This window comes from Cornus florida, unplaced genomic scaffold (genome assembly GCF_030987335.1).
Source record: "Cornus florida cultivar Cherokee Brave unplaced genomic scaffold, ASM3098733v1 CherokeeBrave_3.0.0_Hap2_Chr11, whole genome shotgun sequence".
NCBI lineage: Eukaryota > Viridiplantae > Streptophyta > Magnoliopsida > Cornales > Cornaceae > Cornus > Cornus florida.
The window spans coordinates 78,960,218-79,104,396 of NW_026775581.1; the positions used below are offsets into that span (position 1 = coordinate 78,960,218).

At 35.6% G+C, this 144,179-nt stretch overlaps 9 protein-coding genes, 2 long non-coding RNA genes and 2 pseudogenes across 13 annotated transcripts; 6 read left to right on the forward strand and 7 right to left on the reverse strand.

Moving 5' to 3' along the window:
• The first annotated feature begins 20,031 nt into the window (after window positions 1-20,031).
• LOC132287508 (small nucleolar RNA R71) lies at window positions 20,032-20,129 on the forward strand (annotated as a pseudogene).
• A 6,994-nt stretch (window positions 20,130-27,123) lies between these two features.
• On the forward strand, window positions 27,124-46,344 carry LOC132282758 (adenine nucleotide transporter BT1, chloroplastic/mitochondrial-like). The gene is made up of 3 exons (XM_059784537.1): window positions 27,124-28,113; window positions 45,257-45,418; window positions 45,513-46,344. Exons 1-3 carry the CDS (start codon window positions 27,553-27,555, stop codon window positions 45,984-45,986), a joined length of 1,197 nt encoding a protein of 398 aa, XP_059640520.1. The 5' UTR covers window positions 27,124-27,552; the 3' UTR covers window positions 45,987-46,344.
• A 1,737-nt stretch (window positions 46,345-48,081) lies between these two features.
• LOC132284567 (uncharacterized protein At2g34160-like) lies at window positions 48,082-53,240 on the reverse strand. Its single transcript, XM_059786677.1, has 5 exons — window positions 53,010-53,240; window positions 52,252-52,300; window positions 50,221-50,283; window positions 50,047-50,111; window positions 48,082-48,515 (listed from the first exon to the last, which is right to left on the reverse strand). Exons 1-5 carry the CDS (start codon window positions 53,124-53,126, stop codon window positions 48,429-48,431), a joined length of 381 nt encoding a protein of 126 aa, XP_059642660.1. The 5' UTR covers window positions 53,127-53,240; the 3' UTR covers window positions 48,082-48,428.
• A 784-nt stretch (window positions 53,241-54,024) lies between these two features.
• On the reverse strand, window positions 54,025-63,239 carry LOC132286304 (cellulose synthase A catalytic subunit 1 [UDP-forming]). The gene is made up of 13 exons (XM_059788621.1): window positions 62,941-63,239; window positions 61,215-61,410; window positions 60,930-61,111; window positions 60,065-60,179; window positions 59,769-59,955; window positions 59,024-59,290; window positions 58,538-58,883; window positions 57,226-57,489; window positions 56,906-57,118; window positions 56,541-56,805; window positions 55,768-55,964; window positions 55,305-55,655; window positions 54,025-54,959 (listed from the first exon to the last, which is right to left on the reverse strand). The coding sequence occupies exons 1-13, from the start codon at window positions 63,019-63,021 to the stop codon at window positions 54,372-54,374; spliced, it is 3,252 nt and encodes a 1,083-aa protein (XP_059644604.1). The 5' UTR covers window positions 63,022-63,239; the 3' UTR covers window positions 54,025-54,371.
• An 8,824-nt stretch (window positions 63,240-72,063) lies between these two features.
• On the reverse strand, window positions 72,064-76,821 carry LOC132283060 (transcription factor HY5-like). Its single transcript, XM_059784941.1, has 5 exons — window positions 76,641-76,821; window positions 76,139-76,319; window positions 75,750-75,906; window positions 75,185-75,274; window positions 72,064-72,305 (listed from the first exon to the last, which is right to left on the reverse strand). Exons 1-4 carry the CDS (start codon window positions 76,735-76,737, stop codon window positions 75,230-75,232), a joined length of 480 nt encoding a protein of 159 aa, XP_059640924.1. The 5' UTR covers window positions 76,738-76,821; the 3' UTR covers window positions 72,064-72,305; window positions 75,185-75,229.
• Window positions 76,822-79,444: 2,623 nt separating this feature from the next.
• LOC132286488 (uncharacterized) lies at window positions 79,445-82,803 on the reverse strand. The gene is made up of 2 exons (XM_059788838.1): window positions 80,773-82,803; window positions 79,445-80,348 (listed from the first exon to the last, which is right to left on the reverse strand). Exon 1 carries the CDS (start codon window positions 82,396-82,398, stop codon window positions 81,151-81,153), a length of 1,248 nt encoding a protein of 415 aa, XP_059644821.1. The 5' UTR covers window positions 82,399-82,803; the 3' UTR covers window positions 79,445-80,348; window positions 80,773-81,150.
• Window positions 82,804-83,349: 546 nt separating this feature from the next.
• Window positions 83,350-90,206, forward strand: LOC132283006 (putative UPF0481 protein At3g02645). 3 transcript variants are annotated; one of them, XM_059784875.1, is made up of 3 exons: window positions 83,350-83,696; window positions 84,020-87,700; window positions 87,812-87,891. In XM_059784875.1, the coding sequence occupies exon 2, from the start codon at window positions 84,037-84,039 to the stop codon at window positions 85,387-85,389; it is 1,353 nt and encodes a 450-aa protein (XP_059640858.1). In that variant the 5' UTR covers window positions 83,350-83,696; window positions 84,020-84,036; the 3' UTR covers window positions 85,390-87,700; window positions 87,812-87,891. The 3 variants fall into 3 exon arrangements, with proteins under 3 accessions (XP_059640858.1, XP_059640857.1, XP_059640859.1); XM_059784876.1 differs by lacking the exon at window positions 83,350-83,696 and adding an exon at window positions 88,678-90,206 and having other exon boundaries at window positions 87,578-87,700; window positions 87,812-87,890; XM_059784874.1 differs by lacking the exon at window positions 83,350-83,696 and having other exon boundaries at window positions 83,729-87,700.
• Window positions 85,608-86,225, reverse strand: LOC132281362 (uncharacterized). Its single transcript, XM_059783074.1, has one exon. The coding sequence runs from the start codon at window positions 86,223-86,225 to the stop codon at window positions 85,608-85,610; it is 618 nt and encodes a 205-aa protein (XP_059639057.1).
• Window positions 90,207-91,513: 1,307 nt separating the features above from the next.
• LOC132281363 (NADPH:quinone oxidoreductase-like) lies at window positions 91,514-95,033 on the forward strand. The gene is made up of 3 exons (XM_059783075.1): window positions 91,514-91,607; window positions 91,758-91,957; window positions 94,887-95,033. The coding sequence occupies exons 1-3, from the start codon at window positions 91,514-91,516 to the stop codon at window positions 95,031-95,033; spliced, it is 441 nt and encodes a 146-aa protein (XP_059639058.1).
• A 638-nt stretch (window positions 95,034-95,671) lies between these two features.
• On the reverse strand, window positions 95,672-97,711 carry LOC132281364 (UPF0481 protein At3g47200-like; annotated as a pseudogene).
• A 14-nt stretch (window positions 97,712-97,725) lies between these two features.
• Window positions 97,726-100,094, forward strand: LOC132280751 (uncharacterized). Its single transcript, XM_059782481.1, has 2 exons — window positions 97,726-98,078; window positions 98,834-100,094. The coding sequence occupies exon 2, from the start codon at window positions 99,371-99,373 to the stop codon at window positions 100,004-100,006; it is 636 nt and encodes a 211-aa protein (XP_059638464.1). The 5' UTR covers window positions 97,726-98,078; window positions 98,834-99,370; the 3' UTR covers window positions 100,007-100,094.
• A 1,014-nt stretch (window positions 100,095-101,108) lies between these two features.
• On the reverse strand, window positions 101,109-113,089 carry LOC132280753 (uncharacterized). Its single transcript, XR_009471689.1, has 4 exons — window positions 112,903-113,089; window positions 108,661-108,763; window positions 101,889-107,705; window positions 101,109-101,686 (listed from the first exon to the last, which is right to left on the reverse strand). It is a non-coding gene; the product is annotated as an uncharacterized LOC132280753 (long non-coding RNA).
• On the forward strand, window positions 104,157-111,940 carry LOC132280752 (uncharacterized). The gene is made up of 3 exons (XR_009471688.1): window positions 104,157-104,219; window positions 105,478-105,543; window positions 109,690-111,940. It is a non-coding gene; the product is annotated as an uncharacterized LOC132280752 (long non-coding RNA).
• Window positions 113,090-144,179: the final 31,090 nt, after the last annotated feature.

Consider the following 144,179-nt stretch of genomic DNA (forward strand, 5'->3'; position numbering starts at 1 on the left):
TTGTATTTTGATTTTCGGTAGTTACATTAATTAATTGTATTTTAATTACGTTACTTACTTACAATCTTTTGAACGTCACGTATGTGGAGCCGTAGATTATAATTTAGGTGCCGTGGATGATAACTTCGGTTTTGTTCTATGGGCCGACTAGGATTTAGATTAGGGCTCTGTCTTAAATCCTACAGGGAGTAGGGTTTTATTAAGTCTATATATATATATATAATAGTATGTCACCTTAGGGTTTTAGCAAACACAGACCCTATTTACTTTCAGAGTTTTAGAGAGAAAACAGAGAGGAACAGAGAGAGGTTGTGAGAAACAAACAGAGCAACTTTGGTGAGGGTTTGGCTGTGGCTTGAAGGACGGACATAGGAGAGAGGAAGATAGAGCAATAAGAGATTGAACAGTGAATAACTTAGAAAGATGGCAGCAGAGTTTTGAATCCAAAACTATAAAGGCAAGTTCTTTTCTTCCTCCTTCCCTTTGGCTTGTATTCTGTGCACCTAGGTAGCCTCTAGGGTTTAATTAATTATGAACTGAGTTTTACAGTTATATTAGATGCTATATTGATGCTCTGAATGTGTTGAAATCTGTTCAAGTATAGTTCATGCATGTCTGATTTAAATTGTCTTCATAAAGCATGTTTTGTCTGTAGAACTTGTAATCTCTGTATTGGATTTCAACTGCTGTAAACACACCATGAGGATTGTACTGGACACAGTTAAGACTCTTAAGAACAGTTTAAAACCAGATAGAAAGGGTTGGAAGTGGCCAACGTTGAAGAAGAAGGTCGCAGAAAGCGTAAACGTAAGAAACGGTTCTCAGAGAGGGAGAGAGCCGGCTCCAGGAGGAGGGAGCCGGCTCCCCCCCATTGTAGAGCCGGCTCTAGGAGAGGTAGAGTCGGCTTTACCTACCTAGAGAAGGCTCCAAGAATTTTGAGCTTGCTCTTTTGTTTTCTGGAGCCTGCTCTACAAGTTTTAGAGCAGGCTCTCCTACGGGAGTTGTTTTCTGAAGTTTTCTGGGTAGTGTTTGGATGGTTTAATGTTTTCTAAACTGCTTTGTGAGTGTACTGGGGTTCCTAAGTGAAGTTTTAAGAGTTATTAAAATATCTTATTGCATGGTTTATGTCCTACGCAAAAGAATGGAACAGTATAAAAGTAAACAATTTAGCATACGGTTAATGGATGGGAGGAACTAAATTGTTTAATTTAATTTTAACAATTTGTTGGATTATAGCACGAATATAAATCTTGTTTGAAATGCATGATTTTTATATTTGAATTTGATCATCTCTTATCTGTGAAAACATATTTGCAATAGCTCTGTCATGTGTGTTTTTCTCGTCTCTGTTTCGGCATAAAACGTCTCACTGTTTTAAGTTTGTTTTAAAACTCACTGAAACAAACCAAGGTCTGAATTAATACTAGATGTAATTTAAGACCTTTAAGATCAATTTAGAGGAAGAACAGTAAGGTCGGATGTTGCCAAAGATGAAGCAAAAGACGTGTAGTAAGGAAAAGAGAAGGCTCTAGAATTAGAAAGAGAAGGCTCTAGAATTTGAAAGAGAAGGCTCAATGGAAAAGAGAAGGCTCTGGATTTAGAAAGAGAAGGCTCCATGTCAAAAGAGAGGGCTCTTTATTTTAAAAAAGAATGCTCTCTTTTCAATTTTGATATTCTGTGTTTTTTTGTTATGAGCTGTTGTTACTGTTGGATCATGGGAATTATTCTAATTATTCTAGGACTTTACAGAGTGATTAAGAATTAATGTAGGGTGTTAATAGGACCTTTAATTAGTTAAATTTTACCTCTGAATTAACGAAACAAATCGTATAAAATCTATGCATCTTGTATACGGTTAACAGAGGGAAGAAAACTTAAATTGCCTAAGCTTAATTTTGGCAATCCAGTGGGATCTAATATGTTTATAATACTTATTTTAAATGCACGATAGGGCCATCTATGTATTTGTTTTGATCTATTCATGTTTTGGGACGCTAATTGTCAAAATATTAAACCTTTTATGCAATTACTTGGATTACTGTTGGATTGAAATTGCTAGAATAATGAAACGTTTTATGCAATTATTTGGATAATGGTTTGGACTGTAAATTACTAAATTATGATTTATATATTGTAATTTACATGGATATGGAGGATTGTATGCACCGGTATGGGACGGTGGCATATTAGGGACGGTTTAGCTTCAAAATGCTAAGACCTAACCTATCGGATTAACGGAATAGAATGTAAACTATTGAATCCTAAATTTGTGTTTAAGTCAGATCAACTGACTAAGTTGAGTGACTTCCTGGATTGGTTGGTTGTAGTTAAGTCATATCAGCTGAATAAGTTGAGTGATTATCTAGACTGCATTTTGTATGTCTCCTCAATGAATAATTGAATGACATACTCTGGTTTTGGATGGACTTTAGATATATGACTATGATACCACAAGATGAGCTTGAGTCTCAGACTCGTTGGTTAGGGTGCGTATATGCAGTGGATGCGTAGCTGGATATAGTAGGTAGGTGTACCCTGTTAGGTCTAGGTACTCATGCCCACCTTTGGGTGTGTTTTCACATGATGCCTTCTATTCAGGTTGAGACCCCTATTGTAGTCCAGTGAATGTCCTTAGCGTGGATATATATATACTTATGGACTAAATAGATATTGTGAGGTATCTAGGGTGTATCTGCGTATCGAGTCTCTGTATGGATTGCAGCTAGATTAGAACTTGTTCGTGGGCCTGACCCACTATTATTTTTCAGGTAACGAACAGTTCCAGATTGTAGAGCTTGTTCGTGCTGAGTAGAGACGGTTACTCATTCTTCTGACGATATAGGAGTTTTCTTCATGGTTTAGCATTGGAGTTCTTCAGTTGTTATTTTCCAGTGTTGGAGTTATTAGGGGTTCCACCAGATGGATTCCCGAGTTGTATTAAAAATGGAAAAGTTGGATGTATCAGAATAATTCTTTATCTATAAAATTTTATTATAAGGTTTCAGTTTTTGGATTATCATTCGTGTTTCTTTTCAGCAATTTTATTTATTTTTGTTTATCTTAATTGTATTCTGTGTTCATTTATTACTAATTGGTTTAATATCCTCGGGTAATCGGGCGTGGGCCTGGCCAACCTGCATCCGGAAATCTGGGGGTATCACACGCTATAAAACGAGGGAATAGATTAAAACAAAGACACCAATACGCACGAAAATAGAGTCCCTAAACGAACGACTCAACAAGAAATGACAACACTTAACACATTCTATAATCCCGGAAAACCCAACCAATGATGAGCATGATCATGCTAATAATGAACATCAACTTTAAACACTTAGCACGTAATAACATAGACGAGTAAGTAAGTAGGCATACTTTTCAAATAATTTAAACACCTTGCACATATGCACATAAACATGCATCCCAACTCCCCATGCAATCCTAAGGCCCGTCGTCCAAATGGTATTCGAATCATTGCTTTGATACCAATTTTATAACGACCTGAACCCAGAGGTTCAAACCGATAACCGGGTCCTTACCTGAACCCGAGGTCATTCAAGTCATTCCACCAAATTTCTAGAGTTCATACATCACCCTTGAGTCCTAATTGTGTCTTATAGAGGCTTTAAGCAACAATTAAAAAATCGAGGTAAAATGTATCAAAAGAAAGAACAAAGATCACAAAGCAGCAGCGTTTCGGTCGGCCGAAACAACCTCTGTACCGGTCGACCAAAATGGTTTCGGCCGGCCAAAACAACCTTTGTACCGGTCGACCAAAATGGCTATTTTGGTCGGCCGGTTGTGATTCTATAAGAACTGGACTTACTGGAATGGTCGGCCAACCGAAGTGCCCATTTCGATCAGCCGAAATGGCCCTGCGAGCTATAAAATCTGCACTAAACAACTATATATATGGAAATGAAGAATGGTCTCAATAAGACCTTGAAACTGACCCAAATCCATTTCAAAACACTACAAAATGGTATACTACATTCCACACAGTCAAAATATTAAAAAAAAACTTACATGTCCTTTTTCATGGATTCAAAATCATTTACATGTATAACATCATAATTACATCAAGTTCCAATCTATGCAACAAAATACATCAACTAACATTCATGTGTCTCATTTCTAAATACAGCAAGTTGTAGTTCACTAGTCTTCATGTAATTTAGATACAAAATAACAAAATATCCCATGGTCCAAGTTAGGCATGTGGTGGAACATCATCTGCCACCTCTTTTCCCAATCCTGAAAAATGTTGAAATATTGGGGTGAGCATAAAGCTCAGTAGAAGTCACCTAAGGCATTAGTCTTGAACTCCTTTGAACCAAATAACATATAATAGAAGTGAAAGGATGTCCGGATCATGCAATGGGGATTCATACATCATAAATAACTTAACAAAATACAACTTCAACACTAGTCACAATTCCACCAATGGTATGCATGAAATGGTATGCAATGCACCCGTCCCAAATCTGGCCTATACCGACCCAAACCACACTTTTAGAAACCCGCTAACTGACTTTACCGAGGCTAGATTGATGACTAGCCCCGGTTCCAATTCTGGCAATGCCTAGAACCCGTTAAAGGCATACTATCAACTTTTAAACGCCCAAAACCAGGCTGCGCTCCCTTTAGGTCAAGCTAACCCCGGACTCGCAAAATCCGGCTCATTTTAAAGAAAACTCCATTTTTTCCTTCCTTAAAAGAAAACTTAACTTTCTAAAATCAACTTTCCATTTCAATTTTTCTTCCAAAAGATCCTTCCCATATGCAATGACATGTAATGAAATAACTTTCCTCATTATAACAGGAAGATATCATTATAGCACTTATAATAATCCATTAAAAACATAGTCTACTTGGAATTTCAATACAATAAGGCATCATCATCTCAAGTAAAACATGTACAAAGGCCATTTACAAGCAATCTCATCATATATATATATATATATATATATATATATATATATATATATATATATATACACATACTACTTCATACTTTAACAAGTAAGACATTTCCAACATTCTTGATTTCATATTAAAGTTTGCAATTATAGGCATACAACAATAATATCATGAATTTACTCAAATTAAGAGACAAAACTTGATGCATTAGAGAACCCCTACCTCCAATTGATGAAAACCCCCCAATTTGAACCCTAGATTTCAAAAATCCTAGGATGCACCAAAGCTGAAATTGTTTATATCAATTTGAAGATCTCACTGAGCTCTTCGATTTACCGCAAACGGCACTCGAAAATTCCAAATGGATGGAGAGTAATCAAATTTTGAAGTTTAGAAATAAAATATAAAAAAAATTTAAAATAAAAATGAAAGGAGGTGGTGTTGTCGTCGATGTACAACCAAATTTGCGCAAAATAATGTGGCCAAGTTTTAAATTTATAAATGCCACTACTACCTCTAACTAAAAATATAGTTAGGTTGAGTAGGGATCGTCCCAAGGGATTGTGGGTGCACTAGTAGTGGAAAAAATATATAGGTTAGTAGGTCGAGTGATCAAAAATGGATTGTTTGGTTGATTAGACTACAAACTAAACTAAACAAGTTCGATGTAAAATAAGCAATTTAAATGAAATTTAAAGAAAACAAGAAAGTGAGGTCTTGGGGTCTAGAGGTCACCACTAATCATCACCATTCTAGACATTCAATGTATAATTAATGAGGGAAAACATGTGTTGCAATTTGAGAGTGTGTGATTGATTGTTTCAACAAGCATAAATGACCAATTAAGCATATATTTTCTAAGCAACCTAGTAAATAGTACAATACATCAAACTAAGCCATTAATCCTTCATTTAAGTTCACAATCCAAACACATCACATGGTTAAAGAATAATACTACTTGCATTTACAGGCATAGAACATCAAACAATAAGCATGGATTGTCCTCCTATCTAACAACTAAGGTAATTACACTACAACTAAGCTAAGGGCATAAGAATTAAACTAAATAAACTAAGGAAGAGGCACAATCCATCAAGACATGAGTATGAACCATCAAATAAACCACAATAGTATTCTATTAAGCACTATGCATTGACAATCTCTAGATAAATAGCATCAACACACATAGACATGCATCAATAACACAAAAACTAGAGATTAACACACATACATAGACATATGGATATAATAAAATAATCAATTGGAAATATTAAACCACACAAATCATTGAATAAACAAGATTCATATATGAAATAAGTGTCAAAACAAGATTACAACATAAATCCCCTCAAAATACAAAGCATTAGATTCTAGAAGGCATGCTTAGGGCTAACTCTAGCCCCAATAAGATGTTTAGCCACTCATTGAAGTAGCCATCCAACCCTCAAGGGCTATCTTCATGGTATGAATGACCTCCTTCTTGATGGAAACCCTAGAAAAATGGAAAAACTCCCAAGAATGTATCTCTAGCCTCTCTTCCTCTCTTTTCTTCCTCTCTAAGAATGTTTCTAAGTATATCTCTTTGTATATGTGTAAAAAGTAGCTCAAATCTTTATATAGGTAGCTCAAGTGTCACACCCAATGGTCTGGACTCATGCACAAGGGTTCCTCGAATGATTGCACCATGAGATAACTTTTAATGAGCTGGAACTTATTTTTTTTCGGACTTGAGGAGGTTCGATCGATCGAATTTAGGTGAGATCCATCGAATACTGTAGAGATTGATCATCCTTGGCGACGTCTTTTTGAATAAAGACAAATCTCTGAGATATTTTGGGATATTTTCGAAAAGAGACAAAAGTGGTAGGTGGGGTGGTAGGTGAGAATAAGATCAAGCAATTTTGATCGATCAAAAGAATGTTAGATTGATCGAACATGCTGAGATCTTTTGGATAAGGCCAATTGCTTGGATCCATCTTGAAATGTCCAGATCGATGCTGCTCTGATCGATTGAAGGAATGTTGAGATCGATCGAACTTGCTAATTTCTACACTTTGCTTCATTTTGCTTCCACTTTGCTCATTTCTTCCATTCAGCTTGGGATTGCTTCTTTTAAGCTCTTATTTGGCTGAATTAACTTATTTTTGGGATAAGCACCTGAAAAGGGCAATAACATGAAATTAGTCTAAGACGGGAAAATAAGATAGATAAAAGCTCTAGAATACCTAGTTTAAGGGGTTTAATTGCGCACTTTTCAGTGCTTATCACACCCCCAAACTTAAATATTGCTAGTCCCTAGCAATGAACTATGAAGTAAAGGAATGAAATGAACAACTATACAACTATGAATCTAAAAAGCAATAAATGGATAGCGCCACTTTCGTAGGGAACACGATTGCATTTATCGTATGTAACAAGCCTTTTGAACCCCTAGGTTACCCCTAGTAAACGAGTGAAGTCTCGTGAGGGTTTCCAGAAATGATACCCATAAACATTAAACTCATTCTCACAAAAGAGACACAAATATTACAAATAAGCATTGGGAGAAAACTACCTTAAGTATGTAATTTTTCAACCATTTCCAAGCAATCTCCTATAAGCTCAACATCAAGCAAGCAAGTATGGTCCTCCACACATCAAGAAAATGATCATGCAAATCAAAACAACTCTAGAATCCTTTTTGAGTGGACCAGCATCAAATATGTTAATATCTTAGCCAACTAAAGAAATGATCACATCCTTACCCTCAAACTAGCACACAAATCTAGTACCGATCATCAAGACAAAGAGTGGACCTTTTATTAAAGCTTTATTGTTCTAGGTGCACTTATTCTTTTTACTCAATTTTTTTTTTTTTTCTTTCTTTTCTATCCCTAAGGATCAAAGATGGAAGCATGGTGTAATGTGTTGATCTATTAAGCTTTCTAGTGATTTATGAGGTCAAGCGTTAGGTCAATGACTCCCAAACCGGACGGCTTTAGGGCATTAGGTGTTCAAACACCCCTAAGGACTTATAGACTCAAATCAACTAGGCTACAAATCAAAACAACCTCCATCTAATCATTTTCCACTTCTTACCTTTTGGGAGAAGTCCTCACTTTTTTATTGCTTTTGCAACTTTCTTTCTTCTTCTTTTTTTCTTTTTTTTTTTCAAGAGCATTCAATTATTAACCTAGAGTTTGGGCCCTCCACCTTTCAACGCGAGAAATTCAATGCTTGATGAGGCTAGAATCTCGGCTACTCAATAAAATGGGTTTGTTATCCACCTTTTATCTAAATGAAAGCTTCCAATGCACTATTAGCCCAATTGAGATATAACCAATTCAATAATCAACAAAGCATGTACCCCATAAATGAATGCTAATGTGCACCTGTGCTAGTGTAAAATCCTAAAGTGAATCTCAAAACAATCACAAAATCAAGATGATGTGGACTACAAATGCAAGCAAGATATTAATCTTTCGAAAAATTTACTCTTAAGTGGCATCCACAAGGCATACAAGGAGTATTGGACTCTCAAGTCAAGCAATTTTTAAATTTTAAGCAATATAGTCCTCAAAAGATCAAACTCATAACTAGTTATGGACCAATCATAGAAAATCCCTCAAATACACAAGTCATACTTAAAATTTTGAATTAAAAGCAAACACTGTAATTAACACCATTACCCCCAAACTTAAATGACACAATGTCCTCAATGTACAAAGAGAACAAAGGAAAGAGTATACCAGTGCAACTATGGCAAAGAATGGCCAGGACACAAGTATCCAAAGTGGGTGGTATAACCCCCCCCCCCCCCCCCCCCCAAACTCGGGATTAACTGTAGTCCTGAAAAAATGGCACTTGGATAAAACTCATCAGATAACAAAAGGGATAATAATAGTGCACAGTGGACATGCAAGTATAAATGGGATAATAAATGAACTAAGGAGAGAGGAATAAGGGTGGTCCTGAAAAAAATTTGGGCAGCACTCTCTCTCATTGAAGTCACTAGGATGCACCTAATAAATGGAGTCAATCACAGACAGATATATCAATATAAAGATATGACATCCAAAAGATAACATGTATAGAAAGAAAAATAATGTACATTACAGTGTCCGGGCTAACAGACTGACCGCAAAAATATCATAACAGTATAAATAGAACAGTCAAATATCACAGATATATAAAAATAACGAGAGTAAAGAGATAGAGAGATCAGGCAAAGGAGGTCGGATAAGCAGGGCGTGATCCCCGGATATCTCTGGATATATCTCACAGCGCAGCCATGACATCTGAGCGAAGAGATGCCACATCAGTACTGAGGGAGGCCACATCAGACTGAAGAGAGACAACGGCGTCCTCCAAGGTTTGTATACGCTCTCCTAGGCTGGGTGTCAGAACTAGAGCGTCAGGTATGACTGCGTTAGGAGAATGATGGTCATCCTGACTAGGCTCCAGGACATGTAATGGAGACCCTGCCTAAGAGTGATGTGGTGACTCCTCTGCTGGCTCTCGCTCCAGATCAATATCCATATGCATGTCCGCAACCGCCGGTGGGTCTGCTGGATCATGCTTTGCTGGCACTGCTGTTGTTGCTGCTGCTGCTGCTGCCTCCATCTCTGCAAGCTCCGCCTCCTCAGCTACTAAAACAGCATCCTGCTCTACGCTCTTGATAAGAGCATTGTAGCTCTTGTTCCAATCCTTCGTAAGAAAGCTGCAGGCCCCTATCTCAGGATGCTCCTGTGGATGGAAAGGGTAACGCTGATCTCGCAGGATCTGAGTAATAAGATGAGTGAATGAAAGGTACTTAGCCCATTTGGGCTTTACCTTGCTGATGTAGTCTGTGTATTATGACACTCCAGTAGAGTGTCAGGATAGATACCCAGTGCCCGATGTAAAAAGCATAGAGGGTGGCTAGAAAATCATAATGCCTCTGGATCTTATGCCCCGCCATAAACACATTTCGATACAAGACCGAATCGAAAAACCATAGGTCGTCGGGCAGATAAGTCCGAGTGGCAAATATCTCGCCAGCTGGATAGTAGCCTGTCAGTGCAATAGCCATATCTGCGTCAAAAGGCCCTTGCAAAATAAGATAATGAAGCTCGGGAGGGCAGACATTCGGGCACCAAGAAGATCTGGCTAATGTATCAATTGTAATCCGGATGGGGTAGCCATCAATGGTGGTCTGCAGCTCTGATAGATTACCCTGGGCCGGCCAGAGGTTCTGGAAGAACATCCGAACTAGCCGCGGGAAAACAGGATAAGTAACTGGCACTAGAATGGCTGAAATGCCGCGCCACTCGATGTCGTCAAAAGCTACCTAAGTCAAGACTGACCAGGAGAAGAAATCAATATCAAAAACTGACTCATACGCCACTGAAAGGCGTAAGTATCTCGGGAGAGTCCGGTCTCTAATCTGGCATGGCTGTACCGGTGGTGGAGATGAAGAAGATGTATGCTCAGCCTCATCAGAATGAGACGAGGAAGAGGCAGAGGCGGAAGAGATAGAGCAGTCAGACTGAGCCGGAGTTGGCTCCTTATACCGTTCTAAATGCTCGGGCTGCTCAGGCTACTCAACATGCTCAACATACTCTGGAGATGGATCTAGAGCATGTGAAGGTCCTGCCTCCTCATCTAAACGGGGTCTCACTCTTTACTCATACTGTCGACGGGCAACTGTCTTAACCCGTACCAAAGCCTGCAAAAGAACGAAACACTTGTAAAGTCAGCAACAAATAATAAAGATTTGAAGTACACATATAGAAACATGTATGTTAAATAAGAGAGATAACTTAGAGTAATAATCATAAATCTACGCAAGTGATCATGCAGCCAAGTAAACATTGACTAAGTGAAGCATGCTCAATAGTGTGAGTATGGAATGCATCCAATGTGGAAAACACAGGCATTCGGCATCAAGAAACTAGCATCAACACTATGGATGGTATGTGAAGTATGCATATGCAAATCTGTGAAGTTCGATCGATTATAACTTGAGTGAGATCGATCTCTGTCAGATCGATCTAGACTAAGTTCGATCGATCTTTGTATGATCGATCATAGAAAACTTCGATCGATCGAACAGCTTCGGGAAATTTAAAAAGTCACAGATCTGTGACTTGGATGGCACAGGGGGTACCCAAGCAAGGTTGTGGGTCCCTCTACACCTCAACAACACAAAAATGGCCACTTATGTTGACACGTGACCCCCAAAATCGAATTAAAATCAAAATATATACACATATATATATACATATATATACATGCTTCAAAGATCAAAAATGGCAATAAATCTATCATGGAAGCTCAGATCTAGCATGGAAAGCACGAAAACATAAAGATTGAAACTCAAAAATGGAATTAAATTCAAACTTACCAAAAGTCAACGAGAGAAGTGGAAACGAAGGAGATGAGATGAGATCTAGAGGTGGAGATGAGATTTTAAAGCTCAGGAAACTCGCCGGAGGTTGGGAAGTTGGGTTGCAGCGGTGGGAGGTGACAAGGGTTGAGATCGATGGCCAAATCGATCAAATGACCCTAGGGTTTCTATTTTTAAAAACGATCTCCACCCTGTTCGATCGATCTGGAAAGATCCTCGATCGATCGAACATAGATCGATCTGTAAAGGACTCATATCGATCTAACGTTGCAAATATATATATATATATATATATATATTGGATTTTTGGAAAAATAAAATAAAAGTAAAAGTAAAGATTAAAAAAAAAAATCTTTTTGAGGTTTTCTTTAAAAAATAAAATAAAATAAAATAATAAAAAAATCAAAATCAAAATACAGTCAAAGTCAACAAAGGAACACAGATCAATCAATCCAAGATTGATCTGGAAGATGCTTCGATTAATCGAATAGGTAAAAATCTGCAGACAAGTCCGAACGATCAGACAGAGAGCTGTTTTATGATGGGTTCAAAAAAATTATAAGTGTTAGAACTGAAGATCGATCCAAGAAGAATTTGGATCAATCTTGGAATTTCAGATCTGTAATGACCCGATCATTTGCCTTCCTTTCCTTTTTCCTGAATTTTACGAATGAATTTTTTTCGTTTAATTTTCCTTTCTGAGCTTAGTTTCGTGTCGCTTAGTGTCATCTCGAGTGCTCGGAATTGATTTCTGAGACTCTTTCATTTGAATTGACAACTTCCTTTGAGGACCAAGTCATTTTCGCATTTTTCGTTTTTGGACACTATGCGTTATTTCGTCTTTTCCCTATTCTGTCATTTTCCCTATTTCGTTTTATCTCCGTTTGTCAGTTTTTGGCACAACCTCACTTTTGGTGCTCGGAATTGGTTTTTGACTTCACGTGCCTTCATCTTGAATGGTTTTCCCGAAATACGTATCTTTACTTTTGCAAGAAAGTACTCTGATTGCTCCCGGTGCCCACAGGGGCATGGATGCACAATTCTTTAGAATCTTTTTCATTTCTTGGGGTGTTTTTCGTAAATATCTTTTGAAGATATTTTATTTCAGGGGCATCTAAGAAAATATCTTTTGGAAGATATTTTCATTCTGGGGCAGTTTCACAGTTAACCCTTTTTGTAGGGGCCATTGTGCAATTAACGAAAGTTATTGCAAAATGTCTCGTCTAGGGCCTGGATTCTCGTACAGGATTCATTTTCACATTTCGTCGAGTCGTGGACTCTTAGAATTTCCTTCTGGTCATTTTTCTCCAGTTTCAGAGTTCTGGACCCAGTTGTCGCCGAACTTGTTAGGGGCATAACTTTCTGCTCGGAACTCAGTTTTTTACGCTGTTTCTTCCGTTGTTCATAGTTTCTCATTTTGAATCTTTTTTGTTCATAGAGTTTTTTGGTTTGAGCACGTCTGCTCAAAATCCACTTTTCTGGACTCGGCGGGGCCCTTTCGGGGCAGTTTTTGAGACTTACTATAAATAGGATGCCCTAAAGTGAAAAATCAAATTTTGGTCATCTTCCCCAACTCTCTTGGCCAGATCTCCTAGTAGCCATGGCTGCCACTTTCTCTCTCCTCCTTTGGTCCACTTTTCCTTGGTAGAAATCCTTCGGCCTTAGCATTTATTGCTTCCCTCGACGTGCTCTACCTTTTACCCTTATTAGAATCTATTTCTGACGATTTTTTAAGCTCGGGTTTGGAGTCAAGTTGAGATTTTCATGGGGCTTCTTGCAGATTCTTGTTCACGGTGTTGTCCCCGACAAAACCTCTCGGTATTGTCGAATTCGGAGCACTTTTATTTTGGTAGGCCTTTGGGATTTTCATCTCAAATTGAGGTAGGAGATGTTCTAGGTTAAATTCTTGTTATTTAGCATGTTTGTGATGCTTACACTACTTGTTTGAATGATTAAATATAAAATCTAGAGATTTTATTATTTATTTTTTCTTGTACGGGATCTTATTTTTCCGGTTGCTCATGACTTGGTTTAAAGATGTAGCATGATTTTATATTACTCCTTGATATGCTCATTGTCGTGTATTAAAATTGGAACATTTGAATAAGTATTAAAGATTTTATTTAATATTTATCTTAGGTGAAAGATTAATTCACATAGCCTTAACTAGCTTGAAATTAATATATGTTAGCATATTATATTAGGCCTTAGCATACTCTTCAATATAGTTGAATTTGAAAGTAATTGGAGGTGTTTTGAAAATTAGTAATTATTAATTAATTTGCCCCGAGTGCACTATTCACTCCATTTGAATTCCGACTTGATATTCTTGATCTACTTGTCATATAGCTTCACATATATTTGATTTAGAATATTCGGTGAGGTTTTGAAATCTTTCATTTAATTAATTTCCTTATTTAAGATTTAATCCTCATGGTGATATACAACTTGGAATTGAATTGTGTGGCATGCTAGAAAATTAAGCTTTAGTGTGGTTGTTCACATATATTAAATTAGGATTAATTGCATGAGAATTGCAACCTTTATTTTATATTTAACTTTAGTGAAAGTTTAATTCACATAGGTGTAACTTGCATGAAATAAGTTTGTAATATGATATTACATTAGTCCTTGACATGTTCTCTAAGATTTGTTAAATTGAAAGCATTTGGTTAAGTTTGAAAATCTAGAGATTTTAATTAAAAGAATTAATTAAAATCTATTTTGTGGTCCCATTAGCTTAATTAAGATTTTAACTTGATATTTGTATTGGTCATGACTTGTTTACTAGTATATATTAATTGTGGACCATTTGAAGTTACTTTAGAACCTTGGTAATTAAATTAGCATGATTTAATTAGAGTTCTACTTTGTTGTTCCAAGAACCTAATTGAGTTTTAAAATGGATATAGGTGATGACCATGCCATGTTCTTTAATATGTATTAATTTGAGGTTATTTGGAATTGAATTAGAATCTAGGGAATTTAATTATTTTTATTTAATTAAATTCTATCGAATTGAGCCATGAATTTAATTATGTTTGAAAGTCGTTTCTATATCAAAATCCTGGATATTGACTTGTTGTATATTCATTTGGTTATGTTTTGAGCATTGGATAACATAGTTGCTATGTTTATAGTCATGAGAATATGTTTTCCTTATTGAATATATTGTTGCCTTGTGTAATGATTTGCACATTTCGTATTTAACATCATTCATGCATAGCGTGTAACGAATCGCACACTGAAGATTCGACATTCATCACATCATATTAGTTGTGGACTTAGAGCATGTATTGTATAAGTTTTCAAATTTGGTTGTGCTTGGTAGATAGTTGATTATCTTGCATATTCCTGTTGATATATGCGTTGTTGCACAACTTGTTGATTTTGGAAACTTGGGGATGTCGTTGTTTGGCTATGGCTAGGACGTGGTTCTAGTACGGGGGATAGTCCCTCTATATAGTCTAGTGCGCACATAGGGAGGTTACCCATGGGCTAGTAACCCTAAAGTAACTATGTTGTCGGTCTGATCCGACGTGACGTTCGAGTATCCACTTTGTTTGACTTCGCATTTCATTTTCAAGTTGATAACTAGATGATGTTGTAACTTCTTGTTCCTTATTTGTCGTTTCATTTTAAGCTACATGATGTTAACTTTGCGAAACTGTGTTTTATGCGTTGTATTGGAAATCCCAATGTTGGTTAAATTACATCGATATTGAAAATTGTGTTTTGACGTTCTAACAGAGCTTAGGATTGATCCTATTGATTCATTTAGAACTTAGACGTTAGGTGGCATGAACCACCACTGTTATTTTATGCTTTAGATTCTAAGTTGATGGCTTTGAGAACTTATACCTTATTGCATTGTATAACATGCTCTTTTGTTGTTGAATTGCATGGATAATGTGATTTTTGTTAACTTGTATTCAAATATGCTTTTGTCATGTTATATGGATTACTCTAGACCTAGTTCAATTGTATTGAAAATGCAATTCATGTTAATCTATGCTCAAGCATTCTTCTTGTCGTGTTCTTAGATTATCCCAACCATGATTCGTTTCATACACGTATGTATATCATGATTTTTGTTGCTTAGTCTCTAAGGTAGCTTAGGATGCTCCCCGAGTCTCATTTGGACATAGACGCTAGGTGGCATGAGCCCCTTTAACATGTTTCACCTTAAGGTGATAAATTTGTAAAATGCTAGGTCGATGCATGCTCATCTCCTACGAGTAGCTTTATGTTACTCACCCCTACGATACTGGGGTATATTTCAAGTACGAAGACTTGGTTCGTGACGCCTAGCATTCCTTGGATGTCGTGTAGCTTTCAAGTTTATGTTAGCATGAAATGTCATTTTGTAGACTTATATGTCAAAATATGTGTATTTGATTCCATGTAAGTAATATGTACATAAGTGCACTCCTTTCAATGTATTTGACATGTATGTGATGAGGCCGGAGGCCAATGACATGTGTATTGTATTCTATACAACTTTTTTATTTCATGAAATATTATGAAAACCTTGAAAAATCGCAAGTCATTGCTTCACCATGGTTGCATCGGGTGTGGGAATTCCATTTTCATTCTTTCATAGGGTCTTATTAATCTTGGAAGAAGTGTGGCCAAGGGCCAAACGGTCATTTGACTCCATTTTACATTTTTGGATTCCATGTTTTCCATTCCAAGTCCATTTTTGCCTTTTTGCCCGTTGGGGGGTCGGATTTTGCATCGGCTATATTTTTAAGCCATGGACCATTGTAGCGCGTCTAAATAGGTAAGTTACGTTTGCGTGCATAGTCATTTCCGGGCAAAACCTCATCGTTTGTGTTTTGAGCCTCCTACGATTTCATTTTGCGTTTTTGTTGCATATTCTGATCTAGGGGCATTCTAGACTTTTTAATTCAGTTTTATTTCCTTCTTTCAACATAGTTGAATAGAAACCGTGATTTTAGAGGGGGGTTTTTTCGTATTTTCCCAGAAAATGTCGTCTTGGTGCCGAAAATCGATCGCAAAGTTCAGCTTTCTGTTTTTTTTTAGCAGCTTTTTGGACCTCCATGACCAGATTTCATGGAGGGGCATTTCGGGCATTCTACATTACGTTTTTTTTAATTCTCTCGAGAGTTACGTAGAAAACTCAATTTTGATGGGGTTTTTTCTTTGTGTTTTTCCAGAAAAATTCATCTACTAGCCCATTTTTACTCTCTGTTCTGGCTGTTTCTGGAAAAAAATGCTTGTAGCAGCTTTTTGGGTCCATCTTGACCTAGGCTGTTCAAGGGGCATTTTAGGAACTTTACATCATATTTTTTTTGGTTTCTTTTGCATAGTCGGGTAGAAAACGTGATTTTAAGGGGGGTTTCTTCTTCGTGTTTTTCCAGAAAAACTCGTTTAAGGGTCCGTTTTTAGCCTCGGTTCTGGAAAAAAATTTAATTGGTGCTTGCTATTAAAACACTATTCCTGCCCAGATTTCTTAACCGGAAAATAAGTCTAATTTTTTGAAACTTTGAGGCTTCATATCTTCTTCGTCCCGACTCTAAATCAAGTGATTTTTGAGTCTAAGTTTATTAGTTTTTGCTTGTCTATCCAACGGTATTCATGGTTGCATCCAATTCTATCTGAAAAGGCTATTTTACCCTTTGTAAAGTACCCTTGCCACACTGATTTTAAACTCAAATGTTGGTTTTTTTAAAACTTTGACGTTTCATATCTTCTTCATCCGGACTCCGAATAAAGTGATTCTTGAGTCTAGATTCATTAATTTTTCCTAGTCTATCTATCGGTATACTCAGTTGCATCCAATTTTGTATAAAAAGACCATTTTACCCCTTGTCAATTACCCTTACCGCACTGTTTTGAAACCCGAAAGTTGGTTTTTATGAAACTTTGGAGTTTCATATCTTCTTCATTCGGACTCTGAATCAAGTGATTCTTGAGTCTAGATTTGTTAATTTTTTGCTGTCTTTCCAGCGGTGAACTCGGTGGCACCCGAATCCATATTTTTTTAAAATGACTATTTTGCCCCTGGGGGTTTATTTGTCATATTTTTGACCTTTTGCTTCTCCATCAGTTCTCATTGAGTTCCAAGACCTCATGGAAGGTCACTTTGACTTCTTAGAGTCTTGTTTTCTGTGTTCGCTTTCGCTTATCGGATCCGTTATTGGGTCAACCTTCGATTCATCACAGGACACGCTCGCCTAAAAACTAGGGTCATCACAAGATCGATCACAGAACATTTCACACGATGGGACAGAGAGGTGAAATATGCAGATTTGATGCAGGAATGAAGTTCGATCGATCGAACCTCTTTTGAGATCAATCGAATAGGCACAAGATGCCTATTGTAGAACTGAAAATGCAGATATTTTCAACCAAAATTCCTAACAATGTGTATGAACCCAGAATATATCTAGACATCGCAAGAAATGAAAGATAAAATAGAAATGAGGAAGGAATAGGGTTGTAAACCCTACGAAGCATTGCTAGTCTTTAACGTCTATAGCAAGACGTTGGGCTCTTTTAACCCAGATCAAATATCTTGTTATGCATCCCCTCCTTAGCGGGGTGAAAAACACTTTGAACCCCATCCAATAAATGATTCTTTAAGGAACTTGTTGGATTTGGATCAAATGGAATTGACGGTCTTTCATCAAGGCAATTCTTGGACTACCATGCCCTTTCAATATAAGGTTTTGAAACAATTTCCTTTGAATTCAAGTTTGAAGATAGACTTTTGAAAATTCAACTTCTAAGCAAGGACTCAACTTTATCACATTCATTGTCAATGCATTTTTCAATAGCACATACTTCTTCATGCTTGTCTATGGAATTCGAGGTCGAATTAAAGATGTCCAACTTCACTTTCATATACCCAAATGAGATTTTCATTATCCCCGTCCTACAATTTATGTTGGTATTTGTTGTTGCCAAGAAAAAACGGCCAAGGATAACGAGAATTTGGCTATTAGGGTTCTGAACCGGTTCCGTGTCTATGACAATGAAATCAACGAGGAAGAAGAACTTATCCATCTTAATCAAAACATACTCTATGATACCCCGGGGCTTTTTGATGGATCGGTCGGCAAATTGCAAAACTACCGACGTCGGTTTCAAGTTTCCTAAGCCCAATTTGACATATACCAAGTAGGGAAGAAGGTTGACGCTTGTTCCTAAGTCTAGAAGAGCCCGATTAATGACATGGTCACTGATTATGCAAGAGGTAGTAAGTAAACCGAGATCCTTAAACTTTGGGAGAGTGTTGTGTTGCAAAATGGAGCTCACTTGCTCAGTCAAGACCACTTTCCTTGGTACTTGGCTTTTGTTCTTCCTCTTTTGGGTGCAAAGATCTTTTAAGAACTTGGCATAAGCTAGAATTTGCTTGATTGCATCCAAAAGTGGAAGATTAGTCTTCACTTGCCTAAACACATCAATGATTTCATTAGTCTTGGTCTTTTGTTTGTCAAGAGAAATAGATCCTTTCAAGACATCCGGAAATGGAGCTTTAGGCTCAAAAGCTCTTTCAAAATTTTTCTTTGAAGAATCTTCAACACTCTTTCAAAAATTTTCTTTGAAGAATCTTCAACACAAAAATTTTTCAAACTGTCACAAGAATTTTTCAAATCATCTTTCAAAACTTTGTTCAAATCATTTTCCATTACTTTTTCAACAAAGGGGTCATGCACATGCAATGAAAGAGGAATAAGATGTCAAACGGGACGGGTGTCAACTTTTGGTTGCACCGGTTCACTCTCTTCATTAGACATACTCATTTGGTTGTCCACAATTCTCCCACTTCTCAAGTTGTCACTGCATTGACATGTTCAATTGTGTGACCTTCCGATAAGGAATGAGTCTTCACAACACATTATTTCTTTGGTGGTGCATTTAACTGCATCTTCCCTTTCTCTCTAGCATTTAAGGTACTAGCTATTTGCCCGACTTGGGTTTCTAGCTTAGTAATGGATTGAGAATGGGAATGAAGCAATTAAGTATTCGCCTCTAGAGTGCCTAAAGCAGTCAACACTTTCTCCTCAAAAGCGGGACTCCTATAATTTCCTTGAGAATATGATGATTAGTTAGGAAAATGAGAATTAGAAAATTGATTGCCATGCGATTGAAATGATAATGATCTAAAACCCTAAGAACCTTGGCATTGCATTGGAGATGGAACATACTTCCCTTGAAAACCACCTTGGGGAGGGTTTAAGCCTTCCCATTGGCTTTTCCAAGAGAAGTTTGGATGGTTCTTCCAACTTGAATTGTAATGAGTGCCATAGGGATTATTCCCTTGGTTGACAAATGTAGCATTGACTTGCTCATTATTTTCACTTGGAACATGTCCATGGAGACAATTGGAAGTAGAATGTAAAACACTTGAACAAGTCATGCAAGATTCATTAAATGCACAATGATGAACATAATTAGGGGAGGAAGACATTTGATTCGCCGAAGTTTGGTTGATCAAGAATTGATCAAATCTTTGAGATAAGGATTTCATCTCGATGGCTATATCTTTGGAATTGTCAACTTTATATAAGCTGAAATTCTTCCTTCCACCCAAGTTTCTACCATTTTTAAACGATAAGGATCTATGCATTGAATTTTGACTCATACTTTCATACAATTGCCACACATCATTTTCATGTTTGTCAAGATAAGAGCCACTCATAGATGCATCAACCATACCCTTGTGATTATCCAGTAAACTTTTAAAGAAATATTGAACTAGTTGCCACTTAGGTATGTCATGATGTGGGCATTTCCTAAGCAAATCATTAAACCTTTCTCATGCCTCATGAAACATTTCCCCATCCCCTTGAGAAAATTCACGAATGGAAGTCCTCATGGCATTAATCTTAGAAACCGGGTAGTACTTCTTCAAGAACTCTTGTTGCATTTCTGCCCAAGAAGTTATCGAAAAAGGGCTAAGATTGTTGAACCACATACATTAATCCCATATTCCCATGCTTGAACAATATACAAAGAAAATTAAATTGCCTCCACGCGGGCTCACGATTTATGTAAGAATTGAAAAACTTGCCACCACGCGGGACGATGATTTAACTAGAGATTGAGTTAGAAAGATCTCATAAAGAGTCCTTAAACAACTTCAATTCATTTTCAATTTTCAAGCCTTGTTATGCTTTGCAATTTTTTAGATTTTAGCCCTTTTTGCTTTTGCTTAGCTTCACTTGGCTTCCTTACTTTTAATTCTCTTTTGCTCAATTCACCTAGCCAAATAAGAACAAACACAATAAATAACTAAAAATAAAGTAAAGAAAAGACACGATCAAAAAAGTACTAATTCCTAATTGTTTCCAAAACATGGCGTTGCCAATTCAAATCCCCAGCAACGGCGCCAAAAACTTGGTGTTGTCGTCGATGTACAACCAAATTTGTGCAAAATAGTGTGGCCAAGTTTTAAATTTATAAATGCCACTACTACCTCTAACTAAAAATATAGCTAGGGTGAGTAGGGATCGTCCCAAGGGATTGTGGGTGCACTAGCAATGGAAACAATATATAAGTTAGTAGGTCGAGTAATCAAAAGTGGATTGTTTGGTTGATTAGACTACAAACTAAACTAAACAAGTTCAATGTAAAATAAGCAATTTAAATGAAATTTAAAGAAAACAAGAGAGTAAGGTCTTCGGGTCTAGAGGTCACCACTAATCATCACCATTCTAGACATTCAATGTATAATTAATGAGGGAAAACATGTATTGCAATTTGAGAGTGTGTGATTGATTGTTTAAACAAGCATGGATGACCAATTAAGCATATATTGTCTAAGTAAAATAAATAACACAATACATCAAACTAAGCCATTAATCCTTCCTTTAATCTCACAATCCAAACACATCACATGTTTAAAGAATAATACTACTTGCATTTATAAGCATGGAACATCAAACAACAAGCATGGATTGTCCTCATATCTAACAACTAAGGTAACTACACTACAAGTAAGCTAAGGGCATGAGAATTAAACTAAGGGAGAGACACAATCCATCAAGACATGAGTATGAACCATTAAATAAACCACAATAGTATTCTATTAAGCACTATGCCTTAACAGTCTCTAGATCTATAGTATCAACACACATAGACATGCATTAATAACACAAAAACTAAAGATAAACACATGAACATCTATTCTAACATACATAGACATATGGATAGAATGAAATGATCAATTGGAAGTATTAAACCAACAAATCATTGAATAAATAAGATTCATATATGAAATAAGTGTCAAGACAAGATTACAACACAAATCTCCTCAAAATACAAAGCATTGGAATCTAAAAGGCATGCTTAGGGCTAACTCTAGCCCCAAGAAGATATTTAGCCACTCATTGAAGTAGCCATCCAACCCTAAAGGCCTATCTCCATAGTAAGAATGACCTCCTTCTTGATGGAAACCCTAGAAGAATGGAAGAACTCCCAATAATGTATCTCTAGCCTCTCCTCCTCTCTTTTCTTCCTCTCTAAGAATGTTTATAAGTATATCTCTTTGTATATGTGTAAAAAATAGCTCAAATCTTTATATAGGTAGCTTAAGTGTCATACCCAATGGTCTGGACTCATGCACAAGGGCTCCTCCAATGATTGCACCATTAGACAACTTTTAATGAGCTGGAACTTATTTTTTTTTCGGACTTGGGGAGGTTCGATCGATCGAACTGTGATTGATCGATCCTAGGTGAGATCCATCGAATGCTGTAGAAATCGATCATCCTTGGTGGCGCCTTTTTGAATAAAGACAAATCTATGAGATATTTTCGGAAAGAGACAAAAGTGGAAAGTGGGGTGGTAGGTGAGGATAAGATCAAGCAATTTCGATCGATCGAAGGAATGTTGGATCGATCGAATATGCTGAGATCTTTTGGATAAGGCCAATTGCTTGGATCCATCTTGAAATGTCCAGATCGATGCTGCTCTGATCGATCGAAGGAATGTTGAGATCGATCGAATTTGCTGATTTCCACACTTTGCTTCATTTTGCTTCCACTTTGCTCCTTTCTTCCATTCAACATGGGATTGCTTCTTTTAAGCTCTTATTTGGCTGAATTAATTTATTTTTGGGATAAGCACCTGAAAAGGGTAATAACATGAAATTAGTTTAAGACGGGAAAATAAGATAGATAAAGGTCCTAGAATACCTAAGCTTAAGAAGTTTAATTGCGCACTTTTCAGCGCTCATCAGGAGGAGAGTGAGAGAGATAGAGTGCCGAGAGAGAGAGGAATTGAGAGGCCAAAATGGCCTCTTGGCCATCCAAAATACATTAGTGGTGGGTCCACCACTAAAATCCCACCTTTGACTTTTCTTTTCTTTTCTTTTTCCACCACACACACACAAATACATATAAACTATACAATACCACATAAAATACTTTAAATAAAATCAATGAAATGCAAATGGAACCAATCGATACCCCCGTACGCGACGATTCCGGTGGCGGGTCCCACACGGGATCGTCCGGCTCGAAAAATGAAAAATATCGAAATGGCAACCGTTGCATTTTCAAGAGTTCTAAATTCAATGGAATGTCCCAACCAACTCTCGGACACACCCGGCACACCCCACGGTGTCCGATACGTAAAACGTGAAAAGACGAAAATGCCCTTGCAAAAAAAAAATCCAGAAAATGGAAAACGGTGAAATATGGAAACATTACAGTAGTATACCATGAACACTTAAACTTCTTCAAATCCGCATCCGATATTCAAGCTTGAAATTATGAATCGGAAAATTACAACTAGATCGGACTTGTTTTGACAACGAAATTAGCCAATATACAATATATATTTTTTTCACAATCTCCCCAAAATATATATTTCACATATGTATAGTCTTTAAAAATTCATGCATGACTCAGACGAAAATCAGTATTTCAAAACAGAGTTAACAATAACAGATTTTCTTTTTCCCTTTAAATTCATGCATGATTCAAACGAAAATAGTATTTTGCCTCTAATTTCAGTTTTCTTAGTTGTGTTCTGTCAAGCTCAATCCGTGGGAACCGAACCGAGCTAGTCTATTATTTCACGGATCGGTTTGGTTCGGATTGATAGTCCACACAGATCGATTTGGTTTCAAATTTAACCAATCCGTGAGGACCTGATTGGTTTGAATTTTAGCCAAAACCGAACCGATAAGTGATCAGCCTTAGTTTAGGAGTAGGTGAGTGATGAACAAGTAACCTATAAATACTAATATAGTAGGTGTACTCAGGGGCGGAGCCAGGAATTCGAGGGCATAATAGACATGAAAAAGAATCTAACCAAGCAAGACAATGTAAATGAATGTAAGAAAAAAGGATGTCATGAGATGACCATTAAGAAAGGTAAGGCTACGTCAATGAAAGAGCTAGGAAAAAAAAAAACGTGCATTCCTATCCGAGTCTAATGTTTGGCATTACACTGATGATGGCAATGGTGGAGATGTTCTTTAGGGTGTTCTCGTTAGGTGTTTTGAGAACAAATGAAGCTAACGAAATAGAAAGGAATCGAGGAGAGAACTATATACGCTATATCGATGGTGTTCTTATGCTTTAACAGAGAGACTTTCGTGCTCTACGACAAAGGGAAAATCTCCCCTTTTTTAGTTGATTGCACTAGCCTAGCATCTTTTTCTTTTCTTGAATAACAGTTGATCTTTGCCTTGGAATAAATGGAAGAAAACGGATTGATATTGGTGCGATTTGATATATTTTGAGAGATCAATCCTGAACCTACTTGGATCATTCCATTTTCCGGTATACAAAAGGGGAATTCACTAAGTCGATTCTTAGGAAAATTGCAAATCAAACCATTCATATTAGCTTGAGTATGTTATAGGGATGGCAGAGGCGTTGGGAGTACCTATTAAGCAGGTCAGCGGTAGGCTTTATCTCCTTTATCTTCATTATTTGTGCGTTCGTTTCTCATGTCATAACTTTGAAATGCTGCAACCAATTTTGAATGTAGGGAATAGAGGTTTAGATAGGAAAAAAATTTTAAGGGAAACAAATTATTAAAAAGAAGAAGAAAAAAAATAATAAAAATATGGGAGAACTATAAAGGGGAAAAAAAATCTAATTAAAGAAAGGGAATGCAAATTTATTTGGAGAGAATAAAAAAATTTGAAGAAAAAATAGAGTAAAAAAAAAAAATGAATGAAAGAATTAGAAATATTTTTTGGATAAATCTAATTTTAGGGGGGGGGGGGGGCATAATGTAAATTTATATACATCTATAGCTATAAATAATTTTTTTTAATGGGCCAGCATGGGTAGGGGGCAGCTTCCTCTAAGCACATGCTGGGTCCACCCGTGGGTGTAATCATATATGATAATTTATAGTATGCAAGAAACCTAGGTGGTAGGTAAAGAGGTAAACTTGTATTCTAACAACCCCCTTCAAATTCAAGGTGAGTATGAACCTAACTTGAGATTGAAGGAAAGATCATGAAAGTTGATGAAAATTTGGTGGAGATGGGTTTTCATCTATGATGAAAATGGAGGCACGATTAACAGCTGACGAGGTAAGTGACGCGGCACCACTGCTGGGAGAGCCTAACATGGCAACTGTCGTGGCAGGTGACACACTACTGCTGGCACCGTTATTGATGTGTCTTGGAGGCTGATTGGGCAGCCAAATAAGGCTTTTGTTGATTATGGACTTGAGACTAAAGGTTGAGATGCAGAAGCATAAGTTTGAAGGTTGATCGCCGCTGAGAATGGGGCTGATGGTGCTATCCCCGGCGGTAATTATAATAAACTGATAGATTATTTACCAAAGATCGAAAGTCTCTGATACTATGTTAGAAATAGAGAGAAAGAATGTATTGAAATGAGATGAAAATTACATAAAGGTACTAAATATAGGAGAAGGTTTGGGGATAAGTGAGTGATGAACAAGTAACCTATAAATACTAGTAAGGTAGGTGTAATCATATATGATAATTTGTAATATATAAGAAACTTAGGTGCTAAGAAAAAAGGTAAACTTTTAATCTAACAATTTGGACTATACTTAGTCACTTAGCATGCTGAGAATAAGTATCCCAACTAATAAATATAGTATCTGATCAAATGATGAATTCTTATTTTCTATTATTAAAGAAAATGAAAAGTCTTTATTATACAAGGTACTATATAATAGTAGGTTGTCCGGTATTAAAAAATTTTCCTTTTGTCTAATGTATTGTGTTTCTTGGGCATCAAAACAATACAATGTTGTTTTGAATATTTTGGATTTTTTTAAAGGCATGTTGTGGAGTGAAAAAACGAGAAAAAAAACACATAAAGGCATGTTTTTTTGGTACATTGAATAGTTTTTTTTTTTTTTTTTTTGGTAAAGTACAGCCACATCCCTTGAGTTTTGGCAAAAGGACACTCAGAGAAAACTTACCTGTTTTTTGGACAAAAAAACCCCCTGAAGGTTCAAAAATGGACAAAGACACCCCTTTACATAAAAAATTAACCAAATTACCCTTTGACCGTTTAGGAGACTTTTTGAACTTTACAATTTAATATATTGGACCAATCTACCCTCATGAATAATTTATGCATAAAAAAAAGTAAAAAAAAAAAACTTTATATTGTTCACTTTTTTTTTTTTTTTTTACTTCATAAATGTCCCAACTTCTTAAAAATGTAGACGTCTAAAATGATTTTTTGATTTAATACATATATTTCAAATAATTATATTTTGTTATTAATTCTTTTCTTTTTCTTTTTTATTTTTAAATTAAGATGTTTAATTCTTTCATCTAAAAAAATTAAACTAATCTTTTTTCCTTAAAAATAAAAAATATGGTATTAGTATAACTTTATGCATCTTAAATTATATATCAAATATTATACATTTCCCAATATAAAAGAAAATAGGTACTAGTATAACTTTATGCATGCCTTTGTTTTTTTTTTTTTTCCCCCTTTGTTTTATTATTATTATTATTATTTTCCTTTTTATATTGGGAAATGCATAATATTTGATATATAATTTAAGATGCATAAAATTATACTGGTACCATATTTTTTATTTTTAAGGAAAAGAGATTGGTTTAATTTTTTTAGATGAAAGAATTAAGCATCTTAATTTAAAAATAAAAAAGAAAAAGAAAAGAAGTAATAACAAAATATAATTTATTTGAAATATATGTATTGGATCAAAAAATCATTTTAGACGTCTACATCTTAAAGAAGTTGGGACATTTATAAAGTAAATAACAAATAAATAAATAAACAATATAAAGTTTTTTTTTTTTTTTGGTTACTTTTTTTTATGCAAAAATTGTTCATGAGGGTAAGTTTGTCTAATTTATTAAATTGTAAAGTTAAAAAAGTCCTAAACTATCAAAGGGTAATTTGGTAAATTTATCATGTAAAGGGGGTGTTTTTGTTCATTTTTGAACATTCATAGGTGTCTTTGTCCAAAAAATAGGTAACTTTCAATAGAGTATTCTTTTGTCAAACCTCAATAATGTGACTGTACTTTACCCCTTTTTTTTTTCTCTTTTTTTTTTTTTACTACGTTGAATAGTAATTGAACTGTCCTTGTACAAAATGGTTTTCCAATTGATGTTTTTAATGCAAGACATGAAGATGATAAACTTGATACTCACGTGGGTCACAGTGGACCTAAACATACGATCTGGTCCGATCATTATAATCACTTGCTGGTCAAAGCCCAACCATTATGGGCCTCAGCCTTTAATATTCGGTCCATCATAATCAATAAATTCGGTCTCAAATTTAGTTGAGCCCTAAAAGGCTAAACCTAACTATCTTCTTCAACCCACGGTCAAGCACTCACAAGTCCACACCAAATCACCAATATATATATATATATATACGTACACACACAGTAGCTCACCCACTGATTCGTTACCACCCTCTTTTCTCTTCTGGGGTGGAAAGGAGAACTGGACACACCCTCCTGTTTCTCGTTTTTCTTCCCCAAAAATCAATCTCTCTCACACACAGATTCCTCAATCATCTATCGAATATCTTATATACCAATATTCTCAGAACAGTTCATTCTCAGGCCTACTTTTTTTATTCTCTTCACGAGATTGGATCTTTTCATCAAATTCTCAAGTATCCAATTGCCAAAAATGGAGCTTTCGATTACCCATTTGGCCAAAATCGAATCTTTTGCTCCTTCAACAATCCCAAATTGCTTGAAACCATGAAAAGATGAATTTGGGTATGCTTTAAACCCTACCCTACAAGGAGCTTATTATTATTTTTTTCTTCACAAAGTTAGGATTAATGGGTAGAAGAGAAATGCCAGTTTCGGAGGGTAAAAGAGATGGGTTTTTCTCTGGTTCTGAGTTGGGGTTTCAATGGAGTCTCCAAGAGGGTTCTTTTCACCCTGGAGGGTTATTTGCTAGTGTTAATAAAGTGGGCAATATGGGCTTTGGCATTTCGCCAAATTCACCAAATTCCAGGGACAATAATCATGGGCTGAAGCTACCTTACACTGATTTATATGTAAAGTATGTGTCTTCACCTGAAGGTTTTCGGATTGTTGGTGTTCCGGAGGCAAATACGGAAGAAGAGACTTTGAAGAAGAAAAGGGGTGGCCTTAAATTTAAGGTTAAGGTTAAGAATCATTCATTGAGGAGGTTGATAAGTGGTGCAGTTGCTGGGGCAGTGTCGCGGACAGCAGTTGCCCCATTGGAGACTATTAGGACACATTTGATGGTTGGAAGTAGTGGGCATTCTACTACTGAAGTGTTCCATGACATTATGAAGACTGATGGATGGAAAGGCTTGTTTAGGGGAAATTTTGTTAATGTGATTCGGGTGGCGCCAAGCAAAGCTATAGAGGTAAAGGTTAAATCTTGCTTTTGTAGTATTCATTGCTTACTTATTTGGGTTTTGTTTATAGCCTATTTGAGATGTTGTGCTTGATTGATTGCTTTGTATAAGCATTGATTTGTTGGTTTATGAAACTGCATTCACTTCGAGTTTGTTTTATCTAAGCATTGTTTTGTTTGTAATTGGCTATTCTTGCTTTAAATCCAGAAATTATCAGTCTTTATTTTATTTTATTATTATTATTTTTAATGCATTGCAATAAGAGACTTGAGGGTCAAATGCTGCTTAACTTTTGGTCCATAACTTTTTCTTTGTTGTAGGTTCAGTTCCATTTTCTTTATGTGACTGGTCTTTATTTGCTGGTACAATTTTGTGTTTTGTTACTTTGGTTGATTGTGTTAGCTTCAGGCTATTGAAATGCATTGCTTGTCCATATATATGTTGGTAGATGATCGATTGCCTGTTGATAAATTTTTTGGCTTAGAATTCTTTGATGGTATTGTAATAGAATATATGGATGTTGATACAAAGGAGAATTAAAATCTCATTTTGTTTTTGAGACTCTTTGGCCACACTTATTATTTGCATGCCTCCTTCTTTACAGTGTGGTACATGAACTTTCAACTTCACCATTCCCTACTGATAGTTGCCCTCTAATAATGAAGATACGGCACCTGAAAAATTGTATTCCCATTATAGATTGTTTGGAAATGTAAAGGCATCGATAACTTAATGCATGCTATATGTTATTAATTCATTTCTACTTCTTTTCAAGCTTGCTTTTTTAGGTATATTTTATCTTAGTGTGAATGATTATAGCAAGGAAGAGAGATAGCGAAGTTGAATATTGCTTTCCGTACTGAAGGATAAGATGTAAACTCTTTATTTAAGGAGTCATTGCGTCTGTCTGAACTTTGAACCCATGATTTAATTTTATTTCTCTACATTTTCCAGCTCCAAAGACCTTTAAATGTGCTCAACACCAAGTAATCACATACTATGATTGCCTCTTTTAAAGAAGCTAAATGAGACCAAAAAACTATTTTTTCCCTTTATAGTATGAATCCACCCCAAGAATGAGATTTAAAAGGTGCAATAAACTCGTCCTATTAGAGCACAAGTTGAGCATGTTGTTTCTACGCTTCGCAAGAATTAGGCTATCTTCCTTTTCCTTCATTTTGAAATACTTTAAACATGCTTTTATTTGTGTGATGCAAAATGTAACAATGTCTTTTGAGTCATTTCAGAATGCAGGATGTAGCATCCTAGATGTTTTTCTTATATTCCTGTTGACAATGTAATTTTTTTTGAAATGGAATTGAAAGCTCATAAGAATCTAATATGTTGAGGAGCAAAGGAGGTGCACAAGGTCTTGGCACATCAGCAGAATATTATAAAATTAAAGTTAGAAGCATTGTGTTCTTTAAAAGAGTGTGTGTGTGTGTGCGCGCGCGCGCACGCGTGTGGTGGATGGGCGGGGAGACTGCCTTTGAAACTAGCTAATACAGTTGAATTTCTAACTTGACGATCTAGTAAGCCTATTTTAAATCATTTCTGGGATAACAGTGTGCCGTATAGCTATTTCATTTTGCATAGCAAAGTAAAATCAACTTCAATAATGTTTTCCGGGCAAAACAAATGTCTATTTCCATGTATTAGCAGTTTGAACGGTGTGAACTAATATTGTATATCTGAAATGCCCATGCATTTTTTATGTATCACTTTATTCCAAAAGCAACAATTTCATATCTAGATCACCTACATTATCGACTCCTGTTAGGTTGGAAAGTAAGACATTTGGACATAAATATCATTCATCTAGGCTAATTGATCTTTTCATTATTGCTAGTAAAGATAGTATGTGTTAAGAAAACATATAAGAGAGGAAAGAAGTTAGTCAACCTGAGGCTATGGAACTTAATTCAACCCAACTACGAGTTTTTCCAACTATTTTTAGTCTAGGATACATGAATCTTATTCTGTCACTCTGCTTTATCAATTTATCTGATGCAATGGAATATATTCAAGGTTGGGTTCTTCTTGCCCAAGTAGTACCCAAAATGAAAAATCCTCAGGTTAACGAATGGAATTTCTACAACTCCTGAACTCGTACAAATTCCTCAGGTTAAATGGTGGATTCATCCCAATCCTTAAACTCCTTTCTACTTACTCAAACATACCATATTTTTTTCTTGAGAAATTTGTCATGAGAGCATCAGTTGGTTATTCCAGGCCTATAACAACATTTATGGATTTGATTGCTATTTAGCTTAAATTTTCCCTGCTCTCATCATCTAAATAGATTTTTAATATTTATTAGTATTTCACTTCAAAAGGAAACAGATGGAACTAAGACTTGATTTACATTTTGGCCGGGGACCTTTTGAAAAGTATGACACTTGTGTGAATGAATTATTACTTACCCAACTTTGTGAAACAGACAAGCTCATAAAATTTCAGCATTCCCTACTAATACTCATCCTGCAATTACTGGTCTTTTAGGTTATTATTTCCCTGAGCTTTCTTGCTGTAAACCCTAATTTGAGGTAGGCATCCTAATTCTTCATCTCAAACCTCTGAGGTTGGCAGACCGCTGAAAGGAATTGTTCAAGGTTCTAATATGAAATTCTGTAAGTTCTACTGTTCTACTCCTTGTTTTCCAAATGTCTGGCTGTTAACGCACACCAGAATCAATTCCAAACTTTTGGCTACTAACCCACATCAAAAATTACTTACTATAAAATATGCAAAACTGACAGTTCTCTTGGAAAGTACATGAGTGCATTATATAAAAAATCTTCAACCATCTTGGTAAAAATTAGAGATCGAAATTAGATCATATCATACATTAAATATTTAGATGGGAAAAATAATGAATTATGAAAGAAGACTTTAGATTTTTTACTTCTAAGAGAATGAATCTCAGAATCGCAGAACGCTTTTGTTGGTGGACGGCAGATTTTGGATATTGTTCTTATTGCTGGGGAATGTGTTGACTCTAGATTAAGAAGTGGGGTTCCTGGTGTTTTGTGTAAGCTTGATATCGAGAAAGCTTATGATCATGTTAATTGGAAGTTTGTTTTGTATCTTCTTCGGAGGATGGGATTTGGTGATAGATGGATAAAATGGATTGACCCTTGTATCTGATCAGTTATGTTTTCTGTTCTTGTGAATGGCTCTCCTGCGGGTTTTTTTGCTAGCTCACGTGGTCTGCGACAAGGTGATCCATTATCTTCTTTTCTTTTTCTCATCGTTATGGAAGGTATGACTAGATTAATGAGAAAAGCGAAAGATTTGGGTTACATTAGGGGGTTCAGAGTTGGCAGAGATGTTGATCATCAGATCCAGATTTCCCATCTTTTATTTGCTGATGATACTTTGGTATTTTGTGATGCTGATATTTCTCAACTCAGATATCTGAGATGCACTCTTGCTTGCTTCCAAGCAGTTTCTGGGCTTAAGATTAATGTCGGAAAGAGTGTGCTTGTTCCAGTGGGGGATGTTCTAGATATTTCCTCCTTAGCTGCTGTTTTAGCCTGCGGAGTTGGTTCTTTTCCTCTTCCTTATTTAGGATTGCCTTTGGGAGTTTCTTCTACTCTGGTTGGGAATTGGGATTCATTGATTAATAGATATGAGAAAAGATTAGCAGGATGGAAAAAACAGTATCTATCTAAGAGTGGGAAAGTCACACTTATAAAGAGTACTCTTTCATCCCTTCCTACCTATTTTTTATCTTTGTTTCAAATTCCATGTTCTGTTGCTGATAGAATTGAAAAAATTCAGAGGGATTTTCTGTGGGGTGGAAGGGGAGAGGAGTTTAAGTATCATCTTGTTAATTGGGATCAAGTTTGCCAACCATTGAGATTCGGAGGGTTAGGCATTCGAAAAATTGTTCCTTTTAATCGTGCTCTCTTAGGAAAGTGGTTATGGCGATTTGGAAGGGAACGACATCGTCAATGGAGAAGAGTTGTCTCGTGTCGTTTTGGTGAGGGGAGTGGGGGTTGGTCATCTCTTCCAGTCACTATTACGGGAGGCGTTGGTTTGTGGAAATTTATTCGGAAGGGATGGGATGTCTTCTCTACTCTTATTAGATTCAAAGTTCGTAATGGCAGGCATGTTTGTTTTTGGGAGGATCTTTGGTGTGGCGACCAGTTGCTTTCACACTCATTTCCTAGGCTTTATAGCATTGCAACTAATAAGCATGTTTTCGTGATTGATTGTTATCATCTTGATAATAATGGAGTTACGTGGGATGTGCGGTTTAGGCAGTCTTTTCAGGATTGGGAAATGGAGGAAGTCTCTGCTTTTTTGGATATTTTGTATAGGCAGAAGGATATTGGCAGAGGGTGTGATGATATTTTGTGGGTTCCTTTGGCTCATGGTCGGTATGATGTCCGCTCTATGTTTATTCATTTATCCAATTTCATTGGTTCCGAGTTTCCTTGGAAGTCCGTGTGGTGCTTTAAAGCCCCTCTTCGAATCGCGTTCTTCGTTTGGACAGCTACATTGGGGAAGATTTTGACTTTGGACAATTTGAGAAAGAGAGGCAACATCATTGTTAATTGGTGTTGTTTATGCAAAGATGATAGTGAATCCGTGGATCACATTCTTTTGCATTGTCCTGTGGCGTTTGGTTGTTGGAGTTTTATTTTCAGCATATTCGGCATTTTTTGGGTAATGCCTAAGCACTCCTCTCAATTGATTAACGCTTGGAAAAGCTGTCCTGTTAAGAAACAAGCTCGTGCTTATTGGAACATTGTTCCTCATTGTGTCTGGTGGTGTTTGTGGCGTAAGAGAAATAACAGATCCTTTGAAGGAAAAGAATCGTCCTTAGCTAATTTAAAAATTCATATTCTTCGTTCTTTATTCTTTTATGTTAAAGGAAGTACATGCTCCTCGATTGATGATTTCTTTGATCTCTTGGATTCTATTGGTCCTTAGATCTTTTCTCTTGTATTAGGGATGCGTTCCCCTTTTGAACGTTTTTCTAATAAATTTTTACTTATCAAAAAAAAAAAAAAAAAAGAGAATGAATTTCATCTAATTCCCTCACTTTTTAAAATTTTAAGAAAACTCCTATCTAAATATTTTTCATGAGATACCTAAGCCCGTTCTCTCTCTCTCTCTCTCTCTCTCTCTCTCTCTTCTTTATATATAAAAAATCTTCAACCATCTTTGTAAAAATTAGAGAAAGAAATTAGATCATATCATACATTAAATATTTAGTTGGAAAAAATAATGAATTATGATCCTATGATTATTGTGAATTTCTCGTATCAAAGTAGTTGGCCTGTTCAAACCCACACGTGGTTTAAGACGGGGAAAGAAAACTTTAGGTTTTTTACTTCTAAGAGAATGAATTTCATCTATTTGCCTCGCTGTTTAAAATTTAAAGAAAACTCCTATCTAAATATTTTTCATAAGATACCTAAACCTGTTCTCTCTCTCTCTCTCTCTCTCCCTCTTTCTTTTCTTTTTCTTTTTTCTTTTCCCTGGAATTCTGATAAAACTTAACTTTCCTTGCATTAACACATGGTCACCTCTTAATCCCACTTTTCTCCCACTACTTCCTGGTTTAATGGTTAACGTCTCAAACTGCAGTTGTACTATGTCAACTCAACTTCATGAGGCCTTGTACCAAATCTGAGTTTGGAGATATCAGTCTTTTAATTTTGCATTCCACTTATTTTAATGAAATAGTTTAACTTAGACCATATACATATGTTTTCCTACTATTGCCAATATTTGTCCGCTTCTCTCCCTTTCAACATCTTTGGTGAAGACCAATTGATTTGTCCTTTCTGCAAATTGATCTCCATGATTCTCTCCTTTTATCTCCTATAGTGCAGCTAGAATACAAAATTCTCGCTGTGCATCTTTTACATGCAAAATTCCAGTGATGCTCGGTTTATATTGAGATTTTTTCCCCCTTTTTACCACTTTGCATTTTATCCCATGAAGCATAGCCAGTTTTATAGTAATTCTATTAAGTATCTTCACCAAGTAATATACCGAGCCTTGAACCTTGTCCCAATGGTTGAAGTACACAAATAAACTACAAACCCAATGGACTTGCAAGGATTGGTGTAATTCTATTTAGTATTTATAGGTGTAAGCCAATTGCCTACACTCCATAATCATCCCACTACTTTTTCATCATCATCATCATCATCATCATCATTGCCTTAGTCCCATATGAATGGGGTCGGCCACATGAATTCCCTCTCCAACCCTTTCTATTACATGCCATTTCACCTACTATATTTAACTCTTTTTTTTTTTCTTCATAATTCACTATATTTAACTTTTTAAAGTCATTTTTTATAACCTCATCCCATGTTATTTTTTCCCCCTCTCCGTCTCATACCTTCTATTACAACTAGAGTTCCTTGTTTCACCGGCGCATCTCTAGGTCTCCGATGTATGTGTCCAAACCATCTAAATCTACTCTCTCTAATTCTTTCACCAATGGGTGCTACATTTAATTGTCCTCTCACACTTTCATTAGTGACTCTATCTTTTCTAGTCACTCCACTCATCCATCTTCTAGCCGCTCCACTACTTTATGTATTTTCACTTCAAACCTGTCTGCAACAATCTCAATAATCTGTTTCTTGTTTTGGAAGCTAGACTGCTAAAGTAAAACATATAGTGACACTTCATGAACTTGAAAGCTGAATAATTGTTTAAAAAGAATCATACCTTTTCCTCTCGTATCAAATTCAAAGTTCGTGATGGTAGTTGCGTCCATTTTTGGGAAGATCTTTGGTGTGGGGATTAGCCATTATTTCGTACATTTCCCAGATTATACAGTATTGCAGCTGATAAACATGCCTATGTAGCTGACTGTTATCGGCTTGATAATAGTGGGATTATGTGGAATGTGCATTTTCGGCGTTCATTTTAGGATTGGGAGGTGGACGAGGTGAGTATTTTTCTGGACCAATTGTATCGACAAGAAGTAATTGGCAGGGGTTATGACAATTTGACATGGATTCCCTCTTCTCACAGTCGTTTTAAAGGAATGTCGTTGTTCTTATATATGTCTAATTTTGTCAGCTTTGACTTCCCATGGAAGACCATATGGCGCTCTTTGGCTCCTATTAGGGTGGCATTCTTTGTGTGGATCACTGTTTGGGGTAAGATACAGACGATTGATAATCTGAGGAAGAGGGGAAATTGTTTTGTCAATTGGTGTTGCCTATGCAAGCAAGATGGGGAGTCAGTTGATCATCTCCTAGTGCATTGCCCTGTGACGCGCGATTGTCAGAATCTTATTCTTGGATTGTTTGGCATGTGTTGGGTAATGCCGCGTTCTACTAAGGAATTGATTCTTGCCTGGAGAGGATGTCGTGTGAGTAGAGGTATTCGTGGTTATTGGAGAACTGTCCCACATTGCATCTGGTAGTGTATCTGGAAGGAGAGAAATAGTAGAATGTTTGAAGGGAAGGAGTCGTCTACGGCGACACTGAAACTTGTTATTATTCGTTCTCTCTTTAGTTATGTGAAGAGGAGTTCTTGTTCCTCTTCTAATGATTTAATTTCTTTTTTGGATTCTTTGGGGCCTTAGACCACGGTTGCTCTAATGTTTAAGGGACGCGTTCCCCTTTTGAACGCCTTTTTTTAATTCATTATTATTTATCAAAAAAAAAAAAAAAAAGGGAATCATTTTTACTTACCAAAAAAAAAAAGGAATCACATAGCTGACTCAAGTAGTTGAGACCTGGGCCTACAGCCTTACTTAATCCAGTTGAATTGCTCTACTTGATACAAATTTTTCTACGTCTCAACTCCAGATATCTTTTGGATTTGTTAATCCTTTTTTTTCTTTTCAATATTTCCTCATCTATTAGAACATGTAGCTTTATATGTATATATTTACACATTTGTATGTATGTATTTAGGTATGTACAAGTTTACATATTATAGTAAATGAATGGTGTTGGAAAGTAGAAGATTTATTCCCTCCATAGGTGGATTCGTAAGGAATGTATTTTATGTGTATCATTGACTTTCCTAGGATCATGAGATAATAAGTTAGAGAATCCCACTAATATAGACTTTCCTAGAATCATGGGATAATAAGTTAGAGAATCCCACTAATATAGAAATTCATTCTAATTCATGTTTTAGGAAGGTTAGTTTCCTATTTTATCTTCCTGTGATTAGCTTTGTACAGGCTGTAATTTGTGTATATAAGCCGTGTATTGGCTTTCTCAATTACAGTACAATTTTAATCTTTTCTCCTAAATTTGTCATGGTATCAGAGCACTAGGCTCTTTTCTGGGAATCACAGTCTCTTCAGCCTTAATTGCCAAAGAGAGATTATTTTTTCCTTATCTTTTTCAGGAAACGCCCTGGCCTTCATTGCCATTTTTTTTTCTCTGAGTTTATTCTTTTCTTAAACCCAATCCAATATGTCTGAGACCAAATCATCTTCTGAGGAAGTCATCTTGCATCAAGCATCCGGTGATTTGCAAAACATTCAAGTGGCATACAAACTGAATGGGAAGAATTTTTTGAAGTGGTCCCAATTTGTTCAAACCTATTTGAAGGGAAAAGGGAAGCTCAGCCATCTCCTAGGGACCGGTCCAAAGAAAGGAGATCCAAAGTTCGATGTGTGGGATGAAGCAGATTCCATGATCATGTCATGGTTGTGGAATTCAATGAATCCAGAAATCAGCGACACCTGCATGTTCTTGTCCACTGCCAAAGAGGTTTGGGATGCTGTTCGACAGACCTATTCAAAGGCTCGTGATGCAGCGCAAGTGTACGAGATTAAAATCAAAGACTGGTGCGATGAAACAAGGTGGAAAGTCAGTCACGGAGTATGCGAATTCACTGCAAAATCTGTGGCAGGAACTTGATCATTACCGGTGCATAAAGTCTAAATGTCCAGAAGATGCTGCAATCTTGAAGGGCTTTATCAAAAAAGATCGAGTCTACGATTTTCTAGCAGGACTCAATGCTGAGTTTGATCAAGTCAGGGTTCAAATTCTTGGCAAGGAGGAGGTACCATCTTTAAATGAGACCATCTCTCTGATCTGGGCAGAGGAGAGTCGCAGGGGGGTTATGCTTGAACCCCAAGCCCTAGAAGGATCAGCTATGGTGACGAAGACAGAACGGCCATCAATTCAAGAAAGTGGTAAGGCAGATTTGTCACGGTTTCAAGGAAAGGGCAGCAAGGATACTCTTTGGTGTACCTATTGCAAGAAACCAAGACACACTAGAGAGAAATGTTGGAAGTTGAATGGTAAACCACCAAGCAGAGAGTGGGAATACCGAGGAGGACAGCAGAGAAGCCAAGCCAACTTCATCACAAAACAGCCGAGCCACGAAAAGTCTTAAGTACAGAGCGGGTTCAATGATAAGGAGATCGAGAAGATAAGGGGGCTTCTGGGATCATTGGAGAAACCAAGTGGTGCATGTTCTCTCGCACTCTCAGTTAAGTTTTCTGTTTCTCACGGATTACATGTCTCAGATGAACCTATTAGGAATCTATGGGTTATTGACTCGGGAGCTACAGATCACATGACTCACTCTTCACTAAATTTTAGCACTTATAACCCCTGTCCAAGCAATCGAAAAATAGCTATTGCAGATAGTTCTCTCACTACCGTAGCAGGTCTAGGGGATATCCATATCAGTCCATCTCTCACACTAAAAAATGTCCTTCATGTCCCTAAATTGTCCACCAACCTGATATCCATACAAAAACTCACTCATGACATGAACTGTAATGTTTTGTTTTATCCTTCTTACTGTACATTTCAGGACCAGGATTCGGGGAGGAAGATTGGACTTGCTAAGGAGAAGAACGAGCTCTACTATCTTGAAGAAACAAGAAAATCTTATATTGTCAGGAATAAATTATCTCCGTCATTTCTTTCATCATCCAATAAAGACACTATTTGGCTTCATCATTTTAGACTAGGACACCCATCTTTTGGAATTTTGAAAACTATGTTTCCTTCCTTGTTTAAGGGGCTGAAAGTTGAAGATTTTCATTGCGATGTGTGCGAATTTGCAAAACACAATCGTGTACCCTTTCCGGTTAGTGATAAAAGAAGTTCAATTCCATTTTATTTAATTCACAGTGATATATGGAGGCCTTCCACAGTTAAAAATGTGTTTGGCTCACGATGGTTTGTTTCCTTTATCAATGATTGCACTAGAGTCTCCTTGATCTTTCTTCTTAAATCTAAATCGGATGTAAGTAGTGTGCTTCCAAATTTCCATAACATGATTCAAAACCAGTTTGGGGTTAAAATAAAGAGATTTAGATCGGATAACGCAAGTTATTATTTCAATCAAACCTTATCTCCATACTTTCAAAAAGAGGGAATTATCCATGAATCCTCTTGTGTTAACACTCCACAACAAAATGGAGTGGCAGAGAGGAAGAATGGTCATTTATTAGCTACAACCCGAGCCTTTCTCTTCCATCAAAATGTCCCAAAAACTTTCTGGGGGGAAGCTGTGCTTACAGCTGCATACATAATCAACAGATTACCTTCGAGGGTGCTGGGGTTTCAAACACCAATGGAGACACTTGCCCGTTTTTATCCAGATCTAAGAACAACAAACAACCTCATTCCAAGAATCTTTGGATGCACTACTTTTGTTCATGTCCATAGCCATAATAGAGGGAAGCTAGATCCAAGAGCCACCAAGTGTATTTTTGTGGGTTATTCGTCTACTCAAAAGGGTTACAAGTGTTACCATCCACCTACTAGGAAGTTCTTAGTCTCTATTGATGTCACTTTTGAAGAAAAAATACCGTATTTCACTCAGCCTTATCTTCAGGGAGAGTCTTTGGCATTCATTGAAGATAAGGACAGAGACTTTCCACCTGTTCCATTGGACTCCAACCCAGTTTTTGTGCCAATTCAACCTATACCTCCTGAACCATCATCACAGCCCATTTCTGTGTCAAATACTACTCCTATTCAAAGTCCAATGACAGGGAATAATGAACTTCGTGACTCTATGAGGTTTTCGCAGGTGTATTCAAGACAAAGAGACCGGGGTCCTAATCCTGTGCAAGTCCAAGATTCAACGCCTAATCCTGAGAATGAGGTAAATACAGCTCCAGAAACTCCACATGATCATGATATTCCCATTGCCATTAGGAAAGGCACAAGAGAATGCACTAAACACCCATTGTACCCTTTAGCGAAGTGTGTGTCATTTAAAAAATTCTCACAAGCACATAGGAGCTTCCTAGCCAGCCTAAACACTATTCATATTCCTGATACATTATCTGAGGCATTATCTGATGAGAAATGGAAAGATGCTATGAGAGAAGAGATGCAGGCACTAGAAAAGAATCAAACGTGGGAAATTGTCAACCTACCACCAGGAAAGAAGACTGTAGGATGCAAGTGGGTGTTTACAGTGAAGTACAGGTCAGATGGATCTTTGGAGAGATACAAAGCCAGGGTCGTGGCAAAGGGATACACGCAAACCTATGGTGTTGACTATTAAGAGACATTTGCTCCGGTGGCTAAAATGAGTACGGTAAGAGTCTTGTTATCACTAGCAGCCAACTTCAATTGGTACTTGGAACAATTTGATGTAAAAAATGCTTTTCTTCACGGTAATTTGGAGGAGGAAATATATATGGATATCCCTTCAGGCTTCAAGGGAAATCTGAGTAGCAACAGGGTTTGCAAACTGAAGAAAGCGTTGTATGGCTTGAAGCAATCACCAAGGGCCTGGTTTGGAAGATTTGCCAAAGTAATGCTTGCCACTGGATATAAACAGAGTCAAGGGGATCATACTCTCTTTATTAAACACTCAGATGCAGGGGGAGTCATGGCTCTTTTGGTATATGTCGATGACATAATTGTGATAGGAAATGATGAGGAGGAGAAGGAAGCCTTGAGAAAATGCCTAATCAAAGAATTTGAGATAAAAGAACTAAGAAGATTGAAGTACTTCCTAGGAATTGAAGTAGCCCATTCCAGAGAAGGCATTTTCATTTCACAACAGAAATATGTAACTGATCTTCTAAGGGAGACAGGGAAGCTAGCATGTAAACCAAGCTCCACACCGATCGATCCAAATCACAAACTCGGGGAAGCAAGTGAAGATCCAACCGTTGACAAGGAAAGGTACCAAAGATTAGTAGGGAAGCTTATATACCTTGCTCACACAAGGCCAGACATTGCATATACCGTGAGCGTGGTTAGCCAATTTATGCACAACCCAAGAGAAGTTCACCTACAGGCAGTCTACAGAGTACTACATTATCTAAAAACTAGTCCTGGCAAGGGAATTTTATTTAAAAGGAACACTGGATTAGTCTTAAAGGCATACACTGATGCAGATTATGCAGGCTCACTCATTGATAGACGTTCCACCACTGGTTATTGTACTTTCCTTGGAGGCAACCTTGTAACATGGAGAAGTAAGAAGCAGAATGTGGTAGCTAGATCGAGTGCGGAGGCAGAGTTTAGAGCAATGGCTCAAGGAGTATGCGAGTTATTATGGCTCAAGATAATTCTGGAAGATTTGAGAATCAAGTGGGAAGGACCAATGAGGTTATTTTGCGACAACAAGTCTACCATTAGCATTGCTCACAATCCTGTTCAACATGAAAGAACAAAGCACGTGGAAGTAGATAGACATTTCATAAAGGAGAAGTTGGATAGTGGCTTAATTTGTACTCCATACGTCTCAACCAATGGTCAACTTGCTGATGTGCTTACAAAAGGACTAGGAAGTGCAGCGTTTCAAGAATCTATTTCCAAGCTGGGAATGAAAGATGCATATTCCCCAGCTTGAGGGGGAGTATTGGAAAGTAGAAGATTTATTCCCTCCATAGGTGGATTCGTAAGGAATGTATTTTATGTGTATCATTGACTTTCCTAGAATCATGGGATAATAAGTTAGAGAATCCCACTAATATAGACTTTCCTAGAATTATGGGATAATAAGTTAGAGAATCCCACTAATATAGAAATTCATTCTAATTCATTTTTTAGGAAGGTTAGTTTCCTATTTTATCTTCCTGTGATTAGCTTTGTACAGGCTGTAATTTGTGTATGTAAGCCGTGTATTGGCTTTCTCAATTACAATACAATTTTAATCTTTTCTCCTAAATTTGTCAAATGGTTGTAATTATAGTGATCGTTATTGTGTCATACTGATACCCTATGTTGCTCAATGACAAGTCAAAATTACTGTTTTCATAAATTCATTTATGCTGTGTATCGTATGAAAGGTTAATCTGTTTGTCTGTTTCTCTCATTTTTAACATTGGAAAAAGATACTACAATGGTGCTCTCTACAAGTATATGTTTTTATACACTTTCATTAATTATTGACATGCATTGCTTTTGGTGCAAATACTAGAAAATGTTGACAAATGCTAGAAAATACGAAAAAATGTTTGTATACACTTTCATTTAGTGGCGCAAATTGTTGACATATGCACTGCTTTTGGTGCAAATATTAGAAAATGTCGAAGAGATTCTCTAGTACACGGGATGCTTCTAATGCCCTGATGGCCGTTTCAACTGTTATGAGGGCACAAGCTCATTGAGAGCTTCCTCGTAGTAGACTTTGAAATTATATTTCTTTTGAATTATATAAGTTCTGTTATGTTTCGATTTTTGTGGATTTTCTCTATTTATAAGATTACCATCATGTTTTTATACCTTATGGATGTTTATAACATTCTTTTACACACACACACACACTATACAGAGCTTATTGTTGCTTTGAAGCAGTTGCCTTTCAGCTCTATGATTTACCATGGATGCATTTTGAATATCCAGTAGATTTCTTTTATAGATTATGTTCACCATCAGTAATACTTTACTCTGTACTGATAACGTAACTGAAATTTCTAAACCCATTTACCATTCAGTAAAACACAATCCTCATCTAAATTAAACAAATAATTACCCTTTTTGTCGGTTTACAAGTTTATCCCCCTGAATTTGTTCTATCCACACTATAGTAGCCAGAAGACTGGCCTTGAGGTACTCCTTTTGAAGTCAGAATATTTTTTTTTTTGATAAGTAAGAATTTATTAAAAACGCTCAAAAGGGGAGCGGAACCCAAAGAAACAAAAGGGCCTTTGGCGCCTTAGACCTTCAGAGAGGCCAAAAAAACAATAATCTCCTCCGTAGATCTATAATCTCTCCCTGAAACCCAACAAAAAAGAGTAGAAATTACAGAGAACTTAAGCATAGAAACAGGCTTCTTTTTTCCATCAAAATATCTCCTATTTCTCTCTAGCCAAATACACCACCAAATACAAAGCGGTGTAGCCCTCCAAGCATCACGAATGGAAGGCCCCACAGAGACGCCTCTCCTAGCCTTAATCAACCCTCTAGAGGAACAAGGCATAGCCCAATGGACCCCAAATAAACCAAGCATCAAATCCCAACAATCTCTGGCCATGCTGCAATGTAAAAGAAGGTGATCAACTGACTCCTCATTGCACAAGCACATATAACAATGATTGACCACCACCTGATTCCTCCTCAAATTATCCTGGGTTAAAATCTTACCCATGACGGAGGTCCAAGCAAAAAAGGCAACCTTGCGGGGAGCCTTGGAACGCCAAATAGACTTCCAGGGGAAGGGGTCTCCGTGACTAAACGAAAGGCATCTGAAAAAAGACCTAACTTCAAAACGGCCTTGCAAGTTAGGAACCCAGAACCAACGATCCGACTCCCCAAAAGAGATCACATGGCTATACAGAAGCTCCAGAAAGCGAGAAACATCCTCGATCTCCCAATCCTGAAAATGCCTTCTGAAGTCAGAATATTGACGATATAAACTTTCACCATTATTATGGTAGTGTTTATATATATATGTGCATATAAGTTTTTTTTTTTTTTTGTGTGTTTGTGTTTGTGTGTGTGTGTGTGTGTTATTTTCATGATTTCCTTATGCATATATTATTTCATTTGAATATTTCCCCATATTACGTATACTTCCAAATTGCTTACCAATTAAAATTTTCCTCTGATACTGGGTCACTTTGCACCTCTATTTTATATAAAAATATATATAAATTTTGGGGTAATGGTTCATTCGTCAATAGTCCAACAGATGTTTGATCTTAAATGTTCTTTTCTCCTTTTAATATATGTTTTATGTTTTATATACTTGTCAAAAAATATATATATGTTTTATGGGATCTAAATTGATTATTTCTTTGGACTTCAGAGCACTAATAGTGCTTCATTTGTTTTGCTTCAAGATTCAGGCGTGGATCTTACTTGCTCATCTTTCACCTTTTCTTTTGAATTGTCAATATTCATCTCTCTTTTGAGAGAGAAAAGACTAATATTGAAAATTAAACTGTCAATGTGCATCTTAGAGAAAGAGAGAAAGAGATGAATATTGATAATAAAATAGATTAAGTCAGTCAGTCGGGTGCAACTCGACCAACGCATGCCTGACCCAAGTTAGGGATGGGCTTGGGCTCAATTAGCTCAATCCGATCCCAACTCGAGTTGGGAGGTTTGTAAGTCGAACCCAACCGAAGCTCAATTTGTAATATGTATTTTTTATTATATTATATTATTACATATTAATCTTAGCCTTTCGTTATCATCCAATGGCTAAGGCATTCCCGTATAGAACCTTATCTCTTCAGAAATTTCTAGAGTTTAGAGGAGATAAGGTAACTTTAGCCTAGCAGCTTACCATTCGCAGGAGAGAGAAACCCTAGCCTAGCCACTCACCATTGTCTGTGTCTGCTTGTCATCTTCATCTTCAGCCAGTCATCTGCTACTCGATAACAAGAGAAGCCCTAGCCAGCCTGTCATCTTCATCTCCATCTCCATCATCTTCATCTTTGTTAAAGAGAGAAATCCTAACCCTAGCTATTGTTAGAAACCCCACTCGTTCATTCATCGAGCTTCTTACAGATTTAAAAAACTCGTTCGTTTTCCGCCAGTAATTTCTTGTTCTTTCTTTTATTTTTTATTTTTTTTATATATATATATTTTTTGTGTATACATCAAATGGTGATTTCTAACATTTGATCTCATTTCTTAAGTTTTTTCTTTTTTGAATCATTTAATTGCTGTTGTTTATTGAGTCATTAGTTACTGATTTTTATTTTATTTTATAGTTTCTTTTGTTATAAAAATAATTTGACTAGTTTGGAGACCAACCCGACCATGTTCGGGCTTGGGCTAGGTCTCCCTAACCTAAGGTCAGTTTCAACCTGGGCTTGGGCAACAATGCTCATAGTGCGGATTGAGCTACGACTGACCGACCCTTCAACCCGTCTGAGTGGCACCCCTATTGTCACCTCTGTTTTAATTTAAAATCATCAAAGTTTTTTTTTTGAAAATTAAAGCGAATCAAAGTTGAATTTTGCTATAGAAGGTTGTTTATGAAATCTATAATTCCACAGCAGAGAGAGAGAGAGAGACTGCCATCTGAAGCAAAGGAAGGATAAACAATCGGCCGAATGATTAATCTAATATATTTATTTATTCCATGGCAAGTCCTCTTTTGAAACGTAACAAGTTTCATACTCCAGCCCCGGTTTTCAGGGATTACATTTCGATCCAAACCTGATAACCCAAATCTTTCTTTCTATATGAATTTAGTTAAACCTTTTTTCAGCAGACTGAGCACCAATCTCGATTAAAAAAAATTAGTTATAGAGAGAGCGAGAGTTCTATTATTTGCCCATTGCCGGTTGACTACTTTGCATTATAGATCTTTTGTGACTTCTTCATGTTGCATTTGCTATAGTGTTATTTACCTGGGGAACAAGATTATTTGTGCTCTTATTGTTTTTGGTTCCAATGATTAATCAAGCTCTTCCTTACCAAATATGTATGTATATATAAGCTAGCACCCTGCTGTCTGCTCACAGTATAAAATTTATATGCCTTGCATGAAGAAAGTATTTTTCTTTGTTTTACACAAATTGAGCTTTACCATTTTGAATGGAATGATAAGATTCTTTCATGGCTTGACGTTGGAATAAATTTTCATTGAAAGTAATCATTGTTTGATACATTAGTGTAGTCCAAATTAGAAATGAAAGAAAATTCTGAATTATACGATTGCATATCCAGCAACTATCCTTCTTTTAAAAATGTAATAATAATCCGATATTGCAAGTTATTAGATCTTTGCTGAAATCATTTTTATGGCTATGCAGCTTTTTGCTTATGATACAGTTAACAAGAACTTGTCGCCAAAGCCTGGGGAACAGCCCAAAATCCCCATCCCTGCTTCACTGATTGCAGGGGCATGTGCTGGGGTTAGCTCCACTCTGGTGACGTATCCGCTAGAATTACTGAAGACTCGGCTAACCATACAGGTAAATTCAATGCCCATTTGACTAATTCAGTATTTCTACTCAAGACTATGATTGTAGCAAATATATGTATTTGGCGGGTTGTGTTGAATTGCAGAGGGGTGTTTATGATGGCCTGTTTGATGCATTCATAAAAATATTGCAAGAGGGGGGACCTGGAGAACTTTACAGAGGTCTCACCCCTAGTCTTATTGGAGTAGTTCCATATGCGGCTACCAATTACTTTGCTTATGACACCTTACGGAAAGCATATCGGAAAGTTTTCATGCAAGAGAAAATCGGCAACATAGAAACCCTGTTGATTGGATCAGCAGCTGGTGCCATTTCAAGTAGTGCAACGTTCCCACTTGAGGTGGCTCGCAAGCACATGCAGGTAGGGGCCGTGAGTGGACGACAAGTGTACCAGAACGTGTTTCATGCGCTCTCAAGCATACTTGAACAGGAAGGGATTCAGGGCTTGTATAAAGGGCTTGGGCCCAGCTGCATGAAGTTGGTGCCTGCTGCCGGGATTTCATTTATGTGCTATGAAGCGTGCAAGAGGATATTGGTAGAGGAAGAGAATGATGCTTAGAAGAGTTCTTTCAGATGAATAAATGAAACTGAGTACTTGCTGTGCATCTTTGAGCAAGATGGTCGATAGGATACAACTATACTGGTTTGATTTATGTTGCACCCTTTTTCCACCTGAACTTTTTTTTAATTCCCAGATTCCATTCCTTCTTTTTAATCTTTTGTAGTCGAAGGATAACAGCTCGTGACTCAGTTCAAGGAGCCTGGTTTCCGAGGTTAGAACTGATATCTTTGAGAGCTATGTTACGTGACGTTGATTTTACTTATATGTGAGTCAGAATAATTTGAGACAAGCATGGAAAGATGTTGCGGCTTAATGTTGTTTTTAAGTAGGCTGCCCCAGGAGAATTTCACTTTCAGCTTTGTTGCTCCAGTGTCATCATTGTGCAAGAAGATTTCCTTTGAAGTATGTTACTTCCCTCTGGAAACGTATTCAGAGGGAAGCAACATTTATATATATTTTTTTTAAATCCAACTATTAGAAACTTGTCATTTCATCAACTATTTCCTACATGTCTTTTGAAACCAATTCAAACACCTCCAAAAGTAGTTTATAGAGCAAGAGCAACCATCTTCGGTCTGCTTGATCTCCCATCCAGCAACAATATCTGTTTCTCCTTTTTTTTTTTTTTTTATGGAGTCGATTCATTTACTACAATTTTGACGGTCACATCTTGTGGCTCTGTTGAGTAATTAACATAGGGACAACAATATAGGTGATTAAGTTTGTATGATTGTCTGAGTTCTTGTTTGTGTAGGATAATAATCTTGCATTAGGTATGTTTTATATATATATAAAATGCAGGCCACATATTCCAGTTCTTCAAACTTTTAACAAAACAACATATATGGGATGGGAAAAAGAAGATTTACATCTTTTAGTAGGAAGACGAAAATAAAAGGAAAAGTCCGTGCAATCCTTTTAGTGCTGCTCTTGCGCTATGCAGTCAAATTGGCGGGAGCAAATCTTTTCCCAATTCACGAAGTCAAATTACAAATCGTCGAATTCTTGAATTTATAATGGATTTCTCATTTATTGAATTAATGACAACTATGCTTTATATTTATTATGAAATGGCAATTATCAAGTTGTACCCAATATTGAATAAAATGGTTAGATATATGCAAAAATAAGAATAAAAATGGTTAGATATGTGCAAAATTAAGAATAAAAATGGTTAGAAATTGTTGAAGCTTATTATTTTAGAGTTCTTTCAAAGAAAACTTTCATGTATGAAAATTTAAACATTATCACTTTAAAATTTGAGAATGAATTTATAGATTTCTCAGGTCGCATTTTTTTTTTTTTTTAAATAAAAAATATGCTATAATTTTTTTACTTTAATTGCTTCTAATATTATGTATATAAAATTACAATTTTTTTTTTATTCTACAAAGTACATAACGACTTAGGATATGCCCAAATATTATTATAGCATACAAATGAACTAGTTCTGACCAAATTTTATACGTTTGCGTTCTGACCAAATTTTATATTGGCCCGTTTTGAGTCGATTAAATTATTGGCTTTTGCCAATGCTCATTTTGACAGCAGAAGAGGAGAAGCAATACCACTGCCAAATTAGATATTAGGCAATTGCTATTTCTTTTTGGGTAAACAATTGCTAAATTTTTAACCAAAAATAAAGAATCAACATTTTTCCTCTTCTCTGGCCTCATGACATTTACCATCAAAATTGGCCAGCCAATAAGAAGATTAGCACCACTTGGTGTTGCTTCACAACCCCATATTACAATCGTCCTTTTTTGGGCCTAATTAGAAGCCCCAGACTAACCCATCAGTCTCACTGGGTCCTTGGACTTGAAAATTTGGAGCAAGTACAATTGATCAAATCAGAAGCCTGGGATCAGATTTTGGTGGCAACTGAAAAGTTCGCTACCAAAAATTCAGCACCGATTTTGATTAGTGTCCTCTAATTCTCACACATAGTTCACTCATTTCTGAAATCAGAGAATATATGATGACGGAAAACTAATCGAATTGCACAAAAAATTGCAGAACCAGCTTGTTTAACATCCTCTCGTTGTTATATACCACTAACACATTATATTAATGTGGAGGACACTAGATCAAGTTAGGAAACCCTCATAGTAGCATCTTCGACTATATAATTATATGCCACATTATCTCAATATTTAATCATGTGATATGGAGCTGACATAAACAAAACAATAAAATTTGAGTAACAATGCCATTTTTCTCTTTACACACAAAAAATATCAAATCCTCAGATAACATCTACTTAATGCAAACCTAGAAATTACCCTTAATCATATCCTCTCCTTTTTTTCCTTTTTCTTTTTTCCTTTTTCATGTTTGGGGGAAAGGATGAGGTGATGTCCACTATAAAGAACTAAAGGAACTTGACAGATGAAAGTCCACTAACAAACCAAATTTCAAGAAACATATGTTTCAGCTCTGCTACTCTTCAACACCAAGTTCCCTTGCCTCTGCCTCAGCAGCCATCAACTCGTCAAAGTTCTCCGTCTTTCCCAGCAGTATTTCAATCTACAAAAGAAAAATAACAGCAACATCTCAATATATGCCCAGAAAAATCGAGCCTTACAAATACCATGCAAGATTGCCAGAAAAACAACCAAGCCCATGTTTTCAGCTGTAAAAGTTGACCGAAAGCTAATCCAAGTTCAGTGAGCCAACTTAGAGACAGACCAACCCAAGCCTAAAAGCTATGCTTTCAACCTAAACCCAACCCATGAGTTTAGGTTCAGCATTACACCAAAAGTGCCATTTTAAACATAAACTACAAGGAGATAATTATAAACTAGATATATGCAAATAATGCAAGCAAAGGATGCTTCCCATTAAATTCCACTTTAGAGGCCGTGTGTAAACCAAAAGAACCATTTCTACTATCACCAGTGAAAAATGACCAGGTGACAACCTTAAGAGAGTCGATATAATAAGGCAGCAGTAACTAAATCCTCTTACGTTCATAAAGGCAACTAAAACTAAAAATGTGACATGCTCTCCCAAAAGACTGGAACAAACATCAAGAAGGTTCAGGGAGAAAAAAAAAGGGATTATCCTGTTTTGGTCCTCCAAACGCAAGGATAGACTAGATACAAAATCCAACCTTGGCATTATTTGAAAAAACTGTGGTTATCTAGTATTGATCCCACTAACAGACGATGTAAAGGATGATTGGGGTCCAATGGGTTATGCCTCGGTCCTCGAGAGACATGACTGAGGCTTGGAGAGGAGGTACGATGGGTGCCCAAGCCTGTGACTTTTGGACAGTTGCGTACTTGTGTGTTTGGTGGTGTTTATGGAAAGAGCTTAACAAGAGATCCTTTGGTGGAGAGAAGACTACTATTGGAGCACTGAAGTTCTCTAATATTTGTTCTCGTTTTGTTGGGTTCCTGGGAGAGATTGTAATCCATGGGTGAGAGAGTTGATTTTTGGACCCTTTGAGAGTCTCGGGGCCCTATTTGGCCTTGTGAAACTTTTGCGGGATGCATTCCCCATTTGAACGCTTTCTAATACAATCTCACCTATCAAAAGAAAAAGGGTAAACTACGTATAGACACCTGACCTTTGACATCATTCATACAAAGTGGCTTTTTCATATTTGAGAAATTGAACTTCCATCGTTGCACAATGCCATGTACATACTGTTCCCAAACTTATTGGAAGTTCTTCCATAATCCATAAAATAATATAATCGAATGGCTTAACAAACTAAGCAAGCCTTAATCCACAACTTGTAATTGAAACTAAGTTGCTGAAAGAATCTTATCATGCCTACTTTCTTTTGAACACTGACCCAGTAAGTAAAGAGCACAATGCCTCCTAATCTTCATAAAACATAAGGTAGGCATTATGCAAGAATGTTTCCATTGTCTTATTATATATATTTTTTCAACAGCATGCTTGTTCCAGATTTATTGGAGGTATTAATTCTCAAATTCTATACTTTTCCAACTAAGGATGCCAAAGAATCTCGAAAGCGGAACAGGATATCTCTTAAACCATACACCAATTGGATTCAACTAAATCTAATATGCAATTCCCAAATTACCTTTGCTTTTGAGACAGGTCGCCTTTCTGGTTCATCCCTCATGTCAATGGTAAGTGTCCTAATCTCTGCATATGAAAATGTTATTACAAAATACTTTCAAAATGTCTACAAAGCCATAAAGAATGGAGGGAGCAGGGGAAGACGGAGAATTTGGGAAAGAAGTTGGAATCTCACTTTTTTCAACAGCAAATCCATTATTCTTCAGAATTTCGGCAACTGTGACTACTGTAGCAATGGCTGTAGACAAAATGTAACATGTTAATCCTTCAGAAAACCAAAGAGAAGCCTATATTCATAGGATTGTCACCAATACCAAATGTGAAAGTCTGCAATACCCAAGCAACAGTAATGCATTTAAAAAAAAAAGAGAGAGATGAAAATTATAAGCATAACATAACGTTCATTCAGGGCTTCCAAAGTATATATGTTATCTCCCTAGAGAACAATTTAACCATTACAGATTCTGCCAATAAATAAGTTCCATTGACTCAATTTCCAATCAATAGTTCAGAACGTAGCTGATGAAAGTTAAGCTGATGAGAGTTAAACCGATGGGAGTTCTTTATGTATGTATGTGTTCATTAAGAAAAAAGAGATCAAGGATAACAAAATTACAACTTTGACCATGCAACCTTCAACCTATCTGTGTCGATGCACAGAAACTACAAGGACAGCTGAAGGAAAAACATAATAAGCATATACTGCATAGACATCCAAAGACTTCCAAATCACTTGAGAACCTTCGACTTCCAAGACTCTTGATTGATTTATTTAGATACCTAAGAAAATTTTCCCTAAAGCTTATCCTGTGGTGATATACACTTGAACAAAGCTAAGGCAATGATGATGAGAACGAATCGATTAACCCAAAACTACAAGAAATGTGTCAGCACCACCCCCTTCATTCTTGAGTTCAACTGTTGACTAATTCCACTCAGGCAACCTTAATCCAAACTACTTGGGTTAGCTACATGTATCTGACTCCTCCAGTCAGTTCTCTGTAAGCTATACCTTAAATCCAGGGAAATAACCCAACTATAAATTCTTAACATCCCATGTTCAGAACATGTGACTACATGTTTTATTTTAGCATCTCCCTACCACAACCCTCCTTTATCCAGACATAGGATTGGATGCATGAAAATTACCACAGGAAGCAAAACACGGAGTGAAATTAAGTAGCTCACATATGAAATTAGCATAAGGTCATCAACATTAGGCAAGATGATTAAGAATGACTAATTGGGACCTATGTTACATGGACTCGGGTACGGGAGTCGAACACGGGTATCCATGCGTCAGACGTGTCAAATCTCCAAACAGAAGGACACACAGACGCGGCTAAATATTCATTTTATTAATTATTTTATTTTATTTTATAGAGTAAAGTAATGTTTTATCTAATATGATGTTCAATATAGACATTTAACTCATTTTAAAGTAATAATATAATGTAATTAAATGATAAGATATGTTTTTTAACTACATGTCCAATCAAAAGTGTCGGACACATATCCCATACCCATGTCCGAGGGATACGTGTCCGACGGGTACTTCATTACTTTAAAAGAGTCCATGTAACAAAGACTGGCACCAGTGGGCATAGATGTGACAAAACAACTTACAATCTGCTCTTCAATGTCATGTTGTTTAAAGTTTATACCTCATTTTTCCCCTTTGATAAGCATTTAAAGTTTATATTGTGTATTGTGTAAATGGAAAACAAACATCCTAACTGTTAACCTAGAGATAACATATATACATATATATGTGTGTGTGTGTATGAGATAGAGAGAGAGAGAGAGAGAGAGAGAGAGAGTATGAATACTTGCAATATAAAGTCGTATATGATGATATATTTTTGCAATTGCTATATTAAGAGTCAGGTTCTATATCTTATCATCTCCTTTGTCCAAACTCGAAACAATGAATGGAAACAACCTTGATCAATTTGAATGACATAATGCAATTATCTATCTCATCAATGCAATACAAGAGGACAGCAGAGGGAACATCTTCCTATCACTAAAGTCATAATACGCAACAAAAATAATTCAGTTCTTGATAAATGTTGTAGAAATATCAAACTGCTTTCAATTGGCAAGTGAGAAGAATTATTAACAATAAGAAGAAATATCAAAGGAATAAACTAATCAATACCAAAACTCATATATTGTTTTATAAAAAGGAGATTAAAATTAATACCCATTCCCAGTGCAGAGAGTTCCACCTCATTGTATTGTTGTAGATACCTCTGCAAAGATAATTAATCAAAGCACAAATTAATGATAAGACCGAAACGCAAGGCTGCATACATGTGTGTAGCTTTACGTTACTGTAATGATTTTATAATCAAGCCAAAGAACAGAACTAAACTAGGAGATTCTCTTAGTCATTATCAATGCAACTGACTTATTATCACAACCATTATCACATACCACCAGACCAAAATACCTTTCTGAAACACCTGGTTCCGCGTACAAAAGGGTATCTGAATTTTTAGACAATTGATCCTCTCATTCTTCTATTCCCTCAAATACAATTATAACTTTATTCGGGCTTATATCATTTTCAGTCAAAACAAAAAGAGCCTCAGCTACAAAATCACGGTAAAATAAAAGAAATCAATAGTCTTGAATGTCATCATTTTTACTGGCAAAAGGGAAATCATGTAATCAACTGATAGAACACAATTTTTAGGTTTCAGTTAGAACAGATAGTATGCATAAAAACCAATATATTATGATGTTTCGTTTGACAGCCAAGATAAAAAATCATCATGTCCGTCACTTTAAAAAAGGGCTGTTTCGTAACAATTATTCACAGAAAATTCTAGATAGATACCCCTATATATAGTTCTACATGTCTATACACATATATGTAGACAAACGCTCACATATTTATATAGATATAGGTATAGATATAGATATAGAGAGAAAGAGAGAAATAATGTGGGTATATACCTTGGCGAGGTTGACATAGAAGAAGAGGGGTTTTTTGGTGTTGGAGACCTGGATGCGATTCCTCTTGTGAGAATCTGTGATGTTCATGTTGGTCACTCCCGCAGTTATCGCCTCCATTCTGAATTATGGTATGTATGAACCAATCTGAAACCCTAATTTTCTCTCTCTACAATCTCTTTCTCTCTCTAGAAGTTCCGGACAAGGGGATATATTCGCTCAAAAGCCCTTGGCCAATCTGCTCCTCCCTTTTATAAATGGTTCTTCTGACGAGGCAGTGTGTTAATTTCTGGCAATAAAATCATTACAAAACGACGACGTGTTGCTACGGGACATTTTTTTTTTTTTTTTTTAATGGCACGGAAGAATTAACCGAGCTCAATTCAAGTTCGGGTCTAACCCAAAGTTCAATCCAACAACTCCAACTAGAATCCAATTTGATTTTATTTTTTAAAATTTAAGTTAGGCTCACATCCTTCAAATTAGACTCAAGTTTGTTAATTTGAGTATGTTTTTTTTAACAATAGTATCAAAATGTCACACTATTGTTATCGATAATTGAAAATCGATAATTAAAAATAAAAAAGAATAAATCTTGTACAGTATGTTCTGTCATTATAAAATTTGAAAAAAGTTATAAGCAAGTAATCTTACTTCTTTATGAAAAGATTGTTCCTCACGTTAACACCCTCGTTCTTTACTTCTAGAACATTTTGCCAGTGCATTAATCATCTACCGTACAAAACTTGCCCAATGCAAGTGCTTTGGATTCTACATTGTGGATTTGTGGTTTCAAGTTTCCGCTTCATTGCTTCCCTATGATCCACTGCTGTTAGTATAATAAATATTGATAAAACTTGACCATTTAATCATATATTTACATAGATTATAAAATTAAAAAAAGCATATTTTCTTGCAACCCTTTCCTTTTTTATTTCCCTTTCCTTTATATATATATATATATATAATATACACACACACATATATCATCAAATCAAAAGGGTCTCCATAGCTGGAATTAAAATAGAATAATACAGTCACAAATTTCTCTTTCAAAGGAACTAATCCCATAAATTGTTCGTTGTATGTTCTTGACAATAAATCAATTAAATACTACACAATGACAACAAAATCAAAACTAAAGTTTGAGAGACCTATTCTCGTAATGACCGACTCTTATCCACACAAGATTATCAAGGTGAAGATTACATAAAGAACAAACGGGCCCAAAATAAACAAGGGTCTCTCTGATGCCTTCATCCATCACTCAGACAAAGAACAATAGTACAACATAACTTAGGGCCTCCTACATGTGCTTTCAATGCCTTAAAAAACTTTTTATCTACACAATGGTGAGCTTGAAACCTAGCAATTGATGCCACATTGACCTCTTGAAGCAGTTTTTGTGGTGTCTGAAGTAAACGGATCAATCCGTACCCATAGAAGGGAGAAAATGGAAGCAAGGAGGATGGACCAGACAATGACAATGGTGGGAGTACGATTTTGCCGACCCAACAAACCTTTGAGGAAGGGATAAAGATGGACAATGACCCAAAAGGCAAAGAACAGCTTGCCGAATAGAGGACCCCATGACTGATACCCACTGTTTATGGCATATGAAACTCCGGCAACAATACCGACCATGTTTACAACAAGTACTGTGGTCGGAGGAATGAGCAGAGATGTCCATTTGAACACATAAAGCTCCGCAAAATCCCCGTCTTCATCAGATGCCTTTGAAGTGACAGTGAAGTTGGTATCAATCCCAGCAAGCACTTTCAAGAGACCTTGGAAGACAGCAAAGAGATGAGCCGATGTACCACCAATGACCCAAAACTGTTCATTTCTCCACCAGTCCTCAATACTCACACCACTCCACCTGAGCTCCAGTATTCCGGTTGCAAAAATAGACACGAAGAGCAGAATGAACCACATGCTAGCAAAATTGCTTATCTGCAGACAAGTATAACAGATTTGTAAGAGCTCGCCATAAAACATAATATTAAGGATAAACACGAGTAGAGAGAAGCCAATCTAATCCTCACAATGTTTCTGCATTTGAATGCATTCAGTTATTTTGGTTGGATTTTCAGAACATGGAGAACATGAGATAACCAGATCCAATATGGTCAATTATTTAACGGCCTTTTAGGCTAAACTTTTGGCTTCAAACGAGCCCTCATGAGGTAGTGTTTGCAAACATACAAAGAAATTCAAGTAATCGGCAAAGATTAGGTTGATGCTTGATAGATTTATTAGATGAATGCTCAGCAAAACAAAGCGGAATTCATCACATACCTCGGGAATGATGAATTTCTCTGTAAGAAGACAGATAGAGGGAAGTGTACAATAAGCAAGTAGTGGGATAGAGGTGAGAGGATAGACTATGGTATTAATGTATGCCAGTCTCTCCAAGAGCTTCAGTCTTCCATTGTACCCATACCATATTGGGCAATGTCTGCTCAGTAGAATCTCAATTGACCCCAAGGCCCACCGAAGAACCTGATTCAGACGATCAGAAAGATTGATGGGAGCAGACCCCTTAAATGCAGGGCGAGGAGGCATGCAATAGATTGAAATCCATCCTCGTGCATGCATCTTAAACCCAGTTAAAATATCTTCAGTCACAGAGCCATAGATCCATCCAATCTGATTTTAGACAAATAAGAAACTTTAACTAATTCATCTTTCAAAATGCAACAACATTCAATAAAAGAAGCCAAATCATGTCTTATATATGCCATATTGCTATAACAACTACCTCTTTGCCCCACTCAGTCTTGTCCTCGTATCCACAGCTAATAACATGAATAGCTTCTTTTAGAAGAGTCGCAGGATTGGTTGATTGTGGAATGCCACCCTGCTCCATAAAGGTGGCAGCAATAAAAACTGGAGACTGACCAAATCGCTTCTCTAAGCTCTTCTGGGACATAAGAAGTGATTTCTCATCATCATATCCTGTATCAATAAGGAATGCAGTTAACAAAAAGAATGATTCCAGTAATTCCCCACCAGTATCAGTTTCACCATTAATTTAATCAAAATTGAAAAGGAGTATGAAGTTTCACAACTTGAGTGAGGTCTTGTCAAGTTACTGGAAAATTTAGTGTAAAAAAATCATAATCAAATGAACTGACTTGACACCAAAATAATGCATCTAAACTTGGTAGTAGATCTCCAAAATAAAATAAGCTTTGCGATAACCAAACAAAATAAAATAAAATGAGATATTCCCAAATTACTGTTGGATAAAAACCTCAAAACAAAATGGTTCAAAGCCACTAATTATGAAAACATTGCTCTAAGTTCTCCCTGCCTTTCCCCTAAGTTCTCCCCTGCCTTTCCCCTATACCTCCTCTCCAAGTATGTGTGGGTTGCTGGATGCGCAGGTTGGTGGGTTTCTGTATGTACATGTCTGCAGGACTGTGTCTGCATTTGTAAACTCGGCCTACTCGATAATTGATACGATGAAACATAATATTAAAGCATAATTTTTCAAAAGAATAAGATAAAAAACTTATTATAAAGATCTACCTTCAACACCCTCTTCCATATCCTCCATATTGAAAATGGGAATGGTGGATTCAGTTCTTTTAGCCGCTCTCTTCTTATCAATATACTTCTTGTCACCACTCCTTCCTTTCTTCCTTGAGCCACAACAACTCTTAACAATAATGTTTGGCTCCAAATCTGCCTCAGTTAAAACTGGATCATACCCGTACAGAGCTTGCCTGTTGAAACAACATCCAGTTCCCACATAGACTGGACCCTGAATGCCATCCAATCCTTTCAAGTTGATCTGCAACATAGGGCCAGAATACAATAAATTAAACAGTGTAACAAAAGATAATGTTGATAAATAAAACTGAAATGGTCACAACGCATCATCTGCAACCTACATCAAAAAAGACAATATTGCGATTGGCGTATCGATCATGCATGTCAATGCCATCAAAACGCTGTGGGAACTGTACATAACAGGTTTTCCTTCCAAGAGCAGGATCCATCATGAAACACATGGCTTCTTTAAGAGCTTTGCTGTTATTGAAGTAGTGATCACAATCGACATTCAAAAGATATGCACCATTGGTCAGGACAGCTGAAACGCGAATCTGTAAAATATAAAAAAATATAATAAATAAAACTACGCTAAATACCAATGTTTAAAAGAAAATTAGCGTGTTAAATAAAACTATGGAATCACTATGGAATCACAAACCAATGCATTCATTGCCCCGGCTTTCTTGTGATGCTGGAAACCTGGACGCTTCTCACGAGAAACGTAAACCAGCCGAGGTAGCTCATTCCCATCTGTATCAAGGCCACCACTGTGCCCTAAGAAGACCTGGATCATTCCCGGATGATCCCTAGGATTATTTCCAGGCCAAGGAGTTCCATCTTGCATTGTCCAACCTTCTTCGGGCGTTTTTTGTGCTTTTGCAACAAGAGCATTAATTCGTACCTTGAATTCTTCATACTCTCTCTGTGAAACAAATTGTTTTATAAAATTATTACTAATAAAGAAGGGAGATATATAGTTTGCTGAAAATTTAAAACAGTCTTGACAATATTCTTCAAATGTTCTGCCATATATTCAACTCAATACTTCTGAAGCTGATCGCTCTGATACTTGCAAGTTATTGCAAATTCAGACACTCTGTACGAAAACAAATGCAGCATATCAAACCTTTGACCATTTGAATGTAAACATACACTTCTATTTTAGACCACATCCTGGAAAGTGGGGGAAGATGAAGAAGGGGGAAGGGTGGTTTACTGTACTAAGTTGTATATGTGCTTTTTTATTTTCTAATCCTATTTCCAATGATGAATTCACTAATCATGTTTATGATAAGGTTCCATATGCAAGCTTTTACTGATTATATTGTTTTAACTGGTGAAACTGAAGTGGGGATAATTTTAATTAAAAGGTCTGAAGATAAGCTCTAAAATCAGAGGATTTAAGATAAGTAGTATTAAATTTATGGAATGTAAATTTAGCAAAGTAGAAATACGTGGCGATATAGTAAGATCAAGGATCAAGAGATACCAAAAAGGGACATTTTAGTTACACACTTTATTATTCAAAATGAAGGAGAAACTGGAGATGATGTTCTTGTAGAATTAAAACAAGACCGGTTAAAAGGAGGAATGTTTCTGCCACATTATGTAATCAGCATATATCTCCAGAATTGAGAAATCAGCCACTGCCATACTTTTGTTTCTTGCTGCCAAATGAGAAACAGTTACAATCGGTTCCCCATCATTTCAACCATTTGTTCTTTTAAAAATTCACTGTAAGGGTTGACAAAGCACCATTTACTATCATGTTACTATACTTTTTTGTTTCTAGTTGCTAAATGAAAATGATTGGTTCCCCATCATCAACCATTTGTTCTATCAAAAAAATCATTGTGAGGGTTCACAGAGCATTGTGTGTTACTATAAAGTATGGGTAACAGCAGCTGAGAAACATAATCAGAAAGCCAATCCAACATTAAATTATGCAAATCTCATCATTCATCAATTACCTTCATTGCCCTGCGCTCTTTCACAAAAGAAGGCTGTATCTTGTCCTTCAAGTAATCAATCTTTTGAGCAAAATAAAATTCAGGGGCCCTAGGCTCGATGCTGTGCTTCTTGCAGAAGGGCACCCATTTTCTTGCAAACTCTGACGTCTCAGAGAGGGCTTCAAAGGTTAACATTGCTGACCCATCATCTGAAACATAACAAGAGACTTTGTCGACAGGGTAATCCACAGAGAGGATAGACAACACAGTGTTGGCAGTAACGAGAGGAGGCTCTTTCAGAGGATCCACTGTACTGACGAATACATCTACAGGCGCTAACTGTGAAGGTTCCCCTTCCCTATCATATCTGATAAAATAGATAACAATGATTAATGTGGAAACATAACCAACCCAAAAGAGATCCTTATGGTTAAAACCTAAAACCACTTAGCAACCAACTATCGTTTGTATTGGGGATGTTCCATAAATTAAACAAATCCAACTAACCTCATTGCAAGCCTGTCTAAGTAGGTCTCACGGTTGATGGGAAACCACTTTGGAAACTGATCCAGAAGCCATGACAACGCAAACCAGACCTCGCAGATAACTGATGTCAGCCACAAAGGATAAGCATCCTTTACTGGATGAGTACAACGATATTGCAAGAAGAAGCCCAAGATAATCAGCCGAAGTATGATTACAACACGGTAAGGGGTAAGGTGAGAAGAATGAATAGGCACCACACGGCTCATAGGTTGGCGAGCATCATCAGCCCTGTGACATAAAGAATCTATTAACATTATGGAGAGGGAGAGATGCATAGGCCATATGATTATTCGACTAAAAAACCATTTATTTTCTCTTCATAGAATTTGATGGTAAATTCACTTTTCTTTATTCAAGTCATTATGAAATGACATGTGAAGATGATGAAAGATGACATAAATCCATATACAGCGTCACAAACAGAAACCTAAAACTGACTGGGGTTTTACCGTAAATGAAAAAAATAAAAATAAAAAATCTACAATTTCCTTGCATTCTTAAAATAATCTAATTCATGCAAATAAATATAGTAGGATTATTTTAACTTTTCTTTGATAAAAATTATTCCCTATTCAATGGTAGGTAACTGAAACAGAATAATTTCATTCTCATGTATCAAACATTTGTTCAGTTACCTATAAAATTCTTACAATTAGTATAGCAATATCTGAAAGCAGAATCTATACTAAGAATGTAACGTGCTCACATTTGTAGTTCTTCTCCATTTGACCCCGTACCCTCAATGTCTCCCTTCCCTTCAGTGTATTTGTTGGTCATTTGTACTATATTTTTCTCTTGTTTGAGTTTCCAGCCTTCAACCCTTTCCTTCCAGTCAACATTTCCAAGCCCATAAGAATTCAAGTCCTTTGAGGGGTCTACAATTCTTACAGGAACTACAAGGACAAAAGAGTGACATGATTAAATGACTGTTAATGAGGCCAAACAAACAAAAGTACAGTTCTTTGGAGGATCTCCAATCAACAGATTAAGTTAGCATGATACCTGGCTGCCTTGGATCAATATATGGAAGTGAATGCTTGTCACCAGGGCCCAAAGGACCTGATGTAGTTCGTACTGATTGATTATCGGGTGTAAAAATTGGAATTTCACCAGATGCCTGAAATTTTTTAAGAAATTGATAAGGAAAAAGTTCTATAACCAAAAACATTGAGCATGAATGGTTGCATGGATCAATGTGTGGCATACTGGCAGGAAAATCAAACTGGAACATAAATCACGGATACAACACTCATGTTAGTACAAGCAACTCAATCCTTGAAAGAAACTGAAAAGAGATCAATTAAGCTCTCATCCAGAGAGGTGAGAAGTGTTTCCCTGTGGTATAACTCACAAATACTCTCGAGACAGTGCTAATTATGAAATTCATATGTTAATGCACTTACGAAATTATTATTATTAAATTTTTTTTTTTACAATTACCAATACTGGGTCATGTTCAATTCTGATTTTCAATAATAAAAGTGATTACAAGAATCAACCCACTAGCAAAGATATTGAGATCAGAATAAATAAAGTTTTTCTCTCTACTGATTCACTGCCCTCTTCAACTCAAAATTGAAGGACAAAAGTTTCAAGGGAGGTACAAGTTTTTCAGCATATTTGAGAGAGCTGAGAATATGTGTAAGAGAAGGAGGAAGAGCGAAGCCACTAAAGTAGAAAATCTAAGAAATATTTTTCCCTGGATACCAAATTAAACAAAATACTGAAAATTTTAAAATAGTGCAATTAATTTATATTTAAAATACTTAAGAGCCTAAGTCAAAAATCTAGAAATCATACTACACACGGTACAAAGATACATTACTCTAGAGATGTACCAAGATTGTTCTCATCAGTTATCACTTACTGGCTGCCCATTGGTGAGAAGGGGAATTGGTTGTTGAGATTCATGTCTAGACGACGAAGAGAGGTCAGCATCTTCTCCCTGCCACTGCCGTCTTGCCTTATTGTTTCCTTGGGTATAATTAAACTCATTCTCCAGGTCATCAACATCATCCTCTTCATCGTCACCGTCAACTCGAGGACTCCCTGATAGATGCAAAACTCATTACTCCATTACCCCCAAATGTTTGTATACCAAAAAAAAATTATGGAGATAAAATCTAAAACAGATAATGAGAAACACCCTAACCTTTGTGTCTTTTATATCTAGTCTTGCACTGGGGACAGGACTGATTTCCATCTCTCCGTTCATACTCATAGCAAGGCCGGCAAACCGGGAAGGCACACTCATTGCAAGCAACAAAGACATCACCAGTGGCTGCAAGTCCAACAGTATCCCCACAAATCTGGCATATCTGGCCATTCAAATTCTTCAAGGGCTTGGGCTGCATCGTCCACAAACAATGCATATAATAAATATAACAGAGACTTCATAGAGCTGAATGAATTAACACAAATCTGCAACAATGTTGTGCTTAAATGATCAGCAAATTCAATTATTCATGTACTCAATTCATTCAGATGTAACTGAATTGAAGGAATTTCAATTACATGCTAATTAGAAATAACAATTGCAGACAATTAAATCCACAAAAGCTTATTGGGAATAAACATGAGAACCTTACAGATCTATAATAAAAAGAATCCCCTCACCTCCACTTTGAGGGAGGAGAGATTATACGAGCTGCACTAATGGCCCAGTTGGTTATGCAGCCAGAAATTCTTGTCAGCTGCAAATATTAAATGTGACTCAAAAAGGAAGAAAGGGGACAAAGGCAGTGTCTCTAATCCCCTTGCCCCAGGGAATTTTTCTGGTAATTTCCCAGTGCATGTGGGACGGGTATTGCATGTACTCGGTGGTGGATTATTGGGTGCTCTAAGAGGCCAGACACCACCATCATCGAAAAAATAAAAAAAAAAGTACACCATCTCTAATCTTTCATCTAAGAACTATAACTGAAGAAACTTCCAACACACACAAAAGCAACTAAAGAACCCTCAAAAGCAGGCATACAATGATCTCAAACTACTCCACAAGAATGGTCAGAGGTCTCATATAGCACATGCACGCGCACACAGAGTTCCATCAAAGCTCAATCAAAAACCAAAGTTTTATAGCAAATCAACAAATAAAGTCCAGGGCAAAAATCTTAAATAGTCAATAAAAGTCGATCTGGCTAAAAATTCCACATATAGTCAGAAAACTCACTCAAGTGGACTATCAAGTTTATCTTTAATCCATAAACTAAGAGAATGAACAACCATTTTTGTAGCATCACAAACTTTACCAATTCCGACTATCAAAATCTTAGCTAGTAAATGCCAAAACACATTGAAAACAAACAGTACCGACATGATTATACCCCCCACAAACCCAAATTTGAACCCAGTTTTGAAATCCCCAAAATTAAACTGACCTTCTATTAAATCCATTTAAAAAAGAAAAGAAAAAAAGCACAAACTTTGAACTCAAATGTCTTCATCCAACACAAAGACAATAAAAGAAAAAAATATTAGAAAACGTTTATAATCTAAGTATATAATTATGGAGTAGTAATTAATTGCCCATTACCTGATTCCATGAAAAGAACCCAAATTTGGGCTAAGCATTCACCCCACATCAAACAGCTCTCAGATCAAATATTACATATCATGCAAAGAAAAAACAAAACTGTTCACACTAGTTTTGAACTTAAAATCATAACCAACCAGTTCATATCTTCTGATTCAATGAAAAAATATCCAAATTTGAGCTCAAAACTCATTTGAACACGACCAACATTCAGATCCAAATACACCCATAAAGCAAAAAATCAAAGAAAATATTTCCCAAAAAAAAATCTGCAACTGAAAAAAAAAACATATCCAAAGAAAAAATATGTATAATATAGGGGAAAGGGGAAAAAAAGACAAACCCCGCTGTCCGAGTCGTGGCGAATTCGAACCAACTCGTTCCTCTTGTGCGATCCAGCCACCAGTCCAGCATTTGCCTCCATGTTTTGAAAGAAAACAGAGCCAATACAGAGTCAAATATACAGCGATTACAGTGAGATCTTTATGTGGAGATCTTGAAAATCAGAGATGTTGATTTGAGCGAAAAGTGAAGATGGTCGGTCATTCTTTGATTCTTCTTCACTCAATCAATTGGCCATCTCTCTCTCATCACTCTCTATTTCTCTGTGTGTCACTTCCACTCTGGGATATGGCTGTGTCTTTTTATCAATTTTCTGGGAATTATTTTATTAATCTTTTTTCTTTCCTTCAAAAACGGAAAATTTCTTACCGTGTAATCCGGTAGCAAGGATCCAGCTTGGCTCGGCTGACCGAAAAGAGGACTTGGAGTTCTGGTCAGTAATTTTACACTTCTATTTTTTTTATTTTTCGGTATTTGGAAATTCCAATATTAGAAAATTATTTTTCATATTAATTTATCAAAAAAAAATTCGAAGTCATTTTTCACGGGTTAGTTTGGATTTACCATTCATATTCTTATTGAACCCCTATATCCCTTCAATAACTATTTTTTTTTTCAGTTCTCTCAATCTAAAAATTTAATAGAAAAACTAAATAGAGTCAGTAATTCTAAATAACAAAATTATCTATTTTAAAAGTTCATTTCTCAAATTATGTAAAATAAATACATATGTATCAATAAGTATTGTTCGGGTCTAAAATATCCTCCAATATCCTATTCTAAAATATTAAATTATTCCCTAAAATCAATTACTTTCTTAAAATAATTTAGTTACTTAAAACAAATAGGAAAACAAGATCTTTCCATTAATTATGAACAATATTGTTGCAACTTTCACATGCATACACACACACACACATATATATATATATGAGAACTTATACAAATAATAAAAAAAAAAAAAATTAATAAAGTAAAATATTAGGCAATCAAATATTAGTCCTCAAATAGAAAAATATAATTAAACTCTTTCATGTGAAGAATATATAAATCTTCTTTGTTTTGTGGTGCATTCCTTAAGATGATCATCATTTAGTTCAATTAATTCAATTATTTTTATAAAAAAAAATTGTTGTTGGTGTACCATTTACTGAAGTAACCATTTAGTTTTTTCATGATCTCTTTCCCATGTGTGTATTGTATGTCTGTATCTATCTATATATATATTTCTTTGCACAGGAAAATTTTCACATTTGCAAGTTTATATTGATATAAATTAAGAGATATGGTTAAACTTATGTGCCCATCAAATTATATATATAAAATTATATATATATATATATAATGAATTTTTACTAAATTATTTGTATATTTCTAAATTGAAATTTGCAGGTTTGAACCGATATAGATTAGGAAATACGGTTAAAATTAAGTGCACAATTTTTTTTCTTTATTTTTTAAAATATATACAGCACATGCAAAAATGCCCTTCAAGTAAGCCCTTCAAGTTTAAGGTCAACTCGAAAAACTTGTTTTTCTAAATTTATTGAACAAAAGAATTATTTGATTTAGGACGGATATTTTGGTATTTTGAAATAAGAGTTGAGAGGGTATTTTTGGACCTAAATAATAATTTTCAATACATGTATAATTATTTTGCTTAACTCAACCGAATTGAAAATCAACTTTTAAAATAAACTTATAACATTTGTTATTTATGATTCCTAATTCTACTTAAATATAGTTTTCCCGAATCTAATCTTTAGTCTTCCCTCTATATATGTATACATAGAGAAAGAGGGAAGAGAAAAGAGATGAGACAAATTTGAGTTCGTCGAGGAACAGATTTGAATCAAGAATATGTTCAGGTATAGAGAGAGACTGTAGAGAGAAAGTAACGAGTGGGGAGAGAGAAAGGGAAAGTAAGGAAGAGAGATGAATGGTTTAAGAGGTATCATTTTAGGCTGGTGAGGAACATTGAAGAAAGAGAGAGAGAGAATTGTGAATACTATATTCCTTGTTGGTGAAGAATATTGAAGAAATAGAGTTAATTGTATACAAAATTTGATCTAGTAAATATTTTGTGAACAGTTACCAAACTCCGAAAAATAAAAAATAAAAATAATATTTTAAAAATATTTTACAAAGAAAACATTTTCCGTCCAAACAACAATGGAGCCTTAGTGTAGTATGTAATTGAATATCTGGCTAGCAGCTAGCTATGGCTCAGCTTAACCAAAAATAAATAAATATATTTTTTTCTTTCTTAAAAAAAATATTTGAGTAAGTTATTTTCTATTATATCAACTATCAAGAGAAATAATGAGTGTTTTAGTCTTGTTAATACACATTCAATACTGTCTCAATATTTTATATTAAATATATAACCCAACCAATATATCACAATAATAGTTTAGTTAAACATAATATCACAATAAGTATTATACCCATTAATTATTAGTAATTCTGTTGTCTCTACTAGACTGGAAACCCTGATCTTAAATGTGGATGCAGACACAGTGTAATAAAATCGGATTGATAATATAGAATAAATCAAGCATACTCATTTTCAAGACAATCTGATCCATTTTATTGATGCGACATTTTTCACAATTTTAACTATTTATTTATATGTTCAATTATCATTCATTACACTTAGTATTCAGTTAAATTCATTTTAAATGGAATATTCACGAGTCTAGGGATGAAGCCAAAAATGTTTATTTGGGGGACCAAATCATACTTACGAATACATTGATAGCACTACATTGATAACTTAAGATTATGTAAACTTATATAAGTTTATCAAAGTAGACTCACAGTGTAACAGGTGAGAGCTTGTCCATTTATCCAAAAACTTATTTCATTTTAAAAGAGATATTCGAGAGTTTAGGGATGAAGCAAAAAAAGTTTATTTGGGGAACCAAATCATACTTACGAATACATTGATATACGTAAGATTATGTAAACTTACATAGGTTTATCAACGTAAACTCATAATGTAACGGATGGACGTTTGTGCATTTATTTAAAAACTTAAGTTATTGAGTAGTGCTGCATTCCCATTCATTTATATCCAATTATTTTCTCATCCGGATCCGATGTGTACATTCTTCCTAGGGGTGGTAATTCATGTTCATTGGTCGTATTCGTGTCGTGTCAATGTAAAGGTATTATACTAAATAGGTAAACCCAAATCCAATCCTTTTAATATATAATCGTGTCAAGAATTCTCAACAATAATCTAACCCGTTTATTAAACAGGTAAACTTATTAACCCGTTTAATGACCTATTTATCAAAACGAGACATTTAATGTTTAATAGAATACTAAATAATAGAAAATTTATCATAATTAATCCAAATATTCAAAATAAAAAGAAAAATCATAAGACATAGACAATGTTTATGTTAAAATGACTTAACTATCAATAATAATTGGGTTTAAACAGGTAACATATTATATAAGTCATATTCACAATTATAACATGTTGAGTTAAATGAGTCATAAACGGGTCACACGGGTTGAACCCCTCAACCCTAACTCGACGCGGTTAAGTAAACGGGTTAATCGTGTTGACCTTTTTATGACTCAAACCCGTTTATACCAAACCCAAACCCTTTTAACTCGTGTCGTGTTGTATCATAATTTGTCATCCCTAATTCTCCCCCCCTCAAACTCGCAACGCCCTCGTTACGGCTCGGGTTACTCTACGTACCCAGGGTGGCTTACCTGGACACCTTCCGAGTTGGACGCTTGGCGTAGTATCGAATCAATGATTGAGTTTGGTTCTGATACTAACTGTAACGGGTAGATGCTTGTCCATTTACCCAAAAACTTAACCTGTTGGATAATGTTACATACGCACTCAATCACTTTTTCATTCAAATTCAACGTGAGATAAATGACCCTTATTACACAGCTTCGTCCATCTAAATACAACTTTCAATTTGGGATATGTGACTCAACATACCAAACAATGATTTGGTTCCAATTTCAAAAATTACAAAATTTGTTTAGTTTAAGGTTTAGAGGCCAAAGAAATCAAACTAGTCGAAATTGAATTTTAATGTTTATATATATGCATATAATTTTGTTATTCCTTTGTATTTTATACATACTTTGTCCTTATAGCACAGTACCTACTTTATCATCAAACTCAACAGCTCATTTGACTAAACCGTGTCCAACGCTCATCTCCATCTTCTTTCACTGAACTGCCGTTTAAAGGTGGAACTGTGGGAACGATGACGTGTCGAGAACTGATTGGTTGTATCAGTCAAAGAATTTCACTTTCGGACTTCTGTTACTTGGAGCCACTAGCCGTTTGACGTTTATTGCTGTCGGTGAGTCAATATTCAGAAGAAGACAGGAGTGACGTCATGAATATACTTGCAACACACTCGACATATTCTTTGCTGTGAACAGCCTGTAATATAAAGCAACCGGTTATTGCCGGTTGTTCTTCTCCGACGACCCAGGTATTGTCGGTCGACTCCCCTGGAAATATTAAAAATAATTCTGACCAAATTTAAAAATAATTGTTTTAAATCTTTATTTTGAAAAAAAATTTTATTTATTTATTTCGGTGCAAATATTAACACCCTTTTATCTAGGTTATTATTAACCAAACATAAGACTATATTAAAAAGAAGGATTAATACAGTTCAGGAGAAAAACATTTAACAATTACCGGCCAAATGCTCCACTTTAAATTGCTACTTTCAACTTTAAGGGTGTGTTTGGATAAATATGAGAGAAAAGAAAAAAAAAATGATAGTATTAGTTAGGAGAGAAAAGAAAAATAAATAAATTATAGTAATAATTTATATTCGTATTTGGATATATAGGGGAGAAAAGAAAAGAAATGATAGTTATTCTTATTTGGATAAGATAGAGGAGGGAAAAGAAAATAAAGGATAGTGACCAAATTACTGTCCTATCCTTTCATAACCACTTTATATATTATTTATTTCCAAAATCTTATTATTTTTATTTTTTATAATTCAATTCCATGGGTAAAAACAAAAGTAAAAAAAAAAAAAAGTAACACAAGGCTAAGATGAACCATTCAACATGGTTGAAGGTACTAACAGTCTTTAACCTTTTTTTATGAGCATGTGAAAATTTTATTTTTGTTATATTTGTTATACCTATCTGACCCAATCACTTCCCATCCTAAAATTTTTAATAACTTTTAGCATTGTCATACATCCTTGCATTCCACTAAGCATGTTGGAACATAAATGAAATTACATTTCTATATATTGATTTGTAGAGGGCATTTTTGGTATTAATAATTTATAACTTACTATCCCTCCCTATCTCTCCATATCTTCTCAAATTAGGAGAGAAATAATATAAGGAATAGGGAGGGTAGGGATGGCAACGGGGCGGGTTTGGAGCGGGTTTCCCTAAATCCCGCCCCGCCCCTTTTAATTTTTGTCAAGTCCATGCCCGCCCCAAGACTCACGACGGGTTAGATTTTCATATCCAGCCCCGCCCCGTTAGGAAATACTGTGCCCCCGTGCCCGCCCTACTAACAAATTTTTTTCTCCCACTTTTTGGAACTTAAACTCCTGCTATTTAAATGTGCAAAGCTCAGAATGACACAACATAAATAAAATTATGTATTCCAACAAAAATAAAAAAAATAACATGCACATAACATAATTCAGAGAACATAATAAACAAAAATAAAAATTTAATACAACCAAATCACAAGAAGTTCGAAGCTCCAACTTCCACCATAACCAAAACAAAAGCAAATTTAATACCAAGTTTACATCCCAAATTAGAATTGTAAGAGATGGGTAATTGGGTAAGCTGTTAAAATAAATTATTAATATATATATATATATATATTAAATATAGTTATATGCGGGACGGGGCGGGGCCCCTAGGATATGTATATTGAACCCTTATTCGCCCCGTGACCCTCGGCAGGTATAAAATTTGTATCCATATCCGCCCCAACGGTATAACAAGTGTTCCTATATCCGTTATTAACGGGACGGGACAGGGCGGGGCCCCCGCAGGGCGGTAAAAATTGACATCCCTAAGGGAGGGATAGCTATCCCTCCCTATTTCTCCCTATTCTCTCTTCTTTTTTTTTCTACTTAACCCACCTAAATACACTCTCACACTATCTTTTCTTTTCTTTTCTTCTCTCCCTACCAAATACACCCTAAGAGCCTTTTTACCCACCAAATGAGATACAACATTGCATTTTCTAGAGGTCCAAGCGAGGGACAAATTTGGACAAACGGAGAAAGGAGGAAAGAAATGTCCTCAAGGACCACCAAAAGAGAATTCACTGTAGCAAATAAATAGCGTTACTTTTCTTAATACTAAAGAATTTTTTTGATTTATATATGTTTATTTATTATAAAACAACTCATTTCTATTTTATTTTCTTTTAGTTTAATTAGCGGAATCTTCAATAATTTGTTTTCTTTAATCCAAAACCCTAGTTGGTGGACAAATCATTTTAACTTTATGTGCTCTTTTTGTTTTTGAATGAATAGTTATGAAATCCCATTAGTTTGTTAGAAGAAGGTATGAAGAACTTTTTGGAAGTAATTTTAAAAACATGCTCCATTGAATACTTTTTAGTTTCCTGTTTCGAAAAAAAACAAAGTTGAAAAAATATATAGTCCAAGCAGATTTTTATGGCTTGTTGTCAGTTTTTTAAAAATTCAACTAAACGAAAATAATTGTTAGAGAACTTTTTTTATTTATTTATAATGTTTTAAAAATAATTTTTAAATTTTTAAGAACTATTTTCAAAAATCAAATATAATGATCCAAATAGATTTTCATGGCATGTTTTCAATTTTTTGAAATTTCAGTTAAATAAAAGTATTCTTTCATATAATTTTTTAAAAAAAATTAAAAAAAAAAAATTCCTAACCAAATTAACTCTGATTTTTTTCCCTTTTAATTTTTTCTCTTCAATTGCTCAAGTAAAATCAAAAGATCCACAGTATTTGTTACTATTGGTAAATATAGAAAGGAAATGTTGGTAAATATAAAAGGAAGTTATTGAAATGTTAAATTTTTAATTACCAAAAAAATATGTGTATATATATATATATATATATTTACCAACATATAAAAGGAAGTGTTGCATAAGGAAACCATTCATTTCAATTCCCTATTTTTTCTATTCTAGCTCACAACATGTCGGTCAAGTAGCTTAGGACCTCAGGTTAGGTATGTGTTTTGTGTGTGATTTGGAGATTTAAAATTTAAATACACAAAATTTAATGCTTGTTTAATGTGTTTTGCCAAACCACATGCTTTGCATTTGATATAAATATGCATAATATATATATATATATATTGCTGTGACTGCTGTCCCTAGCTGATTTCAAGCATTATTACTATAGAGTTGTTAAACTTGATAGATAAGGCATCACATCAAACAATCACCTATCAAAATTTATAACCATCCATCTATTACGTGGTATTATTATTCGACAGGGACCCAAATCATCCCTTAATTAAGAAGAGATCCTGTATTTTTTAAAATTGTTTTGATGCACGTGTAACATTTTATATTAAAATGCTACGATCACTCTATTATAACAGTAGTATCATTGTAATACTGTTAAATTGATAATTAAACACACGAAAATATTATTACAAATAAAAAAATAAACACCATTATATTGAAAAAATACATACAACATCACTTTATAGTAATTAACACACAGGATTTTGATTCTCTAAACAAACAATTTTTCACTATAAGACTCCTCTTCTTTTTTTTTTTTTTTTTAGTATAAATTTTTTTCATGGAGTAGGACATCCAAAAATTGATGAGTACTGCCATGTTTGTTAACACTTTGAGTTTTGATTTTCTATTGTGATTTTCATTTTATTTTTTTAGACGTTAACAAAATAGATAACTCTATTTTGACTTTTCACATTTTAAAATTTTACAAAACTAGTTGTCATTTTTTTCACAATTCTCACAACTTCAACTTCAAATGAAGGTTTTTTGGTTTTTAAATACTGTTATTTTATTATTTTTCAAAATGAGAATTAGAGAAAACGCTATTTTATTATTTTTCACAATTAGAAAAATATTATTTTATTAATTTTCAATTATATTCAAATAGAAAATTAAAGAGTCAATTTGTTTTAAAAAATTACCAAACATATTTTTTCTTTTCTCTTTGTAAAAATTCAATTACCAAATTTTAATTTTGACAGAAATGACAGCAAAGACTTTTAAAACTTGCCATTTTCCTAGAAATAAAAATAAAGCAAGAAAATGAAAAATACAACTTTACCAAATAAGGCCATAAGTTATTTTTTGTTAGATTTTAATATATATATATATATATATATATATATATATATATATATTTGTAAATATTTTAAAACAATCAAACATCAAAAAAAAAAAAATTTATCCAAACAAACTAACGGAGCCTAATACAACAATTGCCAATGTGTTTTCTATTTTACCACTATGCTCAATGAAATGATCTTTTCACTTAACTTCTTATCTCATACCATTAGTGATATAGCGAGGTTTGTAAATTTAGTTCATCAGATTGATTCTAATCAATGAGCTCAGTGATATGGTTATTTTAAAAGTTTAAGCTCCATTTAACACGATGTGTTTTAGGTCGTACGTTATATATATATTTTTTGTTAATATCAATACAACTATTTTGTTTTATTTTGAAAAATTCATAAATTTATTTTAATTTCTACGCACCATTATCAAAACACACAATATCATTTGATGATATAGATTTTGGCAAAAAAAAAATATATATTATAAACTATTCCCAACCAATATGATATAGACTCAAATTTAAATACTAATATTAAAAAAACAATATCACAACACTTTTCAAATAGACCCTTATTTAATTAATTTTGATATCATTTATCACAATTCCTAACCCGATGATAGTGTCCAGCTTTGCATACTTTACTACAAATGTTCCTAATATTTCTCAAAATGCATCTACTTAATTAACTATGTTCACATATAAATGCTAAAAACTTCAGTCACATAAACCCAAATCAAAGTTTTTTTTTGAGTGTCCATGAAAATTGCTCAATGTCATTCATTTGATAGGAGAACAACACACACCACAAATAAAATAAAATAATAGTAAATATATAAAAGGTAGTTCAAAGATGCACATTTTACAAAAGTATTTGATTAGCTTGGTTTCACGTATCAATCATCCTTCATGCGTGGGAAAAACTTATTTGGGCGAATTAAATCCATCTTAATTAAATCATGAATATCAAATTTTAGACTTTGTATTTAACCACTTCAAAGGTTACTCTCCATCTTTGTAGCGTGTTTAAAGCAAGCCTAACAGTCCGTATTGCCTGAAAAAAAAAAAAAAAAAGAAAAAGAAAAAAGAACAAAACAAAAAAGAAGAAAAAAAATATTAGAAGACAATTTTGCCCTACTTTGGTTGGACGGTAAAGTCTAGTATGGGAAAAGAAAGTATAATGACTTCAATGATATATATGATGACTAGATATATAGAGCCATTATATTCTCCTGCGATTCACGTGATGTGATCAACTTTTTTTTTTTTTTTTTTTCACATTCCCTTCATTTTTGTCTAAACTTTTGGCCTTCTAAATCTCTTAGAATTTCATTTTCCAAGTACAATTGGATGATGCAGGTGTCATTTTATATGGGGTTTTCATCTATTATTTTCATGAAATGAGATGTATAGGTTATAGACTAATGACCATATATAAGAGTAAGGTTATCAAACCTAGTCACAAAAATCATGAATTCTCTTTACTAATCACTACTATAGCGAGGAGTTTGTTTAAGGAGGTAGCACAATTAATAAATAATAATAAAAATAAGGATAAATTATACTCAGACGCCCTAATGTTAGTTTATTTTTCAGCTAGATTAGCATTTTAATTTTAAATTTCGATTACATTTGAATTAGTGGTTTAATATTTCACTTACATCCCAAATGTCAATTTTTTGTAGGGTCATAGTACTTTTGAAATGTTAAAAGACTATGCTACCTTTTGACCTCCTGTTGACTATTTTTGTGACCAAACTACCCCCAACATACACCTTTCCTCTTCTTCCTCCTCCTTAGACCATCATCATCCCCAATTCACTCATCAATCCCACACAATACTTTCGAGATATATATATATATATATATATATACACACACACACACACACACACATACAAAACAACCACACACTTATATACATACACACACGCACATACAAAATAACCAAACAGGGGTCGGCCGGGTCGATGAAGGGGTTTGGGTTATGGATTGGAGGTGGCGATGGTCGGGCGAGCCCGGAACGGCGGCAACACCAACTCAGCCGACGAGGTCAAAGAGGTGTAGGCGACGACACTCAACTTGCCAGCCTCCCAACCCTCTCTGATTCGCCTCCCAACAAATATTGATCTCAAGACCCAACTCACCCGATCTCTTCGATTCACCTCCCAGCCCTCTCCGACTTGCTCTCTCTTTCTTTTTATCTCAAAATCCCTCCACGACGACGCCGTTCTTCGGTCGTCGTCAAAGATGGAGTCCATACGAGTCAAGATTGGGACAATTGAGTCGAAGAACTCAGCGATGGTGTCGCACGGGATCGTTCCGATGCTTATGAATTCGAGCTTGTCACTGGTGGTTTGTGTGTGGGTGTGATGATAGTTGTGGTGGTGTGGGTGTGGGTGCGACCAGTTGTGGCGATGTCTTCTGTGACCTAGAGGCGGCGTGTTTGATGTGGCTACGTTGTGTGGTTGTGGTGGTGGCGGTGTGGCATCGTGCGGGTGTTGCGGTGTGTGGTTGTGGCGACGTCTTCTTTGACCCAGAGGCCACATGCTTAATGTGGCAGTGTTATGTGGGAAGTGTACGGCGTGGTTGCGTTGTGGCGGCGGTCTGTGGTGGTTGCGTTGTAGCAGTGGTTTGTGGTGGTTGTGGGATAAGGATTGTGGTGGTGGTTGAAAGGGTTGGTGAGAGAGACAGCAGAGATGAAATTCAAAATTGTAGAGGGGCGTTTATATCATTTAAGATTAAAGATACTTTATATTAAAATTTTGGGGGTAAAAGGGTTAATTTGCATGTGTTTGAGGCCAACAAGTAAATTGGGGTGTAAGTGAAAAGTTAAAACGAAAATCTTCATTTAACTGAAAAATGACCTAATCTCAGGGATGTCTGTGTAATTTACCCTAAAAACAATTAAACTAACATGACAAAAATCGATCCTTGCAAAATAATATGCTAATTAAGAAGTTATGGGCGGACCAGACCGGAGGATACGTGTCCAGAGCTTACATTGGTATTTAATTAATGTTGAATTGAAATAGTTTTTGAGATTCTTAATTAAATAATCATAAAGAGAGAACAAATAATTCATATCATGAGAGGGCTCTCGCCATAGTATCCCTCAATAGGTATAAATTTGATTACTAGAGACATAGAAGATGTATAAAATGGAAGGTCACCAACAAAGTTAGGGTGTGTTTGGAATCAATTTACTTCTTTTTTTCACATTAGATCCGAACACATTATAGTAGAGACACCTCATATGTACAGAGGGGTTAGGAGTAGGACCTAGATCCTCTCCTATCCCATCGCGTGCGTGCCAACTTGTACGCTAATTCATCTCAATGCAACATGAGTTATAAAACTCAACAATATAACACTTATGCAACAAATTTATATAACACTTGTGCAACACCCAAGCAACAAATTATATGGTGTTACAATACTTTGACACCATTAAATAGAGAATTTAACGCATTTTCGTAATGATTACATTGTCGATTCAAAGAAGTAGCTGCGTTAAGAATGTAACCACGGGTAACATTTGCAGGACCAAAAAGAAACTAGAGAGGATCCTGATTCTAGGGCTTAGGAGAATGAATGTCAATAGGCATATGGTTGTTGCCCTTGTAAGTAATCACCGTTCCCAAGTCCACTTAAAAGTGGATGCAAGTTCAACTTATTTATTAAATTTTATTTGTAAGAAAGTTATTACAGTATTTAACTACAGTCATATCTTGAAAAAATTGAAGTGTTTTAAAAAAATAGTATAAAAATCGTTAGTTAAAAAAAAGTAATGAAAATATTATTCCAACACCCATAATTCAGCTTCAACATATACATGTAGAGTTAGAAAAAGGGAAAATGAAAAAATAAAAAAAATTAATAAAAGAAGAAGTAGAAAAAAAGAAAAGAAAAGAAGAGGAAGCAGTCACTCACCCTTTTCCAATGCTTTATCTGGCAACAAAAAAAACTCATCCAAATCTACTTCTTCCCCTCCTGCATGCCAGCTGTTGTGTTCTTCAATATCTGCAAATTGTTCCAATAAGTCATAAAGAGAGTGGACAAAAATTAACCATAGTGAATGCTCAAATTAAATAGATTGAAGGTCCAAATTTGGTAATCCACAGCACTAGGATTTTCATGAACATGCATGGAAAGTCAAATACCCAAAATGTCCTTAAGAACAAATTAGAGAAATGTGGGACAGAATCATCAATTAGGCCACTGAATAATGTCCATATGCATGAACATTACAAGACATCTAGACTGATAGTATAATCTTCTCCTCTTCTTTTGCAACGAGTGAGTATTACAGTTATACTATTGACAATATTGTGGGTGTGTGAGGATTTGCTTGATTCAAATACGCAAAGTGCCCTTCAAAGAACATATATTCCGTCATGTCATGTCATGTCATGATGTTGATTTGTTTATGTATGTCATGTCATGATGTTGATTTGTTTATATATAGTATATAGATGTATGTTGAGATTTGAAATACTTGTCGAAGCATCTGGTTTTCATTTTGCAAAGTGGACAGCCTCTCCTCCAGCTCAGAGTTCTTCTTCTCCAACTCTTTAACCCTCAATTCCAACTCACCCAAGTATGCCTTCTTCCTCTCTCTTGCTTGTTGGGCAGACACTCTGTTCCTCAGCAGCCTGTTTCACATTTGGCCCTCCAAATGAACAAATTTACCATGATGTCACCGATCACTCAAAAATGACTAAAAACACCTCACCAATCACATTTCGATTTTGGTGAATGGGGTGGTGGGTAACACTACCCCACCAACACTCGCCACGTCAGAAAGTCATCCATTTTGCGTGGGCCCCGATGACAACGTGGCAAGATGTAATTTGATAAGAGCTAAAATATTCCGGTCCGGTTTACCTCTTCAGCCGCTTGTTTTCTAAGTCAGCCGGGCTTCTCCCTCTCTTCCTTGGACCCTCTGCTGAGCCCTGAACCCGGCCCGGACCGGCCACCGAACTGCCGCCTCGGCCTGATGCTGACACGCCGGCGGCCTCTCCGCCAATCTCCGGCACTCTCCTGATCTCGTCATCACTCTCCATACCTTCATAGAGAAAGTAAGTCCATTGGTAAAGAGACCTAAGGAAATATATATACTAGTGTCACACTCGAGATCTCTCTCGCAAAGCAATTTTCCCGAGAAAGTCCAGACACCAGAAGAGAAAATCTCGCATTTTCAAAAACCCAGATGGGAATTTCTCAAATTCATTGAGAAGCTACAAGCATGCATATATAAATACACCCACATGATCGAACTACAAGTCTCTGACTTACATACTAATAAAAGAAGAGCTATGCAAAATGGTATATTTAGCTAGATATTAAAAAATTTCTTAATTTAGCAGAATGAGCAAGAAAATCAGACCTTCTTTGAGTTCAGCATGGAGAGCAGAGCTGGAAGATCTTTCACTGCTTGAAGGTAAAGAGCTCGTTGCAATGGAGCTCGTGGGTTGTTCTTGCATTTCTGCACCACAGATCTACACAGACCGAGAGAGAGTGGAGAGAGAGAGAATTCAGAGAGTGGGATATATTCTCTGAGGGAGAGAGAAAAAGAGCGGGACATTAATGTTGCGGTGATTAAAAGATATGGAGGTCGATGAGATTGACACAGCCGTGCGATAAATTGCAATCCAACGGTGATAAAGTAATGAGCGTGGAAGCGTAGGAGCCATAAGGGGATGTGTTAATCAAAGGTTGGTGGATAAGAAGCGTGGACAAATGATGACCGTCTATTAGGAAATGATCCTACGGCCAGTACACTAATTAGATGATCCTTCATGGTGGCACTGTTGACCAGTTGACCCCAATATAATTTCACAATTTTCACACCAAATAGACCCACCACATTTGACGTTCTCATTCAAGCATCTGAATTGTCTACTAGTGTTTTGTACGCGCCCTCCAAACTCACTTCTCATTGCAGTTGTCTTGATAAATGCTGCGCTTGGTCCTACATTTCAAATGCACAAGGGCCTTCTAAAAAGAAGCAGAATAAAAGCATTTTCAATACAAAATATTATTTTTTTATAGTAAATTTATATTTTAAGAGAAGTTATAATGTTAAAATATTATATTTTTACAATTTGTTTTAATAATACATTTCATCTAAAATGTTATTTTTTGACACAATAATCATTATATATTTTGAGAGCTCGTTCGAGTGTTTTATTTTCATTTTAGTAACTTTTGACAATCTCAAAATGTGAATTTTTTGAGAGAATCCATTGAGGTGCCTATTTTCATCCACTTGCTATATTTGGAGTTTGAAAGACCATTTGAGAGCTGCTATATTTGAGAATACATTTGAGAATCTCAAAATATGAGAGATTTTTTGAAAAGCCATTGGAGTGCCTTATTTTCATCCACATGCTATATTTTGAGTTTGAAAGCCCATTTGAAAGACCATTGGAGATGTTCAAGGAAATTTGTAACTTCATTGGAGTTCCTTATTTTCATCCATATGTTAAATTTTGAATTTGAGAGGTCATTGGAAATGCTCAAGGAAGTTTGTAACTCCAAGAATAGTTTTATGAAAAAATTATACAAAAAAACTCTACTTACTTTAATTATTTAAAAATTATTTTCTGAAAACTTAGTTATAAAAAAGTTTGTTTTTGAAGAACTGTCTTTTATAGTTCTCTGAAAACAATTTTAAATTTTTGATGACTATTTTCAGAATTACAAACCAAACAGAAATCTTTTATAGTTCTCTGAAAACATGCATTTTTATGAATGAGTTTTCATAAAACTGAACCAAACTGAGTTATTTTTTGTACAATTTCCTGTTTTCAGAAAACTGTCTTCATAGTTACAAACCAAGCAGACCCTAAGCATTTAGATGTAGTATCTGCGCCTTTATAAGCTTAAGTGTCAAGCCGTAGGAAACACATATACGAATACCGTATAGGAAATTAATAACTCAAAATTACCCTAAACAGAATTTTCAGTGCATTGAAAAAACAGAAAATGCTTCATTTAGTTCACTGCTTAGTCTGACATAATTCTTTTTTTTTTTTTTTTTTTTTTCTTCATGTCTGGTAACTAAGCTGGGAACCCATCTATCCTAAAACCAACTGGTGTTAGGAAGGTCCATACTTATTCCCTTAAGCCTGACCATAGCCCAGGACCCACCGCGTGGGTACATATCACACAGATCTTAATACCAGACAGGAAGAAAAAAAAAAATTTATGTATATATATATATCACCTCTCTAACCATTTTCAAGCAGGTAGAAAATTAGGAGTTCCCTTCAGTCCCATTATTGTTCTTTGGATGTGAAGAATGGTTTCAGCCATTTAAGGGAAGTGAGCTTCACATTGACAGATTCATAGCTGATGCCTACATGTTTTGGTTCAACCTTGTCCTGCACCTGAACTTCACATTTTACAGGATATATAGCAGGACATGATAAATAAATAAAAAAATACATGCACGACACACACACATTATTGGTCAAGAAACTAATTAATCTTAGTATGCCCTGACCAATTAAATGCAATATGCCAATAAGGAACAAAAAAAGGTCAACTCAAAAAAGAAAATCCCTGATTTTAAAAAATTCTCATTTTTATACTATTTAAGTCAGACAACTAAAATTGGTATGGTTTGAGTATAAATCAGATTAATCCATCAAAAATAGAGATAAATAAATCAATATGAATTAGCCATTCTGATTTTGACACATCATAAATAAATCAACAGAGATGTAGCTATCATAATGTTAATGTTGCTGGTTAGATCTTCCTTATCTCCCATCAATTTCATTCAAGGGGATTAAATTTTGCCAAAAGAACTACAAAATTGCTGGCAGAGAGTGTTGTTTATTCTGGCAGTGGTCCAAAAGTCACCAATAAGTGTAGAATGGTCTCTTTCTACTGTACTAGGAATCTCTCTCTCTCTCTCTCACACACACACACACACACACACACACACAGAATTTCAGAAAAATTTTTAATGCCATATTCTGTTAAGACATGGGTTGGCTAAGATTGTCTTCTAGCTAGATGTTGACAAATGCAGTATTCCATCGAATGCTTCAAACCTTACATGAAATAACATTTGCTCATCATAAAGCAATAAGAAAATGAAATGCAGAGGCACTCATCAATTATATCTACGACAATCTTTCCACTTTCACTTCTATCTTTCATCTTTTTTGTACACAGAAATGATAATGCATTATCTGCCGTTGGTTTTGTTCATCAACAAGGCAGGTGGTCAAGAAAATTTGTGAAGGACTTAGCTCTGAGAGAATTTATGCATTTAAATTCTTTTTGCAATAGTACATAGTATATACTGTTAAAATGATATTCATATAATAAGCACCAATGCACCATACACAGACGCGCGCGCGTGCAGTATTTAAAATCATGTTAGTGTGTTGGTAAACCCTTAACTATAGATGTCAATTATGGAAAATAGTCCTTTGGAATAGTGATATATAGCACTATTTCTACTCAAACTATGCTTATCTAAGATGTGCTTTGAGTTATGCACGAATGTCTTTACTCTTTATTACCTTCTAGCATAACAAGAATGCAAATGTTTACAAATATCAATACAGTGAGTCAAGAAATTTGAAAGATAATGCTATTAAGAAAATCAGAACATGAAAGGGAAGACCAAGCTTTGGTTGAGGTTGAACTTCCACTTATTCCAGTGGACCAGTGGTAACTTCCATCATAAGAAGAATGTCATTTTTATTTATTTATCCCGAAGAAGAGGAATTTTAGAAAGCTTAGGACCAGAAAAATATCATAGAACAGTTTTATATTCTCAGAGAACTGAAAAAAGAAAAAAAGTATTAATTTTTTTTTTTTTGTTGATGGTATTCTAGAAACTGTTTTGAAAAATTGAGTTGAAGACAAGCTTGTTTTCAGAGAGAGTTTTTTAATCGATGAGAATTTTAGTAGAGTTCTTGAAAATTGGAAACTTCTTTTATCATCCAAACAAAAGTTTAGCTTCCCGTTCTGTTTATCTACAAAGTTCCTGAAAACTGCATAAATTATATGAAACAACTTGCATACCTTGCGTAACATCTATTGATGCTCTCCGCCACAGTAAAGAAAAAGCCTGCAAGCCATAGAAGAGCACAAATTGAGGTAACTTTAGATTCTTCTTGAGCAAAATCAAGCTTACCTTTCCAAAAAAAAATTAAAAAAAATTGAACGGGGAAGAAATAAATAAAAATGACTAAAAGTACAATGGACAGCGATGAGGATGTAATGGAGAAATAGATAGTAATTGTAATGGAGAAATCATTGAGCCATGATTGCTTACCAAAATAAATAAATATATAAAAATTTTGAGCTATGTTGCTACTTAAATTAAGTAAACAGTAACTACATGGCTCTCATTCATTCATAGCATAATCAGCATTCCAGAGAATGTGGAGTAAAAAAAATGACTACAAGTACAATGGACATCAATGAGGATGTTTGGACACTATTTAAGCATATCCATAAAGAGGTTTCTGTCACAACTTTTACTTCCTTACTTTTTGAAAATCTCAACTTAAACTGCAGGACTACTTGGCAAAAGAAGGCAGCTTTGAAATATGACTATGTCAAGACTCCCTGGCCGTTGTTTCTTTTATTGCTGCAATTCTACTCGTATTCATTTTCATAAAAGCTGGTGTTTCATTATATCTATGTAGCTTCAAACTTCAAAGCTTTATGCAGTTCTCAATGCGCAAAAGAAATAAGTGCATCAGATCGGTTTCTATGGTTAAGAGATCAAATTTTGAATGCATTCTTCATGCTAAACATCAATGGGCTATTTAGTGAACTTATCGCCACATGCTGTGATCCCTTGTGAATGCATCAACACATACAGCCCTTTTAACTCTTTTGGTGAGATCAGAGATGGCCGTAGGTTAGAGACTGATCCCATGTAGAAAGAACATATTTCCTTTATATTTAAGCAACCTGTCCTCGGACCCAACACACCATAAATGGCCTTGCACCTCCAGAACCCCTTTCATCTTTGCTGTTTGCCAAATGAACTTGAATAGACCAAGAGCTCTGTCCAACTGTTTCACCCCACTCCATACCATCTTCTCCTCATCTGATGTCAAAATCTTCCCCATATATAAGCAAAATTTATCCTCACTACCACTTCCATAAACCCCACCACGGAGTTCTACTTCAATATCTGTCACCCTGCCATAGAGATAATACAATAGAAGCGTGAACAAGCATTGAGACGAATGACCCAATGTCTTTGACAGCTTCTTCTGCGCTAAACTTTCTTGATACCGAGTCTCCTTGTATCCGATGTTTTTATCAATGAGAACGTCCTTGATCTGAAAAAGCCCTTCTTTCATGACCTCAAGCTTTGTGACATGTAAAAGCAACTCCTTTTCATTTTGCAAGGACTTAGTAAGGTCAATGGTCATTTGAAGAACATCTTCCCATTTATGGGAAGCAGGTGAATCCACAACCTTTGCAGCCGCAAGACGCATCCATGAGGTGGAGTCAGTGTCACAGGAAAGAGCAGTGTCTAAAAAATTTAGACAGCTAGACACTATTTGCTGACCCATCTTAGTCCCTTTGCTCGGATGGTGATTATTCAAAGCATCAATCTCAGATTTTAATCTGTTCAGTACCTCCTCGAGTGCACCTGTCCATATCTGGTGCTGCGTAACCTGCCGGCATATTGAGAAACGCACCGACTTCCTCTGCTGAGCAGAAATATTTAAAAAGTTGCATATTTTGGTGAGCGAATTCACGGTGATGGGTTCCCTTTCACTTGGTTTGCTGAAGCAAAGAGGTGGTATGCATTGTACATCCTTCTTTAACGCTTGCTGCATCGATGCAGACCCAAGAAATGTCCTAGCGAGCGACTTGAAAGTGTGCATATTGTGTTCAAGATTATCATCAATGACGGTGGAATGGTCAGCAATCTTAACAAGCGTTCCGTCAATCAAGTCCACTTCTTTTAACAAGTGTGACAGTTTTGTTAGCTTCAAGATGGCCTTCTCATACCATTCAGAAGGTAAAGGCTCTTCGTGGGTTTCCTCTGCGCAGTGAAACAGCATCACAGTCGAATGCATAGCTCTATTTTGCTTGGTTCTGAGATACTTTGAAACATAGAGAAGGTTATGCACATGTTTAAAGGCCATTTAAAGCTTAGCCAAATCTATCATATAATGTAAAACCCAATTCAGTACCCAAGTTACTGTTTGTTTTCCAATTCTTTTAATCTACTTCTCCAATTTCTGCTCTGAAGCTAAGCTTGCAACGGCAAAACTCATATGAGAATTTAAGCGCATGTCAAACAATTCTTTGCGGCATTATATCGAACAATTTGTGGGCATCTTCTAACACGAACATCGCTATGTCTACCCATATCCATGTGATTAGAGAAATCATGGACCATAAAGATCAGCTCGAAATCTATAACTAAACAGAATTAGATTTAGGAACAAAAGGAGATTAACATGGACAGTTTGGCAATTGTGATCTTTTTGGGGACAAAAATGTGGAGAAATACTAAAAGTAAATGGAATACACAAATTGTGGGCTGAAGATTGTGTTGGGTCCTGTATTTTAAAAGGCTTTGGTTTGTGTATTTATCTTGGGCCAATGACTTGGCCCATATCTTTGGTTGGATAAGAGGATTTGCCTATTTACTAGTTACCTAATGTGGTCCAATAATAAATATACACAAATAATAAATAATTATAAAATCAGAAAGGTGATAAATAAAAGTTCACATAAGTGACTGACTTAATTCCAAAAAATATTATTATATTTATTTATTACTTTTTTAATTTTGTAATTAGGAATTATTTGTGTATTTGTGATTGGACCGTATCACTTGTAAGTAGAAATAACCTACTCATCGGTGAGTAGACAAGTTTTGTCCTTTAGACATTACAATGATAAAAGATTTTGCTATCTATTTGTAATCTCTCTCTCTCTCAAAAAAAAAAAAAAAAAAAAGTGGGGGGTGATGCGGGGGCCACAATTTTGGTGTGCGGTCGGCCTATTGGCCTGCCCCACCATTGGCCACAGTCTTCCGACGCCGGCCAAATGTTGTCTACACCGGTGACAATTGTTTTGGAATATTGGTGAGTGAGGTGGTCACATGCATAGAGATTGCAATAAGACAAAGTCAACCATCACCCATGTAAATAGAAAGAAAGAGCAAAAAAATAAAAATAAATACTATACCATAATAATAAAAAAATTGAAAAGGAACTTTCAGTTGAATATTCTTTTCTAGCAAACACATATGAACCTTCCCAAATTAATCACTTTGAATTGCCCAAAATATTCGTTGACCTGAAAAACTTGGAGATCTAATTTAGTTGAACTCGCTTTAACATTTCTACACAAACAGAAAATTAAACTGAAGTGATGAGGGGAAAGAAGAAAGAAAGGATATGATCAAATTATAGAGCTACAATCTAAACAGGTTCCATCTCCCTCTCTGCGTGTGTAGTAATTTTTTTTTTTTTGTCTTTGTTACATACTTATTCCCATTAAAATCACATCTCATCTTCAATAAAATTGAAATTGAACCTAACATTAAGGATGTGGAGTGTTTTTTTAGCACATTAAAAAAAATAGTATTAATGAATATATACATTAGTATGGTTTTGTACATACAACCAATTCACATGCTTAGAATCGAACAAAATAACGGAAACTAAATGGTTTTGGAACAAGTTTTGCAGATTTCCAAGTCCATCTTTAACGTAGTACTAAGTTTCCTGCTGTCATCTGTTTTTTCACTAGGGAAAGGCACTCAAAAGATGGAAGTCAATCAGGAAATTGAGAGACAAACCGATGTTTCAATCGAGATAGAAGATGTTGATACAGAAAATCTGGATATGGTAAGAGAAGCCGAGGCATTGATTCCCATTAAACCACCACACGATCCAGTTGTGACTTCCATAAGAGAAATGTTAGAAGGTGTGGCTCCTCTGTCACCTGACTGTTCTATCTACAAAGTTCCAGAGAAACTGCAAAAAGTAAATGGAGAAGCCTACACTCCTCGGGTAGTATCAATTGGCCCTCTTCACCATGGTCAAAAAAGCTTGCAAGCTATGGAAGAGCATAAATTGAGGTACCTACAGAGCTTTCTTAGCCGGACAATATTGATCTTGGAAGATATTGTTAGGGATGTGAGGATGTGGGAAGAAAGAGCGCGCCGCTGCTATGCAGAAGCCATTGAGCTAAGCAGTGATGACTTTGTGAAAATGATACTAGTAGATGCCAGTTTCATCGTTGAGGTTCTCTTGAGGTCTTATTTTCCTCAATTTATAGAGGGGAGTGATCGCATATTTCATAAACCTTGCATGATAGATGATATAGGGCGCGATATGTTATTGCTTGATAATCAGCTACCTTTCTTTGTTCTTGAGGGTTTCCTCACCCTAGTCTTTGTTTCTGACGGAGAAACATTCCCGTCCATCCTTGATCTCACCCATCAACACTTCAAGAATTTATTGAATATTGGTACATTTCCCAACACAATTTCCAGCACTGAAGTAAAGCATTTTCTTGATTTCTTACGATTTTGCTACCTGCCTTTGTCACCAAGAGTATGGCAAAAAAGTAGCCGGATGGATAGATTCTCTCCGAGTGCATCAAGTCTTCACGATGCTGGAATTAAGTTTAAGGTTGGGACAGGAAGATGTTTACTTGACATTAAGTTTGCTAATGGAGTCATTGAAATTCCTCATCTCGAGATAGATGACCTGACAGAGATCTTGTTCCGAAATCTCATTGCCTTTGAGCAATGTCACTATGCATATAAGTACATCATACAGTACATGGCTCTCATGGATAGCATGATCAACACTCCCAAGGATGTGGAGTTACTAATCCACCATAAAATTATTACCAGTAGATTGGGCAGCAATGAGGATATTTCGACACTATTCAACAAAATCTGCAAAGAGGTTGTCCTGGGTCACAATTTCTATTTCCTTAGTCTTTGTGATAACCTGAATGCATATTGCACGACTCCTTGGCATAAGTGGAAGGCAACTTTGAAACGTGACTATTTCAATAAGCCGTGGGCTATTGTTTCTGTTATTGCTGCAATTGTACTCCTCATACTCACTTTTGTACAAGCCGTCTGTTCTCTCATATCTATATAGCATCATAGCTTCAAACATCAAAGTTTTATGCAACTCGATCTCTATGAATAAAATAGAAGAAATCAATTCGTGAATATTCTCCATGCTAAACTTCAATGGGCTACTTAGTGAACATTGATAGAAGATATGCCTGTTCTAAACTCCCATGATCCTTTGTGAGTGCATCACCACATAAACCCCTTTTTAACTCCTTTGGTGAGACCCGAGATGCCCTTAGGTTAAAGACTGATCCCACGTAAAAAGAACATATTTCCTCTATATTTAAGCAACCTGTCCTCGGACCCAACACACCATAAATGGCCTTGCAACTCCAGAGCCCTGTCCAACTGTTTCACCCCACTCCATACCATCTTCTCCACACCTGATGTCAAAATCTTCCCCATATATAAGCAAAATTTATCCTCACTACCACTCCCATAAACCCCACCACGGAGTTCTACTTCAATATCTGTCACTCTACCATAGAGATAATACAATAGAAGTGTGCACAAGCATTGAGACGAATGACCCAATGTCTTTGATATTTTCTTCTGCACTGAACTTTCTTTGATGCCGAGTCTCCTTGTATCCGATTTTTTATCAAGGAGAACATCCTTGATCTGAAAAAGCTCTTCTTTCATTACCTCAAGCTTTGTAACATGTAAAAGCAACTCTTTTTCATTTGTTAAGCATCTAGTAAGGTCATCGATCATCTCAAGTACGTCTTCCCATTTATGGGAAGCAGGTGAATCCCCAACCTTTGCAGGTGCAAGGCACATCCATGAGGTGGAGTCGGTGTCATATAAAATAGCAGTGTCTAAGAACTTTAGGCAGCTAGAGACTATATGCTGATCCATCTTAGTCCCTTTGCTTGGATGTCAATTATTTAAAGAATCAATCTCGGATTTCAGTCTGTTCAGGACCTCCTTAAGTGCCCCTGTCCATATCCGGTGCTGCATAACTTGCGGGCTCCTCTGCTGAGTAAAATATTTAAAAAGTTGCACACTTTTGTGAGCGAATTTACGGTGATGGGTTCCCTTTCGCTTGGTTTGCTGAAGCGAGGTGGTGGAATGCAGCGTGCACTTGCCAATGGAACCATCAATTCCTTCTTTAATGTTGCCTGCATCGATGGAGACCGAAGAAAGGCCCTCACGAGCGACTTAAAAATGTCCATATTGTGTTCAAGATTATCATCAATGTGAATAGTCAGCAACCTTAACAAGCCTTCCATCAATCAAGTCCACTTCTTTTAACAAGTGCGCCAGTTTTGCTAGCTTCAAGAAGGCCTTCTCATACCCCCAGAAGGTAAAGGCTCTTCATGGGATTCTTCTGAGCAGCGATAGAGCACAGCAGGGGAATGCATAGCTCTATTTTGCTCGGTTCTGAGATACTTTGAAACACAGAGAAGGTTATGTACATGTTTAAAGGCCATTTAAATAGTAGCTAAATATACCATATAATGTGAAACTGACTTCATAAACCCAAGTCACTGCTTGCTGCTTAAAACCCTTCTGAGTTCTCTCCATTTTTTGCCATAAAACTAAGTCTGCAACATCAAAACCCATATCCAAGATTAAGAAATAGGAATTCTTTGTGACATTATATCATATACTTTGTGAGCATATTATTGCAAAACCAACAATGTGTATAATCCCCAACCATGCCACAGGAATCACGAATCATGCAAGCCATCTTGATTTCCATAACTAAACAGGATTAGATATTTAGATGTAATAACAAAAGAGATTAGGATGAACCATTTTCCCAGAACGATCATGATGGGGAAAAGAGAAGTGGTTCTGACTACCATGGACAAGTATGGAATATGCACATTGTGGGCTTTAATTTAAAAGATTGAGTTGGGGAATGATCAACAATACATTTTAAAAGTAATTGATAGATAGTAGAAGGAAGAAATCAGAGGTTTGAATTAGGTTGAACAAATTATGAAGAACACACCCACTCAGCAAAAAAAAAAAAAACAGAAAAGAAAAAGGGTAGCTGATTTTCAAGTATCTAAGATCGAATAAAGACATTTCACTCACTTTATTTAATAAAGTAGGAATATACATAAGAATAAAGCCACCTCCACTCACTTTATTTAATAATTTTTAAGAATAAAGCCACCTCCACTCAAATAAAGACATTGTCATATAGATTGCTTAGAATAATTTTTAAGAATAAAGCCACCTCCACTCAAATAAAGACATTGTCATATACATTGCTTAGAATAATTTTTTAAGAATAAAGAGGCTCTTTCTACTATTGTATATGATTGTTTCTCATACATGGAGGGTATGGCATGGACATCTTCTTGAGAAGTCCTCAAAAGGTAAAATCAATGTGATTAAATTTGTTATAAATATGTGTTTAAGAATTAATGAGCTCTTTTTATTGACTATTTTATAATTTTATTTCACTTGGTCTCTCTATGCATGCACAGAGGTACTTAGAAAGTAAAGTCTATGCGATTCTAATAATATTGTGAAGATGATTGGATGAAGTCCATCAACATACTCAAGGTTTGAGGGCTCAACTTTCACTCTCTATTTTTCTTCTTATTCATTTCCCTTTTAATTGTTTGATAGGTTTGTTTGTTTTATTTTTTATTTTATTATTATTAATTTTTGAAAAAAATTAAGAGTTATTACCTCCTGCTCCTCCTCTAAATTCTCTAATGGGCAAGTACGGGATATTATATAAAACCAGTTTTCAAGAACTATGAATCTCACAGAATTTAAGAAAAATATGTATTTTAGAAAAAAAATTTGGTAACTAAATGAATTTTTTGTATTGTTTTCTCTAATAAGTAACAGAAAACCATATTCAGAAAATAAAATCAATCATTACAAAAAGGGTAAAAGCATAGAAATTGATGTTCTATATATATATATATATACCTTCTTATATATACCATAAGAAGCACAATTTTTCAGCTCTGCAATATCTTCTTAAGAAAATACCTAATATGACTAGCTATCTGACGGAGAAACATCCAAAAATAGATTTCCTTACTTGAAGATGCATATATAATAGAATAATTAGTATCTCATGATGCGTGATTTGTAGCCACTATGCTTAATTATAATCAAGCGAAAAGAAAAATAAATAAAGAAGATAAAAAAGTGTTTAACAAACTAGATTGAGAAACAAAGAGAAAAACACATATCCAAATATTTGTTATAAATCTTTTTCTCCATGCATCGATCCACCACGAAAAGCAGCACATATATAGATATATATAGATAGATAAAATGCAACAATACTGCAACTTATATGCCTTCATTGCTGTTCTAATGCGTGCACTAGGAAAACACGTACAACCATGGAAATAATCGACAACACAACAAGAGATAGCCATGGGAATGAGAGAGAAGACAATGTTTCAAAAACTGACGATCATATTCATCAAGATTCTGATGACATTCCATTGTTAAATTCCATCAGAGAAATGACAGCTCGGCTGCCTAGTCTGTCCAATGGTTGTAGTATTTATAGAGTACCCAAGAGACTCCGTGAAATGAATGAAAAGGCTTACACACCTCAGGTGTTCTCCATAGGTCCATTTCACCGTGGCAAAGAACAATTACAGGCAATGGAGGAACATAAATTGAGATACTTGCAATCGTTCTTAAATCGTACTGGCATAAGCCTAAATAATTGTATAAGAGTGGTGAAGGAGTGGGAAGAGAGAGCCCGGAGTTATTATGAAGAAATGATCAGGCTTAGCAGTGATGAATTCGCGAAAATGACACTTCTGGATGGCTGTTTCATCATTGAGGTCATTTGGAGGAGCAAATTTTCTTCTGAAGAATCTAAACAAACCGACTACTTAAATAGGATAATGGAGGTGAATGATGTGTGCAAAGACATGATCATACTCGAAAATCAGCTTCCTTTCTTTGTTCTCGAGGGCCTCTTTAACCTAGCCTTCCCTCTCAGTGAGAGACCCGATTCCTTCCTCATGCTTTCCATTTGGTACTTGGTAAATTATGGTTTTGTTGGAAACATCAAACCCTCATTTCCAAGTTCTGAGGTAAAGCATTTTGTTGATTTGCTGAGGTTATGTCACTTACCATCATCTCTAAGGCCATTATTGCCTCCGGCTATGGTCAAAGATGTGCCGATACACAATGCAACAGAGCTGAATGAGGCGGGAATAAAGTTTAAGAACGGGTCAAGCAATCGCTTGCTTGACATAACATATGCCATGGGAGTGCTGGAAATCCCTCAGTTGAGCGTTTTTGACGTGACAGAATCTTTACTTAGAAACCTGGTGGCACTGGAGCAAATTCACTATCCAAGTGACACTTACATCACTGATTATATTTTGTTCATGGATAGCCTTATTGACACTAATAAAGATGTGGATTTACTTGTCCAGAATGGAGTTCTTGCCAACAACTTAGGCGACAGCTCTGAAGTGGCAGGTCTCTTTAATAGTCTTTCCAAGGAAGTTTTTATAATATCGGATGAGAAGTATTATTTTTATCGTGTTAGTGAAGAATTGAATGAATATTGGAAGGATCCATGGCACAAATGGAAGGCAACATTAAAACGTGATTACTTCAGCACTCCATGGAGAACGGCTTCCACCATTGCTGCAATTATTCTGCTTGTACTAACGCTAATACAAACCATATGTTCTATAATTGATCTTTAGGTTTAATACTTTTGTGCTTCTATTATGTACTATTTTTTTACTAGCTAGGTCTTACATTTTCTGTAGTTTTCAAAATTGATGATGTCTTTCCATGGTGGAATTATCTAAATTATCTGTTTCTTTGGTTATTATCAAAAACAATAGGGAGGAAAAGAAATTTGGTGTTGTTTGATAATTTAATTTCGCACTTAATTTTGAAAGAATTCAATACTTTAGTTAAACATAATTTGAATATTATTGAAGGTAATAAGTGAAACTTGAAATAAAGTAAAATTTTAAGTGACAGAGAAGGTTAAATACTGAAAATTTAAAAAAATATTTAAAAATATTTAATTTTTAATTACCACTTAAAAATTTCTTCACTTAATTAAGAATTTCAATATATTTTAACAAACGACAAATAGGCAAACCAAATAAAATCCAATTTTCTAGAATTAAAAATTTGTCACATTGTACTCAAAATTAAGTAATTATGAATTTGTCCAAACAGTCCTAAGCAACCAACTTAAGAACAATACTGATATTTTTCTGTTTTGGCAACAGTGTACCATTTAGGAGGAAAATTCAGAGCACCCAGCTCTGCATGAGCTAATATTATTTGGGTTGTTAACTTGTTATAGAAACATTTTTTTTTAGGGTAAAGTGCAATAAACCTCGTGAATTATTGGGGTATTGCAAAAAACTCCCTGTAACTACAAAAAACCTCCCTCAACTAAGTTTTTGTTGCTTAGTGATGACGATCACGATCACGATTACGGGTGATGACGAATGCTAGTACGTGGCTACAACATCGTTGTTGCCGAATCCGATACCGTCAATTTTTGCTTCTTCAGAAAACACATTTTTTTTTTTTTTGTGGAAATTCTTTAATTGTTCAGACACAAGCAAATGAAGGAATATATATATATATATATATATATATATATATATATATATATATATATATATATATCAAGAGCATGAAGAATATCAATGAACAGTATATATCACAGTAATTTATAACTATATAGGGGGAAGTGCAGAAAACACTCTTGAAGTATACTTTTCGTAGCACTTTTACCCCTTATTTGAAAAAGTATGCAATAAACACCTCTAATGTTTTGAAATTGTACAAAATTATCCCTTCGTCAGAAATTATTACTGTAATACCTATTTTGCCCTTTTATTCTTCCAAAAATGTCCATGCAATTATCTTCTTCAATGCAATCATGAGGTTTGCCACAACGTGTGAGATTTGGCAAATCAGTAGAAACACTAAACTCAATTACCCAAAAAAAAAATGTATAACCACTACACCTTAAATTCTAAAAACGAGAAGGTTGGCATAACTACATATAAATCATAAATGAACCCGTGATTTGTAAGAATAATATGAGTAGGGAGAATATATATTGAAGCGGAGAACTGTTTGGTGATTGAAAGGCTGCCGCATAAATGATTCTAGAGAGAGAAAGAGAAAAGATTCTAGAGAGAAAAAGAGAAATGGAAGCAGTAGCGGCCAAGCCAATCATCAAAGTCGTAGCTCTCTACGGATCATTTCGCAAAGCTTCCTTCAATCGAGGCCTCCTCCACTATAGTACCTCTCTCTCTAGTCTCTACCTACCTATGCTCTTGTGTGGGTATATGTGTGTATATATATATATATATATATGAGTGTGTGTGTGTGTGAACTTTTTGTCTCTTATGGTTTCATATGAGTTGAATTTGGATTTTGATCATCCTTTAGTGTTGTTGATTGTAGCAATTAAGCTATCCAGAGAATCCATCAACGGTTTACAGATCGAATACATAGACATAGCGCCGCTGCCGATGCTCAACACCGATCTTGAGAAGGACGGAAGGTTCCTGCCGGCGGTGGTGGATTTCCGGCAGAATATTCTCGAAGCCGACAACATCCTCTTCGCCTCATCGGAGTACAATTACTCTGTAACTGGTATTATTTCTTTCTTTTTTTTTTCTTTTTTTTTTGTGGGGAGTTGGAAGAGGAGGCGGCGGTCTGCCAAATAGATGAGAAGGGTAAAACATTGTAATTTTTGGTTTTTTTACAAAAAAAATTATTTTTATATATTTTATAAAATTATTCAATAATGGTAATTTAGTTAATTTAGATTTTAAATGTGTCATGGGGACCTAATTGCACCAAATTGAAATTGAGGGGCGTTTTTTGCACGTGAGGGGTGTGATATGCACTGTAAACATACTTCAAAAGTGTTTTCTGCACTTCACCCTAACTATATATGTACATAGACAGAAGGCCTTCAATCATAAGGGTGTATTTGGGTGTAATAATAGATATAAGTGTAATGGTGACAACAAGGGGTATTAGAGTATTTTCATTCTTATAAGGGCATTATGGTTATTTAATTATATATTATGTGCCACGTCATTGTTTAACGGTTAGTTATGAATGGAATCCACCGGAAGGGGTAATATGCAACAAAATAGAGTAGTTCAAGAGTTTTTTGCACAGTTTATAGTTTAGTGGGGTTTTATGCTAATTTAACAATAGTTTGAGGGAGTTTCTCACACTTTACCCTTTATTTTATTTTTAGGTGTATTAGTATAAAATTAAATTTTAAGATTTCTAAATTTTATATATATATATATATATATAAGAGAAACTACATAATCACCCTTTCAAAGAAGTGCCATTGATAGTTGCTCTCTAGGTCCCCTATTACCTATTATGGTTAATACTATAAGAAAAATGATTCTCAACATAAAAATAAGCCTATTAATCAAGATGGTTTATTTTATTTATTTATTTATATACTTTTTAATCGTTGGGTTAGTCACACAAATCTAGAGGTGGTCACAGATTTGATTAGGCATCGATCTTCATCCGATCCGCTCCTAATGAATTGAAAAATTCTTAATCCACCACCGTTATCCCACTTAATGGAATGACGATTGGATCGGATTCGCGGATTGAGATTTTCCATAAATTGTCCAATATTATTTATTTTTTAATCATAACCAAATAGATAAAATTTCAATTTATTAATATTAATTCATAATCATTAACTAATACATTCTTAAAGTTCATTAAATAATTATTAACTAATTAAGTTAACTAATACATTATTTGAATATATATATAAATCTCACAAATTGAATTCACATATCGGATCGAATTTTAATAGCTCAATTCGTGATCAGATCCGTAAGATACGGATTCAATTTTTTTGAATCCACCACCGATCTGTAGGTATAACAATTCGATCCGATTTGCAGGGATCGGATCGAATGCACATATTATTTGTCCACCGCTAAGCAAACTCATAAACACTCACTATGGTGCTCTAACTCTTCACTTTTCGAATCAACATAAAACTAAGCCTATTAATCAAGATGATTTATTTTATTTATTTATTTATATTTTTTTAATCTTTGAGTTAGTCATATGTAGGGGTACAACTTGGGTTGGGAAACCTGAACCTAACTCGAGTTCAGCCCGATTTTTTGCTGCCTTGAACAATCATTTTTACAATTAGGGTTGGGCTTAGGTTGAAAAATCTTAACCCGAATTGAATTAAGGTGTTAACAACCCGAGCTAACTCGAACCCAAATTATAAAATTATTTCATATATATATTTATTTTAAAATACATTATATATAATATTTAAACTGTGATTACCTTTTTTCTTTTCAACTTCTTTTGTTAAATCTTAACTTATTGTATGTTAACATTTAGGATACTTAATTTTCTAAGAATTTGTTTGTAATTTATTAAAAATTTACAAAAAGTTTTTGAACTTTTTCTTTTTTAAGAGTAATTTAATCTAAAATTAATTGAAGATCATATTAAATTTTTAGTGTGAATATTAGTCACATGAGTAATCCGAATTAACTCGAAGTTTTACCACAAAATCTAAGCCCGAATTTAAAAATAGAAAGATGAGTTGGGCTCTGGTTGAGTAGTTAGTATTGAGGATAGGGTTTGGTTGGGCTTGGGTTTAGTATTTCATATGGTAGGTTGGGCTTAAGTAATACCTCAAACCCACCCAACTCCAAACCTACCCAACTCGCCTGAGTTGCAGCCCTAGTCACACACCCATAAACACTCACTATGGAGTCAACTCCTCAATTTTATTTTGAGAATGAACGTATAATACCAACCGGATTAATACAAATCTCTTTATGTGCAAAGTTGGTGTATTTGAGCTATTTGGAAGGACAATTGGACCTACATGTTAATCCTATATGGAGTCATTCAATTTTTACCTGAGTTTGAAACAATTTCACATTTAGGCTCCGTTTGTTTGGACGTAAAATATTTTTTAAAAAATATTTTTTTATTTTCTGGTTTTTGATTGTTGTAAAATATTTACGAAGAAAAAAAATATTAAAATTTAACAAAAATAATTTATTTATAAATTTTTGACAAGTTATTTTATATGCCCCGCCTGATGGACTCAACTTCAACCTCGACATATACCTTTGCCAAACACTGACAAAGTAAATATAAAATAATATATTTCCTAAAAAAAAATATTTTACTTCGAAACAAACGAGTGATAGTGACTTTAGTGATAATGATGGTAAAAAAAAAATAAATAAATAAATAAATAAGGAAGAACTTTTCTTGTGTAGTGACACTCGCTATGGAGTCAACTCCACAATTTTATTTTTTTAACCAAAAAAAAAACATTTCTTGTGTAATGGACTATCTTGTACATTTTAAATTGAGAATGAAACATATTACATTAAAAATTCAATTAAATCGAGATGTAACAATTTTACTTTGAGATTACACCAGGCCCAAGAGCATTTACAAAACAATAGGGCAAGGGCCAAACCATAACTAGAAGGAAACCAAAATTCAGACACGACAGTTACAAGGTCTCTCAATCAGCCGGAGAGGCTGCAACGTGCAAGGACTTGCCCTGCATTCCGATCAATCAGTTCAGGCAATGCGCCTCGCAATCGGCTAGCCAATGAAGGAGGAAGACAAAGGGTTCTCTGCAGTTTCATCGGAGACGAGAGAGCTTTGCCTTGGTAGAGTCGCCTATTTGTCGCAATCCAAATATTGTACGCAACAGCAGCTACGGAGTGCTTGCATACAATAGCTATATAGTTTGCTGATTTGCTTCTCCAATGCCGATATTAATTCCGTCCATGAGGATGGCAAGATGTAAAAGGGCACATGGTGTCTGAATAAATGACCAAATGAACATTTGAAGCACAAGTGGTCATCGGATTCAGAGCATGCTCAGCAAGATGCCTATGACTACTCATGGACTTAAGGTCTAAGGGTGGAGAGCCTGTTGTGAATGGCCAACGGTAGAATAAAATTGTGTTTCGGGATGGATGGATGTTTGTCACCAATTGCTTTAAGAGCGTGGCCTGTGGAGAAATATCGAGAAGGAGATGGAATCCATTTAATTCTATGAGTTGTGTTGGAGCATGGGGATGGGAGGGTGGATGGGTTGCCAAGCTGAGGGAGGAATTCTAAGGATTGATGAAGTAAATGACCATGATGAATCATCATCAATGAAGGTGCTGAGAGTGGTTTTGCTGCAGGATAGAGGGCCAAGAGAGGACCGGCTGTCAAACCAGACATTAGTCTTAACACAATTCCCAATTTCTAGCTTGACAAGAGCGCGAATGGCAGGCCTGAGTTGAAGCAGCTTCCTCCAGCTCCAAGAACACTGACCAGGTATGTTCTCTTCCCATGTGCTTCTACCTCTAAGAAGATATGTGTTTATCCACTGAATTCAAAGCATATTGTCTTTTCTAGTAAGAATATTGCATAGGTGTTTCAGAACTGAACACTCATTCCATGTACGTAGATTAGGAATCCCTAGACCACCAGCATTTCCGGGCAAACAAACTGTTGCCCAAGCAACCTTGGCACTCTTTTTCTCCAGCTTTGGACGGTTGGACCTCACCAAAGGAAACCTCTAAAATACTTGTCAGTTCTGTTATGGTGCTTTTAGGCAAGATGAATTTGGAGCTCCAGTACATTTGAGTGTTGTGATGACCTGCAAAGAGGAGAGATTTGTTTGTCCAATCTCTAATTTTTCCTGCAATTTTGCCTTGTAAACAACCTGCAATCAACAGCTTTGAGTCTGGTAGAAACTAGGGGAACTCTCAAATACCTCATAGGGAGAAGACATATCTGATGCGTGTAAATGAAGATTATGGGGGTTACCTTAGTTTTTGATTTGATTTTAGAGACATAATTGGGAGTGGTTAGAATTTAGCCAATACCAGCAAAGCAAGATAATATGAATTTTTTAAAAAAACTGTAGAATCTGTTATAAGAAAATCATTACAACACAATGCAAAGTCCTGAAACTAGAGGGAGATGATAGAACAAATGGTTTGTATGGTAAGTACAAGCAGGATAATTGCAGCAACAGTTGAAGCTGTTCTCCATGGAGTACTGAAATAATCATGCTTCAGTATCGCCTTCCACTTGTGCCAAGTAACCTTGAAATATGCATTTAGTTTTTCACATGTATCATGGAAAAAATAGTTCTCAGACCACCATAACATTCTGAGGTGAGATTGTTAAAGAGTCCCGCCACTTAAGAGCTATCGCCTAGGAAGTTCTGAATAATTCCCCTGTATAAGTAAATCTGCATCTTTAGCAGTGTCTATAATCCATTATGTAACTGTCAAGTGTATAATGACAGTGCTTGAGAGCAATGAGGTTTCTTGGTAGAGACTCTGTTGAGTCGTTTATGCTGAAGGGGGGAATTTCCAGAGATCCCATAGTGTATTGTGTGACAAGTAAGTGTTTGCTTAAGCCGTTGTTAAATTTCATTCCTGCCTCCTTGAGCTCTGTCGCATTGCGTATTGTCACAAATTTGACACCACCTATGGGCGGTGACTTTGTAGATGATGGTAAGTGACATTTTCTTAGCAAATCAAGGACATGCTTTGCTTCAGCTGGTGTTGAGATTGACTGTTGGGTGTTACTGGTCAACGAAATATTTTTGAAGTATTTGATAGATAGCCTAAGGAAGGAATGTGGGGGGTTTGAATCAGAGTTGTGAATTAGGTTGAACAAATTCTCAAGAACTAAAAAAGGAAGCTGCTTTCCAAGTAAGATCAGGTCTGTACGCACTGCAATTATCATATGTGGCCTATTTAAGTAATCACTCGGTGATAAAACTGCCATCCAAAAGCAGCATTTCCACAAATTTATCACTGTTAAGCTCAATTCTTTCTGCATAATAATCGTGAACTCTCTGCTCCCATTTCTTTGTCTCTCCCATACAGCTATCCAAACTCATCCCAACATGATTTAGGAATGACTGCAAGTATCTCAACTTGTGCTCTTCCATAGCTTGTAAGTTTTCTTTGCCATGATGAAGTGGGCCAATAGAAACTGCCTGAGGTGTGTAAGTTCTCTCTTTTAATACGCGAAGTCTCTTGGGAACTCTATAGATACAACATTCAGGTGATATAGGAAGCAGGTTCTCCATCAATTCCTTAATCTAAATTTTCGATGGAATGCCACGGCTTCCTGTGTCCATTTTTTCCATCGTTCTATTTTTCTGGTGTAATTCAAAGAGTATTGAAGAAACAGTAAGTGCATATATATATTTTTCTTTACTCTCCATTTGGTGCTAAATGGAGAAATTTGAAGTAATTAAGATGGAATAAAGACATTTCACTCACTTTATTTAATAAAGTGCGAATATACATTGCTTAAAATAATTTTTAAGAATAAAGACACCTCACTCACTTTATTTAATAAAGTTGGAATATACATTGCTTAGAATAATTTTTTTTAGAATAAAGAGGCTCTTTTTAGTATTATATATGATTGTTATTCATACATAGAGGGTATGGCATGGACATCTTCTTGAGAGGTCCTCCAAAGGTGAAATCAATGTGATTAAATTTGCTATAAACATATGCTTATTAAGATATGGTTGAAGGATTAATGAGCTCTTTTTATTGACTATTTTATAATTTTATTTTACTTGGTTTGACTGGCTATGCATCCACAGAGGGTACTTAAAAAGTGAAGTCTACGCGGTTATAATAATTTTGTGAAGATGACTGGATGAAGTCCACAAACATACTCAAGGTTTGAGGGTTTGCACAACTTTCACTATCCATTTCTCTTTTCATTCATTTCCCTTTAATTGCTTGATATGTTTATTTCTTTTAATTTTTTTTTCATTTTATTATTATTATTATATATATATTCGAAAAGTTTAAGATTTACTATCTCCTCAGATGGGTAAGCGCTGACTGTTATATAAAACCAGTTTTCAAGAACTAGGAGAATTTGAGCAAAAGATATTATTTTAGAAAAAAAAAATTGCTAACTAAATGAATTTTTCGTATTGTTTTCTCTAATAAGTAACAGAAAACAATATTCAGAAAATAAAATTAATCATTTCAAAAAGGGAAAAAACGTAGAAATTGATGTTCTTATATATACCATAAGAAGCAAAAATTTTCAGCTCTGCAATCTTTAAGAAAATACCTAATATGACTAGCTATCTGATGGAGAAACATAAAAAGTAGATTTCCTTACTTGAAGATGTATATATTATTGAATAATTAGTGTCTCATGATGCATGATTTGTAGCCACTATACTTATTATAATCAAGCCAAAAGAAAAATAAATACAGAAGACAAAAAAGTGTAGAACAAACTAGATTGAGGAAGAAAGAGAAAAGACATATCGAAATATTTGTTACAAAATCTTTTTCTCCATGCATTGATCCACCACGAAAAGAAGCATATACATATATATATAGATAGATAGATAGACAAAAAGCAACAATACTGCACCTAATTTGTCTTTATTGCTGTTGTAATGCATGCACTAGGAAAACACAACCATGTAAAGAATGGACAACACTGATGGGAATGAGAGAGAAGACAATGTTTCAAAAACTGATGATCATATTCATCAAGATTCTGATGAAATTCCATTGTTAAATTCCATTAGAGAAATGACAGATGGGCTGCCTAGTCTGTCCAATGATGGTAGTATTTATAGAGTACCCAAGAGACTCCGTGAAATGAATGAAAGCGCTTCACACCTCAGGTGGTTTCCATCGGCCCATTTCATCGTGGCAAAGAACACTTGCAAGCCATGGAAGAACATAAATTGAGATACTTGCAATCGTTCTTAAATCGTACTGGCATGATTTTAAATAATTGTATAAGACTGGTGAAGGAGTGGGAAGAGAGATCCTGGAGTTATAATGAAGAAAGAATTATGCTTAGAAGTGACGAATTTGCGAAAATGATTCTTTTGGATGGCAGTTTCATCATTGAGGCCATTTGGAGGTGTAATTTTTCATCTAACCGATCCGACTACTTAAATTGGAAAATTTCGGGTGAATGATGTGTGCAAAGACATGATCATACTTGAAAATCAGCTTCCTTTCTTTGTTCTCGAGGGCCTCTTTAACCTAGCCTTCCCTCTCAGTGAGAGACCCCGTTCCTTCCTCATGCTTTCCATTTGGTACTTCGTAGATTCTGCTATTGTCGGAAACATCAAACCGTCATTTCCAAGTTCTGAGGTAAAACATTTTGTTGATTTGCAGAGGTTATGTCACTTACCATCATCTCTAAGGTTATTGCCTCCGGTTATGGTCAGATATGTGCTGATACACAATGCAACAGAGCTGAATGAGGCGGTAATGAAGTTTAAGAACGGGTCAAGCAATCGCTTGCTTGACATAACATATGCCATGGGAGTGCTGGAAATCCCTCACTTGATCGTTTTTGACGCGACAGATTCTCTACTTAGAAACCTCGTGGTATTCGAGCAAATTCACTATCCATTTGACACTGGTAAAGATGTGGATTTACTTGTCCAGAATGGAATTCTTGACAACTTCTTAGGCGATAGCTCTGCAGTGACAGGTCTCTTTAATAATCTTTCCAAGGAAGTTATTATATGGGGTGAGAACTATTATTTTTATTGTATTAGTGAAAAAATTAAATGCATATTGGAAGGATCACAATTGGAAGGCAATATTAAACCGTGATTATTTCAGCATTCCATGGAGAACGGCTTCCAACATTGCTGCAGTTTTCCTGCTTGTATTAACATTAATACAACTATATGTTCTATAATCGCTCTTTAGGTTCAATACTTTTGTGCTTCTATTATGTACTTTACTGTTCTATAATCGGAGTATTCTTTAGTTTTCAAAATTGATGATGTCTTTCCATGTGGCATTATCTAAATTATCTGTTTCTTTGGTTATTATAAAAAAAAAAAAAATTAGGGAGGAAAAGAAATTTGTTGCTAGTTGATCACGTAATTCTTGATGGATTAAGCACTTCTTCAATTGAAACTCATAGGTGCCATTTAAAATGGGGTAAAATTTTAAGTTTGATAACCCAATTTGTATCATTGAAACTGATAAATGCTATTTTAAATATCATAAGTGTCATTTAAAATGGGGTAGAATTTTAAGCCAGAGAGACATCATTACTGAAGGCTGAATCCAAAAATATTAAAAATGTTAATTTTTAAATACCACTTAAAAATTTCAGCACTTAAAATTTTCAATTTTATCAAACAACAAACATGCAAACCAAATAGAATCCAATGCTCTAGAATTAAAAATTTGTCACATTGTACTAAAAAAATTATGAATTTGTCCAAGCGAGCCTAAGCAAGCAACTTAAGAACAATGCTGATACTTTTTTGTGTTTGGCAATATTGTACCATTTAGGAAGGAGAAAAACTTTTTTGTACCCGTTACACCGTGCAACGGTCGCATCCGCACCATTTCTATAATACACATGCTCGTGCTTGTATTACACATGCCGGTAATGAATAATTAGATGTCATTTTACTTACTTTTTTCCCCCTAAATGTCATTTTACTTGCTTTTCCTCTGGAATGAACAATAACGTAAAGATAATTCATACCTTTTGAGAGGGTAATATCAATTTAAAAAATTTATATATATATTTTATTAGCAAGAAACTAACCCCGTTTGGTCCTATGGGGACTCGAAACCTCATCTTTTCACTTTGGAGGTAAATGAGATATCACTAGGCAGGGGCGGAGCCAGGATTCAATGTAAGGGGGGGGGGCCGGAGTGTGCAACATTGTGGAACAAAGATATAGCTCGCATTTATCAAGTAAAAATGCTATATCCTCATTAACTTCACTAATCAAAACCAACATGAACAACAAATTATTCCTAAATTTTTTTTGGAAGATTGTAAAAAAACATGGTATTTACACCATGTTGGTTTTTATTTAATAAATAATGACTTCAAAAGATTTTGAGTTTTATCTGTGTTTATAACTAATACTGGTATATGACACGGTGTAAGTATATAACTATATATTGCATCAGTTCTAACTTCTGAGGGTTAAACATATGATATGCATAATTGATATATAAACAAAAACAGCCTGAAGCACTTTCCGAAAAAAAAAAAAAAAAAAAAGCAAGGCCTGAAACAGGGTAGCGTGCATTCATGAATAATGTAAACTTCAAGTCCTTTAACATAAAAAGCTGTTTCTAATTTGTGCATCAAAGACATGGAATGGAATCAAGATATATATATATATATAATATATTAAATAGTTCAGGCAAGAATTTGTTGTTGACAAAAAGACCATACTTCTCTGTTCATATAAAAGAGATCATCATGTTTTTTATTTGTAGTTCAATTCCCCTCAAATGTATAACTCTCTCTCACTGGAAAACCACATAAAAAAATAAAAATCAGACCAGACATAGCTCACATTTAAAGCTCAGATGTTGAATTTCAGAATAAAAATTGGAAAAGAATTCCATCAAAAGGAGAAATAAAGCAAAATTTCAAATAATCAACTTCATTCATCATGAAGAAATATAACAACAATGGCAAATCGCAAAAAAAAAAAAAAAAAAAAAAGACCTTTTCGATAGTCTTCCAGAGTCCCAGACCATGTCCTAGATTGCAATTTGCATCCTCAGCAAAGTGGTGGTCCAACAGATTGTCAGTTTGTGTGAAGCCTGAAGGTGGAGGAGAATGGAGATTCGGGAGAAGGTGAAGAACAGAGGGTTAGGGCAAGAGGGAAGGGCGGAGGGAAATTTTGTTTGTGCGCGGTGCCCTAATTTGAGGGCTGATTCGGCTGAATGTTTTTGTTTGGGGGGGGGGCCCTCCCTCCGCCCCTGCTGGGTCATACGACCTTTAGTATTTCAAAAACTACCTAATGTGTTAGAATGTTTAATTTGAAATCAGTTATACAATTCATAATGTAAAGGGTATAGTTCTTACACTTCGCGCGCTTTCACTTCACGTGTTTTGCTTCAGTTTTCACCCCGGGCAATTTGCATCCTCAGCAAAGTGGTGTTCCAACAGATTGTCAGTTTGTATGAAGCCTAAAGGTGGAGGAGAATGGAGATTCAGGAGAAGGTAAAGAACAGAGGGTTAGGGCAAGAGGGAAGGGTGGAGGGAAATTTTGGTTGTGCATGGTGCCCTAATTTGAGGGCTGATTTGGCTGAATTTTTTGCCCCCCTCCCTCCGCCCCTGCTAGGCCATACGGCCTTTAGTATTTCAAAAAACTACATAATGTGTTAGAATGTTTAATTTGAAATCAGTTATACAATTCATAATGTAAAAGGTGTAGTTCTTACGCTTCGCGCGCTTTCACTTCACGTGTTTTGCTACAGTTTTCACTCCGTACTTAGATTTTGCCACTTTTCCACTCTCCCTCTCACTCCATTATGTGTGACTTAACTACAACTACAGCGATGGTTCAAATTTTTACACATGCCCACAAAAATAGTTCTCCGGGCCTCTCAAGAATAGTTATTTAGTCTATATGGTATAAACTCTCCCTTCTCAGGGGTTGAGTGTTTGAACACGGGAAATGACAAAGGATAAGGATCCTCTCCAGGAAAGAAGAGGTCCTACACACCTACCGACCATTGATAAAAATGAGTGTTTGTTAATGGGAGAATTCAATTCAATAATTAATGGGTGTGCATGACCTTTCCTTTTCGAGCTGGAGAGCATCTTCATCCAAGGACAAAAATGAGTGTTTGTTTGTGGTACCATTCAAATGGTAAAAAATAATTATAAAAAAAGAAAAAAAGAAAAAGAAAAAGAACATTTCTTTAGTTAGATCATTAAAACGACCGGCCACTAGATAGCCACTTTTCAGACTTTAAGGACCACACAGTGAATCCACATAACTGCATTGTTAATTATTGATTACAATACTATTATAAAATGGGGATCAAGTCCAAATTTGGGAAGGTTTTTAGAATGAAGTCAAGCTCTCAAGGCCTTCCTGCAATTGAATCCCATTATCTTAATATAATCTTTCTCTTTTGGGAGAAACGTTATATGCGCTTGTGAATCCTATTATCCTCTCACGTTAGTAACTTTTGTGAGTCTTATCATTATATGTCACTATCAAATAAGTTAGTAATAATACATGTCACTAATATAACGAGGGCAATAAAGTTTTTCTCTTTCTTTTGGGGGTAACAGGGTGGGATTAATTATTGATTGTTAGGGGATTAGTATTGAAAGCAAACAACTCAATTGCAGAACAAAAAACACAAGATATTATACGTGGTGTAGTCAAATTTGGATTACACGTATGAGAGGAGATTCACAATGTTAACGTAAAAATATTACAACGGTAGATAAATTTAAACACCGGGATATGTATACAAAATTTTGAAATGATTTTTCACTCTACCTGACCTTTAACTCACCTCTACCTCTTAACTCCGGTATCTATTTAAAGAGTTCCAATTATAATTCCTTGTTTGATAAAAATTATAATTCCTTTTTTTTTTTTTTTTTTTTTTTTTAATGTTAAAGATAGTATATATATTTATTTACAGCCCAAAAAGGGAAAGGCCAACAAAAGTATACAAGAGCACAACCCTACGCCATAGGCCCAATCGAAGCCCAACCTAGCAGGAGGAACAAAAGAGGTGGAAATTCCACGCAACAGATGAAAACGGCCATGGGAGACAGGGCCGGCCATGGCCTGCCTTGGGCCTCAAATTTTAGAGGGCCTCAAAATTTTAAGGCCCATAGAGGATGAAAAAAAATAAAATAAAGTTAGGACAAGTCTTGGTCGCCTTGGGCATCAAAATTTTGAGGCCCATAGGGGATGAAAAAGGGAAGTTAAAAGGGAGTACTAAGTTAGGGCAAGTTTCAGACGGCACAATCTGCTTCGACACTGCGCAGGACGCAGCCTCCGCTATCGCCTCAGGTGACAAGGTATGTTCGTCCTCTTTCTCTCTTCTCTCTCCTTTTGCATGAATCGATCTTTTATATATGTTTCTTTCTTTCGTTCATCTCATCATTTGATTTGTTCTAACTTTGGTTCGTTTGATTCGGGCCTTTACCTTTGTTCCAATAGTGAAAAGTAGCTTCCAAACTAGGGTTTTTTGTGTGTGTGTGTCACTGTGTGTGATGGCTATCAAAAGCTGAATGAATATATTATGGTTCTCTTAGTATTTTAATAAATGTGTGCCTTTCTACATGTGTCTTTCATGGCGATCGAGTCCATAATCTATGGCAGGCACTTTTTTTTTTTTTTTTTTTTTTTTTTTTTTTTTTTCCTCTCCCTAATTCCACTCCAATCTCACAATAGCAGCAATCATACCCCTTTTCCTCATAAGTTTTTGCATTTTCACATTCAATCCTACGAAAATTAAGGATCCCTTCTGGGTTGAGCCGTAATAATTAACTTTTTCGATCTCTAAATTATGCTCATACTTAAAAGTGCCAAATTAAGGGTTTTTTTTATATTTTATTTTTATATGAAGATACATACCACCATTATTGATGTTATTTGAAGTTGGCTCAGCTAGAATTTCAGTTAATAATACTGTCAAAGCACTTGCCATCAGAATGTACAAACACATGGAAATCAATAGCACGCTTTAACAAAACAAAAGTTAATGGTTTTTTCTATTAATTTGCACAGGTCTTCTGTAGCAATGATCAATCAATCACTGCTACTAAAGTTGATTCCTCATCCTGAAATCAAGAAAGGGGTAATTCGCTCCCAAAAAACACACACATAAAGTGTAGTTAATATAAAGAGTGAAAGACAAAACTATATATGATAGTGGATGCCACGTATAACCTAAAATTCCCACTACTTCTTCAGCACTACAAGTTCAGCCTCCTATATATATATAGTCACCTCATCTCCACATATTTTTGTCAACTGTAGTCATCAAATTTTAGCAGCTATATAAACAATGAATTTAAAAAAGAAGCTGCAGTTTTCTGTTCCTCATTTCCACTTTTGGACTGTATTTTGGATACTCTGTTTTGTCTTCTCTCCTCTCCTCCAGATTCCAGTGAAAACTCCAGCCAGGAGATCATTCGACCAAACTGCTTGATTTGAGATTTTTTTTTTTTTAATTATATTTATTATACGATCGGCAATGCTTAGTTATTATTGTTTCTGTTTGTTTCTCCATCCGTTTTATGTTAATTGTGATCTTCTTTCACATGCTAGCAGGACACTCTTCTTAGGATCTCGTGAGGTTATTTGCCTTGAACTTGAATCAAATCATTGCATATTGAGGTAATCTATATTTTCTTTAAACAAACCAAATTATTATTATTATTTTTTTGAAGTCTAGTTTTATGTTGATTATGGTTCCTTTTATTTAGATTTTAAGAGATTTGATTATGTCTACAAGAAAATTTGAATCTGGGCATGAAAAAAGGAAAAAAAGAAGAAGAGAGAAGAAGAATTGATTTAATGTCAAAAAGGAGATAATCTTAAGTTTTTTAGGAGCAATACTCAAATAGAGAGTTTAATTGAAGATTTGGTGAATGAAGAACATATGAATGCGAAAGCAAATGAAGAAAATCTCAATAAACATGAAGATTTAATGAATGAAGATCATAGGAAGTTAGTCAATGAACATGAAGATTTAATGAAAGAAGATTATAGTTATTAGTTAGTTGTCTTATGCACAATACACATGCGCACAATTAAATTAGCTATAGAATTTGAAAACATCGTGTAAAAATTCCGCTCTCCTGTATTTTTTTTTTTTGCGCGTGTGAAACTTAAGGGCCTCATATCTGAAAGTTTGCCTAGGGCCTCTCAAAATATTTGAAATCTCAGGGCCAGCTCTAATGGTAGAGCAAGTTCCACACTTCAAATTATCTACTAAAATACAACTAAAAAAAATGTTAAATTAGAAATATAAGCCACAAATCCTAACTAGCCTTTGGTTCAAAATATGCTCCAATTGCATCCAGAAGAATACCACTTCTTCCACAGAATCCAATGATCTTGCCATTAATGGATGGGGATGCAAAATGAGTTCCTTTTTCGATGCCATATGGTCCAAATTGTCTTTTATTGCTCTTGAGTGTAAGAGATTGTATGACATGGTAACCCAAAAAGTCTCCATAATATCCTGATATTGAAACGAGATACTCCGTAGGATAGTCTAGCTTTATCGGTAAGATTTCAATTAAGAAGGAAGGGTAAACGTCTTAATTGAATAAATATAAGTGGTTGTATTAAGGAATTTGGATCCTCTCATGGCACATGATGAACCTTAGGCAAAATTGTAAGGTCTACCATATATAATTGGTCATTAATACATAGATAAGAAAGTGGAGGGTAGGATTTTTTATATTTGGCATGCATTGACCAATCAAATATAATAGGCCTAACAATTCTGCCTTAATGATCTATGCAAGAATCATTACTCATTTTTTAAACTTTTTTTTTTTACTAAACATGTATTCATATTTCTTCTTTCAAAAATCTTGCAATAAATGGACGTTACTAAACATATTTCGATTACTATTCAAAATAAAACACTTGTTATGTTTCCTGTTAAAACAAAATGTCAAAAAACAAATGATAACCAAACAGGGTATTGTTTGGTACAAGGTCAATCCAATTAATAACATATTTAGTTTTGATGATTTTTTTTTTTTTTTAATTATTATTAATGGCTAAAAGGAATTTAAATTTGTCCATTCGTAAGCTTCCAAATAATTGATCTTATGTGTACAACTATATAATTTTCATTTAAAGAAAGATTAAAATTAAATATAAAAAACCTAGAGATAAATTTTTAATTTTTTTATAGGACGTAATGTTCTTAATAATAATTAAATTCGGTTTTTATGAGAAAGATATAGAGTTCTTAAAAATAAATTCAATTACATAGACTTCTCAAACAATAAATATAACATTAATGTATGTTTATATATAAATTTGGTTGTTCTTTAGATTAAAATGGTATAAAAAAATAAAAAAATAACTTACACTTTTAATAGTAATGCAGTTATAGATATAGATGTAGATTTAAAAGGAGATGGTCTCTTGCTAATCAATGAGCAAGTAGTGCATGGTGTAGATGAATTTTTTATTTTTACTAAGTTCATCAATAAGCAAGATAAAAATAAAAAACAATGGTGATATTAAAAAATGGAGTATAAGAGATATTTTAATGGACTTACCACGTGTGCTGCTCCACCTTCACCACCGTGCTTTTCAGACCATAATGAGTTCCCTCTCTTAATGTACTCAACTCGAATGGAGTCGATTACCTGTCCGGAGTATATTATTAATTGCTTCACCGTGTCATTGATTCCATCATCCCATTCACTTCCTCCTCCGCCTCCGTATCGACCGAAAGTAATTACCTGCTGCTCCGTCTCCATGGAGTCCTTGATGGTCTTGATGAATGTCTCCATGTAGTCGTTGAAGGTCTGAATGAGTGTGATCATAAATCAAGTTAATTTGCATGACAAAGTCAGATCAAAGTTAGTTTTATATATATATATATAAAAGGGCAAATTGTATTGATATCTTGTTATTTTGTTCAATGTCAACTAAATGCAGGTCAATAATATTTGGATAATGATACCTTTCAATTAAAATATCTAAATCAATTATCCCTTAATTAGATTATATCCCGAAAATATCAATCATGTTAAATGACCAAGCCAGCCTTCCTTGAAAATTGACAACACATTAATTTGTAGGTCTTAACAAAAAATATAAAAAAATTCTAAGTTAAAGAGAATATTTAGTAAGAACTCCAACGGGACTCAAGAGTAATCTATATATGTATATATGAAGAAGATGATTATCTAATATATATATATAAATTCCAAATATGTATATAAAATTAAATTTTCTATTGATTGCATTTCGTGTAAATAAAAATTTATTTATATATATATAGATATAAATACATCCAACATATTAAAAAAATACCTGTAAAATATATATTATGTGAAATTCAAGTGTAACAAGAATATTAAAGACAAACATAGCTAAGACAAACCTAAAATTTGAGCTAAAACAATATACAGTTTAAACAATCATAACAATCTACCTAGTTTATAAACGAAGAAGATTCAAAAGAAAGAAGAATTTAAGCATAAAAATCTAATAGCTATTAGATAGAATTCAAACATAAAAGTCCATTTAAACGGTAACTAATAAAATTTCATCTATTAATATGAACTGAATTCAAAGTACTTCTTCGGTGCACAACTACAATCATTTATTATTACTCCTATTATTTATTTCTCTCTCTCTCTTTGTTAGGAGAATTTTAAAATTATAGGCAGTGACAAAATATTGAAAAACACATATATGCTCAGACATTTTGTATATAATCAATTATTTTAAGCACTAAAGAACATAAAATAATACCTGGTGGAGATAGATCAAAAAATTTATGCCCCTCACCAAAGCTTGCATAAAATTCCAAGAAAACAAAGCACCTAGCATAATCGCAGTATGATCCTTCTTTTATCTAGTAAACATAAAAGTTGCACATTAGTTGGCGCTAATTAATTAGAATTTTGGCTAAACTGACACAAGAAAGCAATAATTTGAATGCAGCATAATTATTTTTATTTTATTAATAACAAGAATCCACCCACATGTTAGTCACTTTAAAATCTCCTTTGCAAATTGTCGCAAACGACCACAGGTATAAAGTATAACTATTACTTCTTTACTCTTCTCTTATGGCACAACGATCCAAGTGATCGAAGGAAAAAGAAAAGAATTAAAAAAAAAAGAAAAAAAAGTAAAGTATTATCTAAAGAAAGGGTTAAAAAGAAAATAAACTATTGTAAAATGGCCAGTACAAAATTTGTTAAGACTGTAAGATCAAAATCTCAATATACTGATGTTATTACTGTTGTTAAATTGACTTTCTCAATGTTTGTACACGAGTTCGCAATGACACAATTGCATGGTTAATTTGTAAAAGAGCTCATCGGCAACAAGACATGACACAAAAGAGAATACCACACAAACATAATAATTCTTAGGATTTGTGGCCAACTATACTATTAGTGGGGACTTGATTAGAAAAAACATAGCACAACTGTTTTTCTGGATTGTAATACAATTATGATGTGGTTGGAAGTGTCAAATCATGTTTGGCAGCATCAAATTCGCGTTTTGAATTTGAGATTAAAAAAAATTTAGTATCAAATTTTTTTACTAAATTTTGTTTAATCCCAAATTCTATTCACTGCTCCTAAATCCTACACTTGACGATAGGTTTTTTTTCGCAATTGCAGTCATTACTGTAGACAAGAACTCTTAATTAGTGATAAAAAAAAATGATCCCTCTCATTCAAAGTGTTTAAATCATAAGTTAGTTATTATACTTTGGAAAAGATAGATTCTATCTTTATTTATTACTAATTAAGATTCTTATTGCAGACTCGTGAGTGGAGTTGTAAAAATAAAAAATAAAAAAAAACAAAAAAATCAAACAAGCGATCGTGCATATTACCTGGTGGTATTCAGAGTGTGATTGAGTGGAGTTCCTCTTCTATTCAAAAAAATCAAAGGGGAAAATAAAGCAAATATATCCTTATACACCTTGTGTTATTGAAACTTCGCCCCACAAAGGGCCTAAGTCAGGAGGCATCTTGACAAGGCTCTTGACAGCTAGTATGGGGCGTAAATGGCTGTCAAACGCACATTCTATGCGACAGTGGCATTTTTGTAAATATGTCAAAAAAATGAAGTTTGGAGTTTGGGCATGGAAAAATTACGAGAGATTTCTTGAAGTCATTGAAGTCTATTGGTGAAGAAAGATTTCGATTTGGAGGTACAAAGAATTTAATTTACCCATTATACCTCCTCAAACAAAAGGGGTGTGGGAGTTGAAGACCCCCCAGCACCCATGCCAATCAGCAAGGCCTTGGCATGCCTTGCACGATGCAACATTGGAAGCTTGGCTAGCATGCTTAGGTATGGATGGCACTACCCCAAGGTGGTGGCACAAGATGGCGACATCAGTGGTGCACTGGACACCAAGAGCAGACATGTATGCGTTGTGTGCATGCGCGGGCACATACCATGCGCGCGCACGTGACACTCTCAGAGCACACATGCGTTTGTCCCCAACCTTATGTTTGGCTTGACACGCCATGCACCCATGGGCCCTTGTGTGGGCTAACTTTCCCTTGGGCAAGGTTATGGGCTCCAGACTAAGATATGGGTTAGTCGTATGCTTACTTAGGTCACATCCTCCTAGACCCATGGTGGACATTCATATGGTGTGGTCATAGCTTAGCACCATGGCCATGGCCATGGCCAAGGCGTAGGCATGGTTCAACACCATGTCCCAGACCAAGGATTAGTCAACATGGAATCGGCATGCATGGCTCAGCGCCATGTCCCAATAGACCAAGGCGTGGTCAACAAAGGTGTGGGCATGGCTCAACGCTATGCTCTAATGGATCAATTCAAGGTGTGGGTTTGGCTTGGTCAGATTTGTGGGCATTCAGATTCGTGGGCTTGACTCAGATAGTGCGGTTCATGATGGCTCGACGTGGCTAAGTGGTTCGGGTTCAGTTGTGGGTTCCAATAGTTGGGAGTAGTTACTGAGCATTTCCCCCACATGTGCACACATGATGCATGATGGAGTAGTGGGAATGTGCCAGCAACCACCCATGATAAGTGGCATTCTTTGAAGGCTGACACCTCACAAAACAGTTGCATCAGTTCCTCCCATCTCTGAAGACATGGTCATGTACTGAAGATATATGTGAGGCAATTGCTGAGCAATGTGGTAGTGCCGGAGTGAGCCAACACACCTATGTAGTTGGTAGTTAATGCTAACATGATCCTATAGTGGGGGGATGCCTTCACTCACCCTTGTTGCAGTTGTAGTCAGTTTTCTAGAGTGGGTTATAAATTGTAATAGAGGGGTTTGTCGTAAGTACAGAGATATACACTCTGAGCTTGTGCAGACATTGAGGGTTCCTTGTGCTATTTCGTGAATAATAGTGAAGGTTTGAGGCTTTAGCCTCTGTAAATGCTGTGTCTCTTCTGTGCCTTTTTGTAATTAATGTGTGCATGTTGTGTAGCTGACTAAGTCAAGAATGAAAGTTGTTTTTTATTCTTGGCTTAGTGCCATCATAGGGTAAGGATTTTGGTGCAAAAAATTGACCCTGTGACACCTTGCATGGTGGAATTCTAAGGGTGGTTGTTGTGGAGAAGACAGAATCGAATCAAATTCACAAAATCATGAGAAACTACTAGCATATTCCAATTATCTTAATATTGAACTTTTTTCACAATTAATTTTATATCATAAACCCTAAAAAGTTCCAAATCCAGAATTAAATCAAATCCAAAGTAGTTACCCTTTTCTATATGTGGCTTTTATATAAACCCTAAAAAGTTTTTGAGTTTCGCAGCCCTTCTAAAACAAGAAAAAGACTTAGAGACCCTCACTCCGATTTTCAATCGTTTAGGAGAATCATTGCCATTCTGTTTTGATTCTGTCAAAAAGAAGATGATGAGATCGTAACTTTGATCGGATTATTTTAGAGAAAGAATCCGAAACAAAAACAAAGAATCAACAACTCAACAAGTCAATAAAAAAATAAAATAAAAATAAAATAAAAACATTCTTTCTCCCTCACCACATCTTCTTTTGTGTATATATATATATATACACACACTATGTGTAACGGGTGGAAGTTTACCCATTTACTCAAAAGTTTAAGTTATTGAGTAGTATTACATACCTACCCATTTATACCCAATTACTTTCTCATCCGAATCTGATGAGGGACAAATGACCCTTGTTACATTCTCCCCTACCCAAACTTGGATCCGATGTGGGACAAATGACTCTTGCTACATTCTCCCCCACTCAAACTCGCAGCGCCCTCGTTCCCGAGCTATAAACGCCTTCCGGGCCGTGCACTTTGTGTGACACCGGATCAAGGACTGGGTTTGACTTTAATACCAACAGTAACGGGTGAACGCTTATCTATTTACCAAAAAACTCAAGTTATTGAGTAGTGCTATATACCCACCTATTTATACCCACTTTTCTATTCGGATTCGATATGGAACAAATGATCTTTGTTACACTATGCTTGAATCCTTCAATTTCTTTATGAATAAGAGAGAGCAAGAGTTTTCCATGAATAGGATTCCAAGACATTCCTCTAATCTCTATAACAATCAAAACTAAAATATATATTACAACTTAAAAATTCACTGAATCGGTGAATCCTTACCATATGATCAAAACTAATTAACAAAAATTGATATTTTCCATAGAATGTTAAATAAACTTTTTAATTCTCTCTCTTCAACCTATAAGAACTCTCCACTTGTTTGGTAAATTAATGGTAATACGAAAATATTTCAATGGTAATTTGTTTTTTTGTTTTTGCTGAGGAATAATCTCGCAGTGCTAAGTTTGATTAAGACATGTATATGTACATCTCATAGATTTCATGACTGATCGAGTTATGATGAGATTGAAAAATATAGGAACTAAACATTATGTTGCCTAGAGACTATTTGCACTCTGAACGAAGGAAAACACTTTTCATATATATATATGTGTGTGTGTGTGTAAAATGATGCAAAAGAAGAATAACGGACTATTAATTTACTGACCTGGAGTTTTAAACTTTGAAGGCGTGGCAGATATAGCTGGTCGAGGATCAAGCAATTAAGAAAAATAGAAGTAAAACAATGGTAACTGAGGAAGAAAGGAACCAAACTCAGAGAAATAGCTGTCTAGAAAAGAAATGATAAAATATATACTTGTATGGAGAAATAAAGACTAGTAAACGATTGTGAAAACGTGTTATGAACAGTTTGGCTGCAAACGTGTACTGCAAACGTGTAATCTATATATATATATATATATATCTCTCTTCATTTCTTACGTTATATATATATATATATATGTGTGTGTGTGTGTGTATGTGTGTCAAGTGCAGAAAATACTCCAAAAATATATTCCACATAGAATTTTTACTCCCTATTTGAAAAAGTGTGCAAAAAAATATCATTAATTTTTTCACATTGTGCAGAAATACCCCTCAATCATAAATCTAACATAAATTAGTGTTATAATATCCGTTTTGTCCTTTTTCCTCTTTCGAAAATGTCCAAGGGGGTATATATGTTACTAATCATATGGTACAGAGGTGTTATGTGCACATTACCTTATAATGATTTGAATTTTTTGAGATTTCAGTTTACTGCTTTCTCTTTATTTTTTTTTTTTTTTTCGTACCAACACTATTAAAAATAAAAAATAAAAAATAAAAGACAGAAAAATCCCAATTTCAATTTGCACTGGATTTCGGAGTTTGGAGCAAATTTGTTTTCTTTAGTTTTCACTTTATTTCGTTTTTTTTTATTTTTTATTTTTATTTTCTATTTTTATCTTTACTTGTCCATTATTGGCGGCCTCTAATAGTATTATTTTTGGTCATTTGATAAAATTATTTATTTTTATATATTTTATAAAATGGTTCAGATAATTTAGTCAATTTATGATTTAAATTTGTTAGAAGAATTTATTTGTACTAAATTTAAACTTTAGGAGTGTTGTTTGCACGTGAAGAATGTGATCTACATTACAAACATATTTGGTAAGTGTTTTACGCACTTGAGCCTCTATATATATATATATATATATATATTTTTTTTTTCTCTTTCTTTGTTTTTAAAATAATTTCATAATTATAACATTGTTAAATTCTCGACCAAAGTATGTGACCTTCGAGAACCCCACAAAGCCACCAAAACTGAATGACTCGTTTCGTATTCGAAATCTAAGGAAAATATTAAACAAATCCAGCACATTCGTTGAAACGAAATTTGTAAATTCATTAAATAATGAGAGCTAAGGTCCACCACGTTAGTTGAAACGCAATTGTCAAATGACTCAATTTCATTGACTTTCAGCATTTTTTTTGGGTGAGAATCAGTCAAGTCTCTATAATTTAACTCATCATCTATTCATTCTTATTTAATAAAATGAAAAAACTTTGCATCGACTCTTAGTTTTTATTATTATTATTATTTAATTTATTTTAAATTCATGAAGTCTTCTCACGAGACTTCTCATAAATTTTTTTAAAATTAATATATTTTGGCCCAAAAAAAATCCAAATTATATCATTACGTTGCCAATATTAAAGTGATCTCACTGTTAAAAAAAGAAAAAAAAAAGGTTCAAGATGCTATAAAATATATTTATACAAGACGGTCAAAGTTAATAGTATAATTTGATCAAAATAAAAAATGCATATTGTGTGATTTACTGTCAATAAATTTGGTATGAAATTTTGATTCGTTTGATTTGCTATAAATGAATTTTGGTATGAAAATTTGACCATATAATTCTCATACAATTTTTTTTCAAACAATTAGAGATTTGTGCCTCAATATTTATAAATAATCGTGACAAAAATAAATAAATAAAAATGAATTTGACTGGAGCTCCATGATAAATGCTGATATTCTCTGAAGGTAACCTGGCCCCTGTTATTTTTTTATTTTATATTATTGGACTCTTCTGTTTTTGTTTTCTTACAAAATTTCACTTTGTATTTGACTCAACTTAAACCTAATACTCAAAAGGAATTGAAGTTAGTAATTTTCTACTCCAAAACAATAAGTATGATTTTTAAATAAATATTATTAACTATTTTTTGATATTATTATATTAAAAACTAAAAGACACACTTTTATATTTTTTTTCAAAATCTCAAATTATATTAAGGGGACCTTTTGCTATATTTATAAGCTTAAAGTAAGCTACGCATATACCGAACACACAACAGCAAACACAAAACGTCAACTGAGCCTAATAAATAAACTCCAAATCACATGACATCTTGTCTTCCTATTGAAGCTGTGATAATATCTAGACTCTAGAAAGATTGAAGTTGTCACAAGCAAGCAAACGCGTATTGATACCTGCTGGGGTCATGGTATCACATGGAACACAAATAAGTTGACTTGTTTGGATGTTTTTGATCCTAATTAAACTGATTTAACTGTTACTATTTAATGAAATTCAGTGATTTTTACCTTAAAATAAATAAATAAAAAAAATAAAGTGATTTTTGGGTTACAAAAATTTATTTATTCTAAGGACATTTAGGTAATAAAATATCAAATGGTCACTTAGTAGAATTTAAGTTTTAAATTTAGTCACTATTCATCTTTTCTCAAATTTTCGGTCACTTTCCCGTAATTTTGTTTAATTTTGGTTACTAAAATCCAATTGTCCCACTTCTTATTCTCTCTTGATTAATCACGTACTTATACATTAACATTAACATTAACATTAGTGCGTTCAGAGTATTTTCACATAAAATCACCTTAATTGTTCTCTCTCTCTCTCTCTCTGTGGCTATGTAGTGATTCCAATTTTCACCATTTTTTTTCATTTTTTGATTTTTCGAGGGTACTTTCGTCCTTCCTCGTTTCGCGTGTCGGACATCGTGGAGTGTGCCGATTGTATCCGAGAGTTGGTTGGGGCATTTCATTGAGTTCAGGGCTATTTGAAATGCAAGGGTGGTCATTCTGGCATTTTCAGTTTTTCGGGCCGGATGGTCTCGTGTGGGACCCGCTAACTGAATTGTCGAGTACAGGGGCCTTAGTTGGGTTCATTGCATCATATTTATTTTATTTAATGTGTTTAAAGTAATTGTGAATTAGATGTGTATTTATGTATGTATGTGGTATAAATTGAAAACAAAAAAAAAAAGAAAAAAGAAAAGAAAAATGAAGTGGGACCCACCACCCCCTTAAAGGGGTTAGAGACCACTTTTTGGTCTCTCATTTGCTCTCTTCTCCCGCATCTCTCTCCCTCCTCTTCTTATTTTTGATTTTTTTTCTTTTTTTTTTTGGTTCCAAATTTCAATTCTTGATCTCTCTCTCAATATTTGGTATTTTTGAGTGCCGTTTGCGGCAAACTGAAGCTCACGACGAGATCTGCTATTTAATCCGAGTAATTTCTAGTTTGATGCACCTTGGAATTTCGAAATTGGGGCAAGGAATTGGGGATTTTTGCTTAATTGGAGGTAGGGATTCCTAATCCATGAAATTCTTGTTCCATTGTAAATTTTTCTTTGTTAATTATAGCCAAGCATGCTTAATTTGAGATGATTGCCTCTAAAATGATTTAGTGGTTATATATGAAGCTCAACATTATGTGTATAAGTTGATTTGTGTGAAATGCATGCTTAATTATGATTAACTCTTGAATGATTTGTATATCTATGTGAAATTCTATGTGTAGAGGACATATGTGTAAGTGGTTTGTGAAATTGTTGTGAGAAATATGCTTATGTGGATTTATTTTCATATATTTTGTGCTTAACATGCTAAATTTTTTATTTACTTGGAAGCATGATACGTTGTTTATGTTATTATAAAGCATGTTAGGTGGTTAAGCTTAAATTAAAAGCGTGATAATGAATATTGACATGGCATGAGATGGCATGATACATTCATGCATAAACATTGGGAAGGAATGGGAAAAAGATTTGAAAAGTAAAGAAAAAAAAAATGATTTTTTTTTGTAAATGTTTTGAAAAGTGTTTGCGAAAACCCAGACGCCTAGGAGGCGCCTAGTGGTCCGTAGTGTTAGTGTAGTCTAGAAGGGAGTATGGTTGAACTAACTAGGCCGGATGTGACGCCTTGGAGGTGCCTTGGGTCAGATTACACTAACGGTTTAGATGTTGAAATGAAAATGTTTTAGAAAATGGGGAGCGACATGAGCATGGCATTGCACTTCATTGGCCTATATGACGTAATTGTGACTTGGATTGTTTGTTGTTGATATTATGGTTATCTTTCTTCTCCAAGTTGTATGATCCCGTTTTCTTCACTCTATTCATTGTTTGGAATTCATGGGGTCATAAGAGGTGTGTCTTAGGCACCTCCTACTGAGCTTTATGCTCACCCCTTTATATTTAACATTTTCAGGGTATGGAAAAGAAGTGGCGGACGACAATCCACCACAGCCTTAACTTGGACTAGAAGACTGTCATTATATTTTGGTTTATAAGCCTCATTTTGCAAAGAATTGGCACAATATGTATTATTTTGTAATAACTAAAACAAACTGGTATTATTTTGAAATTGTCACTGAAGTGGAGTGACTATTCTTTTGGATACATATACATATATGTATATTTTGATGTATTTGGAGATGTACTTAAAAATAACCTTATTAAATCCTTTTTGGTGTATTTTTCTTGGAATGTGTTATGTATCATCCAAAATTTTTGTTATCATTGTTGTTATTGTATTAGGTGTTAGAATGTATTTAAACATGTACGTGAGTATAGTGGTGTGGGTGGTTGTGTATCAAAGTTGGTGTATCTTGGTTTCCTTCCGACAGTGACATTTTGGGTGAGGATAACCCAACCAGTCAACGTAAAATCCCATACATCAACCGGATGACCTGAACCAGTCGACGTGAAATTCCCACACGTCGACCGGTATCTTGGCAATGAGCATTTCCACTGTACAAGTCTTTAACCAGTCGACGTGTAACCTTCCATACGTCGACCGGTATCCTGACAGTGGGCTTTTCCACTATTCACGTCCCAAACCAGTTGATGTGTGATGTATACACGTTGACCAGTTCCTATGTAGTAAGCATTTGTGACTTATTTTTTCCATTTTGCCCTTGACCACTCACTCAAGTGTATTGTTGTACATTATAAGGTCCAGTAAAATACAAGTAAATGACTATTTTTCCTCGGACTTTATCTTATTTATTATGTGATACAAGTAAATGACTATTTTGCCCATTGAGTCTCAGACCATTAGAATTGTGATAAATGACCATCTTGTCCTTGTTGGACTTTAATATACAAATTTAACATGAAAGGACCATATTACCCTTGGACGATTTTGGATCAGGTAGGGACCCATCTAATGATCCGAATCCAGTTGATTTGGGTCGTTACAAATTTGGTATCAGAGCATTAACTTCGAAAACCTAAGGACGACAGGTAAGGTTGACCTAAGAAGGACTTGAGTTGATTTAGCTGCATTGCATGTTAAAGTGTTTATCGTTTTGAGAAGTACGCAAATTTGCTTAGTTGTTTATGTGTTTACGATTTTGAAAAGCATGCATACTTGCGTACTTGCTTATTTGTTTATGTGATCACATGTTAATGTGTTTAAAATAATGTGTACTATTACCATGATAATGATATAAAGCATGTTGATTTTGATATGATGACAAGTATAAGGAATATGGTGATGAAAAGTGGTAGGCACGGTGTGTGCAGTTCTAATTTAGATGTTAATATAGCAAGTGGTGAGCACGGTAAGTGTAAACGTGTTTGTATGGTATTGTGACGGTCATTTGAGCATGGTTTATGCAATCATTTTCTTGTGGGAGACAGGATGTTTAATTTTTTAAAATGAAGGGATACGATTGTATCATAGTATGGGATACGGTATTTATATGTGTATGTGTTTATGTGCATTTACACGGTTGAGCATGGGATGGTTGTGTGAGTTTTGACCTGAGTAGGTGAAGAGTTTGGTTGCTCTAGGATTACTTGGGTGCCGGTTCTTATAAAACAAATGGTTTGGACACTAGTTCGTCGATTGAGCTATTCGGTGTAGTCATTATGGTCTTCTTGTTGTATTTTGTGCAGTGTTTAGAACACGACTATAGAACGGGTTCATACTTCATGGCACGATGGCTGCGTTGGGTGTGAGTTTCAAGCATTGGTGTATGGGTTCTTGTGACCGTGGAGGTCAGGTGTGTGGGATGGAATTTTTGTCGGAGAAATGTATGACCTTAGAGGGTTAGTTTTTGTGACTTAGGTCACGGTTTGGTGCGGAGGTTCTTTTTGAACTGGTCGTGGTAGGCGTGATAGGGGTTTCTTGAGTCATGAGTATAGTCTATGGGTTGTAGATGTGTGATTGCGGGTTGTGATACCCCTCGGATCCGAGACACGGGTTGATTAGGCCCAGGCCCAAACCTGAGGGAAATATCAAACAATTAAAGTATTTTAAAGCGAACATAGAATAAAAAGATTTAAATAAGAAAATAGAAAGAGTTATGAATATAAAGTCCTCTAATTAATACTGAATAATAAAACTCAAAATCCAAAACCTCCATGAGTACAACTTGGGAATCCATCTAGTGGACCCCTAAATAAAAATGTCAATTGAACTGAAAAATAAAACTAAGCTAGATCATAAAGAGAAATCCTACGTAATTTGCTGAATGAGAAACTGTCCTCGACCAGTATGATCAAGCTCTAAGGCTGGAATCGTCCTGTACCTGAAAAGAATAAAGGAGTGGTCAGGCCCACGAACAAGTTCTAATCTAACTACAATCCATACAGTGACTAATACGTAGATACACCCTAGATATCTCACAATATCTATTTAGTTTATACATATATATATCCACACTAAGGGACATTCACTGGACTATAATATGTGTCTCAACCTGAATAGAAGACAACATGCGAAAACGCACCCAAAAGTGGGCATGAGTACCTAAACCTAACAGGGTACACCTACCTACTATATCTAGCTATGTATCCACTGCATATACGCACCCTAACCAATGAGCCTGAGACTCAAGCTCATCTCATGGTACCATAATCATATATCTAAAGTCCGTCCGAAACCAGAGTATGCCATTCAATTATTCATTGAGATGACATACAAAACACAGTCCAGATAATCACTCAACTTATTCAGTTGATATAACTTAACTACAACCAACTAATCCAGGAAGTCATTCAACTTAGCCAGTTGATCTGACTTAAACACAATTTAGGATTCAATATTTTACAATCCATTCCTTTCATCCAATAGGTTAGGTCTTAGCGTTTTGAGCTAAACCATCCCTAGTATGCCACCGTCCCATACCGGTGCATACAATCCTCCACATCCATGTGAATTACAATATGTAAATAATAGTTTAGTTATTTATAGTCCAAAACATTATCCAAATAATTCCAGGAAGATATTTGATATTCTAGCAATTGAAATCCATACGATAATCCATATAATTGCATAAAAGATTTAATATTTCAACAATTAGCCTCCAAAGCATGCATAGATCAACTTCAATACATCAATGACCCTATAATGCATTTAGAAAAATTTTATAAACATATTAGATCCCACTGGACTGCCAAAAATAAGTTTAAGCAATTAAGTCTTCATCCATCCATTAACCGTATACAATGTGCATAAATTTTATACGGTTTGTTCTGTTAATTTAGAGGTAAACTTTAATCAATTAAAAGTCCTATTAACACCCAAAATTAACTTCTTAATCACTCTGGAAAGTGCCAAATTTTTTTCAAATAGTTCAGACACTCAACAGCTTCAAACAATGCGTTAAAAACACATTCAGGAAGCAATTTGTATAAAACCCCTAGTTTTCAAAAGGATAAAATAGGAATTTAATTTTGTTTTTATTGCGTTTTTTTTTAATTCTGTGACTTTTGTGTTTTGGGTTCAAATTGATTAATGGTGATTTTGGTTTATATGTATTTGCTTAAATTGATTTGTTGATTATTTTTGTGTATTTAAATTAATCATTAATTAGGAATTGTTTTACTTTAATTGTCGATATGTTTGGAATGTTTTCTTTAATTATATTTATTTATTTATTTTCTTTGGGTTGTTTGTTTTAAATGTTTTATTTAATTATCTATTTATTTGTAATGGACGTAATTGTTTGGTCATTTGTTAATACAGTGTTTGCAGATACTTAAGTTTAGGGTTATTTCATAATTAGGTTAGCTGACTTATACTTGGGGTGGAGTTAGGATTAGGGTTTTTCTAGGGGCCTATATATATATAAACTGGGTGTTTGTAAGGGTTTTAAAAACAAAGAAAACCCTTTTCCCTGTAATTAGAGGAAAAGAGAAACAGAGAGGTTGAGTAGAAAACATGAAGGGAATTGGGAAAGGTTTTCGGCAATGGATTGAAGCTCATGTTAAGGAGGAAGGTATGGTTTACTGTGAGATAGAACTGAGTAGTAGGAGGGTTGCCGATAGTCGTCCGTTCATCGGAAACTCCATAGACGGTGTTGTAAGGTTTCAAACCGAAACCTTAAGGCAAGTTTCATTCTATCTCCTTCCTGTAAACCTGTGTTCTGTGCATTCTGTATAGTCTCTAGGAATTAATTCAATTTCTAAAACTGATGTTTGATACATGTTTGCCGAACTGTAAACTGATTAACGTAAAAATAACTAAAGTTTGCTTTCCTTGCATAAACTATTGGATTGAGTATTAAACCTTTGTAAATTAATTTACTATGGATTGAAAGGAGTTGCTAGGATGGGTAGGAAGTTAATTAAACTTTAAAACGGAATTTTGATCCATGGGATCAGACTTTAAACTGGTCGTTTGTTCAGTTAACTGTGATTGGTGTTCTTGCATAAACTGTTCTATTTCTGTTTAGATTTTTGTCAATCAATTGGTAGTGGGATCAAAGGAGTTTCTAGGAATGTTAGGGCTTGGATTGAACCTTTATAATCCTTAAGAAACTTAGAACAGACAGTTGAAATTTTCGCCAGAAGCAAAGACGAAGAAGAGAGGAAGTAAAGAGGGAAAACGGAGGCTGGGGAAAAGGAGACGGCTCCACCCTTCAATGGAGGCGGCTCCATTGAAGTGGAGCCGGCTCCACAAGAGGTTGAGGCAGCTCCAATGTGGGTGGAGCCGGCTCAACCTAAAATTGGAGGCGGCTCCCTTGAACAGAACTCCTTCGAGGGTATTTTAGGTAGTATTTTGACTTCAGGGGCTTGAACGGAGTTTCTAGAAAGTTGTGGGAAGTTGTAAATACTTAAAATTAACCTGTTAAACCCTTAGAACAGTTAGTATAAGTTGGTGGGTTAACTGGAGAAGACGGTATGAATTATAAAATATTAAATGTGAATGCCATCGGAAGGAAGAAGAACCGTATTGCCAGTTGTTTTAGCAAATTCAATGAACTGAGATAACAGTTATTTCTAGGCTTTTATATCTAAGATAATTATGATATATTTAAGTTCCATAAGGGTTGGTTGGGTTGTGGATATAGATGTCATGTAATTTAAATACAGGGTTGCATGCTGTCAGAAGTGGAAGAGCTTTTATTTGCCGGTTTGTTTTAACCAGTTTGTTTGGGAAAGTATAAGATACCATTGGGGTTTTATATAATGTGCAGTGAGACTTCTTAGTTGACATATTATGTCAGGCACAAGTTTTAAGATGGAGGATTAAAAAGGGCGTCATGTAATGAAACGATAATTTTTTTTTTCATGCCGTCAGGGATTAAGGAGGATTTCCATTACTAGTCTTTGTTTTAATAATTTAAATGAACTAGTATGGGAGTATGGTTAGGGATGTCTAGTATAATGTGCTCAGCTCATGTTTCTGATAGTTATTATACTATGGTGTGGGTGCTAATTGATGAACTGTTGAAATTCCTGTTTTGTCAGTTGGATGGATATGGATGGTTTAAATTGTCTATCAATGCTTTAACAATTTAAATGGAAGTTTTATGATTATAATCATATACTGGATGCATGATGGGATCTTGTCAAAATCTGATTTCTATTATGTTGCTTTCTGGATTTACTTGATGTTCATTTGGAGTGTGCATCATTCGTGGATCATATGCATTATATGTACCGGTATGGGACAGTGACATATCAGGGATGGATTAGATCAAAAAGCTAAGTCCTACCCCTTCATACATAAGGAATGGATTAACTAAAATAGTTAAATCCTACATGGATGCATGTCCTGTCAACTAAAGCAGTTGAACGACATAATGGATATTTGTTTTATCTCTGCACTAGGAAGGAATTTATATATATATTTATGGTACCGTGATACGAGCTTGAGTCTCCTGATCATGGTTATGGTACGTATATTGCAAAGGTTGAGTAGCTGGATATAACTAATGTTCCCTGGTAGGTCTAAGTACTTGGCTGTTGCAAAGCGTGTTTTATATGTCACCTTTTACCCAGGCTGAACTATGTTTTAGGCTAGTGAGCATCCTATAGTGTGTATTTATATATATATGGACTATTGTAGATATTGCCGAGCTATCTAGGATGTATCTGCGTATCGGGTTTATGTACGGATTGTAGTAGATTGGAACTTGCATGTGGGCCTGACCCACTCCTATTTTTCAGGTATTCGCCAGTTCCAGCTTAGAGTTTGATCGTGTTGATGCAGATACAGACACTCACTCCACCGGTTACATAGGATTTCCTTCCTATTATGGTTTTGGATTTTAATTCTGTAAATTTATCTAAAGATTTGTATTTAGGGGTCCACCAGGTGGATTCCCGAGTTGTACGGATTTAAATTATATTAAATTATTATTTAAGGTTTGAGGATTTTCATATTAGTATTCTTTCTGGTTATTATTATTTAAATCTTACTTCAGTTTTATTCCTGCTTGTTTACATATTGATTGTTTGGTATCGCTCGGATCTGTGCTCGGACTTGATCACCCGTGGCTTTAGAAGCGAGGGGTATCACAATTTAAGAGAGAGCATGCTCCATGACTTTGGGAGCAGGCTCTAATAAGCCTGGAATCGGCTCCAAGGACCTTGGAGCCGGCTCTACATGTGTGGGAGCCGGCTCCCACTTCTATGGAGCCAGCTCTCACATCTTCTGAGAGCTTCCGGCCTTCTTCTGCTCCGTTTCAGCCCATCTGCTCCATCTCCGGCCACTCCAACCTTACTTTTCTTCCTCTAAATTGAACTTACAGATCTTAAATTACATCTAGTATTAATTTAGACCTTGGTTTGATGCAGTAATATTCAAAACAAAATTAAAGCAGTGGGACGTTTTATGCCAAAACAGAGACGATAAAACATATATGCTAGAATTGTTTTGCAGATAAGTTTTTATAGATAAAAGACGATCAAATAAACATATACAGATCATGCATGATTCAATTAATGGCCAATTAATCTCCTAAAGACTATCTAGGTGCATAGAATGTGATACCCCTCGGATCCGAGACATGGGTTGATCAGGCCTAAGCCCAAACCCGAGGGATATCGAACAATTAAGGTATTTTAAAACAAACACGGAATACAAAAATGATTTAAGAAATAAACATTATAAGCTGAAAGAAAACTAAAAATAGAAAACCTCAAATCATAATTATTGAAATTCGATAAACCAAAACCTCCAATCCATACAACTCAGGAATCCATCCAGTGGACCCCTTTAATAAAATTTGAAACTGAAACTGAACAACTGAAATGAAGTCCAAGTCCTACGTAAACGGTGGAATGGACGTCTGTATCTGCTCTGCACTATCAACCTCTAACTCTGGAACTGACGAGCACCTGAAAAATAAACGAGTGGGTCAGGCCCACATGCAAGTCCGGATCTACTACGATACAAACAGTAATTCGATACGTAGATACATCCTAGAAAGACTCAACAATATCTAGAGTAGTCCATATATGTATATATAGTACACACTATAGGACGTTCGCTAGTCCAGTAGGTCTGTCTCAGCCTGAATAGAAGGCAACATGCGAATACGCACCCGAAGGTGGGCATGAGTACCTAAATCTAGCAAGGAACAACACCTATGTCCAGTTATCCATCCTAGGCGATATACGCGCCCTAACCATGGTCCTGAGACTTAAGCTCATACCATGACACATATAATAAATATATAAAGTCCGTACTCCTAATACAAAATATCATCCATCTGTATAGTGGTATGATATATGTATAATAAATCCATCCTGAAATCATAGTAGGTCATTCAATTTATTTGATTGATATGACATAAATAGATGATGGATTTAACCTTTATGGTTAATCCATAACTTAATCCAATTTGGGTAGGATTTAGTGTTTTAAACCATTCCATTCCCAATATAGGTAGGTCTTAGTGTTTTGAACTAAGCCATCCCTAATATGATACCGTCCCATACCGGTTCATATATATCCATATAAGTAGGACTTAACCTTTTTATGGTTAATCCAACTCATTCCAAATTAGGTAGGATTTAGTGCTTGAACTAATCCATACCTAGTATGTCACCGTCCCATACCGGTATATACAATCCTCCAGTTAACAAAGTTGACAAAACAATATTAAATAGTCATCATCCACATTCCACAATATGCACAAGATAAGTTAATCTATATACATAAATATTAGGCATTTAATACAGAGCTTAAAATCCAACTCCAATAATGTAAATTGCTACAATAAATTCAAGCATTCACATTCACCATCATAATCCATGAATTGATACAGTTAACAGAAATTTAAGTATCAATTACACCCAAGCTAAGCACAGGTAATTCCAGTTAATTCACTTTACTTCTAATACCATGGAAATAAGATTTATTATATATATATTTAGATTATATTTAACAACCTTGTTAAGCTCCAATATATAAAACTAGCAAATCCTCTAACATAGCATAGTTACTAAAACAACATTATACAATTAACTGCCATCCTCCAAAATATGCACAAATATGAATTCATACATACATATCAACATTAGGTATTTACTTCAGAACTTAAATATCATGATCCAACAATTTAAATAGCTAAAATAGGTCATAGCATTTAAATTCCACATATAGTCCATAAACTGATACCATTTAACAACCATTAAGTACCAATTGATTCCAACCCAATCATAGTTGAAATTACAGTTAATCCATTACGTTTATAACAGGGTGGAAATATGATTAAATAAAATTAATTCATATATCTACAATTTGCTAAGTTCCAATAATTAAATTTCTTAGCAAATAGTGCAACGATTAAACTTTCCTTGAGCTGTTCATTGCTCTGTTCCTTAATCCAATATTGTGATAATGTTTTTCCGTATTTTAGTAAGTCCCTAACATTTAATTACACTATACAGTAGTCTTAAACAGCTTTAGACACACTGTACAATCCCAAACAACGCAGAAAAACCCACAGTATGCAATTTCTGGGAAGAGCAGGCTCAAAGAAACTTAGAGCCTGCTCCTTTTATGTTAGAACCGGCTCCCTAACTTAGGGAGCCTGCTCTTTGCAGCATGGAGCCGGCTCTTTGTGTGAGGGAGCTGGCTCTCTCTCTTTTTAGAGCAGTTCGTCCATTCCTACCTCGTCTTCTCCAACTCCGGTGATTATCTGAGCCTCTGTAATGTATCCTAGAGTTCAATCTTTGTCCTAAATTAATCCTAACCCACTGATATGCAACCACGATCTGAACTAGACACAAGTCTTGCAACAACGATTACAGAATTTCTGATAGTAACTTTAAGCAACTTACAACAGATTTATTTAGTAAAAATCAAAAATGTTTTAAGATCTTGTTCTAGGGTTTAAACTCATTCCCAAAACAATTACAAGGCATCCAATCATATTACTAATCTCAATATAATAGGCTTAAACGTAAAAGACACAGATAGCAGAATATCAACAAGTATGTAAAACAGTTAATTCACTGAGATCAAATGAATTCATATATGCATGGAAAACATGTAATTATGTTTGTGTCAATCCGTTTTAGCCTTTATTAAAACCCTGAAGTCTTACCAGGCATGCACAGAACACGAATTAAGGGGAAAGAATAGAACAGAGATTTGCCTGCAATTTCAGATTTTGAAACTGTAAACCACCGTCTCTGAGTTCTCCGTCAACGTTGTCGAATACTGTTCTACACCTCCGGCACTCTTGGTTTAATCCAGAAGCAACCCCGTTCCCTTCTCCTTGAACCTCACTATTAAATCCTCAAAGGTTTCACACTCTTTGCTCTCTGTTTCTAGGTACGTGAACAAAGGTTTATGTATTTTTTTCTAAAATCCTAAACCCACATAAAGAATATATTTATAGAAGAATTCACTATAACCCTAATCCATGTATAATTAGAGACTAAGCCCTATTTCCCATCCTAGCCGGCCCATGAAACAACTTAAGTTATAATCTATATCGGCTACACAAACGTGACTTCCAAAAAACAAAAATGAAAGAAAACCTAATCCTATACATAAAGCATTTAACTTAACGCAATTAAAATAATCCAATAAAAAATAATAATAAATAAAAGAGAACAATTAATTAAAATAAAACACAATTAAATAAAATAATCCACAATTAATCAATTAATCAAATAAAATACAATTTAAATAATTAATTAAATAAAAATATCATTTAAACAATTAATTAAATTCCAGAACTGTCCTTTTAAAATTAGGGGTATTACATAGAACACAAGCCAAAGGGAAGGAGGAAGAAAAGAACTTGCCTGTGATTTCAGTTATGAAATCTCAATGTCGTGTTCACATTTCCGGCAACACTGAACCACTGTCAAGCCTCCTCTGGTTCTAGATAGTCCACCACCACACCCCCTTGGTCCTCTCTATTCTTCTCATTGACAGATCTTACAGTGCTTTGTTCTCAACCCTCTGTTTTTACAGAACTCAGTTTACGTCTATGAGCCAAGTGTTATGATCGTAAACCTTAGACTTAAAGAATAATGGTTGTATTTATAAGCTTAACTCTAAAACCCTAATCCTTGTAATATTAGAGACAGAGCCTTAATCTTAATCCTAGTCGGCCCATATAACAAAACCTATGTTTAAAATCTATGTCGGCTACATTTATGTGACGTCCAAAAGAACCGTAAGTAAATTAATGTATTTTAAAAAAAAACTTATGTAACTTAATTACAATAATTACACTAATTTAATAACCTAATCTTAAAACAGTGAATTACAAATAGAATAATACAATTAATAATTTACAAAAATAGCACACAATAATTAATAATTTAAATAAACTAAACAATGCACAGAAAACCATTAAATATCAATTTGAGTCAAATATCAATTAATAAACACAAAAAAATAATTAAACAACCAAAAATTAGCAATTAACCAAATAAACAAACAATAAAATTAAAATTAAAATGCTTAGACTATTCTTTTAAAATTAGAGGTATTACATTCTTCCCCCATAACAAAAGGAATTCCGTCCTCGGAATTTGCTCTTACCTTCTTCCAATATTTTAGGAAACTGCGAGCGAATGACATCCTCCCATTCCCAAGTAGACTCAGCCTCATTGTGATGACTCCACTGAACATGCACCAAAGGAATAACCTTATTACGAAGGATTTGATGCCGGCGGTCGACAATACGACACAGTGGCTCCAAATAAGTTGCATCCGGCTGCAACTCAATCTCCTCAACATCGATATGCTGATACCGATCCTCATCTCGTAGAAATTTTTGCAACATGGAAACATGGAATACGTTGTGTACTGATGAGCGCTGAAAAGTGCGCATTTAAACCCCTTAAGCTTAGGTATTCTAGGACCTTTATCTATCTTATTTTCTCGCTTTAGATTGATTTTGTATTATTTCCATTTTCAGGTACTTATCCCCAAAATAATCTAACTCAGCTAAATAAGAGCATAATTGAAGCAATCTTGAGATGAATCAAAGAAAAGAGCAAAGTGGGAGCAAAAGGAAGCAAATGGTTGAAATTCAGCAAGTTCGATCGATCTCAGGAAATATTCGATCGATTGAAAGTTCATCGATCTAGACATTTCAAGATGGATCCAAGCTATTTTGTCCTTATCCAAAGATCCCACAAAGTTCGATCGATCCAACTTTCTTCCGATCGATCGAAAAGATTCCATCTTATCCAGTTTTATCACCACACCTACCACTTTTGTCTCATTCTCCAAAATATCTCAGATCTGTCTTTATCCAAAAAGGCACCGCCATAGAGGATCGATCCAACTTAAATTCGATAGATTTCAGCCATGTTCGATTGATCTCACCACAAGTTCGATCGATCGAACTTCCCCAAGTGCAAGAAAATTCAATTTCCAGCTCATTAAAAGTTGTCTCATCTCCAATCATTGGAGGAAATATTGGTGTACGAGTCTAGGTCATTGGGGCGATATTTAACCTACCTATATAAGGAATATGAGCCAATATATTGATATAGGGAGATATACATACACTAGAGACACAATTTCTATATCATATTCTTAGTGAGGAAGAAGAGAGGAGGTTAGAGACACAAACTTGGAGTTTTTCCATCAACCAAAAAGAGGAGCAATCTCTACCATGGAGTTAGCCTTTGAAGGTTGGAGGACACCATCCATGAGTGGCTAGACATCCTCTTGGGGCTAGAGTTAGCCCTAAGCATGCTTTCTACATCTTGATTTATGTATTTTTGAGGGTATTTGTATTGTGATACATGTTTTGACATATTTATATACATAGATCTTGTTTATTCAATGATTTGTGTGGTTTAATATTTCCAATTGATCATTTCATTCTATCCATATATCTATGTATGCCAGAATAGATGTTCATGTATTTGTCTCTGGATTTTGTGTTATTGATGCATGTTTATGTGTGTTGATGCTATAGATCTAGAGATTGTCAGGACATAGTGATTAATAGAATGCTCTTGTAGTTTATTTGATGGTTCATACTCATTTCTTGATGGATTGTGCCTCTTCCTTAGTTTAATTAGTTTAATTTCATGTCATTAGCTTAATTGTAGTGTAGTTGTAGTTTAGATGTTAAATGGGAGGACAATCCATACTTGTTGTTGATATTCCATACTTATGAAAACAAGTAGCATATGTCTCTAACCTTGTGATGTGTTTGAATTATGAGCTTAAAGAAATGATTAATGGCTTAGTTTGATATATTGTGTTATCCACTATGTTGCTTAGATAATATATACTTAATTAGTCATCCATACTTGTTGGAACAATCACACACACATGCTATTGTTGCAATACATGTTTTCCTCCCTCATTAATCATTCATTAAGGGTGTAGAAAAGCTATGCTTAGTGGTGATCTCTAACTCCCAAGATCTCTCTCTCTTATTTTCTTTCCATTGCATTTAATTGTTGACTTTAGTTTAAATTGCATCTTAGTGTAATTCAATCACCAACCAATCTTTTGATCACTCGACCTACTAATCTTAGTCTCGATTCCACAACTTAATATGACCCGCCAATCCCTTGGGACGATCCTTACTCGCCCTAACTATATTTTTAGTGAAAAGTAATAGTGGCAAATTATAAATGTAAAACTTGGCCACACTCATCTTAGTTAATATTCACTCTTTTTGCATAAGCTTTGGAGTGCTTGACGATGTGCACACCATGTACGCGATCCAAATTATCCAGAAGTGCCAACCGATAAGCAACAGCTCTAACTCGATCTGTAATCATAAATGGATCGACAAACCACGGAGACAACTTCCCTTTCTTGCTAAAGCGCATTACACCCTTCATAGGCGACACTTTGAGTAGAACCTGATCCCCAACTTGAAACTCCAAAGCACGTGTGCAACGATTGGCATAACTCTTCTGTCGACTCTGCGCAGTGCGCATGCGATCCATAATAAGAGCAATCTTCTCAGAAGTATCCTTAATGAACTCAGGACCCAAGAATCTACTCTCTCCAACCTCCATCCAACAAACAGGCGATCGACACGGTCGGCCGTATAATGCCTCAAATGGTGCCATCCCAATAGTCTTCTGGAAACTATTGTTATAAGCAAACTCCACAAGCGGTAAATAATCCTCCCAGTGGCCCTTGAAATCAAGGATACATGACCGAAGCATATCCTTCATAATCTGATTAACCCTCTCAGTCTGTCCATCAATCTAAGGATGATAAACAGTACTGAGATGTAATTCGGTACCCAAAGCCTGCTGAAAACTCTTCCAGAATCTGGACACAAAACTCGAATCCCTGTCCGATATAATAGACAATGGAATTCCATGCAGCTTTACAATCTCAGAAATGTAAAGTCTCGCCAACTGCTCCAAAGTGAAGTCAGTGCGAATAAGCAAGAAATGAGTTGATTTCGTCAATCTGTCCACAATAACCCAAATGGAATTGTGATCCTTAAACGATTAGGTAATCCCTCCACGAAATCCATAGAAATGCTCTCCCATTTCTACTCCGGTATCGGTAGTGGCTGTAGAGCTCCTGGCGGCCTCTAATGATCAATCTTGACCATCTGACAAGTACTACATCGGGAGACAAAAATAGCAATGTCCTTTTTCATACCTGCCCGCCAAAACTGCCGCTTCATATCCTGAAACATATTGTCTCCTCCTGGATGAATAGAGAACTCAGAGTAGTGAGTCTCAATCATCACATCCTTCTTCAAATCATCAGCAGAAAGTACCACTAACCATCCCTTGTACCTCAAACCTCCATCAGTCCCAACATAGTAAAATGGGACCTCATCGGAAGCTATCTCTGCAACTTTATTAATGCACTGTTGATCCGTGAGTTGTACTTTCAAAACTTTGTGAATGATAGAAGGTGTAACTACCATGCAAGCCATGAAAGCATCCGACAATTCATCCACCTTCTTCAATGCATTCCACTCAGTAATGAATAGAGCGAAAAGACTACCAATAGGTCGGCGATTGAGTGCATCTGCCACCACATTCGCTTTCCTGGGATGGTACTGTATAGAAAAGTGATAGTCTTTTACAAACTCCAACCATCTGTGTTGTCTCATATTCAGCTCCCGCTGAGTGAACAAATACTGCAGACTCTTGTGATCGCTAAATAATCTGAAGGACTCACCCAACATATAACGCCTCTAAATACGTAAGGCAAAGACCACAACTGCCAACTCTAAGTCATGTGTTGGATAATTAAGCTCGTGAGGCTTAAGCTTCCAAGATCCATACGAAATCGGTTGCTCCTCCTGCATCAACACACATCCAAGACCCTGCAATGAAGCATCTGTGTACACAAGATACTCTATCCCGCTCTGTGGGGTAGACAAAACTGGTGCAGAAGTCAACTTAGTCTTCAGCTTATCAAAAGCTTTCTGACAATGTTCATCCTACACGAACCGTACACCATTCTTAATCAAATGAGTGAGTGGTCCCGCTATCTTGGAGAACCCTTGGATGAACCTACGATAGTATCCCGCCAAACCGAGGAAACTCCGAATCTCGGTAGGTGAAGTAGGTTGTCCCCACTCAACCACTGCTGAAAGTTTGGCTAGATCTACCGCTATTCCTCTTTCTGACATCATGTGACCTAGAAACTTCACATCCCGCTGCCAAAATTCACATTTCTCAAACTTTGTGTACAACTGGTGCTCATGAAACGTCTGTAAGACTATCCGAAGATGTCTAGCATGATCGTCCTTTGACCTCGAGTAAATCAAAATGTCATCTATGAAGACAATGACAAATTGATCCAAGTAAGCCCTGAAAACTCTGTTAATTAAATCCATGAAAACCGCTGGTGCATTAGTCAACCCAAACGGCATCACCCGAAATCCATAAGATTCATATCTAGTGAGAAACGTTGTCCTCGAAACATCCTGTTCCTGAACCCGAAGTTGATGATATTTAGACCGCAGATCAATTTTAGAAAAGTACGTAACTCCCTTCAATTAATCAAAAAGATCATCGATCCTAGGTAACAAATACTTGTTACGAATAGTAACCTTGTTCAACTCCCTATAATCTATACACAGCCGAAGTGAACCGTCCTTCTTCTTCACAAACAAAACCGATGCTCCCCGGGGTGAAGTACTCCGACGAATAAAACCCTGGTTGAGTAGCTGCTGAATTTGATCCCTCAGCTCTCGCATCTCCACTGGTGCCATCCTATATGGTGCCCTAGCAATAGGCATAGTGCCTGGAGCTAAGTCTATCACAAAATTAATCTCGCGACTAGGCGGCAACCCTGGAATCTCTTGAAATACAATAGGGAAATCCTGTACAATTGGTATGTTATCCAATGCTACAGTAGTCCCCTCCTCTGTATCCTCTTCCACATGGAACAAATAGGTGTTAGTGACCCCGCTAGAACGCGGCATAGCGACGACGTACATGTCCTGACCAGGTATGGTGAACACAATAGACCTATCAAAATAATTAACTTGGGTATGGTAGTGAGATAACCAATCCATCCAAGGTATCACATCATAAATGTGCATGTCCAGGACCAATAGATTGGTTAAAATTCTGAGTCTACCAATATCTAGTGTCACAGGTCCATCACTCTCATATAAAATGGCTGTATCGCCTAACGGTGTAGAAATACCCTAAGGTCTACTGCATACCTGCGTCGTCATCCAAGACAAAGTAACAAAAGATCTAGCTACAAATGAGTGTGTAACACCCATATCAAATAATACACGTTCATGTAAACCATGAATAGGAAACTTATCCTCAACAGCCTGAGGTGCCTGCATATCCTGTGGCATAGGGTTATACACCCTGTCATAATGTAGTTACTGCGATGCCTGTCCCTGAGGCTGTGGCGGTGGTGGTGCCGGTAAAGTCAGATATGTCTGTCCTTGAATCCGTGGAACCTATGGAGCCGCTAGAGGCACTGGTGCCCTCTGCCCCTACTGCACATGTTTTCCCTGTCTCTGTCACTGTCTTGTCTTGGGACATTGTCTGGAGGTATGACCATACTCTCCACAAGTGTAGCAACTACCCTAGAAAGTACCAAATGGCCTCCTCTGTCGGTTAGCCTGTGGCTGACCCTGTCCTACCTGTGGTCCCCCATTCTGCTGTCGCTGAATAGGTGCCACATCTTTGTGAGCATCTGAACCACCCTTGTGCTTCTTCCAAGGCTGTTGTCCCTAGAATTTGCCCTTGTCATTCTATCGGTGTCTGTTCCTATTCTCTTTCTCAACTGACTGATTAGCAGAGTCTCTGTCACCCCGCTTCTCACCCTTGGCTTGTCTGAAGTCCACGGTCAACTGATACTGTTGTAGAGCAACGTCTACCACCTGAGCATAGGTAGTATAGGTTGGACTACATGTAATAGCTCTCTTGATAGACCACATCAGTCCCTTAACGAAACCGTTGCGCTTCTTCTCCTTTGTATCCACCTCCTCCGGTGCAAAAAAAGATAAGCGCGTAAACGGCTGCTCATACTCCGCCACTGTCATGTTCCCCTGCTGCAGATTAAGAAAGTCGGTCTTCATGGCTGCCCCGAATGCATAAGGAAAGTACTTCTCATCAAAGCGTGCACTGAACTGATCGTAAGTCAATGCCATCCTCTCATCTGCGGTGGTAACTGACTTTCACCACTGTAATGCATCTCCAACCAGCTTGAAGGTAGCAAGCATCTACTTCTGAACCACCATGTAATGAACTAAACGAAGATGTCGCTCTATGTCCTGTTTTTACTGGTGAGCTGTTTTTACATCGGTGGAGCCTGTGAATTCAGGTGGGCTCTCCTTTGTGAAAGAACTTCTGGCCTTCTCCCAAGTATCAGTCTGAACAACCGGTGCTAGTAACGGTGCTAGCTGTACCTGAGGCTGATTCTGAAGTGCAGCTGTTACCCCTGCTTCTATAACCCGAACAATGAGGTCGTTGATGTGAGGAGGATACTTTGGATCTCCTCCCTAATCCCGAGTCTGCTAAACGTCCTCCTGCTCTTCATGGAACTGACCATCATCCTGAAACTCTGGCAAATGCTGCTCTTTCTGATGCCGCAGGCGTTCTTGTTGCTTACGTGCCACTCTTCTCTATCGACTGTTCATCTGTCCCCTTCTAACGTTAACCAAGCTGTTAACAAAGAAAGATAGATATTAGTACGAGTTTAAACAAACCGTAAAGGGATACAATGAATCCTAAACTTAAGCTTTAATCAAGAGAAAACGCTACGCGGAAGTCTTAATACGAAACATCTTAGAGACACTTGAACCCGGAGTGCTTTGATACCAACTGTGATACCACTCGAATCCGAGACAAGGGTTGATCAGGCCCAGGCCCAAACTCAAGGGAAATATCAAACAATTAAAGTATTTTAAAGCGAACACAGAATAAAAAAGATTTAAATAAGAAAACAGAAAGAGTTATGAATATAAAGTCCTCCAATTAATACTGAATAATAAAACTCAAAATCCAAAACCTCCATGAGTACAACTTGAGAATCTATCTAGTGGACCCCTAAATAAAAATGTCAACTGAACTGAAAAATAAAACTAAGCTAGATCATAAAGAGAAATCCTACATAATCCGCTAAATGAGAAACTGTCCTCGACCAGCACGATTAAGCTCTAAGGCTGTAACCAACCTTTACCTGAAAAGAATAAAGGAGTGGGTCAGGCCCATGAACAAGTTCTAATCTAACAGTAATCTATACAGTGACCTGACACGCATATACACCTTAGATATCTCACAATATCTATTTAGTTCATACATATATATATCCACACTAAGGGACATTCACTGGACTATAATAGGGGTCTCAACCTGAATAGAAGGCAACATGGGAAAACGCACCCAAAGGTTGGCATGAGTACCTAGACCTAACAGGGTACACCTACTGTGATACCCCCGGATTTCAGGATGCGGGTTGGCCAGGCCCACGCCCGATAACCCGAGGATATCAAATCAATTAGCAATAATCGAACACAGAATACAAATAAGAAAAACAAGAATAAATAAATTGCTGAAAAGAAACTAGAATAATAATCCAAAAACCTCAAAAATAAAATTTAATTAATAAAGAATGATTCTGATACATCCTACTTCTCCATTTCTATTACAACTCGGGAATCCATCTAATGGACCCCTTAAATGTCTCACTAAGCTCAAAAGATTGGAATTGAAACCCAAGTCTAAAAATATGAAATAAAACCCTGGTCATCGGTGGGGTGAATAACTGTATCTGCTCAGCATGATCCAGCTCCAAGTCTGGAACTAATAAACACCTGTAAAAATAAGAGTGGGTCAGGCCCACATGCAAATTCTTCTCTAACTACAATCCAAACAGTGACTCGATACGCAGATACACCCTAGATATCTCAACAATAGCTATCTAGTCCATACATATAGATATATCCACACTAAGGGACATTCACTGGACTACAGTAGGGGTCCCAACCTGAATAGAAGGCAACATGCGAAAACGCACCTAAAGGTGGGCATGAGTACCTAGACCTAACAGGGTACACCTCAACCTACTATAGCCAGCTACGCATCCACTGCATATATGCACCCTGACCAACGAGTTTGAGGCTCAAACTCATCTCGTGATACCATAAACATATATATAAAGTCCGTCCAAAACCAGGGTATGTAGTTCAAATATTTATTGAACTGACATACAATAAATAAGCTAGTTAGTATATCCACTTATTCAGTTGGTATGACTTAACTATCATCCATTAATCCAGGAAGCCACTCAACTTAGTTGCAGTTGATTTGACTTAACACAATCAGGATTCAATATTTTAAAATCCATTCCTTTAATCCATTAGGTTAGGTTTAGGCGTTTTGAGCTAAACCGTCCCCTAATATGTCACCGTCCCATACCGGTGCATACAATCCTCCATATTCATGTAATTGACAGAATATATTTATTCAGCAATTTAAATCCAAAACCATGTAAAAATTACAGACTATCAATAACAGTACAGCAATTTAATACCTAAAACCAAAAGCCAGGTAATTGCAGAATAGTTTATACAACACTACAGCAATTACAGTTCAAAACCATAATCCAATTACTTGTATGATAATATCTAAGATCCCACAATTAACATCCAAACCATGTAAATTACAACCTATAAATAACAGTATAGCAATTTACAATCCAAAACCATTCCAAATAATTACAGAAGACTATTTATAGTTTTAGCAATTTAAATCCAAGAGTTAAACCATGTATTTGCAGGAAACGGTTTAAAGGTTCAACAACTAGCATCCATAGCATGCGTAGATCACATCTAATATATCAATGACTCTATCATGCATAAAAAAATAAGTTTTTAAATCACATTATAGTCCCATAAATTGCTAGATTAATTTGAGCAACTTAATTTTCTCTATCAGGTAACCGCGTGCTAAGTTGCATATTGATATTCTGTTTAATCTGTTAGCACAGAGCCCCAATAAGCTACAAGTCTAATTGTTATTCAAAAGACTCCATCACACATTTAAACTTTAATTTAGAACTATATTATAGCCCCTTAAATTGTCAAATTAAAATTAGACAATAAATTTCCTTACAGCCGTTAACCGTACGCAAAGTGGCTAAATAACGCATAGTTAATTTCGTTAATACCAAGAGGCTATTTTATGCATTTCAAGACCTTAGTTACATGTTAAAATAATTATTTAAAAACCCATTAAATTTCTAAAACTGTTCAATAACCCAAAATGCCCAAAAAGTAGCTAAAAATTACAGTATGCGTCAAATTGAGAAAGAGCCCGCTCTTGGAAAAATTAGAGCAGGCTCCATTTCAGCCTAGAGCCGCCTCTTTTAAAGGTAGAGCCTGCTCTACTTCCTCTAGAGCAGGCTCTACTCGTGGGGGAGCCGTCTCCTCCCTCCGTGGAGCCGTCTCTTTACCCCTCTGCGAGCTTCAGTCCGTTCCTGCTTTGTTTCAGTCCGTCCTCTTCACCTCTGGTCTATTCCTAACACTCTATTGGTCTTTAAAACTGATCTTAGGAGTTTAATTAACACCCAATAGCATCCCATCAGTTTATTATAACAGTAGGAATTAAAACAATAACAAAAACAACAATCGTCTTAACACTCTTTTAAGATCAAACACTGAATACAATCTTGTAACTACAGTTCCATTCCAACCCCTCTGCTCCTCTTCAAAACTGAACCTAAGGTTTTATATCATCCCATTAACATCCCTATGGTTCGTTTACAGTAGATAAAAGCAGGTATAGTAACTAAAATTACAACAGAACTTAACATGCTTAAAGAACAGAAAACTGAAACGACACATGCATGAACTGTAACAAATTGGATTTCAACACAAACAAATCATCCATATAGCATATAATAAACATGTAACTTCCAATTATTGATTGATTAAACCCTAGAGACTATCCAGGTGCACAGAACACAAGCCAAAGGGAAGGAGGAAGAAAAGAACTTGCCTGTAGTTTTGGTCTCAAAACTGTGTTGTCGTCTTCCTAATTTCCGGCGACCACTGACCATCTTCAAGCCTCCTATGGTTTTGGTTTAAGCCACCACCACTCTCCCTTGGCCCTCTTTATTCTCCTCCTAAGTTTTGTTCTATTTTCTCTCGCTCCGTTCTCTCAAAACTCTCTGTATTTTCATTGTGCCGTGAATAGGGTTACCAAACCCTAGGGACATATAAGTTATATATTTATAACTAATTCCCACTCCAAAGTCCATAAAAACCCTAAACTTAAAACCCAATTAATTATGTCGGCAAGCCCATAAAAATACTAAAACCCTAAAAGATAATTCATACACTTAATCTAATTAAACAGTTACGTCCATGCAAGAAAAAAAATTAATAATACAATTAAAGTAACTACAGCAACCAAAATTAAAGTAACTACAGCAACCAAAAATATAATTAATTTAATTAAAATATATTTAACCAAATAAGGCAATTCAAATACAAGGCTAACAGTTTAAAACAAATAAAACAATTAAACATTTAAGCAACTAGTCACATAAAAATGCAATAAAGATAATTGAAATTCCAATTTTATCCTTTTTAAAATTAGGGGTATTACATTCTTCCCCCCTAACAAATGGAATTTCGTTCTCGGAATTCACGAAACCTTGAATTATTGATTATTTGTCGTTCCGTTGTGGACTCTGCCTCTGTGTATAGGCTCCACCAGATTCCAAATCTTAATGAAAAAATATAGGTCCAAAATAAAGGACACCAACATGTAAGTTGTATTTAGCGGCTACTTATCCTTACCCAAATGTTTAGACAGGGTATAGATCCACATTCCTCCAAATTCCATAGCATAAACTAGCAAAACGTCTATGCATCCATCCTAGTGTTTTAGTAACACCATACCTGAAAAAGAAATTTAATAGCTAACAACTGACCTTCCCCGATAACACACCTTGCTTCCTCCGCAAACTTCTTGGTGCCATCAAGATGAGAAATGAAGTAAACACTTCCAACTTCCCATAAAAACCTAGGATATCTATCCCAAGTATCTCCTCCATTACCAAATATACATTCTCGATCCAATCCCCCGTTGAGAGATATGAAGCACAGCTATACCTCTGTTATCAGTATAATGTAGAACTAATACGAAATCCAAAAGTGAACATTATGAGAATTAGTCTTACTCCCATTGTAATTTAGGCAGTGCCAAAAATCGCCAATGACCTTCGGTTATCTTTCTAACTGGGGAGACTCATTTAGACAGTTATATATATGTCTCTTTCTAAACCTAGTCACTAGAATGGACATTTGATGTCCTGATGTTTCGTATAGCCGTCCGAGTGTACCAAGAAAATTTCTACAAATTTTATATCTCAGTTACTTCGACAGTATTCACAGATGCGACAAATCCTCCTCTAGTACCTTATACTCTGTCTGAGTAAGGTAACACTGCCTCCAGGGTCAGCTCCGATATTTGAATTTGACCCCCTTAATTGCCTTGGTAAAAGCAAGTGTCATTAGTGTATAAACTAAGACCCCAACTCCGAATGTAACAACTAACCGAAAACTCCTATCAGTTGTTTCGAGCGTCCTCATCCATGTTCCCTTCCACCAACCAGAACGTAACGCAAAGTGCGAATTACCACTTTGATGCATCTAAGTCATCTTGTAATCCCCTCTATTTATATGAACTGATATTTCACTAGTTCGAAATAAACGAGATCTGAGCTGATTTAATTTAGAAATCATATTATCCGCCAGAATGAAGAAAGAACTAAGTGTTGTGAATCTCAATCCCGTCATCCTCCTCCTAATCTGTCTACCAAAAGTACCATTAGTCTGGTACCACCAAATTCCATCTGCACCCAGTACTTAATTTGGAGCATCGTCAATAGCTAACCATGCAGTATAACTTTTTCACGCACACCGTGCACTGCTTCCTTATGATAGCTAACCGGTCTCACCATCCTATCGTTGACACACCCTACCTTTGTAATAAAAATAGTGTTAATTTGACTCCTTGTCCTGCTTCAAAAGCTTATGAAACTTTTCCCATCCTCCATATAGTCATCAATGTCAAAGCAACAACTAATTGTTGCAAATTTGGACATTAAAACAATTTTCACATTTTATATAGTGTAGAAACTTTGGTTCCTCCTCCAAATACATACTAGCAACTACTCCAAATGATACACTCGAAAAAATCATGTCTAGATTTCGAATAGACTGATAAAACTTTAATCAGTCCATTATCCTTTCTCGGCGTCATTCTAACAAATACCTACCAGCCTAAAATCCTCCGTCCAAACCATATTGGCATTACAGTGATCTTTACCTACCACAACCTTACAAATCCCCCGAAACATTCACAACCACCATTTTTATAGTGTTGTAAAAAACAAATCCCTACCTAGCGTAGATAATCATTGTAGATTATTTGACTCTTATTGGTAGTTAAACTATCCCATCCCAAGTAATGTACCCTATTGATGCACATCCACGTCCAATAGATTGGCTAGGAGTTTGTGTTTCTACCCAATCATATGACCATTTATTTACAAATCCTAGTGTACATAGCGCTATTATCCACGTCATCAAAATAATAATTGGTTGATCACATACTTGTGTCCCCAACCACTCCATACTCCCAATCCGGACAAATTAACAAAAATAAAACATGTAACAACAAAATGAAACACATAGTAGTAAAATGCAACACAAAATAACAAAATCAAACACATAGATACACACAATGCAACAAAACAACCAAAATATAATTTCTAATTAAAACATCCTCCATTCCAGAGAAGAAAACCTCATTTGAACTCAAGTTCACAAATTATCGCAAAAGTTCATTTCGTAGTTTCGTTGGTAATCATCCAACCTTGAAACCTGTCTGTAACCATAGCTTAAAAGCAACATTCTTTTGCCTAAGCAAATACCAAAGGCTTACCCCTTATCTTCCTTATACGCGGAATGTAAACCGTCTATCGTGGTTTTACAACGTACCATAAAAAATCACAACCTAATCCCCATTCGCTCCAGAATGTGATATGAAATCATGTCTTTGTTCTAATAAGAACTCTATCCAATTTCCAACTGCCTAAAGAGTACTATTTCAATTGACTCTCCGAGAGACGACAAAAATTTATCCATATGTAGATTGATCTACACCAATTCTACTAGTATCATTCACCATACTGCTGATGAATGAGATCACCTCCGTGTGATCCTTCATCTTTAAGCTTTAACATCCCCTTTCTTGGAGACACTAAAATTTCCTCCCTTAGGACCCTTTTCAGAATCCTACTCTTCGATTGTCTCCTTTCTGAGAACAGTTAAAGTTGTGTTGGTCCCGATAAGCGGTGACCTAACACCGACACCTTAATCCTTCCTTGGCATATACTTTCTAAGTAATGCCAACCTTGGAACTTAACCTTCGATCCTAAGTTCTACTTCTGGCAAAGAACTCGACAACCTTTTCCGTTACTCCTTTGGGTCTGTATCGTTTTCGCCTTGAACCCCATCCTCCTTCTCGGGTCAACCACTCTGTATCTACAGAATTCAATTGACATCAACTCCTCCTAACAATCCGTAACAAGAGTACAACGAATCCTAACATGGCTCTAAGTTTTAAGAGACGCAATGCGGAAGTCTTATAACGAAAACACTCCTAAGGACACTAGAACCTGGAGTGCTCTGATACCAACTGTGATACCCCCGGATTTCCGGATGTGGGTTGGCCAGGCCCACGCTCGATAACCCGAGGATATCAAATCAATTAGTAATAATCGAACACAAAATACAAATAAGAAAAATAAGAATAAATAAATTGCTGAAAAGAAACTAGAATAATAATCCAAAAACCTCAGAAATAAAATTTAATTAACAAAGAATGATTCTGATACATCATACTTCTCCATTTCTATTACAACTCGGGAATCCATCTAGTGGACCCCTTAAATATCTCATTGAGCTCAAAAGATTGGAATTGAAACCCAAGTCTAAAATATGAAATAAAACCCTGGTCATCGGTGGAGTGAATAATTGTATCTGCTCAGCACGATCCAGCTCCAAGTCTGGAACTAGCAAACACCTGTAAAAATAAGAGTGGGTCGGGCCCACATGCAAATTCTTCTCTAACTACAATCCAAACAGTGACTCGATATGCAGATACACCCAAGATATCTCAACAATAGCTATCTAGTCCATACATATAGATATATCCACACTAAGGGACATTCACTGGACTACAGTAGGGGTCCCAACCTGAATAGAAGGCAACATGCGAAAACGCACCCAAAGGTGGGCATGAGTACCTAGACCTAACAGGGTACACCTCAACCTACTATAGCCAGCTACGCATCCACTGCATATACGCACCCTAACCAACGAGTCTGAGGCTCAAGCTCATCTCGTGGTACCATAAACATATATATAAAGTCCGTCCAAAACCAGGGTATGTAGGTCAAATATTTATTGAACTGACATACAATAAATAAGCTAGTTAGTCTATCCACTTATTCAGTTGGTATGACTTAACTATCAGCCACTAATCCAGGAAGCCACTCAACTTAGTTGCAGTTGATTTGACTTAACACAATCAGGATTCAATATTTTAAAATCCATTCCTTTAATCCATTAGGTTAGGTTTAGGTGTTTTGAGCTAAACCGTCCCCTAGTATGTCACCGTCCCATACCGGTGCATATAATCCTCCATATCCATGTAATTGACAAAAAAAAATTTATTCAGCAATTTAAATCCAAAACCATGTAAAAATTACAGACTATCAATAACAGTACAGCAATTTAATAACTAAAACCAAAAGCTAGGTAATTGCAAAATAGTTTATACAACACTACAGCAATTACAGTTCAAAACCATAATCCAATTACTTGTATGATAATATTTAAGATCCCACAATTAACATCCAAACCATGTAAATTACAACCTATAAATAACAGTATAGCAATGTACAATCCAAAACCATCCCAAATAATTACAGAAGACTATTTATAGTTTTAGCAATTTAAATCCAAGAGTTAAACCATGTATTTGCAGGAAACGGTTTAAAGGTTCAACAACTAGCATCCATAGCATGCGTAGATCACATCTAATATATCAATGACTCTATTATGCATAAAAAAATAAGTTTTTAAATCACATTATAGTCCCATAAATTGCTAGATTAATTTGAGCAACTTAATTTTCTCCATCAGGTAACTGCGTGCTAAGTTGCATACTGATATTCTGTTTAATCTGTTAGTACAGAACCCTAATAAGCTACAAGTCTAATTGTTATTCAAAAGACTCCATCACACATTTAAACTTTAATTTAGAACTATATTATAGCCCCTTAAATTGTCAAATTAAAATTAGACAATAAATTTCCTTCCAGCCGTTAACCGTACGCAAAGTGGCTAAATAGTGCATAGTTAATTCCGTTAATACCAAGAGGCTATTTTATGCATTTCAAGACCTTAGTTACATGTTAAAATAATTATTTAAAAACCCATTAAATTTCTAAAACTGTTCAATAACCCAAAATGCCCAAAAAGTAGCTAAAAATTACAGTATGCGTCAAATTGAGAAAGAGCCTGCTCTTGGAAAAATTAGAGCAGGCTCCATTTCAGCCTAGAGCCGCCTCTTTTAAAGGTAGAGCCTACTCTACTTCCTCTAGAGCAGGCTCTACTCATGGGGGAGCCGTTTCCTCCCTCCGTGGAGCCGTCTCTTTACCCCTCTGCGAGTTTCAGTCCGTTCCTGCTTTGTTTCAGTCCGTCCTCTTCACCTCTGGTCTATTCCTAACACTATATTGGTCTTTAAAACTGATCTTAGGAGTTTAATTAACACCCAATAGCATCCCATCAGTTTGTTATAACAGTAGGAATTAAAACAACAACAAAAACAACAATCGTCTTAACACGCTTTTAAGATCAAACACTGAATACAATCTTGTAACTACAGTTCCATTCCAACCCCTCTGCTCCTCTTCAAAAC

What these genes read in the sequence shown, in the direction of transcription:
- LOC132286488 (XM_059788838.1), bottom strand. Translation starts at nt 82,398, where the DNA reads ATGGCCTTTAAACATGTGCATAACCTTCTCTATGTTTCAAAGTATCTC.
- LOC132282758 (XM_059784537.1), top strand. Translation starts at nt 27,553, where the DNA reads ATGGGTAGAAGAGAAATGCCAGTTTCGGAGGGTAAAAGAGATGGGTTT. An exon ending in CGCCAAGCAAAGCTATAGAG is followed by an intron (nt 28,114 to 45,256) that starts GTAAAGGTTAAA and finishes ATGGCTATGCAG; the next exon opens with CTTTTTGCTTATGATACAGT. An exon ending in AGACTCGGCTAACCATACAG is followed by an intron (nt 45,419 to 45,512) that starts GTAAATTCAATG and finishes GTTGAATTGCAG; the next exon opens with AGGGGTGTTTATGATGGCCT.
- LOC132281363 (XM_059783075.1), top strand. Translation starts at nt 91,514, where the DNA reads ATGGAAGCAGTAGCGGCCAAGCCAATCATCAAAGTCGTAGCTCTCTAC. An exon ending in TCGAGGCCTCCTCCACTATA is followed by an intron (nt 91,608 to 91,757) that starts GTACCTCTCTCT and finishes ATCATCCTTTAG; the next exon opens with TGTTGTTGATTGTAGCAATT. An exon ending in CATCGGAGTACAATTACTCT is followed by an intron (nt 91,958 to 94,886) that starts GTAACTGGTATT and finishes TCTCTCAATCAG; the next exon opens with CCGGAGAGGCTGCAACGTGC.
- LOC132283006 (XM_059784874.1), top strand. Translation starts at nt 83,935, where the DNA reads ATGGTTTTGGAACAAGTTTTGCAGATTTCCAAGTCCATCTTTAACGTA.
- LOC132280751 (XM_059782481.1), top strand. Translation starts at nt 99,371, where the DNA reads ATGATCATACTTGAAAATCAGCTTCCTTTCTTTGTTCTCGAGGGCCTC.
- LOC132286304 (XM_059788621.1), bottom strand. Translation starts at nt 63,021, where the DNA reads ATGGAGGCAAATGCTGGACTGGTGGCTGGATCGCACAAGAGGAACGAG. An exon ending in TAGATATAAAAGACACAAAG is followed by an intron (nt 61,112 to 61,214) that starts GTTAGGGTGTTT and finishes TGCATCTATCAG; the next exon opens with GGAGTCCTCGAGTTGACGGT. An exon ending in CCGGGGCAATGAATGCATTG is followed by an intron (nt 57,119 to 57,225) that starts GTTTGTGATTCC and finishes TATATTTTACAG; the next exon opens with ATTCGCGTTTCAGCTGTCCT.
- LOC132281362 (XM_059783074.1), bottom strand. Translation starts at nt 86,225, where the DNA reads ATGGATCAGCATATAGTCTCTAGCTGCCTAAAGTTCTTAGACACTGCT.
- LOC132284567 (XM_059786677.1), bottom strand. Translation starts at nt 53,126, where the DNA reads ATGGAGGCGATAACTGCGGGAGTGACCAACATGAACATCACAGATTCT. An exon ending in ACTCTCTGCACTGGGAATGG is followed by an intron (nt 50,284 to 52,251) that starts GTATTAATTTTA and finishes TTTTGTCTACAG; the next exon opens with CCATTGCTACAGTAGTCACA. An exon ending in GACCTGTCTCAAAAGCAAAG is followed by an intron (nt 48,516 to 50,046) that starts GTAATTTGGGAA and finishes TTTCTTTTGTAG; the next exon opens with ATTGAAATACTGCTGGGAAA.
- LOC132283060 (XM_059784941.1), bottom strand. Translation starts at nt 76,737, where the DNA reads ATGCAAGAACAACCCACGAGCTCCATTGCAACGAGCTCTTTACCTTCA. An exon ending in CCATGCTGAACTCAAAGAAG is followed by an intron (nt 76,320 to 76,640) that starts GTCTGATTTTCT and finishes TTCTCTATGAAG; the next exon opens with GTATGGAGAGTGATGACGAG. An exon ending in AAAACCAGATGCTTCGACAA is followed by an intron (nt 75,275 to 75,749) that starts GTATTTCAAATC and finishes AACAATTTGCAG; the next exon opens with ATATTGAAGAACACAACAGC.